The sequence below is a fragment of the Schistocerca gregaria genome, chromosome 1 (assembly GCF_023897955.1).
Source record: "Schistocerca gregaria isolate iqSchGreg1 chromosome 1, iqSchGreg1.2, whole genome shotgun sequence".
Classification (NCBI taxonomy): Eukaryota; Metazoa; Arthropoda; class Insecta; order Orthoptera; family Acrididae; genus Schistocerca; species Schistocerca gregaria.
Window position 1 is genome coordinate 537,047,675 of NC_064920.1, and position 123,012 is coordinate 537,170,686.

The 123,012-nt window shown below is 41.4% G+C and overlaps 1 protein-coding gene across 1 annotated transcript; it reads left to right on the forward strand.

The window, feature by feature from the left end:
* The first annotated feature begins 52,658 nt into the window (after positions 1-52,658).
* On the forward strand, positions 52,659-105,805 carry LOC126355455 (protein disulfide-isomerase A6 homolog). The gene is made up of 8 exons (XM_050005773.1): positions 52,659-53,044; positions 54,035-54,231; positions 73,621-73,848; positions 79,514-79,675; positions 79,787-79,996; positions 90,955-91,112; positions 100,003-100,161; positions 105,300-105,805. The coding sequence occupies exons 1-8, from the start codon at positions 53,029-53,031 to the stop codon at positions 105,466-105,468; spliced, it is 1,299 nt and encodes a 432-aa protein (XP_049861730.1). The 5' UTR covers positions 52,659-53,028; the 3' UTR covers positions 105,469-105,805.
* Positions 105,806-123,012: the final 17,207 nt, after the last annotated feature.

Sequence of the window (123,012 nt, forward strand, 5' to 3'; positions counted from 1 at the left end):
TGATAGGCAGTGACCATGTGATGAGTTGTGTTGCACCGACGGTTTATCTCTGTCACAAGATTCGATTGAAAAACTTTCTCTCGAGCTGTAATTAATGACCTTGGGGCACCATATTTTAATACAATATCTTCTACGACGAATTTGGATACCTTGAATGCTTCGGCTGTCTTCACACTTTTGTAACGGCATAGCATGTCAGATAATCAGTGCAAACAATAATCCATCTATTGCCACTAGCAGGCGTTGGGAATCCAACACGCTGGAAAGGCATTACGGCTGGTGGAATTGGTATGGGTCGGCCAGGTGTTTTCTGAGGAACTACTTTTCTCCTCTGGCACTCTTGACAGTGCGACATATAGAGACGAACTCTCCTAAATAAACATGGCCAGAAAAATCTCTTGCGGATCCTATCGTAGGTCTTAATAAATCCTAAATGTCCGGCCTCAGGTGTGTCATGGAATTTCTGTAGAACATCTAAGCGCATGTGTTTAGGAATCACTGGTAACCACCTCTTTCCAAACGGGTCAAAGTTTTTCTTGCAAAGTAATCCATTAACTACCTTAAATTGCCCGTTCACATCTTCTGACCGATTTAAGGCAAGCATAATTTGAGATATCTTGGCGTCCTTCTTCTGCTCAGCAGAGAGATCCTGGAGTGCAGCGAGTCTTGATGGTCTTGCACATAGTTTCTTGAGAGACAGTCGGCGTCTTGGGTTTTCTTCCACTTTTGTACACTATGGTAATGCCATACTCTTGAAGATGTAGTGCCCACCTGGCGAGTAGTCCTGTTGGATCCTTAAGACCTGTCAACCAACAAAGTTAATGATGGTCTGTAACAACTGTGAATGGCCTTCCATAGAAATGCTGTCGAAATTTGCACATGGCCGAGATTACAGCAAGACATTCTCTTTCTGTAGTTAAATAGTTTCTCTCGGCTTTTGTAAGTGCCCTAGAAACATAGACTATAACCTTCTCTTTTCCATCCAAAATCTGCACCAGAACAGCACCGATCGAATACCCATTGGCATCTGTGTGTTGTTCTGTAGATAAATGAAATGAAATGTCGTGTGACGAGGGCCTCTCGTCGGGTAGACCGTTCGCCTGGTGCATGTCTTTCGATCTGACGCCACTCCGGCGACTTGCGCGTCGATGGGGATGAAATGATGATGATTAGGACAACACAACACCCAGTCCCTGAGCGGAGAAAATCTCCGACCCAGCCGGGAATCGAACCCGGGCCCTTTGGATTGACAGTCTGTCGCGCTGAGCATTCAGCTACCGAGGGCGGACGTTCTGTAGATGATCTCTCATCATACATACCAAGTACAGGGTTAGTGGTCAGAGCTTTTCGCAGCACATCGAAAGAATCTTGTAGACCACCACCCCAGACAAATTTAGCATCAGCTATTAACAACTCTTGGAGTGGCCTGGCTTTGCTACAAAAGTCTTTGATAAAACGACGGTAATAAGAACGCAATCTGAGGAAGCTTCTCAAATCTCTAAAACATTTAGGAATAGAAAATTCCGTTATAGCTCTCACCTTCTCTGGGTTTGGCCGCACACCTTCGTTTGACACTAGGTTCCCAAGTGTTTCGATTTCTTTTGCTCGAAAGAGACACTTTCTTGGATTAAGCTTCAGTCTGGCTTGTTGGAGACACTTACGAACGGCCCTCAGCCTTTTTATGTGTTCATAAAATGTTTCTGAGAACACTATAATGTCATCTAAATAACAAAGACACATCGTCCACTTCAGGTGCCTTAGAAGATTATCCATTATCCATCAAAAGTTGCTGGTGCATTACTCAAATCAAACGGCATTACCTTAAACTCATACAGGCCCTCAGGGATGATGAATGCAGTTTTCTCACGATCAGCCTTATCTACTTCGATTTGCCAGTATCCCGAGTACATGTCCATGGTTGAGAAAACTCCGTCGGTCCTATCTGGTAAGGATCCTACACTGCGCAGCAGTATTCTAAAAGAGGACAGACAAGAGTAGTGTAGGCAGTCTCCTTAGTACGTCTGATACATTTTCTAAGTGTCCTGCCAATAAAACGCAGTCTTTGATTAGCCTTCCCCACAACCTCTTCTGTGTGTTCCTTCCAATTTAAGTTGTTCATAATCGCAATGCCTAGGTATTTAGTTGAATTTACGGCTTTTAGATTAGACTGATTTATCGTGTACCCGAAATTTAACGAGTTCCTTTTAGCACCATGTGGATGACCTCACACTTTTCGTTATTTAGGGTCAACTGACACTTTTCGCACCATTCAGATATTTTTTCTAAACCGTTTTGCAGTTTGTTTTGATCTTCTGATCACTTTATTAGTCGATAAACGACAGCGTCATCTGCAAACAACCTAAGACAGTTGCTCAGATGGTCTCCCAAATCGTTTATATAGATAAGGAAGAGCAAAGGGCCTATAACACTACCTTCGGGAACGCCAGAAATCACTTCTGTTTTACTCGATTACTTTCCGTCAATGACTATCAACTGTGACCTCTCTGACAAAGTCACAAATCCAGTCACATAACAGAGAAGATATTCCATAAGCATGCAATTTCACTACAAGCTGCTTGTGTGGTACAATGTCAAAAGCCTTGCGAAAATCCAGAAATACGGACACGATCTGAAATCCCTTACAAATAGCACTCAACACTTCATGTGAATAAAGGACTGGTCGTGTTTCACAGGAACGATGTTTTCTAAACCCATGTTGACTGTGTGTCAATAGACCGTTTTATTCGAGGTAATTCATAATGTTTGAACACAATATATGTTCCAGAATCCTGCTGCATATCGGCGTTAACGATATGGGCTTGTAATTTAGTGGATTAGTCCTACTAACTTTCTTGAATACTGGTGTGACCTGTCCAACTTTCCAGTCTTTGTATAGGGATCTTTCGTCGAACGAACGGTTGTATATGATTGTTAAGTATGGAGATAATGCATCAGCATATTCCGAAAGGAACCTAACTGGTATACAGTCTAGACCAGAAGACTTGCTTTTATTAAGTGATTTAAGTTGCTTCACTACTCCGAGGATACTTACCTCTACGTTACTCATGTTGGCAGCTGTTCTCGAATCGAATTCTAGAATATTTACTTGGTCTTCTTTTGTGAAGGCATTTCGGAAGGCTGTGATTAGTAACTCTGCTTTTCCAGCACTGCCTTCGATAGTATCTCCATTGTTATCTTGCCACTAACATACTTCACATACGGCCAAAATCTCTTTGGATTTCCAGCTAGATTTCGAGACAGAGTTTTGTTGTGGAAACTGTTATAAGCATCTCGCATTGAAGTCCGTGCTAAATTTCGAGCTTCTGTAAAAGATCGCCAATCTTGGGGATTTTGCGTTTGCTTAAATTTGGCATGTTTGTTTCGTTGTTTCTCCAACAGTGTTCTAACCCGTTTTGTGTACCAATGAGGATCAGCTCCGTCGTTTGTTAATTTATTGGGTATTAATCTCTCATTGGTCCCGATACTATTTCTTTCACATCAAGCCACACCTGGTCTACACTTACATTATTAATTTGGAATGAGTGGAAATTGTCTCTCAGGCAGGCATCAAGTGAATTTTCATCTGCTTTTTTGATTAGGAATATTTTTCACTTAATTTTGGGGGATTTGGGAATTACAATATTCAATCTCGCTACGACAACCCTGTGTTCATTAATCCCTGTATCCGTGTTGATGCTCGTTATTAACGTAGGTATAAGGTGGTAATAATATCGCACCTTACAAGCACTCATCCACATACTTTGCAGTGATCTACAAACACAATTAGGTATCATGCGATAGGTTGTTGTTGTTGTTGTGGTCTTCAGTCCTGAGACTGGTTTGATGCAACTCTCCATGCTACTCTATCCTGTGCAAGCTTCTTCATCTCCCAGTACCTACTGGAACCTACATCCTTCTGAATCTGCTTGGTGTATTCACCTCTTGGTCTCCCTCTACGATTTTTTCCCTCCACGCTGCCCTCCAATACTAAATTGGTGATCCCTTGATGCCTCAGAACATGTCCTACCAACCGATCCCTTCTTCTGGTCAAGTTGTGCCACAAACTTCTCTTCTCCCCAAACCTATTCAATACTTCGTCATTAGTTACGCGATCTACCCATCTAATCTTCAGCATTCTTCTGTAGCACCACATTTCAAAAGCTTCTATTCTCTTCTTGTCCAAACTATTTATCGTCCATGTTTCACTTCCATTCAAGGCTACACTCCATACAAATACTTTCAGAAAAGACTCCCTGACACTTAAATCTATACTCGATGTTAACAAATTTCTCTTCTTCAGAAACGCTTTCCTTGCCATTTCCAGTCTACATTTTATATCCTCTCTACTTCGACCATCATCAGTTATTTTGGTCCCCAAATAGCAAAACTTCTTTACTATTTTAAGCGTCTCATTTCCTAATCTAATTCCTTCAGCATCACCCGACTCAGTTCGACTACATTCCATTATCCTCGTTTTGCTTTTGTTGATGTCCATCTGATATCCTCCTCTCAAGACACTGTCCATTCCATTCAGCTGCTCTTCCAAGTCCGTTGCTGTCTCTGACAGAATTACAATGTCATCGGCGAACCTTAAAGTTTTTATTTCTTCTCCATGAATTTTAATACCTACTCCGAATTTTTCTTTTGTTTCCTTTACTGCTTGCTCAATATACAGATTGAATAACATCGGGGAGAGGCTACAACCCTGTCTCACTCCCTTCCCAACCACTGCTTCCCTTTCATGCCCCTCGACTCTTATAACTGCCATCTGGTTTCTGTACAAGTTGTAAATAGCCATCCGCTCCCTGTATTTTACCCCTGCCACCTTTAGAATTTGAAAGAGAGTATTCCAGTCAACATTGTCAAAAGCTTTCTCTAAGTCTACAAATGCTAGAAACATAGGTTTGCCTTTCCTTAATGTAGCTTCTAAGATAAGTCGTAAGGTCAGTATTGCCTCACGTGTTCCAGTATTTCTACTGAATCCAAACTGATCTTCCCCGAGTTCGGCTTCTACTAGTTTTTCCATTCCTCTGTAAAGAATTCGTGTTAGTATTTTGCAGCTGTGGCTTATTAAACTGGTAGTTCAGTAATTTTCACATCTCTCAACACCTGCTTTCTTTTGGATTGGAATTATTATATTCTTCTTGAAGTCTGAGGGTATTTCGCCTGTTTCATACAACTTGCTCACCAGATGGTAGAGTTTTGTCATGACTGGCTCTCCCAACACCGTCAGTAGTTCCAATGGAATGTTGTCTACTCCGGGGGCCTTGTTTCGACTCAGGTCTTTCAGTGCTCTGTCAAACTCTTCACGCAGAATCGTATCTCCCATTTCATCTTCATCTACATCCTCTTCAATTTCCATAATATTGTCCTCAAGTACATCGCCCTTGTATAGACCCTCTATATACTCCTTCCACCTTTCTGCTTTCCCTTCTTTGCTTAGAACTGGGTTTCCATCTGAGCTCTTGATGTTTATACAACTGGTTCTCTTATCTCCAAAGGTCTCTTTAATTTTTCTGTAGGCGGTATCTATCTTACCCCTATTGAGATAAGCCTCTACATCCTTACATTTGTCCTCTAGCCATCCCTGCTTAGCCATTTTGCACTTCCTATCGATCTCATTTTTGAGACGTTTGTATTCCTTTTTACCTGCTTCATTTACTGCATTTTTGTATTTTCTCCTTTCATCTATTAAATTCAATATTTCTTCTGTTACCCAAGTATTTCTATTAGCCCTCCTCTTTTTACCTACTTTATCGTGTGCTGCTTTCACTACTTCATCCCTCAAAGCTACCCATTCTTCTTCTACAGCATTTCTTTCCCCCATTCCTGTCAGTTGTTCCCGTTATGTTCTCCCTGAAACTCTGTACAACCTCTGGTTCTTTCAGTTTATCCAGGTCCCATCTCCTTAAATTCCCACCTTTTTGCAGTTTCTTCAGTTTTAATCTACAGGTCATAACCAATAGATTGTGGTCAGAGTCCACATCTGCCCCTGGAAATGTCTTACAATTTAAAACCTGGTTCCTAAATCTCTGTCTTACCATCATATAATCTATCTGATACCTTTTAGTATCTCCAGGGTTCTTCCATGTGTACAACCTTCTTTTATGATTCTTGAACCAAGTGTTAGCTATGATTAAGTTGTGCTCTGTGCAAAATTCTACCAAGCGGCTTCCTCTTTCAATTTTCAGCCCCAATCCATATCCACCTACTACATTTCCTTCTCTCCCTTTTCCTACACTCGAATTCCAGTCACCCATGACTATTAAATTTTCATCTCCCTTCACTATCTGAATAATTTCTTTTATTTCATCATACATTTCTTCATTTTCTTCGTCATCTGCATAGCTAGTTGGCATATAAACTTGTACTACTGTAGTAGGTGTGGACTTCGTATCTATCTTGGCCACAATAATGCGTTCACTATGCTGTCTGTAGTAGCTTACCCGCATTCTTATTTTCCTATTCATTATTAAACCTACTCCTGCATTACCCCTATTTGATTTTGTGTTTATAACCCTGTAGTCACCTGACCAAAAGTCTTGTTCCTCCTGCCACCGAACTTCACTAATTCACACTATATCTAACTTTAACCTATCCATTTCCCTTTTTAAATTTTCTAACCTACCTGCCCGATTAAGGGATCTGACATTCCACGCTCCGATCCGTAGAACACCAGTTTTCTTTCTCCTGATAACGACATCCTCTTGAGTAGTCCCCGCCCGGAAATCCGAATGGGGGACTATTTTACATGGATATATAAAGGAGACTGACATTATCAAGTACGTCTTGTAAATAATTGTTAACGCTTATTGCATGAAAGGTGACGGAGTGTCTTTATTATAAAAACGGCGTAATGAATGATTGACTATACTAGTAGAGGTTGGAACGCCAGTGGAAATGAAACGGCTGGCGGAACTGAAGCCCTGGGTGGAAGGCCCATACACGCGTGTTGGTTCTGCTTAAACACAAGAAATGCAAGACAGTCGTCGTAGCACCTAAGCGCTGGAGCACAATTGAGTCGCGACCGGAAGGATTCTACTTCGGAAACAGTGATAATCATGGACGCAGTTGAGAGGAACGAAGAAGTGGCACCTTGGAAACCACGCAGGCTGGGCTATTTCGAAGGATTTTTACGCAAACGCGTAGCATTTTTCTCGCAAACTTTTCGCGCTGGACGACAAAAGACTAAAATACGGATGGTCGGCGCTCGGAAGAATCTGTAGAGAGGGAGAATATTCTGTGGTTTCGGGACAATGATTCGTTTTTGAAATTACAAGGGTGGGGAGCCAAGCCTTGCTGGGAAGCCAGCGCTGGAGAGACGAGGTCCTCTGTTGTGAGTGCCCGTGTGTGACGATCGCTCGAAATCAGCTTTTGTTGGTACATACGGACTTGGTGTCTTTGCTCTCAGTAGAGTTTATAGTTAAAACACTTAGGAACTGTACTGTTGCGAACCTATACGATTCTGGACTTCACCTCCGGGTTGGAAGTTATCATTGAGTTCGCAGCTTTCAGTAATTGAGAGCACTTCCTCTGCCTATACTTACGTGAGACGTTATCTGAACTCCGTCCTTGTGGTTGGGAGTTCGCGTTTCTCGTCTGTAGAACACAGAGGAGAAGACAGTATTAGAGTATATTAGTCAGAGGACCGCCGTCTGCCGTTCTAGCGTTTGAAAGAGTTTATTTGTGGCTGGAGTTCTTTGATCGTCGCAGACGAGTACGAGAACCATCACTTCGACGCACCGGACGCTGTACATACGGTGATATCGCAAATTGCTTCGGCTTATTAATGCTATAAAAGCTAAACAGCTGTGATCACGTTAGTTTATTTCCACTGGGGTTCCACACCACCGTAGATCATCTTTGAAAGTAGTGTCTTCTAGTGTTTGGTATGTAGATGATGTCAGTCATTTCGCTTTATTGATATTAGACCGCGCAGTCATTATAAGGGGCAGAGTTGGGCAATTGATTAGTAATTTTACTTAGGAAATGTAAACTTTGTAATATAAAGGTTTTTGTTTTAATCTACAATAAATATATAAGCAGGAACAACGTTTATCATTTAGTAGGATTAGTTGCTCTGATCATTCATTTATGTTAAGATTGTAATTTATAGAATTAAGAGATCCTAAGATCTGCTTCAGGGGGTAGACAGACAGGGCCAAATCTGAATTTTAACGTATATTATTCTCCGTCGCGCACATTCATTTTACACCCGCCTGGAGTAGCATCTTGGACAGGATTATTTGTTGCTAAGAGGTCAAATGTGTCTTTAAAGCCGTTTTCTATTCGCGTGGGCTCATGAACTAACTGCTGGAAACAATTTTCAGAGAATGCGTTTAGCACAATTTCGAATGATATTTTATACGTACCTCCAGAATTAAACATGTATTTTCGCCAACATATCGAGGGTAAATTAAAGTCACCACTAACTATTATCGTATGAGTCGCGTACGTGTTTGAAATCAGACTAAGTTTTCTTTGAACCTTTCAGCAACTGTATCATCTGAACTGGGAGGTCGGTAAAAGGATCCAATTATTATTTTATTTCGTTTGCCAGCAATGACCTCTGCCCATACTAACTCACAGGAAGTATCTATTTCAATTTCGCGACAAGTTGTATTAGTTCTGACAGCAACAAATACGTCACCGCCAACCATGCTTAGCCTAGCCTTTCGGAACACCGTTAGGTTCTTCATAAAAATTTCGGCTGCTTATATCCGGCTTTAGGCAGCTTTCAGTGCCTATAACGATTTCAGCATCAGTGCTTCCCATTAACGCTTGGAGCTCTGGAACTTTCCCAACACAGCTACGACAATTTACAACTGTTATGCCTATGGTTCCAGTATCTAAGTTTTTCCTGTGTTCACCCTGCAAACTTGGTGCCTGAAACCCTTCTTGTGTTTTCCCGGGACCCTCTGACCTAAAAAAAAAAATCACCCAGTGCACGTCACACAACCCTTGCTACCCGTGTAGCCGCCTCCTGCGTATAGCGGACACTTGACCTATTCAGCGGAACCTGAACCCAACCACCCTTTGGCACAAGTCGACGAATCTGCAGCCTACACGGTCGCAGAACCGTCTGAGCCTCTGATTCAGACCCTCCACTCGGCTCCGTACCACAGGCCCGCAATCGGTCCTGTCGACTATGCTGCAAATGGTCAGCTCTGCTTTCATCTCGCAAGCAAGACTGGCAGCCTTTAACACTTCTGTTTGCCACTCGAAACCAGAGAGAATCTCTTCTGATTCAAAGTTAGCTGCACCCTGTGCTTTTCATGGCATCTGGGAGGACCCTTTCCACATCTGGAATGACTCCACTCGGTATGCACACGGAGTGCACATTGGTTTTCTTACCCTTCTTGTCAGTCAAGTCCCTAAGGGGCCCCATAACGCGCCTACGTTGGAGCTCCCAACTACCAATAATCCCACCCTCTGCGATGGCCTGGATCTTGCAGGCTGAGTGGCTTCCTCTGAAACAGGACAGGCGACAGCATCTGGCTCAGCGACCGTGTCAGCCACAGACAGCACCTGGAACCTATTTGTCAGTCAAATAGGCGAGGCCTTACGTGCGGCTGCCTGGGAAGTCTATCACCACCTGCTTCGCTCCAGGGCGACTCCCCACGCGACCACAGGTGAGAACTGGGCTGGCCACCAGTGAGGACCGATAGAACCCGTACGTGCTTGACGTCTATTGGATCCCCACGGCCGGCCAACAACAGTGGTGCCCATCCGCTGCAGCCTCAACTGTGTAACCGAAGCCATCACAGCCTGAAGCTGTGAGCGAAGTGTCACCAACTCAGCTCGCATCCGCACACAACAATCGCAGTCCTTGTCCATACTAAAGACCATGGAAAACTAAACTATGTAGATAAACGGAGTATTGGCACGTGCTGCGCAACTCAAATGTAGACCCTGATGAAAACGCACGAACTGTGTCTAGTAATACGCAGATATTCAAAAACCTAACTACCGAAGCACTCAGATGAAACTAAATAATTCGCCCCTGATTAGGAACTTTTAATATGTCACAAAATCGGTTTACTTTCCGACACAAACGAAACCGCGAGAACAGTGGCTATTAGATATTAAATTTAGACGCAGAAACTCAAGAAACTAAACCATTAAAGCACACAGATGATATAACAAAATTCGTTCCTGGTCAGGAACTCGTAATGTCACAAAAGCGGTTACTTCCCCGGTTGCTGCGTCTGTCTCGATCGGCTACTACTGCCTGACTGATTGCCTGACTAACGCCAACAAGAGGTCACTAGTTTTCAAAACAAGCAAACGACTATCGACTCGCACTGCAGAAATCTACTGTAGACCCTGACGAAAACGCAGGAACTGTGTCTAATAATACGAAGATATTCAGAAACCTAGGTGAAAGCACTCAGGTGAAATAATTCGCCTGTTAGTCGATACGTGTGTCAATGTCCTGTTTATATTGTGTTGTCAGCCAACATGTGTTTTTGTTCGTTCATCTCTTTCATAACAGCATCGAACATACTTGCAATACTAGTGATGTGCAACTGTGCCACCCCCGTCGCGTAGTTAGAAATGACGTCACACACCAAAATTGGTTCCGAACTAGACTTAGGCATATTACTGGTGGATGGTCTATTTTCTAAATTTACGTCACCAGAATAGTCAATAATATGTCACTCGTTAGTATTCAAGTCAACCGTAACGTCACTTTCATTATTTAATACAATGTCAGAGTCGGATTGTGTCTGTATTTGCAGTCTCTGGTTTTCCATCTTTGCTAATTGTTTTCTGGTCAATACCATGCCACACGTAATATATGACACAATAAAAATGTAAACTCGTCTGTATAATCAGAATAAATGTAAAAATTAATCTCGCTGTGTGACAATGTCTGAATAAGAAAATTAATTGTCGAAAGTAATGGTGGAATTTTGAATACTAATGGCTGCACGCCATATTACGTCACACAGAATTACAGTCGACCATATTGTGAACTGATAAAACTCTATTGTTCCACTGTATGAACAATGATAATAATTTTAGAAACCGCGCTGTAGCTGAAAATCACTGCTAAGGAAACAGAAAATTGTGATAGATCTACCAAGCAAGCTACGATAATACAGAGTGCTTGGGCGAGATTGCTAATGTAAAAAAGCGGTGCCTTACCTTGTATCCGCGATTGCAGCGTAATTTCAGGTGTCGACATCCAACACAGTAATTAGTCTTACTTCAGTGTATTCCCATCTCGTATGTCGTTTGCAATAAACATGTAACAAAAGTACCTATAACAATGCGCCGAGACACTAAGTCGCCAATTTAATTTTTTTTGGTCCTTCGTGACTGGATCGAGACTGTACAATGAATTAAAGTAATCAGTTTAAGAAAATTTAAACAAACTCTCGGCGTATGTCTATGGCATTTGCGTTAAAGGTCCGTTCATGTATTTTTTAACCGTTTTCTTCTCTGTGTAATTTTTCTAACATCGGACATCGTGAAAAGACAGCACCCGAAGACGACGGTGGTTCGAGGTGGACGACTTTTTGCTCAAAAATACGGAACCTTTTGCCATGCCAAGTCACCCAACAATCTTACGATAACTAAAGACACAAAAAAAACATAAATAGGTTAGTAATAACTATATTTTGAAAAGAAAACACAATTAAAAGTACACCTACATGATGTGATTACGAGTACCGTTTGGTTGCAGCTCGCGAATAAAATAATGAAATATATGTGGTATTAATGGCGGTGTGCCACGTACGTCCGATCTGGCACAAGGCCTAGAAAACAAAAGGTGACTCTTCCTCTTTCGCCAATAATATGACGATCAAAAATCTTCAAATGTTTCCAGCGGCTGCATACAATATTTGTACAGCGGTGGACTATATGTATGGCTCAAATTTAAACCATCACAACTGACCAGTGCCAAGAATTTGGATCCATCCTCTTCACTGAGCAGTGAAAACTAAGCGACATGGAACTGTTCCATACTACAGCCTACTACCCCCAGAGCAACAGGTTAGTGGAAAGGTGGTATTAGATTCTGAAGTCCTTCATACTTCGCCATGACACGCAATGGACAGATGAACTACCCACGCTTCTGTAAGACACCTGGGCAGCATACGAGGATGACCTCAAGTCTTTACTTGCAGAGGAATTTTATGGCGAAATCTTTGCCTTCCCAGCAGACTTTCACTGGCCATCCCCACCACTTACAACCTCAGGGCTACCTGCGTTAGTACAGAATGTCCGACGCCACATCAACAACTCCCACATAGCCCCACCACATGCCCTTGGGTTACGACCAACCTTCATCCACAAGGGGCTAAGCAAATGCTTTCACACAATACTACGCAATAACACAGCCTGTGCCACACTCCAGCAACCATACACCAGCCGGTACAAAGTACTACAAACAGGGGAGCAAACGTTCTCAATACCGCAAGAGCACTAGCTCAACCACACCCCAACTCCAATCAGTCTGACATGGATCTCCAACCCGATACAGCAACTTCGACGCCAGAACTGGAGACCATTCTTCATGTCACAAACAGTGCCGACAGTGACACTCCCTGTTCGCAGTACGGTAGACCGCTCTGCCCCCCACTGTTCCTACAGAACTATGAATGGGAGTGAACCACTGCATCCTTCACTAAGACATGGTGCTCCGCACTGGAAGTGGGGCGTTCTTTGGCAACATCGACCGCCAGTGTCGACGCCAGCCAAGTAATCTACTGCAACAACCTGTGGACACGTTACCTGTACCTTAAGTTCATGACCTTTGATCGCCAGTTGCTGCTTGTCACTTGAGCTGTGCGCCTCGCGTGAGTGTTTCTTATATACGCTACTAGCCACTAAAATTGCTACACCAAGAAGAAATGCGGATGATAAACGGGTATTCATTGGACAAATATATTATACTAGAACTGACATGCGATTACATTTTCACGCAATTTGGGTGCATAGATCCTGAGAAATCAGTACCCAGAACAACCACCTCTGGCCGTAATAACGGCCTTGATACGCCTGGGCATTAAGTCGAACAGAGCTTGGGTGGCGTGTACAGGTACAGCTGTCCATGCAACTTCAACACGATACCACAGTTCATCAAGAGTAGTGACTGGCGTATTGTGACGAGCCAGTTGCTCGGCCACCATTGACCAGGCGTTTTCAATTGGTGAGAGATCTGGAGAATGTGCTGGCCAAGGCAGCAGTCGAACATTTTCTGTAGTCAGAAAGACCCGTACAAGACTTGCAACATGCGGTAGTGCATTATCCTGCTGAAATGTAGGGTTTTGCAGGAATCGAATGAAGGGTAGAGCCACGGGTCGTAACACATCTGAAATGTAACGTCCACTGTTCAAAGTGCCGTCAATGCGAACAGGAGATGACCGAGATATGTAACCAATGCCACCCCATACCATCACTTCAGGTGATACGCCAGTATGGCGATGACGAATACACGCTTCCAGTGTGCGTTCACCGCGATGTCTCCGAACACGGTTGTGACCATCACGATGCTGTAAACAGAACCTGGATTCATCCGAAAAAATGACGTTTGCGCACCAAGGTTCGTTGTTGAGTACACCATCGCAGGCGCTCCTGTCTGTGAAGCAGCGTCAAGGGTAACCGCAGCCATGGTCTCCGAGCTGATAGTCCATGCTCCAGCAAACGTCGTCGAACTGCTCGTGCAGATGGTTGCTGTCTTGCAAACGTCCCCATCTGTTGACTCAGGTATCGAGACGTCGCTGCACGATCCGTTACAGCCATGTGGATAAGATGCCTGTCTTCTCGACTGCTAGCGATACGAGGCCGTTGGGATCCAGCACGGCGTTCCGTATTACCCTCCTGAACCCAGCGATGCCATATTCTGCTAAGAGTCATTGGATCTCGCCCAACGAGAGCAGCCATGTCGCGATACGATAAACCGCAAACGCAATAGGTTATGTTAGGTTAGTGTTTTTTAACGTCCCGTCGACAACGAGGTCATTAGTGACTGAGCACAAGCTCGGGTTAGGGAAGGATGGGGAAGGAAATCGGCCGTGCCCTTTCAAAGGAACCATCCCGGCATTTGCTTGAAACGATTTAGGGAAATCACGGAAAACCTAAATCAGGATGGCCGGAGACGGGATTGAACCGTCATCCTCCCGAATGCGAGTCCAGTGTCCTAACCGCTGCGCCACCTCGCTCGGTCAAACGCAATAGGCTACAATCCGACCTTTATCAAAGTCGGAAACGTGATGGTACGCATTTCTCCTCCTTACACGAGGCATCACAACAACGTTTCACCAGGCAACGCCGGTCAACTGCTGTTTGTGTATGAGAAATCGGTTGGAAACTTTCCTCATGTCAGCACGTTGTAGGTGTCGCCGCCGGCGCCAACCTTGTGTGAATGATCTGAAAAGCTAATCATTTGCATATCACAGCATCTTCTTCCTGTCGGTTAGATTTTGCATCTGTAGCACGTCATCCTCGTGGTGTAGCAATTTTAATGGCAATTTGAACGGCAATAAAGTGTGGAATATGTCGCCACGGGATCTGTACATCATTCTAATCGAATACAGCTGCCTGTCATCCCCACATATGTATAAAATCTTTATTTATATATGAAGACAAGTCATAGTTTAAGGTTGTTACCAAAAATCTCGAAAAGTTCTTGACTGGTGTACTTAAAATTGTTACACGATACTCTGTTAACATTTGAACAGACATAGGGTATATACACTTAAGTACCAAAGAAACTGGTGTGGGCATGCGTATTGAAATACAGAGATATGTAAAGAGGCAGAATATGGCGCTGCGGTCGGCAACGCCTATGTAAGAAAAGTGTCTCGCGCAGCTTTTCGATCGGTTACTGCTGTTACAATTGCAGGTTATCAAAATTTAAGTGAGTTTGAACGAGGTATTACAGTCGGCGCACGAGCGATGGGACACAGATTCTCCGATGTAGTGACGAAATGGGGATTTTCCCGCACGAACGCTTCACGAGTGTATCATGAATAGCAGGAATCGGATAAAACATCAAATCTCCGACATCGCTGAGGCCGGCCGGAAAAAGATCCTGCAAGAACAGGAGCAACGACGACTGGAGAGAGTCGTTCAACATGACAGAAGTGCAACCACTCCGCAAATTCCAATGCTGGGCCGTCGACAAGTGTCAGAGCGTGAAACATTCAACGAAACATCATCGATATGGGCCTTCGGAACCGAAAGCCCACTCGTCTACCTTGATGACTGCACAACACAAAGCTTTATGCATCGCGTAGGCCCGTCAACACCGATATTAGACTGTTTGATGACTGGACACATGGTGCCTAGTCGGACGAATCTCGTTTCAAATAGTATCGAGCGAATGGACGTGTATGGGTATGGAGACAACCTCATGAATCCAAGCTGTTGGAGGCTCTGTAATGGTGTGGGGCGTGTACAGTTGGAGTGATATGAGACCCATGATACGTCTAGATACGACTCTGACAGGTGACACGTACGCAAGCATCCTGTTTGATCACCTGCATCCATTCATGTCAATTGTGCATTCCGACGGATTTGGGCAACTGCAGCAGGACAATGCGACACCCCACACGTCCAGGATTGCTAGAGAGTGGCTACAGGAACACTCTTCTGAGTTTAAATACTTCCGCTGGCCACCAGACTCCCGAGACATGAACATTATTGAGCATCTGGGATGCCTTGCAACGAGCTGTTCAGAAGAGATCTCTACCCTTTCGTACTCTTATGGACTTATGGACAGCCGTGCATGATTCATGGTATCAATTGCCTCCAGCACAACTTCAGACATCAGTCGAGTCTATGCCACGTCGTGATGTGGCACTTCTGTGTGCTCACTTGTGAAAAAGTACAGGTACGTTTTCCTTCTCGCATTGAGTTTTAACTTAGATGTCAGGGCATTTAATATATTGGACAAATAATTTCTTCCACTTATGTTCTGTCTCCTTATATATACAGTAATTAAAAAAGTATTGGATAGATGTGTACTTTTACTTCAGGTCGTATTCCCAAGCAGCCTTTGCGGTTCCTAAGTGAGAACGCATACACAGTTTAGCGCCGGAGAAGGCGGCTTCTCTGATCGACTGTTCCGCAACAATACAGGGGTCGTTTGTGCGCCAGCTCACGGCGCTAGATGCGCTGTAACATTTTACGCATGCGCGGAGCGAGCTTTGTCGACCAATCACAGCGTTTGCTGGCACGTATGCGGCCCCAGGCATCATTAAATGTTAAACATACTTTGTCAGTGCAATACCTGTTTCATAAATCGATTTTTGACCAGTTTATTACTTCTAACATGGATCGGTGGATTAAGTCAGGATCATTGAAGGAGGGTGCAGATTCTACATCGCCTTCACAACAAGGGAAGTTTCCAGTTGAAATGAGTGAGGAGGGAGGACGACCAAAGGAAGAACAATCACAAGAAGCTCCACAGCCGTTTTCACATAATAATGTGAAAACGCTTCGAGTACTCCGTAGGTTGCAATATCCTGTGGAAGCGAAATAAACAAGCAGCGTAAGTACAATGAAAGCTATTTAGAAATGTGCTTTATGAAGACAAAAGAGGGTAAAGCTCACTGTATAATTTGTGCGCCAGTCCTTCCGAAGAGTTCAACGGTTCTAGTTAAATTGCGCCGTCATTCTGAAGGTACTCACCCGGATTTCCAGGCTAAAGACATCGATTTTTTTCAAAAGGAAGAGTGCTGAACTAGCTACTTCTCAGCATTGCATGAAAACTCATGCAAAAACAATTAATGAAAATTCGTTTAAAGCTTCTTTCTTGGTTAGTTATCGAGTGGCAAAAACAGGCAAAGCTCATACCATTGGAGAAAAGCTCATAAAGTCGTGTGTTAATGATATTGTTTCTTGCATGCTAGACGCAAAGGCAGTAAAGCTTGTATCTTCGGTGCCATTATTAAACAATACTGTCAAGAGACGCACTGTTGACATGTCAAATGATGTGAAAGACACTCTTGATCCTCGCATTCCAACACAATTCATTTTCTCTGCAGACAGACGAATCGACTGATGTTGCAGGATTACCGATTTTATTGGCTTTTGTCCGTTATGAATATTCTGGATATTTTAAGGAGGACCTCTTATTGTGAAGGGCGCTACCTGCCACATAACAGGCGCTGTAATATTCCATCTGTTGGATGATTTTTTAAGGACTAACGAAGTTTCATCGCCTAATTGCATAGATGTGTCCACAGATGGTGCAAAAGCTATGACGGGTCCTACAGTCAGAGCAATAACGAAAATAAAAGGAAACGCCACGAATTGCAGCAGTACGAAACAAATGCCTGTTTCGTTCAAGAAAGTTTTAGACGAATCCATTACATAAAATCAATGCCGTTGAAGTCAAGACTTTTCACAATACTGTGTGAAGATATGGGAAGCCTTCATCGTTCCCTGCTTCTCCACACAGAAGTGAGGTGGCTCTCGCGTGGGAATGCACTCTCGGTGTTGTACGAATTAAGATTGGAAGTCTTAGCTTTCCTTTTGGAGCATAACACCAAATTAGCAGACCTTATTAATGACGAAAATTGGCAATGTATACTTGCCTATTTGTCAGATATTTTCTCCAAAATGAACGAAATAAATATTTCACTAAAAGGGCAAAGTGAAACAAAGGTCACTGCTATCGATAAAGTTCGAGCATTCAAGAGGAAAATCAATATTTGGGTAGAGTGTGTTGAGGAGGGGGAAGTCGAGTGTTTTCCACTTCTCAAGGAGTTTTTGAAAAACAAAACATTGGCACTTGGGAAGAATTTGTCTCATCAAATCTAGGAACATTTCCAAAGCTTGATGTCATTGTTCGAGCATTATTTCCCGACAGCTGAAGATGAGTAGCTCCAGAAATACGAATGGCTGGTCAGTCTATACACTGTATCCAAAAAGCTGAACATTCTATCATCAAATGAATATCAAGAAATTGTCACAGACCCTACCTTAAAATCAAGTTTTGACATTGAGGGTTACTCATATTTTGGATCCGTTTGGATAACAAGAAATACTACCCCCTTGGTGAAAAGGCAAAATATGTACTTTTTCCGCTTGCCACAACATACATGTGTCAGTCTGGAATCTCGATCTATGCTGCCCACAAAACTAAGTACCAAAGCTGTCTAGATGTGGAACCAGACATCTGTCTCCAGCTCTCAAGAATTGAACCCAACTTCTCAAAATTGTGTCAGCAGAAGCACCCTCAACCATCACATTAGGATTCCATTATTATTCCTACAGACTCATCTATAGTAAAGAAGAAAGCATTTTTCTTTGTAGATGCTCAGTGAATGTACCTGAACTATAACTCTGTAAGAATTTTGTTTCTGTCCTCTATCATTTACAAAATAATTATTAATTGAATTCTATTGGCATTGATATTTTTGTTACGAAAATTAAAATGATCTCTAAAGCTAATTTCTTTTCTTTATAATGTATTCCGTTCTCTCAGTTAAAAATATGGCCTGCCTATACTTCAGTTACAATTACTTGCTATTACTCTGACACTACATTGTGGCAATTGGCTGCGAGCGTAAACAAATGAGGACTTTTCACGTGCCACCTTGTAAAAGGTAAGCCTCCTCCCCCAGAATTGTTTGCTTTGAGAAATAAAAAGTCTTACATTCTGTGAAATGCTTTGTCTTATATAGAAATAAGAGTATCTGTTTGTTTTCCTAATTTGTTTACAGTCGAGGCTGACTGCCACGATATAGTGTCTAAGTAGTAGTTGAAGCTGTCAGCTGTGGCTAAACTGTTACCACGCCGCCTGCCATTTCCCAGCTACCAACTGAGAGTACACTTGATAATTTTTGCTTATGGACCGTCTGACAGCAACTGAATAAAACACAATTTTAGTGCCATACGCGTTTCGCCGTTATCAAAACAAGCATTCAGTGCATAGTGCTGTGGAATGTGGAAAAACAACAAATTGGTGTTCATAAGAAGAAGAACACCAAAAATGCAACAGGAGCGTAATATGTAAGAAATTGTCCACGCAACCTGCCACTGATGATGCCTTGCAGAAAATAAAGGCGAAACGCGTATGGCACTAAAATTGTGTTTTATTCAGTTGCTGTCTGACGGTCCATAAGTAAAAATTATCAATATACCGTAATATTACACGCAACTGAGGAAGACAGGACTACAAAAGTTGAAGATGACAGTGCACTGTTGTAAAGCTGCAGGTATGGACTGACTGCTGCAGTTCTGTAGATGGACAAAGACGTATAAATAACTAGACTTTCCGACCTGTTTACATCGGAACGAAAACCGATTGTGGAACTGGAAAACGGCTTTATAAAAGCAGATTTCCATAATCGACTTTGAAGTGTTTACCTGACTAACCAAAAACGGAACTGGGACATTGGCTTACGAAATCCGGTTTTGGAAACTCATGTAAACTGGGTGAACGTATTCCCAAACATTGCACAACAGATGTCACAATAGTCCTTTAAAGGCAATTCCTTGGCCTCTTTTCTTTCGGAAGTGTTTGCATCCCGAATTATGGGTCTGCCTCTTTTCTTCACAGCCGTGCGGGATGGCCGCGCAGTCTGAAGTGCATTGTCGTCGTAGATTGCGCGGCCGCTCCCGCATGAGATTCGAGTCCTCCCTCGAGTGTGTGTGTGTGTGTGTGTGTGTGTGTGTGTGTGTGTGTTGTCCTTAGCGGAAGTTAAACTTAGGTTAACAGGTTAATAGTGTTTAAGACTAGGGACTGATGACCTCAGCAGTTAAGTCCCATAGACTTTACATACATTTGATCAATTTTCTTCGCATTTAACGAAAAACCACACAAACACACACACACACACACACACACACACGAATGTTACGAAATATGCATGCTCCTTACACAACAGTAGGCAAACAGTGGAAGTGAAAGACCACAAGCGGCAGCTTGTCAACAGCGAACAGTTTGTACGTGACGTTGATTGCTTTTACAGGAAGGCAGCTCCAACGTGTGAAATGTCAATTACCAAGTAATTTTAATCAGGCTATAGTGTGTTGAACAAAGGGAGTAAATCCACTAGTAATTGCCTGGATACAGTGGGAATTCAAATTGGATCGTTAATTTCAAGTAGTTTTCCCTAAACCAAAGACTATTCATACATCGTGGGGGAGGGGGGGCGGAGAGGGGGGCCATTGGGAACATACCACTTGCATTAAGAAGCTTTAGTACCCATGGGTTTCGCTCTGAAATTTACAGTTCTGTGCTCTTGACTGACTAGGGGTTCGCCATGGATTTTCGACTGAATAAGGGGTCCGCCAGCTGTAAAGGTTGGGAAGCCCTGGGATAGACAATAGCATGTTATTTTGTTTTCTCACCAGTCAGTATTAGGAGGAAAGAAAAATGTTGTATTTATGGCTTATTGACTTATGATTAGAATACTACTGTAGAGTCTGGATCATGTAAAACTTTGCACTCGTGCTTGTTCACTGATTAAAACTGTGAGAAATACTGCCGTTGGAGCTATTATCCTCACAGATCCAGCAGCTGGAGAGGTCTCTCGTGTATCCCTTGTGTTAATGATCCCAACTGACTTGCCCATCCATTTTAAGTGTCTTCATTTTCCAATTGAGGTTTCGTTTGCAGTAACAATAAACAAAGCTCAGGGTCAGAGAAAGCGGAGAAGAGGAGACTTACAGATATGGGAAGGGGCGGGGGACAGAGAGAGGGGGAAGGAGGAGATGGAGAGAGACTGGGGGCGGGGCGACGGAGATGGACAGTGAGAAGAGGAGGAGGAGCAGATGGATAAAGAGCAGGGAAGAGGAGATGAACAGAGAGAAAGGGGAAGAGGAGCAGATGGACAAAGAGAGATAGAGGAGGAGATAGACAGAGAGAGGGAGGAGAAGGAGATCAGGATGTGTATACAACTCCCATATGGGTTTAGCAATTGTGAAACATTATTGGACTATTCTAGTCTAGTCTAGTCTTTTATGTATTTTAACTGTTGTGGTTGGCAGGAGAGCCAACACCGTGATACTAGAGGAGGCCGAAAGGCACGTGATTTATCTCACGCAGGCTGGAGTCAGGTCTGGAACAGGACAAGGAAATTAGAATTTAGAAACAACGGACGTAGCTCGTGGAATACTTAACTTTAATCCATTAATGATGAACGTCGGTTTTGACAGTACATAGTTCACAATACCAATAGTAACAGATAATGGACCCTTGCCAGGTCGTAGTAAATGACGTAGCTGAAGGCTAAACTATCTTCTCGTCAATTTAGAACGTAAGTAGGCAGTGAACCATCGCTAGCAAAGTCGGCTGTACAACTGGGGCGAATGCTAGGAATTCCCTCTAGACTTGCCGTGTGGCGGCGCTCGGTCTGCAATCACTGATAGTGGCGACACGCGGGTCCAACGTATGCTACCGGACCGCGGCCGATTTAAAGGCTACCACCTAGCAAGTGTGGTGTCTGGCAGTGACACCACATTCCTCCCCCGCAGATCGGCGTACGGTTATGGCATAAGGCTTCCGCTCTCCGCGAGGAGGACCCCATGTTGACGTATGCGACGAGGTGGGGAGCCTAACAACAGGCGAGGCCACCTGCACCCTGCCATTCGGACCGCAGGGAGGTAGGAAACGCCTGAAAACCTGCTCCAGGGTGCACGCCAACATGCGGTGTATGTGCCTGTAGAGAGACAGGAGGGGCCGAAGGGTCGACCTCCATCGGGCCGGGACACCCGACGGGCGAAGATGACATATGGTCTGGAACGGGCAAGAGTTCCATGTCGGAGGACAACTGGTCACGGGAAGCGATCGGCGGGGCGGGACCCAGGGAGGCGCCCGGCGGTTGCAGCGACGCGTCCACTGCGGGCGTCACCGGCGGGAGAAGTGGCGGCGGCGGCGGTGGCGCGTCGCCATGGGGCAAAATGGAAGGCAGCATCGGTAACACCTGGGGCTGAGGAGAGCCAGTAGATGGGTCCCCGGGCCGCTAACCAGACGGCACCGTCGCTGAAAGCACACGGCGAGCGGCAGATCCCGTGCGATGACAGAGGCGCAGCTGATTGAGATGGCCACGCACCTCACCAGAGGCGCCCAAAACCAGATACATAGCGCTGCCGAGGCAGCGAAGAATGCGCCCTGCGACCCAACGCCGTGAACCTCGATAGTGGCGATAGTAGACAACGTCGCCTGGAGCAAAAGCAGGTGTCTGCCGCTACACAGGAACCTGATGCAGCGGATGTAGCAAAGACATCAAAGTTCGATGATGACGATCATGGAGCAACTCAGCCGGCGAGCGACCATCTCGGGGCTGAGAGCGATACGAGTACAAAAAGAGCAATAACGCGTCCTTCCCAGAATGCGACTCTTTCAACTTCAACTTCTGTGACTTTAAAGTCCTGACCAATCGTTCAGCGGCACCGTTTGACTGTGGCGAAAACGGCGCGGACGTCAGATGTTGAATACCATTGGCCTTGCAGAATGACTGAAATTCTGCGGACTTGACTTGTGGGCCATTGTCGGAAACAATAGTCTGTGGAAGACCTTCAATGCAAAAGATAGCGGATAATGCTTGGATGGTGGCAGATGACGTCGTCGAAGACATCCGGACAACAAAAGGAAAATTACTGAATGAATCTACCACAACCAACCATGGCTTTTGGCCATGCAAAGGATTTCCACAGTGGTGCTGATTGTTGTTCGACACACACCATGTAAGGAGAGCACATATTTGTAATCGTGGCATCGATGCCAAACCAAATACAGTGCTGACGAGCAAGTTGTTTCGTTCTCACTATACCCCAATGTCCTTGGTGGAGAAGAGGACTGTAACGAACGTGGTACCACGAACCTGGACTGATCATTATCAGAATGCAACAGCAAAACACCACATCGTACAAAAAGTCTCTCCTTGTGAGCAAAAAATCGGTGAACCAACGGGTCCCCGATCCGTGACTTTGACAAGGGCCATTGCGTAGCAACAAGACGCAGAACGGGAGCGAGGACAGGGTCGGCAGATGTGGCTGTAGCTACATGACGAAAATCAATCGGAAACGATTCGACGACGTCATCGGTTTCCGCATCAATGAACATGCAAGTAAGTTCGGAGGAATCGAATGCTCTATCCTCAGCAACAGGCAAGCGGGACAACGCATCGGCGTTTCCGTGCTTAGCAGTGGACCAATACAAGATATGGTAGAGGTACTGCGAGAGGAAAATAGACCAGCGAATGAATTTCTGCGCTGTACGTGGAGGTACATGCTTGGTCGGATGAAAAAGCGATGTCAAAGGTTTGTGGTCTGTGATTATGGTAAAGCGACGACCATACAAGAAACCATGAAACTTTGTAACACCAAGTACGAGAGCCAATGCTTCTTTCTCGATCTGGGAATAATTTCTTTGAGCAGACGAGAGCAATTTGGATGGAAAGGCAATAGGGCGATCGTGCGATCCATCTTTGTGCGCGAGCACAGCACCGATCCCGAAATCTGATGCATCCACCATCAACAAGAGGGGCTTCTGGGGAGCGAATGGCGTAAGGCAAGTATTGGAAAGCAACGCCGATTTCAACCGGCGAAAGGCGCGTTCGTATTCTGTCGTCCAGACGAACGGAACACCCTTACGGCGTAAGCGATCAAGCGGAGCTTAAATGGAAGAGGCATGCGGCACATAGCAGTGGTAGTAATTTATTTTTCCCAGCACACTCTGTAGCTGCTTCAAATTCTGCGGCGAAGGCAAGTCTTGTATGGCACGAAGGTGCGTGGGACTGGGATGTATGCCTTGGGCACTGAGTACATGTCCCAAGTATGGCAAGTCACGAGCAAAAAACACACATTTGTCCTTCCGCAAGCGAAGACCATTTTGTTGCAAGACCTGAAATAATGCCATATAATTTGCTGCAGTAGAGACCGACGCACAAACAGTTTGTAGATATTGCTGAAACAATGCAGGGGCGGATGCACACCCGAATGGCAGTCATTTGAATTGATACAACCCAAGATGCGTGTTAACCACCAAAACGCGCTGGGATTCTTTGTCCACCGGTATTTGCAAGTATGCATCTGCTATGTCCAACTTTGAAAAATATTAACCCGGGCACAGTTTGTCAAAAAGATCTTCCGGGCGGGGTAAAGGAAAAGTTGCAATCACTAGTTGTGGATTCACTGTTGCCTTGAAGTCTACACAAAGTCTCAACTTACCGGAAGGTTTTGGGAAAATTACTAAGGGTGATGCCCAGAGAGAAGCCTGCAGATGTTCAATTACACCTTGTGATTCCAAATCATGTAATGTTTTTGCGACCTCATCACGCAATGCGTGGGGAACATTGCGCGCTATGAAAAATTTCCGTTGCGCGTTTACTTTTAGTTCCAAATGTGCTTTAGAGTTCTTACCGCAACCGAGGCCCGGTGCAAAAATGTCTGCAAATTCTTCACATAGACGAGAAACGCTGTCTGAAGGCACCGTCTGGTTGATTGATAGGACCTGATTTACTATAGACAAGTTAAACAACTGAAATTAATCGAAACCAAACAAGTTCACTGCAGAAGAAGAACGAAGGACGTAAAATGACACAAGTTTTGTTTGTCCTTTGTATGTTGCAAGAAGGCTGCACTGTCCTAACACAGGGATCTCTTGACCTGAATAGCTAGTTAACATTTGCGGCACGCAACAGAGGTGTGCCAAGCAGTTTGTAAGTGTCTTGATTGATCAGCGAAACTGCAGCTCCGGTATCGAGCTGGAATGGTATCACTTTGCCGTTAATGTCCAAGTCTACAAAAAGTATATTGTCCTGCTGACGACAAGAGCGACTGTCTCGTGCAATGTGAACTGACACTGGTACATTGAAACGTCCCCTTAGAACAATTTATACAAGACTGTGCTTAAACTGACACACAATATTTTTTAGCACCACGCAATCTGACTTCCAAAAATCCCTACGAAAGAATGGCCCTGACTAACATTAACCTATGCGTTTCGCAAATCACTTACCTCACAAAAATCTTCGTTACTCAAGCTACTGCAATACAGCGAGCGCCACTACTGCCAGCTAAATAAAAGATTCGAACTACTGAAGGCACTAACTACTGATAGGCATAGTTAGCAAATGAAAGATTTTAATAGAGAACAATGTATTTACCTCACTAGTCATAATATATGTAGCAGTTCATGACACCAATTCTTACAAATTTCAAAACTCCGCCATCTCTCTCCCCACGTCCACCACTCCTGGCGGCTCACCTCCAACTGCGCAACGCTACGCGCTGTTAGCATCCAGCTGCCGCTGCTCAACACTACAATGGCAGACAACAATGCAAACTAGCCACAGACTGCGCACAGCACAGCCAGTGATTTTTTATACAGAGCGCTATATGGCGTTACCAATAAGAAAACCTAAACAGCCTACTTCCATAGCCCCCATGCTCCCCACAAAAAATTTTTACAAATTGTTTTGGGCAGTGGCCAATAATGATTTGATAAATTTTTTATAATTACTATAACAAAGAAATGAAATGCACACACTTATCGATACAATGTTGGTCAAAAGCTAAAATTTTCTCACAGTCCATAAAGACAGTCCTGATCATCCATCAAAGTAAAAATTGCAGTGTTTTTCTCAAAGTCTGAGCAATAAAAGAAATTGCACTTGGAAGTAGTGGATTTCTAAGCAGTCTTGAAGAAGTAATGTTGTCCTTCCAACGAAAGACAGTGCTGACTCTTGACATGCAGACAGGTAATGGGCCACAACAGAGCAAACCCACAGCAGAGTCAGTCGAAGTTTTAAAGAATATTGGTAGGTAGGTCGTCACAGAGTAGTCCTGGTAGAGATTACGGTATTGGTGGGCCACCAGAGGTGCAGACCCACTGCAGTCCTTGTAGAAATTATGGTATTGGTGGGTCATCAAAGGTGTAGACCCACTGTAGTTCTTGCAGACATGGCCAGCAGCCATTGTGCAGGTGCACAATCACCATTGAAGAGTCTTGTGGATAATATAGCAAGTCCATAACCACCACTTGTGCACTCACAAAAATTGTTTTTGAAATGTCCTTAGAACCAGCAATGCTGTTATCCAGTCCCTTACTGAATTATTAACACACGTGCAAACACTATCAGTCCCTAATTCTCACATATTGTCCATATACTATGACCAACAGAAACGTGTGCAGTGAAATGTAATTTACAAGTTACTTAATTCGATGAACTGGTGTCAATTACAATTTTATAACATAGGAATGCAATAACAAAGGTACAAAATACATCTTTAAAGAACATAACAATACAGATAACATTTGCAGTAGTACAGGCTTTACAAAAAGAATCGAAATAGCAAATACATCAGTGTTACAAAAATTACGACATAAGTACATACATAAAAGATCAGAATAACTTTTGAAACATCAACTTCACACATGAGCATTAAAACAAAACACTATAAATAATGTCTGAACATATTTACAAAGAAAATAACATAGTATTTGAAAAATTCTACAACATAAATCTTATTAGCTAAACACATAAAGACAGGAAAAAGACAAATACACAAGGGTACATAAACATAGAGGGATAATACGAAAGGAAAGGACAGGGTTTGTTTTACTGCAGTATTTTGCATAGAGATCTCCTTAATTCATCATTATTCCCAAAAAGTCCTATCTAAACCTGCTTTCTGTATTCTGTTCACATCCTCTTTCAAAATAGTTTTTCTCCACTGTACACTACTTTTTTTGGCCAAACCATTTTCTTAAAGCTTCTCAATGTTTTTCTTCCAATTCATCATAGTTAGTTTCTTATATAGTCTACCCTCTCTTAAGCTAACTTAAATCTACTGAGCTCAGATTCTAAACTAAGGGATGAGGCAATGCAGCAGCACAAAACAATTAACACAAACAGCAATGATAAAAAAATGGAAATTGGCAAAAAAAGGCAGCAATATTACAACTAATATAATCCAATGCGCAGCAAACAAGAAAAAATAAATCCATAGTAAAACTGGCTTAACAGAGTAATACAAAGTGAAATTCAGTAGCACTATGCCTGGCACACAGTAGAAGCAAATGCAACAGCTTATAACTAAACATGACAAAGCTCAAGCAGAAAAAATATTACAGTAAAGACAACAATGCAGAAAAGGGAGATGTTGATTCACGTCTTAATGTCTATATAATTAAAGTGGTGTACCACAACTTATTCTACCATAAAAATTACCAAGTACTTGAAAAGAAAATTATGTATGCAGTTCCTGGGAAGGGAAGTCTTTTTGTGCTCCTTCGTTTTTTTTAAGTACATCACAATTATTTACTGGATCTGTAGGCATAAAATATCTATATTAGTACATCCATTAAATTTTATTGTAACCAATGCTGCAGTGCAGCTAGACTCTAGATATTAAACAAAATAGGCAAAGAAAGGCGTGAAACATCATTCGCTAGCCATAAGTCATTTCATAATGCAGTAAACAATCTTCCAACTAGCAAGACAATAGACATGAAATGTTTCTCATCATTTCATTTCAGTAAATATCATAAATTAAGAACTCCAAAGTGTAATCATATTTTTCAAGTTTGAGCGTGTCGTATTTGCGACGCTTTCTACAAAGAAATGTCAATAGCGAGGATAATGACCCCCTTTTTTTTACCTGTGCCTCTGAAAGGCACATACTAATGGCTTTTTTGCCAGGCAACTGTCGCACAGCTGGGTGCCCACGACGCATTACGTGCAGGTGGCCACTTACCTTTCTTACTGAAAAATTTACGACAGTAGTTTCCGCTACAGTGACAGTCTCATATAAAAAAAATTCACAGGTCAAGAATTTGCGTTACAAATATGTAGAAACAAAATCCTTTAAATAGAATAGTGTCCAAAAAATTTTCGCCAGCATAGTGATACATTCACACATATACACACATTTCATAACTCTTAAAGTACGATTCTCGATTTCCAACATCCTTTTTCACAAATCAGAGTCCCTAACCACTACTCATTATTTCTTACCATATAACACATATATATATATTCGTCGACACTTCTTCAATATTTCATCATAACAGATACGTAGCATAACCAAATAACTCATATAGCATCAGCTTAAACATACCTCAGCAGCATAATTCACTTAGTCATCGTAATAATAACATCATAACACCTCAATTAAATTCTCAAAATCGTCGTAGCTTCCTCCAATAATTTCAAAACCTAAAAAAAATTCTCTGCTCATGTCAAAAGTGTCATCTACCTCAAACGTACTTTAAAAATCATGATCCCATACCAAATACGTCATTCAAAGCTCTCATAGTATCACAATGGTTCTGGAAAAATATGAACAGTTCACAAAGTACAGAAAAGAATACAATTTCGTAAGTGTGAAGTTATCCAACTGTGTACTTACGTAAACATCTGTCACTGATGTAGTATAATAAATGTTTGTTTCTCTCAGTTAAATGATCAGATAGCTGTGTAATTTATGTGTTAGATACATATGGTACCGATGTGTAGAGTTGTATAAGCAAATACCATATTAGCTAGGGCTCCTTGTGCTTGCCAAACACATGGTACACAAAGTAAGCGTGTACCCCCCTGAGGATTAATGTGATTATATCCTCAGGTGTTACAGATTACAGCAATGGAATGAAATTTATCACGGAAAACCTTTGTATCATTGTATTTCAAATATCTTTAAAAATAAATGTTTTAAGTACAAAATTAATCACTCAAATACGTGTACTGTAGCGCTAAACTGTGCGTCTTGTTGTAAGATAATCTCTGTGGAAGTGTCGTAGTTATCGTCCTCTGTAAGCAAAGTTCTGCTGAAGTCAATGTACTTACCTCGTAATAAACGAAGTGAATTGCTTTGCGTATAAATATCTTAGTTATTACGCTTATACCCGTGATGCAGAAAATACTGTGCTGTAATGTATTGCTGTGCAATGGAAAAGGCTGTCTAATTGTAGCTATACCACAAAAGTTACCACTAAAACATGTTTTACTTTCCAGAATAATTCAGAAAAACTGTGCAGATATAAAACAGATACACCGCAAAAGCACAATGTAAATTGTGTCACACATTAGTAGCGTCGTGATATAATCGTGTAGCTATCAAAGAAACCAAACGCCAAGTCATTTTTAATCTCACAGAAAGTACTTCAAATAAAGAATGTCTTTTCAACTGAACCAAAATGTTGCATTAAAACCTCATTAACAGTATATGTTCTAAGGATGTAAGCCTTATAGTCGTTACGTAATTGTGCAACTAACAAGCAAGAATGTACAAATAACAACACTGTGTCGTCTGTTCACTATAACAATGCATTCGTAATTTCTGTTTAAAAATGTTCCCTAGGTTCTAGACTGTATAGTTAACTTCAAAACATTGTTGCATGTTAACAGTTTCTCAGTGTGACAAAGCATACTAGAAATGCGAAGTGAAATGTTTTATGGCAAAGAAAAAAATTAAAAAGCAGACTATATTTCAATAAACGGTTTTACATGTGAAATGTGGTGTAATCCTTTACTCTTCCTAGTACGCAGAGATTCAACTTCAACGCAATTATCATGTGGTATATGTCGGATTCTGTAAGGTCCATTGTAAAGTAGAAAGAATTTGTGACTCAAGTGTTTCTTCTTATGTGACAATGAATGAGCTTTAATGAGAACTTTCTGACCAATATATAATTTCTTTGTATTTGCTATACCGTGTAATTTTCTCCTTTTGTCTGCAGCAGAATTTATATTTTTAATAGCCAAGTCAATAATGTCTTTGTGTCGAAGTTTACGTGTATTCGGAAAAGGTACAAGCTCTCTGATTCTGTTTGGTGGTTCTTTATTCTTCAGTACAAGAACAGGTGGTAAAGCAGTGGAGTCATGAGGCATTTCATTCAGCACGTTTTGAAATAAGTGTAAATATCTGTCCCAATGCTGATGCTTACTGTGACAATAAAGTCTGCAAAGCTTATTGATTTCTTTCGTAATCCGTTCAGACGGGTTACAATGTGGTGAGTACAATGAAATAAAAACAGATTTGATTTTATGGTTACGAAGCATGCGTGACCAAACTGCAGATCTGAATTGCGGTCCGTTATCTGAAATGACTTTACTAACGTGTCTAACTTCACGTAAGAAATTTTTAACAAAGGCGATGGATACAGACCGTCCAGTGGCTTTACGTAACGGAGTGAAAGAAACAAATTTTGAAGTAAGTTCAACAGCGACTAGAACGTACGAAAATCCATTAGATGTTCTAACAAGCGGTCCCAAGAGATCAACAGCAGCAAATTCTTTTAATTTAGTGGAAATGATAGGAAACAATGGAACACGATGTGAGACAGTAGATGGTTTCGCCTTTTGACAAAGTTTACAAATAGACAAGACTCTTCGAATTCTCTTTTCCATATTGTTAAAATAACAAGTCGTTCGAAGAATATGATAACATTTTCGTGGACCAAAATGTGCATAGCTGAAATAAATGTACCAAATGAGCTTATTAACAAAATCGTCTGGAATGCAAAGTACCCATAGCTTGTCATCAACAGAGCATCGTTTGAACAGTATGTTGTTTCTAACCAGATAATAATGCCGAATCTGTGTGTGTGTCTTTTCATGCCATTTACTTTTGATGTCTTCCCAAATCGGATCTTTATCTTGTTCATGAGCAATGTCCTTTAAAGATGTGGTGATGAAGTTTTCAAAGGCGACTTTCTGAATGTAAAGAATACTGAAATTTTTCTCGAGGTTGCTTTCTGTGTTACTTTTCTCAAGCCCAGCCGGTGCGCGTGACAGCGCGTCCGCAACAATGTTCTCCTTGCCGGGAATGTAGACTATTGTGAAGCGGAATTCTTGCAAAAACAATGCCCAACGTTTTAACCTGTCATGATTTAATTTTGAAGACATAAGAAATTGTAATGCACGATGATCACTGTATATTTTTACGTGCTTACCATGTTGTTGTTGTTGTTGTTGTTGTCTTCAGTCCTGAGACTGGTTTGATGCAGCTCTCCATGCTACTCTACCCTGTGCAAGCTGCTTCATCTCCCAGTACCTACTGCAACCTACATCCTTCTGAATCTGCTTGGTGTACTCATCTCTCGGTCTCCCTCTACGATTTTTACCCTCCACGCTGCCCTCCAATGCTAAATTTGTGATCCCTTGATGCCTCAAAACATGTCCTACCAACCGATCCCTTCTTCTAGTCAAGTTGTGCCACAAACTTCTCTTCTCCCCAATCCTATTCAATACCTCCTCATTAGTTACGTGATCTATCCACCTTATCTTCAGTATTCTTCTGTAGCACCACATTTCGAAAGCTTCTATTCTCTTCTTGTCCAAACTAGTTATCGTCCATGTTTCACTTCCATACATGGCTACACTCCAAACAAATACTTTCAGAAAGGACTTCCTGATACATAAATCTATATTCGATGTTAACAAATTTCTCTTCTTCAGAAACGCTTTCCTTGCCATTGCCAGTCTACATTTTATATCCTCTCTACTTCGACCATCATCAGTTATTTTACTTCCTAAATAGCAAAACTCCTTTACTACTTTAAGTGTCTCATTTCCTAATCTAATTCCCTCAGCATCACCCGATTTAATTTGACTACATTCCATTATCCTCGTTTTGCTTTTGTTAATGTTCATCTTATATCCTCCTTTCAAGACACTGTCCATTCCGTTCAACTGCTCTTCCAAGTCCTTTGCCGTCTCTGACAGAATTACAATGTCATCGGCGAACCTCAAAGTTTTTACTTCGTCTCCATGAATTTTAATACCTACTCCAAATTTTTCTTTTGTTTCCTTTACTGCTTGCTCAATATACAGATTGAATAACATCGGGGAGAGGCTACAACCCTGTCTCACTCCTTTCCCAACCACTGCTTCCCTTTCATGCCCCTCGACTCTTATTACTGCCATCTGGTTTCTGTACAAATTATAAATAGCCTTTCGCTCCCTGTATTTTACCCCTGCCACCTTTAGAATTTGAAAAAGAGTATTCCAGTCAACATTGTCAAAAGCTTTCTCTAAGTCTACAAATGCTAGAAACGTAGGTTTGCCTTTTCTTAATCTTTCTTCTAAGATAAGTCGTAAGGTCAGTATTGCCTCACGTGTTCCAACATTTCTACGGAATCCAAACTGATCTTTCCCGAGGTCTGCATCTATCAGTTTTTCCATTCGTCTGTAAAGAATTCGCGTTAGTATTTTGCAGCCGTGGCTTATTAAACTGATAGTTCGGTAATTTTCACATCTGTCAGCACCTGCTTTCTTTGGGATTGGAATTATTATATTCTTCTTGAAGTCTGAGGGTATTTCGCCTGTCTCATACATCTTGCTCACCAGCTGGTAGAGTTTTGTCATTACTGGCTCTCCCAAGGCCGTCAGTAGTTCTAATGGAATGTTGTCTACTCCGGGGGCCTTGTTTCGACTCAGGTCTTTCAGTGCTCTGTCAAACTCTTCACGCAGTATCGTATCTCCCATTTCGTCTTCATCTACATCCTCTTCTATTTCCATAATATTGTCCTCAAGTACATCGCTCTTGTATAAACCTTCTATATACTCCTTCCACCTTTTTGCCTTCCCTTCTTTGCTTAGAACTGGGCTGCCATCTGAGCTCTTGATATTCATACACGTGGTTCTCTTCTCTCCAAAGGTCTCTTTAATTTTCCTGTAGGCAATATCTATCTTACCCCTAGTGAGATAAGCTTCTACATCCTTACATTTGTCCTCTAGCCATCCCTGTTTAGCCATTTTGCACTTCCTGTCGATCTCATTTTTGAGACGTTTGTATTCCTTTTTGCCTGCTTCATTTACTGCATTTTTATATTTTCTCCTTTCATCAATTAAATTCAATATTTCTTCTGTTACCCAAGGATTTCTAGCAGCCCTCGTCTTTGTACCTACTTTATCCTCTGCTGCCTTCACTACTACATCCCTCAGAGCTACCCATTCTTCTTCTACTGTATTTCTTTCCCCTATTCCTGTCAATTGTTCCCTTATGCTCTCTCTGAAACTCTGTACAACCTCTGGTTCTTTCAGTTTATCCAGGTCCCATCTCCTTAATTTCCCACATTTTTGCACTTTCTTCAGTTTTAATCTACAGGTCATAACCAATAGATTGTGGTCAGAGTCCACATCTGCCCCTGGAAATGTCTTACAACTTACCATAAAGAAACGATAGCTAAAGTTTCTAATTCAGTAACGGAATAATTTTTTTCAGATTTTGTTAGCACTCGGCTAGCAAAAGCAATGGTTTTCTGAATGGTAGTGTCATTTTCTATGGCTTCTTGAAATAAATGGGCACCAAGACCGACTTTAGAAGAATCCGTGCTAAGGCAGAAATCTTGTGACAGATCTGGATGAGCTAGTATTGGCGCGTTAAGTAGCGATTCTTTCAAAGAATTGAATTCCAAATGTGTTTGTTCGTCCCAGTTCCAAATAGTATTTTTTCCAGTGAGAGAACAAAGTTTTGGTGTAACTAGAATTTGCATATTCAGGAAACGACGGTAAAAATTTACGAGACCTAGAAAACTGCGGACTTGTTTTTTTGTGGATGGAATTGGAATGGCTCTGATTGCTTCTAACTTTTCAGGATCCGGCTGGATGCCTTCAGAAGAAATAATATGTCCCAAAAACTTCACTTTTGTCCAACCGAATTCAGACTTTTCCAAGTTAACTGTAATTCCAGATTCTGCAAAAATATGTAACACGCTGTTGAGGATGCGATTATGTTGTTCCCATGAGGCTTCTGCTATCAGAATATCGTCCACATATAAGGTGATGTGACGTTTTAAGAGCTCAGGTAATATGGAATTTAGCCCGCGAATGAATGCTGCCGAGGAAATGTTCAAACCAAAAGGAAGTTTCCGAAACTGATAAACCCCAAAACAAAGGAAAGCTGTGTATTTTCTACATTCTGGATGAAGTTCGATCTGATAAAAGTTGGATCAGAGATCAATGAAAGACAACACTTTTACACCATTAAAATTTTGAAGAAGTTCTTCCAACGTTTGCGGCCTGTCTGTTTCAGGAATAATGATAGTATTGATTTGTCTCGAATCTAAGACAAGCCTGATCGATCCATTTTTCTTCTCAACAACATGTAATGGATTGTTGTATGAGCTTACTGCAGGCTCAATAATGCCCTCGTCAAGCATAGATTGTATTTCTGTTCTAACACGGTCCCTATAATGTGCTGGAATTACGTATGGTCTAACACAAAATTTAGTATGCTCACGAACACGAAATTGGTATTGAAATCCCTTGATTGTTCCTGTTTTGTGAGTAAAAACTGTGGAATGTGCTTGTAAAATCTCAAAAAGGTCCTGCCTATCAGTGTCATTACAATTCTCAATTGTTTGAATTTTATTCTGAATTAACTCATTAGTTTCAATTGTGCCGTCGATATCATCCCTGTCAGTACTTGCAGAACGACTGTTAGTGTCTAGTTCCGTAGAAAATTCCGAACTGTTTTGTAACAGAAGGTGAAGCCGATTAATTTCCTCGTCATAGTTTGAGAGCCAATCTTCAAATTTCAAAGCTATTGACTTACCTTCTTTCTCTAAACTTATTTCAGCATCGTGAAAGTTTAAGATTGCTTTGTATTCATTCAAAAAGTCTACTCCCCGTATAATTTCCGTCGACAATAATGGAACAATAAGAAAGTTCATAGAGAAGCTGTGGCTTTGACAAAAGAATTCTAAGTTGGTTTGTTGGCGTACATCTACACTTTTTCCAATGACTGCACCTTGTAATTTAATCTTGCGTAATGGAAGTGTGGGACAATCGTTCGATTTGTTGCATTTGCTAAAAGCTGTTTCACTAATTACTGAAATGGGACTGCCTGAGTCAAGTACTGCCGTAAATTTTACGTCGTTTACAGTAATGTGAATCACAGGCTATGCAATGTTGTTATGTTGTACGTCGTGTTCCTGGAGTAATATGTCCCTAATGTCTCCCATTTTAACGTAATTACTAGCTACGGCAGCTGCGTCGTCAGTTTCATAAGTACGTTTTGTGGCTGCCAGCGGTATGAGTCATTGCCTATTGTGTCTTTGTTGGCGCGCGTCGTTATTGGGATTTGGAGACCTAACTTCTACAAATTCACCTTGTCGAGAGGGCCCTGGTCTGTTTGAATCCCGCCAGTTCTGATGCAATTCAGGTCTGTCGTTACGATCATATCGTCTGTGGTCATGTCGGTAGATTTCATAGTTTCTTTCTTGTTGGTCACGTGGTGGAGAATTTCTCTCTGATTCGTAACTGCGCGCTAGACCGTTGCGTCTTAAGTATTCGGTATCCCTTGATAATAATTATTTTGGTTCCCATATTGTCTGTTTCCCTGATTGTCTCTGTGATAGTCACTACTGCGGAGAGGTGATCTTTCCCTGTAATTATTACTACTCTGCCAACGGTTGTCATACGGGTGGTGTCTGTTTTGGTCACGATTTGTGTTGTGAGAATATCCTTGTCGTGTCCAGTTATTTCTTTCATCGCGGAATTGCGACGCATGTGACCTGTAATTGTTGTGTTCCTGTTTTCGCGTTCCGCGATTGTCAGTGTCAATTTCTAATTCTTGTAAGTGTCCCTGAAAAGCTTCAATGTCGTCTTTGCAACGGCCTGCCAAAATAATATGCCGTAAATGTTCAGGCAATTTGATTAAGCAAATGCGGATGAGTTCTGACGGACTGTATGGGTTTGAAAGATACTGATTCTTATGTAACATGTCTTAAATATTTCACAAGACTTGAAAATTCAGATTGTTCGAAATTTTTCATCATTATGATGCCATGTTTTACTCGGTCTTGTGTGGCTTGAGACCAATATGCTGAGAGGAAGGCATGGTAAAATTCTCCTTCACTGAGGCAATCGTGAATGACCGATCGCATTCTTACAGCTGGTTCATTCTCTAAATAGCCACACATAAATTCTAATCTGTGCTCTAATGACCAGTTGGGGGGGGGGGGGGGGGAACAATGAGAGAATTGATGAAGTCACGCTTGTGGATGAATGTCGTTGCCAGAATTCCTAAATGTTTTGAATTTACGTGTAGTAATGAACAGCTTATAGTCAAAATCATCGTGTCTGCGGGTTGCATGTCGGTCATTGTTACGTCGTTTCGGCGGTTCCATCTCAAAATTCGGTGTACTCTCCCAATTTTTTTCATAATCTCCAAAGTGCACTGTGTTATTATTTTGTGGCGGTTCCGTATTTTTATGTCCCTCTTCCCGTACTGGTGTGCGAGAGTCCTCTGAAATACGTAATTCTTGTATTACCTGTGTCAGCTGATCTTGTACTTCCCAGATTTCTCTTTGGTGTTGCGTATTAATTTGATTTTGATTTTGTTTGAATTTCCTAATTTGTTCGAAATCTTCTGTGTCATTAAAGACTACCGGTTTTGTGTCATTCAGATTATCATCTACCTTCGTAGATAAATTATTTAGCTGATCCGAAAGTTCAACTACTTTCTCTGATAATGAACTAATGTCCTCCATGTGTCTTTCTGAACAAATTTTCAGAGTATCTACTGTGTCCTTTAAGTTTTGAGTTTTTGCAAGTTGCGTAACCGAATCGGTAGATGCAACTGAGTCAATTTTAGCTTGCAAGGTCTCATGATTTTCATGAACAACTGTTTGCAGTTCTTTTATGGCTGCTTCGTGATTCTGTAATGCGTTTTCATGCCGCGAAAAAATAGGTTGAAAATGCTCACAAATTTGTATTTTTACGTCATTACAGATTTTTTGACATTTCGATTCAATGTTATATAACTCAGTAGTTAAATCTTCACGTTTTTGTTCAAGTGTGGTGTCTAACTTCCGAAGATTTTGTTCCATTGTGTCCAACTGTCGCTGTGTTTGTCTCTGATTTTTTTCCATTGTGTCTAACTTTTGAAGATTTTGTTCCATTGTGTCTTAACTTTTGAAGATTTTGTTCCATTGTGTCTAACTTTTGAAGATTTTGTTCCATTGTGTCTAACTTTTGAAGATTTTGTTCCATTGTGTCTAACTTTTGAAGATTTTGTTCCATTTGTTTCTGATTTTCTTCCATTTGTTGCATTAATTGCAATAATAATGTATTAGTGTCTGGAATCTGTTTTTCTATGCTTTTTGGCAGTGCATTTTCACCGGCAACATTTACATTTTGATAGGCAGAAAATGTGTCTTGACTTATTTGAGAAAACGGTGAGGACGCAAAACCTGAATGTACAGTATTTGCAAGGTTGCGTCCTGTCATTCCCGATTCCTGAGGCAAGCTGTTGCCGACCGATCGATCGATAATGCTTCCCTGTTCACTACCTGTTTCACTGTCTACATTATTTGACGCCCGCTCCATTTCCCTATGCATAGTTACCACATTACTACTTAGAATGTCTGTTAATTCATTACACAGTGGTGCTGGTAAGCTACGTTCGTCGTCACTATTATTTCTCAGTTTACTTTGGAGCGTAGTGTTACGTTTGTCACACGCCATTATTGTCACAATATTTCACACAACAACACAGAAAACCACAATTTAAAAAGCAAAATAAGAGAACATTAATGTAGCACTGAAAATAATATCTAGTTAATTGCAAGCGCAGCTGCGAAATACTTGGTGCAAATCTACATGCATGCCACAACTGTTTTACTGTACAACAATGAAAGACTGCAACTACAAAGGAAATTCTCTCTATGATTACGCGCTAGCAATACACAAAGGCTACACTCACTACACAAACTACAAGAAAAAATCAGAAGATTCCAGTGAGGTATCCTCGGCTAAGGGTCGACATATGAAACGTCCCCTTAGAACAATTTATACAAGACTGTGCTTAAACTGACACAATATTTTTTAGCGCCACGCAATCTGACTTCCAAAAATCCCTACGAAAGAATGGCCCTGACTAACATTAACCTATGCGTTTCGCAAATCACTTACCTCACAAAAATCTTCGTTACTCAAGCTACTGCAATACAGCGAGCGCCACTACTGCCAGCTAAATAAAAGATTCGAACTACTGAAGGCACTAACTACTGATAGGCATAGTTAGCAAATGAAAGATTTTAATAGAGAACAAACAATGTATTTACCTCACTAGTCATAATATATATAGCAGTTCATGACACCAATTCTTACAAATTACAAAACTCCGTCATCTCTCTCCCCACGTCCACCACTGCTGGCGGCTCACCTCCAACTGCGCAACGCTACGCGCTGTTAGCATCCAGCTGCCGCTGCTCAACACTACAATGGCAGACAACAATGCAAACTAGCCACAGACTGCGCACAGCACAGCCAGTGATTTTTTATACAGAGCGCTATATGGCGTTACCAATAAGAAAACCTAAACAGCCTACTTTCAACATAATCACTTGCGACTTGACGGAAGTTCCGGCTATGTCTACACACACTATTTTTGGGACGAACACAGTCACTATTAGAGAGAGTGGCACTGGGCGGAGTGGAATGAACTAAATGAATTTCCACGGGCGAAGTTTCGCGAGCCTTAGTATCCTTGGTTCGATTCCGATTCCGGCGCGAAGCAAAGGGCCTGGAACGATTTGAGCTTCCGATCTGAGCTTTTTCTCTGGCAAACACTCTGAACATGTCCTTTTTTATTATAATAAAAGCAAATAGCTTGGAGTGACGCGCAATTCTCACGCGAATGTTTAGCAGCACACCGCGGGCATGATCTGATCACTGCATGTGCTAGCCGGCGCGGCACACGTGGCTGAGAGCCTGGCGGCAGCGGCGCGGCCGGGCGCGAGGGCTCTTTACTGGTCCGTGCAGCTCGCCCGGCGGGCCGCTTAACCTGACACACTGCTGGCGAAGTTTCAAATGATTCCTGAGCAAAGTCAAGGGTGTCCTGCCGATCCAATATGTCCATCACTTGTTGAAGGGAGGGATTTACTAGTTTCAAAATCTGTTCCCTTATACGAGCATCAGAAGCGTTCTGTGCAATTTCATGACGTACCATAGTATCTGAATAAGGGAGTCCACATTGACACTCAAAAGCACAATTCCTAGTAAGGCCTTGCAAGGTTGCAACCCACTCCCGATTAGTCTGACTTGCCGTACGTTTTGTACGAAAGAAGGTATACCTTTTTGCAACTACATTGACTGATTCTTTGAAATATGCATCTAATGCAGACAAAATTTCTTCGTAGAACAGAGTTGCTTCGTCGCGTCGGGGAAATAATTTGTCTATCACACGGTACGTTTGTTCGCCGACCGAAGACAACAAAAATGGCTGCCGCTCGTTACCTTGAATTCTGTAGGCGGCGAGATGGAATCCAAATTGGCGTGACCACTCCGTCCAGCTTTCCAGTGCAGCACAAAAGGTCGAAAAGTTAATGCAACAGCGTGTTGTGGCTGCGATAGCGGTGAAGCAGCTGCTGCAGCATCGTTTTGCATCGCACGTTGACCCTGGACAAGCTGTCCAAGGGTATCCAGTAAGGTCTGCGTCTGCTGATTCTGTAAGCGATAAAATTCGGACAGTACATCTAGAGATTGTGGCGAAGCCATTACACAAGTAAATCAGGGCAATATCGATAAGAACGCGGTTGTGCCTCGTCGCCAATGTTGTGGTTGGCAGGAGAGCCAACACCGTGATACTAGAGGAGGCCAAAAGGCACGCGATTTAGCTCACGCAGGCTGGCGTCAGGTCTGGAACAGGAGAAGGAAATTAGAATTTAGAAATAACGGACGTAGCTGGTGGAATACTTAACTTTAATCCATTAATGATGAACGTCGGTTGTGACGGTACATAGTTCACAATATCAATAGTGACTGATAATGGCGCCTTGCTAGGTCGTAGCAAATGACGTAGCTGAAGGCTATGCTCAACTATCTTCTCGGCAATTGAGAACGTTAAGTAAGCAGTGAACCATCGCTAGCAAAGTCGGCTGTACAACTGGGCAGAGTGCTAGGAAGTCTCTCTGGACCTGCCGTGTGGCGGTGCTCGGTCTGCAATCACTGATAGTGGCGACACGCGGGTCCGACGTATACTACCGGACCGCGGCCGATTTAAAGGCTACCGCCTAACAAGTGTGGTGTCTGGCGGTGACACCACATTAACCATCTTTTAAATTCAGTTATTTAACCTTTGGCTGAAGAGCGGTTTTTATCTGCTGCTAGCCTGCCCACTTTGTGGAGAACTGACACAACAAAAAATGCCATTCACAATGCGCCACGCGAGATAGCCACACGGCCTGAGGCGTCTTGCCGCGGTCTAGGGCGTCTTGACACGGTTCGTGCGGCTCCGCTCGTCGGGGGTTCGAGTCTTAGATTGAGATGTGTTTTGCTTATTCACCACTGTACTTGTTTATTGTAATGTTTCCGATAACTGCCACGGGAAACCAAGTACGAAAATATTGTGTTCAGATAATAAGAGGCCATGCCATCTGTTTATGTGGATTGGTAACGATTCTACAGATGATTACAATCGTATCACTGCATTTATCATGATCTGGAAAGCAGTTTCATCACCAACAAAGCTGGGTTCACTCATGTAACGAAAGTGCCACCTTAGCTAGTGGCATACTGCAATTTAATGTGTGAAATCTCAGTTTTAAGTGAGTAATATAAGAGAGACCACAGAAACTTCAACTTGGTTGTCTTTTGTTACATTACAAAAAGTTCAACTTAACTGACTTTTGTTTCACCACTTTCCTTCCACGCATGTTCCCTGGTGGCTGTATTTCGTAACACAAACATTCCATCACAGTTATCATGAGTAGGGGGACAAGGCCAGTGCGGCCCCACTCTGATGTCATGCAAGATGGCGGCTGTGCCGTCAGCTGATGACGCAAGTACCGTTATCCAAGATATCGGCTTTTGGCAGGAAAATACCACGCCCCTCTGCCATGACCCCCCCCCCCCCCCCTCCTAGTGGGAAGTCTAAATTTTGGCAGGAAATTGAATTATGTGCTTCTACGGGTCCCCTGTCCCCCTTTTTTTTCCACGATAGTGCGTTATCCTCTTGGAAAATGGCTGTGAATTTCGAATTTTTGAGGGAATTTTCCTCTAAGAACTTACTCCTGCAGCTGAGGGGAGTTAATATGGTGTTGCCCCCAATAGAGACTGCTCATGGTACCATTCAATTCGAATATAATTTGTTTAAATTTGTATGAATTTGTTTAAATTTATTATCTACCTATGGTATTAGTGGCTTAGTGTGGTGTTACCGGCACAAGAGGCTGAGATATCAGTGCTCGTTCAGTTGTTGGTGTGGATGGAGCATGAGGAAATGTTGGAGCCAGGCAGGTGGAGTATGAATAACAGTATTACATGCACTCATTCAGCTGAGCAGTGCAACCATAGCCACCTACATGAAGAATGGAAGCAAGCATTAATGTTTTAACATATGAAGAGGAAGAGTATGGTCCTGCAAATAAATGCTTTGCATAACACAGCACATAGAAACATCTGTCTCAGCTCCCACCCCTCAAGAGACAACTGCCTCCGATCCTGCAAACCAGAGAACTGAGCTAGTTTGTGAGTTCACCACTAGAAGGCACCGTGATAGGTCACGTGATCGTGCAGTTCACTCAAAAGGAGCACAGCATTATGATGACATCATGTCTTTTTCTCAGCTGCACATGTGCCTGAGCCTCTCCATTCATCCCCCCCCCCCCCCCCCCCCCCGCGGTCTTTAGGGAAAATTAGCGGGAAAAAAAATCACCCTGTCCTGGGCTGCTGGTGAGAAGAAGGAACGTACTTTATTAATTTTTGGAAAAATTTATTTCGGGACGGATTTTACATTGTTTATTTATTACGTTGATACAAAACACTCACTCTGACATGCTTGGGGTCGCAGTTACAGCTTACAGACCTGGAAACTAATCATAAATAACGCAGTACGCTGATGTGCAGGGACGCAAACAACTCGTTAACTTACCGAAATAATCCAGTACACAGCATACAGACGTCAAACTATTCGTAGATCACTGAAATAATGCATGTGTAAACGCTATGCAAAACACGCTCACAACACTTAAACACCCGAAAATAATGCAGTGCACAAACACTCAGTGCACGTAAAAAACGCAGCATATCAGCATATGTTCAACTAACTAGATGCAGGTGTTGGACAGAGAGGGGTTTAAAAAGTATATTACCTGCAAGCATACATCATTTATCACTGTTTGACTTCAGAATCCACTACACACGACTACTAAAAATCACACTACAGCCCAGTTAATCGAAGCCAATACACGCTATCACAGCTAATCGAAAAATGCATCACAGTTCCAATTACAATTCGAAATTGTCAAGAAAAAAACCAGTACTCGTACTGCAGCACATGCATTGGGGAAGATCGTCGTCCTAAAAGACTGCAGAGGGGGTGGTAATTAAACATGCGCTCTCCTCCATGTACAATTACAAACTGCCGAAAATCGAAGCCCTCTCACCACCTGCAGGGTCGATGGACCGAGGGAGAGAGGTACTCTACCGACAGCCTCACGGCTTGTGATGGCCGCTTTCCGCTTCGAAGCGATGGTACTTCGCCAACACAAAAGCAGGAGGTAAAAGGGCGGCTCTCCCAAATGCATCTTGGTCGTCTAAAGCATAGTGATGCAGCCCCCCCCCCCCCCCCCCTAACGATTAGGAGACGAGCTGTCACGGACTAGACACATCCCCAAAGCCTTCAATAGGCCTCTCGTTCTGGGATGGAAAACACTTTTGTTTAACATCATGTAGGACGCTGCAGCTAGAACCAAGCAACAGTCATGGTCTCGTAGAGAAGTCACCCACCATTCTGCACTGGATTATTTAACATCAACTCGATTCATATAATAAAACAACTATTTTTAAAAAAAGGAAAAAAAGGCATTCTCGACGATAATAAACGTCCTCTTTCCACGAAAATAGACAAAGTCCTTTTTCCTTTATTTTTATGAGAAAAGTCAGTATAGTATTTTACGTTCAACTGAGAAATTTATCCTGTCTGCGATGACCTTTAAGTGAAAACTCGAAAAAATATTAGAAAGTGATATTTGCACTTATGAATACCGATGTCGGTGATCTAACAGATTCCAAATCATCCTTATAATTTACAAAGCCAACTAAGGTGTCTCTCAAGTCTAGAGAACCAGCAAACGTGTCGTCCACCTGTCTTCCACCTGCTAGATGCACTCAACACACACCATAATCGATCTTCTCCCAACCAAATAAAGACGGGAAATTGAAGAAGCAGTTAATCGGGCAACTTCCACGGGAGCAAATAATGGTCCGTGCAAACACACGTCCATATCGAATCTTCTCAAATTTCCAGGCAATCACAAAAGCTCTCCAACACATACTAACAAGGGAACCTCCCATCTCACCCCCCTCAGATTTAGTTATAAGTTGGCACAGTGGATAGGTCTTGAAAAACTGAAGACAGATCAATCGAGAAAACAGGAATAAGTTGCGTGGAACTATGAAAAAAATAAGCAAAATATACAAACTGAGTTGTCCATGCGCAAGACAGGCAACATCAACGACAGTATGAGATGAGGAGCGCCGAGGTCCCGTGGTTACCGTGAGCAGCTGCGGTGTGATAGGTCCTTGGTTCAATTCTTCCCTCGAGTGAAAAGTTTACTTTTTTATTTTCGCAAAGTTATGATCTGTCCGTTCGTTCATTGACGTCTCTGTACACTGTAATAAGTTTAGTGTCTGTGTTTTGCAACCGCACCGCAAAACCTTGCGATTAGTAGACGAAAGGACGTGCCTCTCCAATGGTAACCGAAAACAATTGATCGCAAGGTCATAGGTCAGCCGATTCCTCCACAGGAAAACACGTCTGATATATTCTATACGACAATTGTGACGGCATTTGCGTCATATGACAGGAATATGTTGTCGACCCACCTAACTTGTACACTTGGCGAATGGGTAAAAGGATTCTTCTACCTTGCCCGATTTAGGTTTTCTTTGGATGAGATAGTCACTCCCAAAAAAGTAATCGCATCGGACGGACGGACGGACAGACAATAATTGTCTGAAAACAAAAAAAATTGAACGTTTCACTCGAGGGAAGACTTGAACCAAGGACTCCTCGTTCTGCAGCTGCTCACACTAACCACGGGACAACGGCGCTCCTTCGCTGAGATTATCCTTGATGTTGCCTATCATACGCGTGGACTACTCAGTTTGTATATTTTGTTAATTTTTTTTCATAGTTCCACGCAACTTCTTCCTGTTTTCTCGATTGATCTGTGTTCAGGTTTTCAAGGCCTATCCAATGTGCCAACTTATAACTAAATCTGAGGGGGGTGCGATGGGGAGGTTCCCTTGTGATTATTAGTCTGCTATTCGGCCGTCTAGAGGACTAGATGGTTAAGGCAACTACATTCCTGCAATTCATCAGGCCTCTCCATTCGGATGGCTCCTGCTGTTGGTGGGAAACGTGAATCATTTCTGCCACAGGACACCGCCGCCGCCACGCCAAGCACGCATAGACAGAATCATCCTACGAAATCGGTCAGATATGTATTTGATCGCTATACTTACAATTAAATGTTAGGATTGCAGTTTCAGTTGAACGACATTCGACAATGAGCGAAATAGACCCTGCTGACAGATGTGGCTGTGGAAATAGCAATATCTGTACCGTTCTTATGACTTGTCATTCTCTTCCCTTTGCTACCACAGTATTCCACGTCAAATCCATACCTCCCTTACGACTAGACATAGTCATTTCCTTTGGACATGTCGGAACACAAACACAAGCCTGGTGCTCAGGACGACCTATCACAAATTCCCTACTACTAAGTATAATATTTCGCCAGTAACTAATTGCTGGCGATACGAAATAATACTGACCGAAAATCAACGATGGGCGGACGTGTCTCATAAGTTTTCTTGCTAGCGGTATCACTGTGTCCTAGAACAAGAGGCATAATAGTCTTACAAACAACCAGATGTTAAAAACAACAACCATTTTACCATCACAAGCGGTCCGGCTTCTACAGGCGCATATAAGTGTCCATGTTAAAAGCAATACTCGCTTTATAAATCTACGTATGGCATTACCTCTGAATGAAGTTTTTTCCAGACAAATACCATGACACTGAATATAGACGGTGATAGCCGTATAGTGTATAGTGTCAGCCCGATTGTGCGGTTACACGTCGCCGACGGTGCAAACTTGTAATAAAATTAAACTTCCTGGCAGATTAAAACTGTGTGCCCGACCGAGACGCGAACTCGGGACCTTTGCAATTCGCGGGCAAGTGCTCTACCATCTGAGCTACCGAAGCACAATTCACACCCGCTCCTCACAGCTTTTCTTCTGACAGTATCTCGTCTCCTACCTTCCAAACTTTACAGAATCTCTCCTGCAAGCCTTGCAGAACTAGCACTCCTGAAAGAAAGGATATAGCGGAGATATGGCTTAGCCACAGCCTGGGGCTTCTGTAAAGTTTGGAAGGTAGGAGACGAGATACAGGCAGAAGTAAAGCTGTGAGGACCGGCCGTGAGTCGTGCTTCGGTAGCTCAGATGGTAGAGCACTTGCCCACCAAAGGCATAGGTCCCGAGTTCGAGTCTCGGTCGGGCACACAGTTTTAATCTGCCAGGAAGTTTCATATCAGCGCACACTCCGCTGCAGAGTGAAAATCTCATTCTGGAAACATCCCCCAGGCTGTGGCTAAGCCTTATCTCCGCTATATCCTTTCTTTCAGGAGTGCTAGTTCTGCAAGGTTAGCAGGAGAGCTTCTGTAAAGTTTGGAAGGTAGGAGACGAGATACTGGCAGAAGTAAAGCAGTGAGGACCGGGCGTGAGTCGTGCTTCGGTAGCTCAGATGGTAGAGCACTTGCCTGCGAAAGGCAAAGGTCCCGAGTTCGAGTCTCGGTCGGGCACACAGTTTTAATCTGCCAGGAAGTTTCATATCAGCGCACACTCCGCTGCAGAGTGAAAATCTCATTCTTGTAATAAAATTACCAAATTCTGTAAGTGATTCGGCTAAGGAGCGTTGTATGAAACAGGTATTTTCGACTCCCTCACGCCGCCGCCGCCACTAGATGTTTCTCCAGTATTTGTAATACATTATGGCTTGAAGCCATGTCAGAGGTTCGGTGATATATCGACTGGGTTATAGGCGATGGTTGATTGAGTAGGATCACAAACAGTAGTAGATGATGTGCTGATTGAGGTCGTAAGAAATGTACACTAGCGTTTCAGATCTCTAGTGCTACGCTTTCGGTAGGAATGCTGTCTCTGATTTGGACTCAAATATTTCCATTCAAACACATACCTGCAATGGATCCTATGGAGAAGTACTTTAATGATTACAGCCACTAGTGAATCATATTTCTGGTAATCTCATATCTCTAAACGAGTCACCTTTCGCGAGCCTATCTGCTACAGTAAAATTCCAATGGGGTTTTAGGTTGTTCCTATGCATCTTGCAATTGCCGCTCGGACTCTGCGCTACCATCCCTGCAGCTTTGTATATGTGATCGTTACAATGTAAGTCAGAACTGAGTAGAAGTCAAAGACAGCTATATCTACCACCTTCTGCAACCCATGTAAAAACAGGCTAAGCTGGGTTACAGCGACATAACGGTGTTTTGACCATACGATGGAAACAGAAACTGGGAGAAGGACGAGGATTTTGCTACTGCACTGTGGGGGCCCCCCAACGACATACAAGTACTACAGATCCGCGTATCTCAGGGCCCATTCAAGTCTAAAACGCCAACATGCCATCTTCATTATTCTGTACCATCCAACAGAGAAAAATTACGAACTATAAAAGTCCACTAATTTCATCCGATGAAGTACTCGATAAGTTTTTTACCGCATCTCTCTCCTCCCATACATCGAAAACAAATACTGTGTGTGCGCTGGCATTGAGCACATGTAACGAAATATTAAATATACAGGTATTGATCCACTGCACAGACCAGTTTAAAGTTTCATCGCCTGTACTGTAGAAGGATGATCGTATCCCACAGACTATACTGTAAGTAGCAAGAGATGCTCCCTGTGACCCTGTGTCGTTGTTTGAAACATTGTTTTTTTTCTGCTGTAACACGCTTTGTACACTGCCATACATTTTATTTTTCCATCATGACTTCGACGTCTGTGTCAGGTTCTAAACTGACATTAACACGTTCTGATCCATTGCCTCTCGCAGAAAACTTGACTCGCATGGTGTAAATCAGGTTGTTACTGCTGCTGTCGTAACACTCCACACACACACACTGGATGATTTTAAATAAAAGGAATCTGGAAGAGTTTGAAGGCATTGTGGAGAGTTTCTAAACTGCTGGGCGGAGGTGATTGACGACCTCTACAATTAAACTCATCTGTCACAATTACAGACTAGCTGATAGCTCTGCGTTCCATTTTGACTGATTCCTCATATTGCAGTCATGTACGCGATCACTGTTTCGGTTCTAGCCTCCCCCAAGAAGGTGAAGCCCATCCACCAAAACTCTTTGTCCAACTCAGACAAGCGATGTCAGCCAATCGTTATGTGGTATCCAACAGCGTGCCCATGGGCAGATGGAATGGAAAGACACCGTCGATGTACTGTAATAATAAGTATCACAGTTGATAGTGCGAACAATTTTAGCAATTTTACTGCAATTTCAACACTAACCAATGATGTGACAGCAGGTTTCCGAATTTCAGTATCATAGCTAAACCGTCCCTTTCTACTTTGAGTATGATTTCGAATGTAGATAGATGACTGTGCAGCGTGTCCATTCAATGTTAATCCTCGAACACTTACATCATCAAAATATACCAGACAGCACTCTACATATTTCTAACACCTTGAACCAAGTGCTTAATTTACGATACGTCTCTATGCAGATGGGAGTCACAGAGCATTCTCGCAGTCTTAGGATAAAATTAGAGACTGAAAGACCCTCTCGCACTGCCTTTGACCAGCCTGCCCTGTAGCACCATTACCGATTTAATCTGCATCTGACCACAGGTAGTCTGCTACATTCCGCGTCTCGTGAATGAATGGAGCATGCTGAGTCCTTGCCCGTACAAGTGCACAAAATTTCCCCAGACGGACCTATGTCGAGAACGTTAGCACCGCTTATCGGTGTATAGTAACAGATTTGAAAGTATTGTGATGTAATAGCAGACAGTTAAGAACAACAAGAAACGGGTGGTTTTTATGCGTGATAGAGCACCATATGGATGGAGTTCGAAGCATTTTACGTAAATCAACTACACTATCAATTTTAAAGCATTGTTCTAGTGTCTGGGATCATTACTAGGAGGGTATTGGTAAGAGAGAACATAAGCACACACACTCCTAAGGTTACAAAGATCTGCACTTAAAACAGGCTATAATGTTAGATCGCTTAAGTTTCCAACCTATCAGTCACTTGGAATGTAGCGCTTTTAATATTCCATTGTAAGAAATATATCTCAGTGCATGACATATATCCTTCTTGCAGGTTTCTCTGCGATAAACTATGGTGACAAACTGTAAAACGAAAAGGCACTTCCTTAAAACAGCAGCTAGGTGTGATAGGTGCAGAATGTAGCTCTCCAGAGATTTATAGCGTCCACTGTTCACATTCGATCACAGTTCAGAAATTATACTATGCTTGCTTCAGCCCTATATAAAATGATCGTTAGAAACGGAGAATACCTCTTACAAGGAAAGCAGCTGCGTCCCCTAACCATTAGGACGGGTCTGCATCACTATACTTTAGACGACCAAGATGCATTTGGGAGAGCCGTCCTTTTATCTCCTTCTTTTGTGCTGGCGAAGGACCATCGCTTCAAAGTGGACAGAGGCCATCACAAGCCACGAGGCTGTTGGCGGAGTAGCTCCCTCCCTCGGTCCATCCACCCTATAGGTGATAAGAAGGCTTCCATTTTCGGCAGTTTGTAATTGTACGTGGAAGAGAACGCATGTTCAATTACCACCCCCTCTGCAGTCTTTTAGGACGACCATTTTCCCCAGTACATGTGCTGCATTGTGACCCATTCAATATGAGTGCTGGTTTTTTCATGACAATTTCGAAGTGTAATTAGAACTGTGATGCATTATCTCCATCAGCTGTGACAGTATGTATTGGCTTCAGTTAGCTGGGTTGTAGGGTGATTTTTAGTAGTCGTGTGTAGTGAACTTTGATGTCAGACAGCGATAGATGCTGTATGCTTGCAGGTAATATACTTTTTAAACTTCTCTCTGTCCAACACCCGCATCTAGTTAGTTGAACATATTTCTCACGAGAAAGGATAAAGATAGCACCTTAAACCCCACCCTTCTCCCCCTAGCTTGTAGGTGTAGGGTAGAGTTTGAGTGTTTCTGTCGGTGGTTTCAAGTGGTATTGCGAAACTTTTTCCCAGCGGGATAACACCAGTTGTATAGTATCGTCAGCTTTTTCAGCGTATTGCGCTTTTTTTGCCGTCCTTGTGTAGTGCCATGCATAAAGTTGTCCAATTAGCCCAAAGCTTCATGATTAATTACGTAATTAGGATCGATATTTGCGTCAGTTTCGAGTGGTATTGCAAATATTTTTCCCAGCAGGACAAGAAAAATTTGTATGGTACTGTCAGTTTTTGCGCTAGATCCCGATTTTATGCCGTCCTTGTGCAGCGCTAAGCATATAATTGTGTAATTAGCCCAGACCTTCGTGATTAATTACGTAATTAGGGTCTAGAAAATACACTCATCTTACATTCTAGTACTGCAGTCTGTATGCCACAACAGCACACACTGCAGGGTCCTCTTTCAAGAGCATACATCAGTGGACTATGGATTATCCTTAGCAGATAGACTTCATCTTACGACAAGGACCAGAATTAGGTGATATCTTCCCAGATAGTATGTGTCACCCTTATGGCCCACTATGTTGTTTGATTATTGTAAAACATCTTTTGCGTCTGAAATGTAGAATAATCTCATCAGATTTAATGTAGTGGCACTTTTACATACGATTGCATTATATCAGAGAAATATGTCTTGGTTGTCTAGTATGTAGTGAAGAATTGTCTTTCCACATTTAATGTCTGTATATTTTCATATTAACAGTTTCCTACCACTCGACAGTGGACAAAGCTCTGAACCAACTAAGAGATAAAACAAGGTTTAATTAAAATTTTATAAATGAAGCTATGTTGTTTTCTATTCTGTGGAATCTCGTTCCAGTCTTAATACTGATTTTGTTACAATTCCAGTTTAAGGGACTGGCATTTCTTGACAGTGACCTTCAATTATTTGAAATGTTTTCTAAGCCTCGCCCATTAAATTTCCACATAACATATCTGACTATCTTTGGCCTCAATCAGTTACTTAGAGAGTTAATTAGACACTTGATCTGCACATCATATTCACAGAAACGTGATGTCATGGGATGGGAGTGTGAACAATCAAATGATAACAGCAAGACATGCTCGAAAACGTAATGCACAGCGCTCTACTTTGCGAGACAGGGAAGTGACCCAGATCCAGATCGAATCTGCGTGGCAGATAATGACCATGGGATGGTACAGCGGCCAGCCTAAGTGTGGTTTTAGATTGTTTCCCACACTTGTTTAGGCAACTGTTGGGCCTGTCCCCAAATTCCATCTCAAAGAATACAATACTCAAACAATTATATACAATAACACACAGAAAATAGTTTACATGATTCATAGCAGCTGGCACACACATCTACCCTCTTTACATCATCTTGACAATTGTACTGTCAGAAACAGCATCCGGGCACCAAGTTAAATATTGGAGATAAAGTTTACCGTATATCACAAAAGCGGACCCTGTACTAGACAGGACAAACGCTAGGGAAAAGAATGAAAGTTAATGACAGTTAACGAAATATAACAAAGAAAAAGTATATAGGCACAAAAACAAGATATTGGCTGTTGTAGTTCAGTTTTCAAACATTTATTTTGAATTCAAACAAAATGTTCTGCCTGGCATCTGCACAAAAATATCTATCGTTTTTATTTTTACTTCGCATCTTTCTCATTACATAGGCTATAATGAAAAATTTAAGTGTTTCAGATTCTGTTTACCTCTCCCTATTAAAGCACTACTTTATTTTTAAGATGATTATTTTTAATAGTAGTCCTACATAAATTATCATGTCTACAAATTCATTAAGTTAAGTCAGATTTATAAAATGCTGGTTTACACCTAGAACTAACTAGATGTGCCTTCTCTTTCGTTAGGAAAAATGGACATTGTCTGTAAAATACTACACTTTCATCTATACTCTGCAATCCACAGTGAAGTGCATCGCAGACATCCCATTAGTTTCTTCCCATTCCATTCACATTTGGAGTGTGAGAAGAATGGTTGTTTGAATGTGTTTGTTCATGCTATAATTATTCTATTCTTATCCTCATGACCTCTATGTGAGCAATACGTAGAAGACTGTGGTACATTTCTGGACCAATCATTGAAAGCCGTTCTTGAAATATTGTTAATGGACTTTCTCGGGATAGTTATGTCTATCGTCAAGGGTCTTCCAGTTCACTTCTTTCAACATCTTAGTGACACTCTCCCACAGGTCAAACAAACCTGTGACGATTCGTGCTGCTCTTCTCTGTATATATTCAATATCCTCTGTTTGTCTTGTTTGGCGCGAGTCCCACACACTTGAGCAATATTCTAGAACCAGTTTCATGAGTGATTTGTAAGCAATTTGCTTTGTAGATTGTTGCAGTTCCCAGTTATTCTACCAATAAAACGAAGTATACCTCCTGTGTCATTGATATTATTTTAGTCATAGGATACTCGTTTTTTCGTTTGTGACGTGCACAGTTTTACTGCTCTAAACATTTAATGCAAGTTGCCAATCTTAGCGCCACTTTGAAATCTTATCAAGATCCAACTTATATTTATGCAGCTTCTTTCAGATAGTAATCCATTATAGATAACTGTATCACCTGCAAAAAGTCTGACGTTACTATTAATATTGTCTGCAAGGTCATTAATATACAACAGGAACACCAAATGTCGCAACAAACTTCACTGGGGCATAACTGAAGTTACTTCTATGTTAGACAATGATTCTCCATCCAAAATAAGATGCTTCATCCTCTCTACCAAAAAGCTCTAAGTCCAATCATAAATTTCACTTGATACTCCATATGATCAAACTTTTTGACGGTAAGTGTAGATGTAGTATGAGTCAAATCCTTTACGGAAATCAAGAAACTTTTAGTATGTCATGTGTAGTTTTGTTGGCAATTCATGAGAAATATTAATTCTATGTCTACTATAATTCTTAAGAGGAATATGATGTTCGAATCATGGAATACTGGTATCAGCGTTATTGAAACGTTTGTGAAATACATCTATAGTCAGAAAAGACTTGTCTACCTCCTAAGTAGATTTGGGTTGAGCTGCATCTGTTCGTGGCTTATTTCTATATAGTATATGCCTAATAATCGATAGGCAATCATTCCTGGAAATTGCCGAAAACTATATCTGAAGCCACAATTTAAACCTTCTTACTTCCTATTTCGAATTGTGGCCAGTTTATCTTGTTTATTGATTGATAATCAAGCATGTGATTACACAAGAAAAATTATGGATAATAATGATCTGCATTATAAATCTGTAATAAAACATCAAAAATCTATCTGTGACATCTTTAAATGATATTTTTCGGTAGCAGAATGATCTCCACATTTTTATATCTTGTTTCAAATTTAAATTTAGCACGAAGCATTAGAAATACATGAACAATATAACATGTAGGTTCCTACGACTTCATGAAGTGCACCATTTCTTACTTGTAAAGTGCGCGCTTTCAAACTTCAGGCGAGCCAACATACATAATGATAAATACTGCAAATTTTAGAAAACACGACCAGTCAGTAATTTTTTTCATGCGCTTATTGAAATGTTTGTTAACTTTACTGCGTTCGCATCTAACGAAAAATTGAAACAAAAGCGCTACAGTTCGCCTGAACCTCGGAAACTCTATTTTCGACGCCGTTTCGCAAAAGATGGATAAACTTTGCACATGAGATTGCCTGGACCAATCAGACTCAAACACGAAGTTGTTGTACATATAAGCGTAGTCTAGTGTCAACGCAGCGTGTTGTCTAACTATTGGATTTGTATTAGCTGACTCGATGGTGTGAAGTGTACAAGAGAGGATTTGCTGCTAGTAAAGTACAAAAAGGAACTGATAAGACTGTTTCTTCAGAATGGCGGTTTTTTGGGGTAAGTTATATTACTTTCTGTAACAGTACAAATCCTATGAATGACATTATATAAAAGTATTCTCTCCATCTTAAAGAATAAACAACTTGACTTCACAGAACTATCTATTAATTATTATCGTCATTAAGATTGCACGTAAATATTATTTGCACATAGCACTCCGTTTAGATTGCTGAACGCCGGTCACCGTATCTATTTTGCCTTCATTACTCATAAAGAAAGTAAAGGGAGAGATAGAAGAGAACGTTTGGTACCTACAAATCATATAGGCCTAAAATAAATTTTATAAGGGCGAGAGACATCCCTTTTGAAGATAGTTGCCGATAAAGTTGTATGCCATAATTATATTGCCTCTCATTATAGAAATCTATAGCATATTCGTAACCGGTCGTCATTTTCAACTTTAAGAGAGAAGCTCTTGGTCTTCAGGGATCAGGACTGTGCTGTAAAAATATTATTTGGCGCTCACCCACGATGATCTTGTAGACACCTGTTTAACTAGTTGAGCATGCTGGCTGCTGCTTCACAGTATATTTCGCCATGAAGTTCGCCGTAAATAACACACTACAGTCGAAAAGCAACAATGATGTACATAATAATACCTGAAGGGAAAATTGACGTTCATTACTACACATTAAGGTTGCCTTTAAACTGAAAAAATGAGTGCACAGTGCTGCAACCTAAATTTTTGATCACTTTTCCCTACGGACGAAGTAAAATTTGAAAACCGAAAAAGTTTTTCTTTGAGAACCCCTTATGTTTGATAGAATACTTTCAATTATTGTAATGTGTAAAAGCTGACGAATAGGAATTAACTATCTCGCATTTACATGTATTAAAAAACTTGTAAATGTATGGCATGTAGCCATATTTACAGATTAATTTACAATGTGAATGTAAAAAGACTTGTTCCAAATAATTGTGCAAATGATACATGGAACATGAAACTCACTACAAAGACATACAGTGTTAACTGACAAACTGTTTTAGGTGCCCTGATTTGCTTAGTGTCGTCGGTGGCTGCCTTGTATCCTTCAAGTTCAGATGTTGTAGATCTGAATCCTGCAAATTTCGATAGATTGGTTATTCAGAGTGATGCATTATGGATAGTGGAATTTTATGCCCCTTGGTGTGGGCATTGCCAGCAGTTTGTACCTGAATTCTCAAAGGCAGCAACTGCTCTGAAGGTAAGTGGGCAATGTTTCTGTTAAAAATATTTTTCAGAAGATATTTTTTGATATGTGCTGTTAGAATAATATAATTCTTAATGAAAAGCAATTATATTGCTTAAGATGGAAATTATTTTGTAGCATATGATGAGTGAGCATGATGTACATTTATGATCAGGCAAATAATGTCATTTACTGAGCTAAAGGTTTCTCTTGTTATAATTTTCTTTATTCTAATTATATTCATTAACCTATAGTGTTAGGAATTTATTCAATTTGGAAATACTTATGCACTATTGTGACCATTGACAATATAATCAGTAAGTTGATGTATCAGAAGTGTAGGGTAATACTTTTTGAAAGTTGCCTTTTTAATGAAAGAGGTGTGGATTCAACGAACAATATGAGACTGGAATAGAAGGCAGAACCGATGGAGGTACTCAGGGTACCCTCCGCCACACACAGTCAGGTGGCTTGCGGAGTATGGATGTAGATGTAGACGGTATTTGTTAAGAAGGCTGAGTGAAGTGTCATAAATTCTGTGTATTACTCCTACAAAGTTCTTCCCTTTTCTTTCCCCCTTCTGTCATTTTGTTAAGAATTTATAGTGCCCCAACATTGCTCTATAATCATTTGAAGAAAAACTGCCTTCTGTTTTAAAAATGTAACTGTATGTATAAAGACACATGAAATACGTATAACTGTGGCATTGAAATACACAATAAGTCATTTTAGGTTTCATCACTTACAGAAGGTATAAAGATTTAGATAAATGTTACAGAAAAAATGGAAAATTAGGAAGTTAATGGGTGGAGAGGAGAGAGTGCAGAAAATTCTTATGAAGAAGTCAGATACTTCTGTCATGTCATGATGCTGCAACTAGGTTTTTCTTGGATTCTATTATTGTTGCTGCCAACCCATAAAGAGTCAACATTCTTGTCTGCAATTGGTGAAGTAAAAACTCCCCATAACATGCTTTCTGCAGTTGGCAAAACTGCACAAATATAACTATTTCTGGAAACACATTTCCAGGTGTGTTCCAGATTCAATACTAATTGTGACAAACCAAGAAAATTGCAATTACTAAATCATTTGTTTCTATTCTCATAATCTGTATCCACAGACCAATGCTTTTGTGGATTCTTGCATAACTAGTACAAAAATGTACATTTATCTGCAAGTGTCCACTTTTGTAACTACTTATGAGCACTAAAATATCAAGTGAGGGTGACAGGAGTTTTACTCAAACAAAATTGCTGCCGATTTAAAACGGGTCAAATTCCTAGACAGTATTCACTTCATATAAAATTTAAAGAAAGTGCTTCAACAAACAATGAATAAAGAACTGAAGTTCATAGTCAATAGATTTGTGCGGTGCAAAATTCAAAATGGTGACTTGGGTCAGTAATGTGATAGACAAAGTGTAATGAAGTTCTAGTCCAAATGCCAGAGATCTCAAGAGACTCTCAAATTATTGGTACATTTCTTGGAAAGCATGTCTCATGAAAATCTTGGGAATGTAAGTGCATTTCTATTCAGTGTAGTGTACATACCTGCAACCCATTAGGCATATAATGCCAAACCACACGTACAGAAAATTGTCATTTAATTTGAGCTGTAACATTCATTTGGCACAAATAGGAAAGGGCTGTACAGAACACAGTACTTATTGGTGACAGCGAAAAGGGTAACTTTCTCAACGCAGCAGCTACATTCTCTTAATCTGCGAATGTGTGTTCACAGTTAGGTTTTTGAGGCATTGTCTGTCTAAGAGCCAGGTACAAAACAAATGGTCCAGACACTTTGATAAAGGGATAAAGAAAATTTACTCTTGGGTTAATCAAGTGTGGCTGACAGTTATCATATTCATTCCTGAAAAAGGATAATCTTAATTTCCATCTTCAAATTGGGAAGGGCTGCACTTGCTCCATCAGTTGTATTATTACCGTGTCTACCTGCTTGTGAGAGAACTTGAAGTAGGTATTTGTATTACTGACTAAAACTGAGCAGCTCATTACTCACTTCCAGTGTGGGTTTTATCCCACCATCAGCAATTTGACCTTCCTTGAAATTGCTGTAAAACAGACCTTGCCGTTTAGGTAACTCTTAATAATTTTTGTAAACATAGAGAATGCCTACAGTAATAAGCAGAGGCACAATGCCTTGATACAGCTCCTTAAACGTGATTTTTGAGAAAAACAGACTGTCATAGTGCTTTCTGTACAAATTGTTCTCAAAGTTTTGGTTGGCGATGTTCTATTGTCTTATCTGTCTTACCTTCTCAAATAATAAATTGGTGTCTCCTAGGGCCCCACTCAAACTGTAGCTACATTTTCAATAACTATAAATAGTAAATACTCACCATATAGTGGAGATGCTGAATCACAGGCAGGCACAACATTTTGTAAATGAGCTGTTGGCCAACAAGGCCTTCATCTGAGATAGAAAACACACACACACACACACACACACACACACACACACACACACAAGCAGTCTTATGCTACAGAGGCCACACTGCGAGCACCAGCACATGATGGGAAATGCAACTAGGTTGGGGGGGGGGGGGGTCGGTAGGGAGGAGGCTGGGATGGGGCAGGGGAGGGATAGCGATAGCAGGATGATAGGAGTGGGGCCATAAAGTGCTGCTTTTGGGAGCATACATGGTTGGGGTGGAGAGATGGTAGAATAGCTTGGTACAGTCGGGAGGTTACAACGGAGGGCTGGGAAAGGTTAGCGGAAAAGGAGAGAGGTAAAAAGACTGTGGGTGCATTGGTGGAACTGAGGACTGTTTAGTGCTGGAATGGGAACAGAGAAGGAGCTTGAGGGTAAGGACAAAGACTTAATGAATGCCAAGGCCAGGAGGGTTAGGGTAACACAGGATGTACTGCAGGGAGAGTTCCCACTTGCGCAATTCAGAAAAGCTGGCATTGAAGGGAAGGATGCCGTAGGTTGTGAGGCAGTCATTAAAGTGAAGAATATACGTTCAAAGGTATGCTCAGCAATGTGAAGGTCCAGCTGTAGAACACAGCTCATTGGTAGGTTATAGGTCACACAACGGGCTTCACAGGTAGCCATGCATTTGACGGGATAAATGATGTTTTTGGCTGGGCTAGAGTACATGGTGTTGGGAGGAGGATGTTCGGGACGGGTCTTTCATTTAGGTCATATTACAGGTATATCAGTCAAGGGGTTGGGAGTAGTAGTTTTGTGGGGATGAACGAGGATATTGTGTAGGTTCAATGGACGGCCGAATACCACTGGGAGAGGTGACAAGGATAGTGGATAGGACATTCCTTGTTTCGGAGCACCATAAGAGATAGTTGGAACCCTGGTGGAGAATGTGGTGCAGTTGCTCCAGTCCTGGGTGGTACTGAGTCACGAGGCGAGTGCTCCTCTGTGGCCAGATGGTGGAACATTGGGAGGTGGTGGGTGACTGGAGAGGTAAGGCATGGGAGATCTGTGTTTGTACAAAGTTGGGAGGGTAGTTACGGTCTGTGAAGGCCTCAGTGAGACACTTTGTATATTTCAAGAGGGACCTCTTGTCGCTACAGATCTGACAGCCACAGGTGGCTAGGCTGTATAGAAGGGACTTCCTGATATGGAATGGGTGGCAGCTGTCAAAGTAGAGGCATTTTTGGCGGTTGGTAGGTTTGACATGTGCGGAGGCACTGATACAGCCATCTTTAAGATGGAGGTCAATATCGAGGAAGGTGGCTTGTTGGGTTGAGTAGGACCAGATGAAGCGGATGGGTGAGAAAAGGTTAAGGCTCTGGAGGAATACGGATAGGGTATCGTCACCTTCTATCCAGACCATGAAGATGTTATTGATGAATCTGGACCGGGTGAGGGGTTTGGAATTCTGGATGTTTGGGAAGGCTTCCTCTAGGTGGCCCATGATTAGGTTGACATATGATGGTGCCATGCGGGTGCACATAGTCGTAGGCTGGATTTGTTTCTAGCTGCTGCCTCCGAAGGAGAAGGGTGAGAGTATAGTTGGTCAAAGTGTTTAGGAATGTGTCTGGTGTTGGGAAAGATATTGTTCAGTAGCAATAAGGCCATGGGTGTTAGAGATGTTAGTGCAAAAGGAAGTGGCATCAATAGTGACAAGCTTTGCACCATGTGTTAAAGGAACAGGAACTGTGGAGAGGCAATGGAGGAAATTGTTGGAGTCTTTTATATAGGACAGTAAGTTGAAAGTGTTGGTCTACGAGAGTAGAGATTCTCTCAGTGGGTGCATAGTTACCAGCCAACAGTGGTTGTCTTTGATCTTGTTGTCTTCTCGCCAATTTCAGGTATTTTGCACCTTGCACTATCAGCCTACTCCCTCGGACTTTCTCTTGTTGCCCCCAACTCCATCCATTTCATCCTTTTAGTGATTTTTTTCCCCACATTTGGATTGCTTATGCAAATTTTTTGGACATTTTTATGTATTGTTTATAATTTTTTATACATTTGTATCCTTAACTATGAATCCTTGCTCCTTCCATCTGTGTCAAGACTGAAAAGTTACCTATCCCTGACCAGAACCCAGTCCCACATACTGTTCCTGTGTTGTTTGGCTGATGGAATCCCTCCAAATGGCCTTACCATGAAATTAGCCATCCCTGGCTGCTGCCTTTCCACAGTGACGTGTCCATCTTTTTCTATTCTATCAGTCCTTAAAACTAACTAAATTAGTGGTTCAAAACCATGCCAATCAGGCCCAAGTTCCCTCACAATACCTCCTCTCCATCTGTAAAATAATACTGTTGCGCAATCCCAAATTACTGGATCCCATATAACACACAGAAACCCCTGCCCTCCAGGAACTAGAGCAACAAGCACAACACATCATCAAAAAAACTCTCCACTCTGTTTGCTTCCTATTTCTGTCCTGGGCTAGCACTATCAACCCCCTCTACAACCACCTCCCCCACGTCCACTCATGGCTTTCAAAACCTCTCTCGCAGTCCTACTACATTTACTCTACCCTCCAAAACTCTCTTCCACCACCACCACCACACAGGATCCAGAATGTAAACAGACCTGAAACAGTCATGAACTTTTCCTCCAAACACCTTCTCTCCTTCTCCCAGTCCCTACAGTGGAAACACTTTTTCACCACCCACTCTACCTATCAGACTCGACCAAAGGCCAATGTTGAACCTTGCCTGACTCATTTCATGCTTCCATCCAAATGTGATTTGCCCCTACTACCTCCAAATCACCACCAGAAAACTTTCCAGAATTTCTTAACCTCAAACCTTGACTCACCATTTTCCCCAAATCCCCCAACATGCTAATTAACCTTACATTCACAGAAAGGACCGCAATCCACTACATAAAAACTGATACCGACCTTCTAATCCCACCTGCTGACAAAGGCACCACCACTGTTATTTTGACATGCAAGAATTACCTGGTGGAAAGACTCTGCCAGTTCTCAGATTCATCCATTTACAAACCCTGGCACAATGACCCCCATTCCAGGAATCCAGCAGTGTCTTTAGTCTCTCCCCAAATCCTTGGGCCCATTCCAGAACTTCTGTGTCTCTGTCCTGACCTCTTCCACTCTCTGCACTCCTACCTGTGACATGCTTCCTGAAGTCAATAAACCCAACCACACAGGAACCCCCAATGTGGCTGGTTACTGTGCCCCTTTCTGCTTTATAGACAAACGTCTTCAGCCTATTATGCGCAACTACCAACCTATCTAAAAGATACCAACCATTTCCTCTACCAACTCTCCATAGTCCCTGTTCCTTCACCACATGGTTCCGTGCTCGTCACTTGTGATGCAACTTCCCTTTTATTCCAAATGTCCATGGCCTTGGCAGTATTGAGCACTACCTATCCCAATGCCTGACAGATTCCAAACCTACAACCTCCTTCCTAATCACAATGACCAACTATATCCTCACCCACAGTTATCCTTCCTTCAAAAGCATCACCTACAAACAAATTCGAGGTATGATTACTGGCACTTGCATGGCACCATCAGAGGCTAATCTATTCATGGGTCGTCTGGAGGAATCCTTCCTATACTCCTAGAATTCCAAACACCTCATCTAGTTCAGATTCATTGATGACCTCTTCATGATTTGGATCAAGAGTGACATCCCTCCAGAACCTCAACACTTCCCTCATTCACTTCACCTGGTCCTACTCATCCCAATAAGCCACCTTGCTCGATATTGATCTCCACCTCAAAGATGGCTATATCAGTACCTCCATCCATACAAAACCTGCCAACCACAAGCAATGTCTCCACTTCGACAGTTGCGACCCATTCCATATTAAATGCTCTGAATAACCGGACATCACCCATTGGTATTTTTTGTGATCTCTCAAAGGCCTTTGATTGTGTAAATCATGGAATTCTTTTAGATAAGCTAAATCATTATGGTTTGAGGGAGGTCAGTGCACAAATGGTTTAATTCATACTTAACTGGAAGAATGCAGAAAGTTGAAATAAGTGGTTCATGTAATGGTAAAACAGCTGATTCCTCAAACTGGGGGGCCTATCAAGTACGGGGTCCCTCAGGGTTCGGTCTTAGGTCCTTTACTGTTCATGATATACATCAATGACTTACCATTCCACATTGATGAAGATGCAGAGTTAGTTCTTTTTGCTGATGATACAAGTATAGTAATAACATCCAAAAACCAAGAACTAAGTGATGTAATTGTAAATGATGTTTTTTCACAAAATTATCAAGTGGTTCTCAGCAAACGGATTCTCTTTAAACTTTGATAAAACACAGTATATACAGTTCTGTATAGTAAATGGCACAACTCCAGTAATAAATATAGACTTTGAACCGAAGTCTGTAGCTAAGGTAGAATTTTCAAAATTTTTAGGTGTGTCCATTGATGAGAGGTTAAACTGGAAGCAACACATTGATGGTCTGCTGAAACATCTGAGTTCAGCTACGTACGCTATTAAGGTTATTGCAAATTTTGGTGATGAGAATCTCAGTAAATTAGTTTACTATGCGTACTTTCATTCATTGCTTTCGGTATAGCATCATATTCTGGGGTAATTCATCGTTGAGTAGAAAAGTATTCATTGCTCAAAAACGTGTAATCAAAATAATTGCTGGAGCCCACCCACGGTCATCCTGCAAACCTCTATTTAAGGATCTAGGGATCCTCACAGTATATTTATTCACTTATGAAATTTTTTTGTTAATAATCCAACCCAGTTCAAAAGTAATAGCAGTGTGCATAGCTATAACACCAGGAGAAAGGATGATCTGCACTATGCAAGGTTAAATCTGACTTTGGCACAGAAAGGGGTAAATTCTGCTGCCACAAAAGGCTGTGGTCACCTACCAAACAGAATCGAAAGCCTGACAGATAGCCAACCAACATTTAAAAATAAATTAAAAGAATTTCTAGATGACAACTCCTTCTACTCATTGGCTGAATTTTTAGATATAAATTAAGGGAAAAAAACAACTTAAAAATTGTCATGCAATATTTTGTGTAATGTAATATCTTGTACAGACATTTTTTATTAACCTGACACGTTCCACATCATTATGAAGTGTCGTATTCATGATCTATCAAACAAGTATTAATCTAATAAGGAGTCCTTTCTGTACAGCCTAGTATCTGTAGTGACGAGCTGTCCTTCTCTCTCTCCAGCCCCCTCTCCCCCCCCCCCCCCCCTCCCCCCAAAAGGAGAAAGAAAACTGGTGTTTTACAGATTGGAGCGTGGAATGTCAGATCCCTTAATTGAGCAGGTAGGTTAGAAAAATTAAAAAAGGAAAATGGATAGGTTAAAGTTAGATGTAGTGGGAATTAGTGAAGTTCGGTGGTAGGAGGAACAAGACTTTTGGTCAGGTGAATACAGGGTTATAAATACAAAATCAAATAGGGGTAATGCAGGAGTCGGTTCAATAATGAATAAAAAAATAGGAGTGCGGGTAAGCTACTACAAACAGCTTAGTGAATGCATTGTTGTGGCCAAGATAGATACGAAGCCCACGCCTACTACAGTAGTACAAATTTATATGCCAACTAGCTCTGCAGATGACGAAGAAATGTATGATGAAATCAAAGAAATTATTCAGATAGTGAAGGGAGGCGAAAATTTAATAGTGATTGGTGACTGGAATTCGGTAGTAGGAAAAAGGGAGAGAAGGAAACATAGTAGGTGAATATGGAACGGAGCTAAGAAATGAAAGAGGAAGCCACACTTGGTTCAAGAATCATAAGAGAAGGTTGTATACATGGAAGAAGCCTGGAGATACTGACAGGTTTCAGATAGATTATTGATGGTAAGACAGAGATTTAGGAACCAGGTTATAAATTGTAAAACATTTCCAGGGACAGATGTGGACTCTGACCACAATCTATTGGTTATGAACTGTAGATTAAAACTGAAGAAACTGCAAAAAGGTGGGAATTTAAGGAGATGGGACCTGGATAAAGTGACTAAACCAGAGGTTGTACAGAGTTTCAGGGAGAGCATAAGGGAACAATTGACCATAATGGGGGAAAGAAATATAGTAGAAGTGGAAAGGGTAGCTTTGAGAGATGAAGTAGTGAAGGCAGCAGAGGATCTCGTTGGTAAAAAGGTGAGGGCTAGTAGAAATCCTTGGGTAACAGAAGAAATATTCAATTTAATTGATGAAAGGAGAAAATATAAAAACACAGTAAATGAACCAGGCAAAAGGGAATACAAACGTCTGAAAAATGAGATGGCTAGAGGACAAAAGTAAGGATGTAGAGGCTTATCTCAAGAGGGGTAAGATAGATACTGCCTACAGGAAAATTAAAGAGACCTTTGGAGAAAAGAGAGCCACTTGTATGAATATCAAGAGCCCAGGTGGAAACCCAGTTCTAAGCAAAGAAGAGAAAGCAGAATGGTGGAAAGAGTGTAAAGGGTCTATACAAGGGCGATGTACATGAGGACAATATTATGGAAATGGAAGAGGATGTAGATGAACATGAAATGAGAGATATGATACCCTGCGTGAAGAGTTTGACAGAGCACTGAAAGACCTGAGTCGAAACAAGGCCCCCGGAGTAGACAACATTCCATTGGAACTACTGACAGCGTTGGGAGAGCCAGTCCTGACAAAACTCTGCCATCTGGTGAGGAAGATGTATGAGGCAGGCGAAATACCCTCAGACTTCTAGAAGAATATAATAGGTCCAATTCCAAAGAAGGCAGTTGTGGACAGATGTGAAAATTACTGAACTATCAGTTTAACAAGTCATTGATGCAAAATACTAATGTGAATGTTTTACAGACGAATGGGGAAAAACTGGTAGAAGCCGACCTCGGGGAAGATCAGTTTGGATTCCATAGAAATATTGGGACACATGAGGCAATACTGACCCTACGAGAGCGAGGTGGCGCAGTGATTAGCACACTGGACTCGCATTCGGGAGGTCGATGGTTCAATCCCATCTCCAGCCATCCTGATTTCGGCTTTCCGTGATTTCCCTAAATCGTTTCAGGCAAATGCCGGGATGGTTCCTTCGAAAGGGCACGGCCGATTTCCTTGCCTAACCCGAGCTTGCGCTCAGTCTCTAATGGCCTCGTTGTCGACGGGACTTTAAACAACACTAACCTGACCTAACCTGACCCTACGACTTATCTTAGAAGCTAGATTAAGGGAAGGCCAACCTACATTTCTAGCATTTGTAGACTTAGAGAAAGCTTTTGACAATGTTGACTGGAATACTCTCTTCCAAATTCTGAAGGTGGCAGGGGTAGAATACAGAGAGCGAAAGGCTATGTAGTTTGTACAGAAACCAGATGGCAGTTATGAGTCGAGGGACATGAAAGGGAAGCAGTGGTTGGGAAGGGAGTGAGACAGGGTTGTAGCCTATCCCTGATGTTATTCAATCTGTATATTGAACAAGCAGTGAAGGAAACAAAAGAAAAATTCGGAGTAGGTATTAAAATCCATGGAGAAGAAATAAAAAGTTTGAGGTTCGCCGATGACATTGTAATTCTGTCAGAGACAGCAAAGAAGTTGGAAGAGCAGTTTAACGGAATGGACAGTGTCATGAAAGGAGGGTGTAAGATGAACATCAACAAAAGCAAAACGAGGATAGTGGAATGTAGTCGAATTAAGTTGGGCGATGCTGAGGGAATTGGATTAGGAAATGAGACACTTGAAGTAGTAATGGAGTTTTGCTATTTGGGGAGCAAAATAACTGATGATGGTCGAAGTAGAGAGGATATAAAATGTAGACTGGCAATGGCAAGGAAAACGTTTCTGTAGATGAGAAATTTGTTAACATAGAGTATAGATTTAAGTGTCAGGAAGTAATTTCTGAAAGTATTTGTATGGATTGTAGCCATGTATGGATGTGAAACATGGACGATAAATAGTTTGGACAAGAAGAGAATAGAAGTTTTTGAAATGTGGTGCTACAGAAGAATGCTGAAGATTAAATGGGTGGATCATATAACTAATGAGGAGGTATTGAATAGGAATGGGGAGAAGTTTGTGGCACAACTTGACCAGAAGAAGGGATTGGTTGGTAGGATATGTTCTGAGGCATCAAGGGATAACCAATTTAGCATTGGAGGACAGCGTGGAGGGTAAAAATCGTAGAGGGAGACCAAGAGATGAATACAGTAAACAGATTCAGAAGGATGTAGGTTGCAGTAGGTACTGGGAGATGAAGAAGCTTGCACAGGATAGAGTAGCATGGAGAGCTGCATCAAACCAGTCTCAGGACTGAAGACCACAACAACAAACATCTCTCCAATCAACCACCACCTACCAAAGTCCCGATGTCTGGTGACATAGGAGCATTCCCGATGTGTCTTGCATGGTACCACCCAGGACTGGAGCAACTGAATCGCATTCTCTACCAGGGTTTTGACTACCTCTCATTGTGCCCTGAAATGAATGTCGTACCCACTATCCTTCCCACCTCTCCCCCAGTGGTATTCCGCCACCCACCAAACCTACACAATATCCTCGTTCATCCCTACACGACTCCTGCTCCCAACCTCTTGCTCATGGCTCATATACCTTTTGTAGATGTGGATGAAATGTCTGTTCCATACATTCTCCCACCACCTATTGCTCCAGTCTGGTCACAAGCATCAGCTATCCCATCCAAGGAGGGGCTGCTAAAAGCTGAGCTGCAGCCGCTGTGTTGCATTCTACATGGGCATGTCAACCAACTGCCTGTCTGCATAAATGGCCATCGACAAACTGTGACCAAAAAACAGCAGGACCACTGCATTGCTAAGTGCACCTTCCAACACATTGTTGTCCATTTGAATGACAGCCTCACAGCCTGTGCCATCTGGGTCCTTCCTACCAGCACCACCTTTTCTGAATTGCACAGGTGGAAACTTTCCCTCCAATACCTCCTATGTTCCTGTAATCTTCCTGGCCTCAATCTTTGTCAGTTTTGTCCTTTTTCCCCAAGCCACTTTTCTGTTCCCATTCCATCACTAAACAGTTCTCAATTTCACCAATGCACACACAGACTTTTTACGTCTCTCCTTTTCCACTAACCCTCCCCAGCCCCGTGTTGTAACTTCGCAATTGTACCTAGTTGCCCTGCTCTCTCTCTCTCTCTCTCTCTCTCTCTCTCTCTCTCTCTCTCTCTCTCTCTCTCCACTTCATCCTTGTATGGTTCTGCAAGCAGCACTCTTTGGTCCCTCCACCCCTACGCTGCTATTCCTCCCCCATCCTACCCCAATTTCATCCCTACCCCGCACAACTCAGTTGCATCTCCCATCATGTGCTGCTCCTCCTCAGTGCATCCTCAGCAGCTGGAGACTGTGTGTGTGTGTGTGTGTGTGTGTGTGTGTGTGCGTGTGTGTGTGTGTGTGTGTGTGTGTGTGTGTGTTTCCGGCTGGTTAAGAGTGCTTTAAATAGTGCCATCTGCTAGCTGTGTTAGAGATCCTCAGTGCACAACAATTGTGTACTCATATGTGCTTCAAACTAAACATTGTAATCAATCAGAAATGGTGGGGTCATTATTTAACCTTTCAGTAGAGCATCCTAACAACACAGGAATCACATTTCTGATGCCTAAGCTGCTAGCTTCCCAAGTGCTAGATGCCTACCCCCTTGGAACACGATTCCTATTAGTGGTTGTCATGCCAGACGATCTTCGCTGTGGTTTCCATGGGAAGAGCTCCTGGTTGGAGTAGGTGTCATCAGAATGGACGTTTCACACATGGAAAAACATCAAACTAAACCAACATAATGACCATAATGATCTGACTGTCTGAACAAAGAGGTATGGGCAGTTACAATCAAACTGCTTTTCCTACCCTGGCTACATCAGGGGGAAAGGGTCAAGCCAGACGACTGGAAACAAAACCAAAAACAGATGGAGATACTTCTACAGCAACAAAACTGTTAATTCATGGAACAAATAGAAGATAAATTTCGAGAAGTGGACTTGGAGGGGGGGATTGCGAAATGGATCACTTTTGATCAGCCTTCTGTGCTGCACAATCCCGAGCACTTAAAATATGTGAAAGACTGGGTGATGTACAAGCGACCATTACACCACATAAACCTCTGTATATGCTACTAGAGTTATTTTACAGAGACCTAATGCTCCAGACAAGTGAAGAGGTATGAGCTAATGTAGAATGAGGAGATGTTCATTTTTGCAGAAAAAAAGTCCAAATATAACTGATAAGAAACCGAAGCTTTCATATTACACTTGAAGGAAGTGTTCAAATAAAGTTAGGTAGGTTTGTATAGCTGTTAGTAAAACTTGTATCCAACAATGTGAGAAAGATTTCCGTGGCTTATGCATTGGACATCATCTCGTTGCACAGCATACCCAAAATGTGGAAACTTTGGAAAATCAATTCACAACCACCTTTGTATATAAAGGTTACAAATTATGCAAAAGTTACAGTGATCACACCACCTACTTCAACATTTTAAAAGCTAACCGTACTCACTTTCTGTGTGTCCTAAGGCACAGCCTTCAGTAACCACTCCTTGCACCCGACCTTAGAAGCAGCATCATTCTCCAGTATCTGCCTGGTGGCAGGGCTTCCTCTTGGAGCCTCTCCCAAGAAATCTCCAGTTACAGGCTGAAGGAGATGCTCACAAGACTAAAGCACCAAAAGTTTTGAAAGAGAAAGATAACCACAGCTAACCAGGACACACTCGACATGATAATCCAGTTGAACTACAATGGATATTATTGTTACCTGCCTGAACTAAAACTAATTTCTTGTTGTGCTGCACTCTTTGTTGCTTTGCGAGAACCACACTTCAGTGATGATGATTGTTCCCCAATGCTTAGAGGTTAAGAAGCAACATGTTGGAACCATATGGACCCTTGGGGGGGGGGGGGGGGCAAATGGAGGAGTAGTTATATTAATTTGTACAGATGTTGTCAGCGAGTAGATTTCTCTTGTGTACCACATTGTAAGCAGTAGTGACGCGAGTGCAAATAACCCCAGCAATAAACCATGTGTAATGTTTATGTACCTTCGGTAGATCTTAATCCATCTTCTCTCCTCCTCTCATCCCCCCCTCCCTCTTTGTTTCTCCTGATGGGGATTATTTCAATGTGCACTACTCCGTGTGGTGAGAAGTCCCACTTTGTCTGATAGGGGCCTTCTGAATGACCAACTTTTTTCCAGTCTTGATCTCTCTCTCTCCTCAATGGTAGTACTCCTGCCCACTTTGGTGTTTCCTGTGGCGTCTTTTCAACTGTCAACCTTCTGATTTCTGCCTCCAATCTCATGGCTTCCCTACAGTGGTTGCTACATGACAATATTTGTAACAGTGAGCACCTTCCAATGTCCTGTTACTTCCTTGCCATAGCCTTACTGACTAATTAACATATTGGATGCTTCAAAAAGCCATGTGGCAGTTGTGTGCCTCTGCTGTCACTTCACCCTATCTGTCAGATCGCATCAGTGATGTGGAAGACAGCCTGACGCAATCGTCCATGCCACTGGAACTGATATACACCCCTTTCTACAGCTATTCAGGATTGGTGCAGAACTTTGCAATCCCATCTCTACCAACATCCTTCAGACAGCCCTCCTCACTTTCAAGAGACTTCATGCTGAGGCTTGCTGTCCGTTGTAAAGCAGTAAGGAGAAATGATTGGAGCACTACATCTCCTCACTATAGGCATGTGCCTCTTCATACCAAGTGTGGGCAAAGATTGTGCGGGCTGCCAAAGCTAGACAACTCTTCTGGTATCTTCCTGCAGGGTGGGCTTTATACCAAAGTGTATGTTCTTGCTGAACACTGTGTTACAGTGTCGGCATCCTATTATCACCTGACCTACCTTTTGAAAGCATAAACAAGATGTTGAAGATCTCTTCCTGTTCTTCACCCACCTGCCATGCTTAAAAGTATAATGATCCTTTCACTGACTGAGAACTGCTTCAGGCTCTTGCCTTGCTACACAATGTGCCATAATATCCTGATTAGATTCATAGTCCGATGATCTAAAATCTGAATGATATTCAAAAGGTTCTTCTCCTCAAGTTCTTGAACTGTATTTGGCTCGAGGGTGTCCTCTTCATAATGACAAGATAGTGTCATTGGTCACCCAGGCAGAAACCCAAAATCTATTGACGGCCTCTGACCAATTAACCTTAAAATGTGCTCAGCAAATTTATGGAAAGGATAGTCACTGACCTATTTTAGATTCTCAAATCTTGGGGATGTTTCATCTCCCCTATCAGTATGGTTACCGGGAGGCACAATATAGTCAACCATTCAGTTAGTGACCTCCATTGGACCACTGATCATGCCTGCAATACATTTTGTTAACTTAAGCAATTCATATAGCATCTACCCTGCAGCCTCAGCCGAACACTAGCTCCAAGGTGCCATCCACTGGGCCTCCACTTCGATCGACTCTCATTGCTACCTGTTACCTGCTGCAAGTCGTGTATTCCTGTCGTCATACCACTCCTGACCGAGAACCCTTCTTGAGTATCAAGAACTTGTACTTGCAATGGTGTCCAAAATTAAAACAACAAACTGCTACATCCCCATCCTGTGTCTGTCACGATATAATCATACCAACTGTCCAGAGATGTCTGTATGGTCGTATTCTGCGCGGAAGAGGCATTCTGGTCAAGGGACAACCATGCCAGCGATGACATCGGGGCACCCATCAAACAGGGTAGTATTTGTTTGGTAGCCCCACATTCACAATCACTATTTACACAGTCACAGATGGTGCAGTATGGCATAGAGAAAAGACCCCCTTCACACTCTGTCCTGTGGAGAGGCGTAGGAAGAATGGAAGCAGGACATATGTGAATCTGATGTTGGCTTAAAGTGAATCATTCTGTTGTTTCTCGGATGTGGCGGCAGTTTGTAGATACCGAAGGACCAGGGCAGGGCCGACCATGTATGAAAACAGAAAGAGAAGGCAGTTATTTGGCTGTAAGGGTACAATAGCACTGGCTCAGTACAGTACAGTACAGCACAGCAACTGGCATCTGACCATGCAGCAGCCACTGGATGTGCTGTATTTAGGCAAACAGTGTACAGAACACTTCAGCAGATTGGCCTTTATTGTTGGAGACTTGCCGTATGTGTACCTCTGACGGGTCTTCACAGAAGGGAATGTCTAGGGTGGAGTCGTCAACATGCCACTTTGGGTGGTCGAACAGTGGGCTAATGTTCTTTTCACAAATGAGCCCAGAAATGGTCTGGAGAGCGAATCTCGAATTCAGATCTGGGAAGGAATGTTGAACACTGTTTCGGGATCCAAACATTGTGGAAAGAGATCAATATTGAGAAGGGACTCTAATGATGTGGGCAGGGATTGTGCTGATCACTTGAACAGCTCTTCGTGAAATTGTACAGGTGAATCGGCAAGGTTTAACAACTACTATCAGGTATCATGCTGAGATTTTGAGACCGTGTGTGATTGTTGCAAGGTGCTGTGGGTCCAGACTTTGTATTAGTGGACAATAATGTTCGACCTCAGAGAGCACAGGTGGTTGATATTTTCTTGGAAACAGAAGGGATTGCACGCATGAGGTAGCCTGCTCACTCTTCAGATTTAAATCCCATAGAGCATGTCTGGGATGCAATATGGAGACGGATTCCATCACATAAGCATCCACCAACTGCTCCATAAGACTTGAGCAACTCTGCAAGAAGAATGGGTGTTATTGCTCCAACATGAGCTTGGTGACATCATACGCAACCTGCCCCATCATCTTTAGGCCAGTATTGCTGCAAGAGGTGGTCACACCTCATACTGGGCACTATAATCAGTTGTGGGAATGTATGTGCAACCCTGTTAAAAGTTGGAAAAAATGAACATTTTTTTGTACTGTTATGTATGTTGCAGTTGCTTACATTCTGGATTCTTTACGTTGTTTTTATTTTACTATCACCTGTTTATACTGTTTTGTGGCAAAACAAATGCTACCTTGCAAAATTTCTGTTTGTCGCTTCAATTTTAGACACCATTGTGGTTGCATAGTCCTGAATTTATGGTTTCCTCTTTGATAATAATAAAAAACCCTGATTTAGCTGCCCCATATTCATCAGACTAATAACATGCGAAAGCTTTATGCTCTCTGGTTCCTTGCCCACACTTCTGGGTGTGCAGAGCATTCTATTCTTCCAAATATTTACTGGACACTCGTCTCATTCAGATTGGACTGTGGTTGCCAGGCTTATGGCTTGGTGATACCTTAAGCTTTGAAATTGTAGAACCCAGTCCTTTGTTGTGGAGGAAGACTGGCCACTGGGTTCTTCCCTACTAGTGCCACAGACCATCTCTTTGCAAAATTGGAAATCTTCAGTTTTCAGTTCTGATGGGACCAGCTCTTGCTCATATATGCAACCACCGTCTGTCAAGTTCCTAACCTTCCAACCTTTTGCATGCAAGGGCATCAACCTCCTGACGCCTACACTTGGGTAAAACAAACCATCATGGAAATCGTGAAAAGAAAGACGGTTTTTGTTGCGACGGAATCTTCTCATGAAATTCCAATCACCAACTTTCTCCTCAGAATGGGAAAGTATTTTGTTGACACCGACCTATATAGGGAGGAACAATCACCACGATAAAATAAGGGAAATCAGGGAGAAAGATAGAGGTGTTCATTCTTTCTGTGCGCTATACGAGATTGGAATAATAGAGAATTGTGAAGTTGGTTTTATGAACCCTCTGCCAGGCACCTAAATGTGATGTACAGAGTATCCATGTAGATGTAGATGTAGATTGGAATGCACCTCTAGGCCTTCTGATGGGATCTCTGCATAACCCCCTTATATTGTGCTCACTGTACTCTCTCTCTTTCTCTTTGTCCTCTCGGTTCTTCAGGAGTATCATTTACAGTTGCAGCTCTAAATCCATAAATAAGGGATATGTTTTTACATTTCCCAACTGTCAGGAACATGTGTTGCCAGGAGTGTATAATGTTGTTATGGTGTAGCTGATAGCCATTAACAGAGCCCTACATTTCCTTAAGAAAACTACCTCACATGCGTTTTAATTTGTAGTGTCTCAATGAGGTGTCTCAAGGCTATTGAGTGATGTTAATCTTGTCTCCCTATGATGCCTGCTATTTATGAACTTCTTATCTGGTCTTGGTCACACTGCTTGCTCCATTGTCTTTCTCTAGGTCCCCAGTCTTATGGATATCCCGGGGAATGAACTGGCCAACCGTTTAGCTAGACAAGTGATATCTCACCCAACATTCACTTTGACCACCCATGGCTTGGATTTGCAGGATGCAGATAAGACCTCTCCTCACTCTGAGATGGAAAGTCATCTGATAAACTGCTGCCTTCTCCAATAAACTCTGCACTCTCTGGACTACAGTTGAGACCCTCATTCTTCTGTTCCTCCAAGAAGAAATCCACAGTCCTGTGTCACCTTCACATTGGTCATAATAGACTAACTCATAATTTTATTTTATGTAACAAGCCACCACCACATTGTGGTTGCAGAGCATTAGACAGCAGCTCATATCCTGGCGGAATGCCCTCTTCTTGCTCTCCATGTTAAGTATGGTCTTTCAAATTCTTTGCTTCTAATATTGGTGGGCAACTTACAGACAGTTGAATTAGTTCTTAGTTTTCTCTGTGGAAGTGGCTTTTCTTCTCAGAGATAATTTTTTAACTACTCTCGGGGCAGGAGTAGGGTGGTTGGGGCATCTCGTGCTCCATGTTGGGTGTGGGAAGTACTCTTGACTCTGCCTCCTTTGCCAGCTGCCTACACTACCCCTCTTCAACTCTGTTCCAATTGCTTTTAGATATGGTTTCCCCCTTTCTCTGCCACATTCTACTTTTCATTTTGACAATAGTACTCTGTGAAATTACTGGGTGCTGCTCCCCTCCATAACACTGTACTGTAATGGATCAGGTGTGAGGCAGCTGTGGAACAGGTGAATCCCATTGCATGCAGATCCCTGGGGTGCCCTCACCTGGGCACACCCATATACTGCCTTCATTAATTCTGTCTCCTTGTATTTTTGGTGGGTCAGCTGTTCTCCATTTCATTTTTAACCTTCTCACTTTTATTGTTATGAATCTCTTGGCTAGAATATATTCTTTACTCTTTAACTTTCATCACCCTTAATTCAATTGGTGGCGGTCTGAGGCAGGTGGTATTTCTGTTGCCATAGATGAACTCTGGGAGACCCCTTGTCTGTTCTGGGCTATATACTGAACCGATTCTTACATTATTACTTTTTCATAAATTATTTGTCAGCTCTGGCACCAGTATTGCCTTCAGTGGTTTGATTTTACCATTTTCCGTATACACTGAATCATGTAATTTTTGTGGCTCATGGCTTCATATTGGAGAAGACATGCAATATGATGATTTCACTTTATGTTGAGTGGCTTTGGTAGTGGCTTCATAGTGGTTATTAATGCTGAGTACTCCTCTTATCCTTGAATATATTAAATAAATACTTAATTAAAATTTCTAAAATTGTATTTATATTTGCTGATACATAGTTTGTCAAGTTTCTTTCTGTACGTTTGTTGGTGGTTTGGTGCTTGATGTCGCTAGTATCCATTGGAATTTCTTGGTTCAGTTACTTGTGATTTATTCTAACTTTTGTCATGTGGAAATGTCAGGGATATGAGACAAAATGAGGAAATAGTTGACTGTACAGTAACCTGAATTTATTCATCAAGCTGCTGGACTAGAATCTGGCAGAAAACTAGCTGCCCGATTACATTTTTTGGTTCTTTGTTTTGTCTCTGGTTAGGAAGAAAAATCTTCCTGTGATGTGGTATCTCTTCAGGATTTGTATACCTCAAATAATGTTACTAATACATTACTAAGTGGTTCATTGGGGCTTCCTGGAAAGAATAGTAAAAGTGTACAAACTTTTGTATACAGTCAAAAATTTATATTTATTAGTTTAAGATGCACAACAATGTTTCAATTAATCACATATAGGGAGAAATATTGTTCATTTTAATTTGTTTTATTTTTTTCCAGGGTGTTATTAAAGTAGGAGCAGTGAATGCAGATGAACACAAGTCTTTAAGTTCCCAGTATGGTGTTAGAGGATTTCCAACGGTAAAAATATTTGGATCAGATAAGAGCAAACCAGAAGATTACAGTGGTCCTAGAACAGCTGAAGGACTTGTTGATTCTGGATTTAAAGCACTTCGGGATAAAGTTAACATTCAACTTGGTGGAAAACGAAGTGGTAGCAGTTCAAAGGTAAAAATTAAACAATTATTTAATAATCACTTTTGTTGCTGCTCTCTTGCTTCAGATGTTTAAAATACATGTTTTGTTTATTGTTAGCAGTGACTCCCTAAATATTTCTTTAAAAGTTTTAAATTGATGTACAGTGTGATTATAATCAAAGTTAAACTTTCAAAATGCTGTAGAAATAACACCACTGATCAGAATGACATCAAATTGCAACAGAATATTATAGGAGAAGGGTGAAAACGTATGGCAGAAGGAAAAAAAGTGTGAAAATTGGTCAGTAGATGGCGCTGTATGTGTCTGAATACATAAATGGAAAACACCTTTCATGCACACGACCCATTGAAGGTAGTATAAACACGCTGAGTACACAGTTATCCTCCATTCACATCTGCGACGCTTGCCAGACTGTCTCAATGCAGGATCATGCTCTGCTTGTAAAGCTGTATTAAAAGAATGATGACAGTGCACTCACTCCACAGAAGTTCCGGACACTGAAGGGTTTGAAAAAAGGCTTTGGTCTGACGACTGCTGTGGTTCTGGAGAAAATGATTTGGAAATTCGAAAAGATGGGTTCTTTTGGTGTGCAACCTGGTAGAGGGTGGAAGCAAATTGATTTGATGTCTGAGGAAGCAGTGGCCATAGCAATGCAGGAGAAGAGTGATGGTGGACAAACGTGTAGTTCATGGGGAATTGCCTGAACAGTGGACATACCCATGAGCACGGTGCATAAAATCCTATGTAACATCCTTCTTTGCTATCCATTCAAAATTACCCATGTGAACGAGTTGCTTCCTGTTGACTTGCCAGCAAGAGAAACATTTGCTTTAGAATTTCTTGCTTGCATTGAAGGGGACAATGATTGGCCGTGGAAGATTTTGTGGACTGACGAAGCCCACTTCCATCTGACAGGATATGTCAATACACAGAATTGTTGATTGTGGGCAATGGAAAATCCACATGCAAATTAACTAGTGCCACTTCATCCTGAAAAGGTCACTGTGTGGTGCAGATTTACAGCGTCATTTATCATAGGGTCATATTTTTTCAAAGAGGCCGGTGCTTCCAGCCCTGATACCTGTCTGTCACTGGTAAGCGCTATGAGTGTCTTTTGCGCAACCACTTCATACCAGCTCTCCAACTGTGTGGATGTGTGGGTGGGATTATTTTTATGTACGATGGCACATCTCCGCACATTGCAAATGCAATTAAGTGGCTTCTGAAGTGCCATTTCGGAAACGCTAGAATTATCAGCTGCCATTTCCTTACAGCCTGGCTGTTCCGATCAACTGATCTTAATCCATGTGACTTCTGGCTGTAGGGCTATCTGAAAGATGTGTTCAGGGTTCCTATTGCAAACTTAGCTGCATCGAAGGCACACATTGCACAACACATTCTGAATGTGACTCCGGAAACACTTTGATCAGTTGTGGGACAGCATATTGAATACGTTTCACGCCAGTCACATGGAAATTAATTACCCGGTTTGTTTTTGATTGCTGCTTTTTATGCAGCTTTTGGCCTCACGATAACTAAAAACAGATTTTTCCCATTCCGTATTGCTGTGGTGGATGGGCTTATGCAAGTAACAGTAGCACATCTGTACACCCATCCACACAGAGTAGTACAGTTTTTCTAATGTCAGATGTACACTTTGGGAATCGTTGTACGATTCATTTGTCATCTGTAGTTGACTCCTATTAAATTATGATGCTTACAGTGCCATCTGTTGCTACTTTTTGTAACTCTTCATTTTTCTTCTGCCATACATTGTCCCCCTTCACTGATAATATTCCATTGCAATTTGGTGTCATTCTGACTAGTGGTGGTGTTTCTAAAGCTGTTTGAAAGTTTAAATTTAATTATAATCACACTGTATATTGAAAGGTACATTGGACTGTAACACACATTAGTTAAGTGAATCAGATGGGTAAATTTGTAAGCAGCATTGAGGTTTAGTGTAACAAATCCCATTTAGCAATAGGATTTTTATGGATGGTTTACAAAACTTCCTTTATTTTTTAAATTCATTAGATGCTGCAAAAATTTTACTATGGTCCTTGTTTAAATGTTTCTCACATGTTTTCAGGGAGCCTAAATATTTTACAAGTTACTACATTCTTGGCAGTTTATTAACTGTAAAGTAAAGTACTGTAAGTAAAGTACTGATAAGAATCAGTGATCATAATGAATTTCCTGAGTAATGTCGTCTAGATTACTTCATTTTTGTTATTACGTTATTTCAAGTAATATGTTTTTTACATCATCAGTTCCTATAATTAATAAGAGTTAAAAACTGTAAAACCTCACTTAACAAACTCAAAACTTTGAAAATAAAGTTGAGTGCCAATGTAAGAGGGTGGTTTGAAAAGTTCTCAGAATGGAATAAGAAAAAAGTATTTACATCACTGAATCTCTCTTTATTTTTCAATGTAGTCTCCTTGTAGATTCATGCACTTGGTCCAACAATGTTCCAGTGCCTTGATCCCATCTTGAAAATGAGTTCTCTCCAGGCCTGCAAAATAGTCATTAACTGTGGTTGTCAATTCTTTGTTTGAAGTGAATCTTCATCCAAGAAAAATTTTCAGTTTTGGGAAGAGATGGGAGGTTGACAGACCTATATCAGGTTAATAAGGCGGATGTGACAACAGTTCACACATTTTTTCACTTAGTTTTTCCATGGTGATGGTACATGTGTGTGGGCGCGCATTGTCTTGATGGAAGATGACTTTCTTCCTTGCTAAACCTGGCCTCTCTTCGTGTATCTTTTGTTGCAATTTGTTCAGGAGGCATAGTATTCTCCAGTAATTGTTTGCCCAATGGGGAGATAATATACAAACAGAATCCCCTTCGCATCCCAGAACACTGATGCATGACCTTTCGTGCTGAAGGAATTTTCTTTGCTTCCTGTGCTTGTGGGGAATCAGCCTGTTTCTACTGCTTTTAACTGTTGTTTTGTCTCTGGGGTATAGTAGTGCACCCAGTTTTGTTCTATGGTCACAAACTGGCTCAAAAAATCTTGTTAGTTTCTCCTAAAATGGGCCAGACTTTGTTCCGATATGTCCCGTATCATGCCGTTTTTGATATAGCAGTAAGTGTAGTGGCACCTATATTTCAGACAATTTTTTCATTTCTAATTCTTTAGTTAAAATGTGATATACCCTTTCAGATGACATCTGGCAAGCGTGAGAAATTTAACGCACTTTCAATCGGCCCTCCATGATTATTTTGTGCACTTTTGCAATAATTTCTGGAGTAGTCACACATCTTGGTCAACCACTGCGCAGATCTTCATCTAAGCTTTTCTGGCCAAATTTAAATTAATTTGTCCATTTGGCAACAGTTGAATATGAAGGAGCAGAGTCCCCCAGTGTATTCTGGAAATCGGCATGAATGTCCTTTGCTTTCATATCTTTCTTCATGAAGTACTTAGTCATTGATGGAATTTCGATAATGCCGCCACCCCCCGCCCCCACTCTGCACCCCATCTTTGCAAATCACTACGTGGGAACATTAACAGAGCCACGTCAGTACCACAACTCTCCTCTAAGAGCACTGACGTGGCATGTGTTTACAGGCAACATCGCAATGAATATTACGTGAACAACTCGTTGCACTAGCACTGACCTCTCATGGTGATTTAGAGAACTTTTGAAACCATCCTCGTGTAGTAAGTCATATACTGAAACAGTGTATCAACTACCAATTGGACTCATGTTTGACACATATAAAAGCACGAGGCAAGAGACAATAGTGGTGAGGCCATGTGTGAGTGATTTAAAACAGGAAATACTTGAAGTTGAATCATCCAAGAGTACTTAAAGAGAAGTGGAGCAAATCAGTTTCGAATTTGTACTGATGATCTACAGGACACAAGCTGGTGGTGCTCACTGCTGCTCAACACAGTGAAGCTCGTGGTCATATTACTATGAATAACTTGACATTTCATACTGTGGTAATATGGACATTTGGAGTCAACCTATCATCATGTTTGCTCCAGGATCATGTATGATGCATGTTAAGTCACTGCTTTGTTTGATTCCTGGAACAATCCACAGATTTCTTTGAGACTTGACAAAGTATCAGTACTGTGTTGCAGACACTCTATCTCCATCAGTGAAGTCACAGATGGATACATAAGCCCAGTGAATGAATCTGTTTTACATGGTCATTGCTGTCGTCTTCTGTTAATAGAACTTCTGATGCTGGCATATCCTTGTACGTCTATTATAACAATTTTAATAACTATTCCTTAATGCTGCAAATGTGTCATACCATCCTAATCCTTCTTTCAGTCAAGGTATGCCATAAAGCTGTTTTTTCCGCTATTTAATTCAATGCTTCTTCATTAGTTACCCAGTCTACATAACTTATATGCAGTGTTCTTGTATAACACCACATTCCAATAGTTTCAATGTACTTCTTATCTGTGCTGTTTATCATTAATTTTACACTTCCATCTATCACAGTATTCCAGACAAATAATTTTAGAAACAACTTCCAGACACATCAAATTTTTATTCAGTGTTAACAAATTTCTCTTTTTCAGAAGTTCTTCCCTTGCTGTTGCTATTCTGTATTTTGTATCATTTCTACTTCAGCCTTTGTTAGTTATTTTGCTGTCCATGTAACAAAACTTGTTTCCTATTTTTAGTATCTCATTTCCTAATTTAATTTCCTCAGCATCATGTGATAATAATTTGGCTTCATTCTGCTACCTGTGTTTTTCTTTTGTTGATGTTCATCTTGTAACTTCATTTCAAGATACTATCCATTTCAGTCGACTGGTCTTTAAAAATCTTTTGCCATCTCTGCCAGAATTTAATAATTTTTTTTTTTTTTTTGTCTCCAGGTACATAAATTTCTTTGTCAGATTTTTCCTCAATTTCCTTTACTGCTAGCTGTATGTACACACTCGGTAACACAGCTGATAGTTTAAAACCCTGTATCACTCCTTTCTCAACTAGAGCCACCAGTTACTTTCCTTGATCTCTTAGAATTGCAGTGTGAGTCCTGTACAAGTTGTGGCTCACCTTCTTCTCCTTCGTATTTTACCTCTGACAAATTCGGAATTTCAAAGATTGTATTTCAGTCAGTACTGTCAAAAAGATATTCTGCATTCACAAATGTGCCTTTGTTTTTCTTCAACCTATTTACTTAGTTCAAGTCGGTATTGCCTTTCATGTTCCTCGGTTTATCTTGAACTGAAATTCTTCCTCATCTAGTTCAGTTACTACCAGCCGTTCGATTCTTCTACAGATAATTTGTATTATAATTTTGCGACCACAACTTGCTAAACTGACAACGCTGTGTGGGGCATAAATAAACCATTAGCATCTGCCCTCTTTGGTATTGGGATTATTACACTCTTCCTGAAGTCTGAGGATATTTCATGTTTCTTAGATTTTTGCATCCCTGATGAAAAAAAGTGTTCCCCATTAGACTGTCTCACAGTTCATATTTGGCTCAATTGAGTGGTGCCAAATTATGTTTGCAACTGTATATGTTTCAATAATTGTATTCTTGCAACTGTAAACACGTGCTGCTGTTCCAGAACTTTTGAGCGTAATCTTTGTTGTTGTCATTTGTACTTTGTCAGAATATTTGTTAATGAAATATAACATTTATGTATAAAAGTGACCGTAACAAATAAGCTTTTGGTCTTTAACAGAGTGATCCAAAAGATGTCATTGAACTGACGGACAGTAACTTCAAATCGAAAGTTTTAGATTCTGAAGATATTTGGCTCGTTGAATTTTATGCTCCTTGGTGTGGCCATTGTAAGAATCTTGCACCACATTGGGCTAAAGCAGCTACTGAACTGAAAGGAAAGGTGAGTACTATGGGTTGCAGATATTTATGTAGAGGTAGATAACCGAAAAATAAAGATAAACTGTTTGATATTTTAACTCTTATTTGTTTAAAATGAATTTCTTTGTTGTAGGTAAAACTTGGTGCTTTAGATGCAACAGTACATACTGTAACAGCAAATGAGTATGGAGTACAGGGATATCCTACAATAAAATATTTTGGACCTGGCAAGAAGGAATCAAGCTCGGCTCAAGACTACACTGGTGGCAGGACAAGCAGTGATATAGTAACATGGGCAATGGAAAAACTGGCAGAAAATGTTCCTGCTCCAGATGTGAAACAGGTCAGTCATTCAACAAATAAAGCTAGTTATATATGTCTGTGTGTGTGTGTGTGGGGGGGGGGGGGGGGGGTCTAATCACAAACAAGAAGAAATAAAAATTGTCTCGATAGTAAATAACTCTGTTAAAATGTAGTGGATTAAAAGTTAGGTGTAATTCTCCTTACTCAATACACATAGACAACATTTCATGCTGAATCACACCATGGCAAAAATTTGGGTTCAGCCACACCTAAATATAGATGCAAGCCTCTAAAGTGGCAAAAAAAATTTGGCACGCTGTTCTGAGAGCCAAGGTTTTACTGACCACTGCTACTTTTCATATTAACCAATCACACCAAAACTTAAGGGGGTTATTTCTACCTATGATGTCTGTATATGGATAAAATTTAACTAACATTGGATGCCTAGATGAAAAGATATGCGTCTGAAAAGTTTGCCAAAATTTTATATGTTCAAATTTTAGAGTATGTTTGGGGGGCAATATCTCGACTGTGTCTCGTTCAATACTTTTTCTCTTACCACAGCTGGAAAGAGCATGCTTTAAGTTTCAAAGCTATATTGTTTAATTTCTGGATCTTTCTCAGTAAGAATACATTTCAAGAGTTATTAGTTTTGCACTTAGAGGAGATTGAAAAGTGAAATATTTTTCTCATGAAGTCCCATAATTAATTTTTCATTTGGCTATATAAATCAGTTTCAAACAGTAATTTAACATATGCCATAAAACAATTATAATAAACAACACAGCAAAGTTTCAAAACAAAAACACTAAATAGTCAGTTCCATTTTTGGTTAAATAGTTCTACAATTTTGTCAAGGACAAGTTGAAAAAACAGTGTTGTCTTCCTGATGATGATGATGATGATGATGATGATGGTGCTTTTAGTCATGAAAATATGTTGCTTGGGAATCCAGCAGGTGGTTTTAGCAGTTGGACAATGGAAGGGACAAGCAGAACCATGTGACTGATGAGGACATCTTGTTGTTCATGTGAAACTTGAGACACACACACACTTCCAACTCACCAGAAATTGTCATACTGTCCTAGTTGTAAATTTGCTATTGACATTGCTGGAATTTCATCATCTACTTCAGAGGCATTAACTGTGAATGCTGTAGCATCATTATAAACTCTTTCTCCAAACTGATTTCCCCCCCAGGGGGCTCGCGGTCCTTTTGTGAGTACGTGCGTGGCGAGCACGGGGCCCCGAGCTATTGCAGCCTTCCTTCTTTTTCCGGGCTGCATTTCCTTTCCCTTCCCCTCCTTTCCTGTCCTTCATCCTTCCCTCCGACCTCTCCTCTCCCTCTCTTGGTGTCCCTACTTATGGTGTCCCTCCTTATGTTGGCCCTGCTATTCTCCTGGTTTCTGTTGACCTTGCAATTCGGCCTTGTTCTGTAATTCCTTCATCCTTTTGGTATTCTCTGGTCCCCTCTGGGGTTTGACCTCCATCACTAAATTTTCTTCCGTAGTGTGAGCCATTTGGGGAAGAGCACCTTACCTAGTGTCTCCGGCGTGTGCCATCATCATTGATTCCATCGTTTCCTTTACGTCGTTGTTTGACGCTAGGGTCCATAGCCAGCACGGTAGCCAGCCCGTGTGGTGGGGTCGCTATGTACCCTTTTGGTTGAGCCCCCTGAAAACACAGGGATCACACGTCTGATACCTGAGCTGTGACCTCCTCATGTAAGCCTAGGAGTGGTTGCTTGTCGTCCTGGAGCATCGGAACTCCCAGCAATGGCCGCCGTGCCAGACGGCCCTTGCTGTGGCTGGGTGGCGCCCATGAGGAGAGCCCCTGATCGGAGTGGGTGGTATCAGGGCGGACACTATGCTCATGAAACGCATAAGAGTCCACAACTCTGGCCGTTCTCCGGCCATCTCTTTGACTGGAAAAGATTCTTCACGTGCTGCTTCCTCTGCCCCTTCCGCCTTCCCTTCCGTGGCTACCCCCTGGGAGGAGGGCCAGGCTCGTCGGCTGGGGGTGAAACCTTTCCCTCGCTATCTGGTTTGCGCCAGAACTGATGGGGATACTTTTACTCATACGAAACCTATGTTTTTTGTTGAACACATCGAAGACAAGTTTGGCGAGGTGGACTCTATCAGCAAGATGCGGTCTGGGTCGCTGTTGATTAAAACTGCTTCAGCTACCCAGTCTGCAGCTCTCCGTGCCTGTACCCATCTTGGTACGATTCCTGTGTCAATTACCCCACACCAGTCCTTGAACATGGTGCAAGGTGTAATTTTCCATAGAGACCTCCTCCTTCAATCTGATGAGGAACTTCGGGACAATCTAAGCCGGCGGGGGGTTCACTTTGTTCGGTGGGTTCAGAGGGGTCCGAAGGACAACCGCGTTGACACTGGTGCCTTTATCTTGGCCTTTGAAGGGGACACCCTCCCTGAGAAGGTCAAGATTATGGTCTATCGGTGTGACGTGAAGCCATACATTCCACCTCCTATGCGATGTTTCAAGTGTTTGCGTTTTGGCCACATGTCTTCGCGCTGTTCGCAGGCCCCCCTCTGTGGTGACTGTGGACATCCGTTCCATGAGGGAAGTTCCTGTGTTCCCCCTCCTGTGTGCGTAAATTGTCGTGGGAATCATTCTTCACGGTCACTGGATTGCCCAGTGTATCAGAAAGAGAAAAAGATACAGGAGTATAAGACTCTTGATCGTCTCACCTATACCGAGGCCCGTAAAAAGTATACACGCCTTCATCCAGTGACCCTGACAACTAGTTATGCTTCAGTAGTATCTTCACCCCCTCCTCCTCATTCCTTACCCCAGTCCCGAACCCCTTTCCTCCCCCCTCCCCCTGCGGTTCCCACACCATCCCCTCCGGGCACCGCTTCCTCTCCCCGGCTGGAGAAGTGTCCTGCTTCTTCGGCGTCTGCCGGTCATGGGCGCCCCTCGCAGGATCCCCCTTCCCGGCACCTTCCAGGCCAAAGGTCTGCTGCCACGCGGCCACCACGAGAACCACGGTCTGCGGGCCCCCAGATCGCCCGCTCTCTTTCTGTTCCCGATCTTGCTGTGGCTGGCTCCATTTTGTTGCACAGCCCTCCACGATCCCAAACAGAAAGAAAGAAGAAGCACAAGTCCCGGGACAAGGAGTCTCTGGTGTCGCCAGAGGTCTCGTCCCCATCTTCACAACCTGACTCTGACCTGTTATTCATGGATGTCGCCCCCTCCTTGTCGGTGACGGGTGGTGACCCACCGGCATGACTGACATTAGCCTGTTCACCCCCCAATTGACTCATCGTTCTTTGGCTATCCAATGGAACTGTAATGGCTATTACCGTCACCTACCAGAGTTGCAATCCCTTCTTTCGTTTTACTCTGCGGCTTGTGTGGTTCTACAAGAAACTCATTTTACTGGTGGTCACTCACCAACCCTCCGTGGCTTCCGTGCTTTCTGTCGAAATCGGGTCGGCCCCCTACGGGCGTCTGGCGGAGTTTGCACGTTGGTCCGAACGGACATTGCCAGCACGTGGATTCCTCTCCAAACTACATTGGAAGCAGTTGCTGTTAGGATCCACCTGGACTCTGGGGTCACAATTTGCAATCTGTATCTCCCTCCTGACAGAACTCCTACACCTGCCTCCTTAAGTGCCCTCCTTCAGCAACTTCCTCCTCCCGTCCTTATACTTGGCGATTTTAATGCACATCATCCCTTGTGGGGCAGTGCATTTCCATATAGTCGGGGTCATCTCATTGACCAGTTTATTACCGACCACGACTTGCGCCTTCTTAACGATGGCTCCCCTACCCATTTCAGTGCCGGTCATGGTAGCTTTTCTGCCATTGATCTTTCTCTCTCTTCTCCCTCCCTCCTCCCTTCCCTAAAATGGTCACCGCACGACGACCTTTGCGATAGTGACCACTTCCCGTTGATTCTCTCGCTCCCTTCCCGCTCCCCCATGGACAGATCACCTCGTTGGTCCTTCCAACGTGCCAATTGGCCTCTGTATACTGCATAGGTCGTTTTTTCTCCCTCATTGTCGGATGGTATTGATGATGTCATATGTGACATGTCTGACGCGATTGTTCACGCTGCTAGCCTTGCTATCCCGCGCTCATCTGGACCATTTCGCCGCCGGCAGGTCCCTTGGTGGAGTTCGGACATTGCCGTTGCCATCCGTGATCGCCGTCGAGCTTTGCAACACCTTAAGAGGCATCCATCCGTTGCCAATCTTATTACCTTTAAACGCCTTCGCGCAAAAGCCCGTTACTTAATCAAACGGAGCAAACGGATGTGTTGGGAACGCTTTGTTTCTTCCCTCGGTTCTGCTGTCCCTCTGTCGCGGGTATGGGCTACACTTCGCTCTCTCCAAGGTTGCCATCGGCAGTCTACCCTCCCGGGTCTTCACCTCCCGGATGGCCTTTGCACGGACCCGTTGATTCTCGCGGAACACCTTGCGACCCATTTTGCAACAGCGTCGGCATCAGCCTCCTATCCGGCTGCTTTCCTTCCCCAGAAACAGCGGGCCGAAGCTTCCGCCTTATGTTTTACCCCCAGCCAGTCAGAATCATACAACGACGCTTTTACTGAATGGGAACTTCTTTCCGCACTCTCCTCTTCTCATGATACGGCCCCTGGCCCAGACTCCATTCATAACCAACTGCTTCAACATCTCAGTGCTCCACAACAGCGACATCTTCTCTGGGTATTTAACCGTATTTGGCTCCAGGGTGACTTCCCTTCTCAATGGAGGGATAGCATCATGGTTCCCGTCATTAAGCCCGGTAAGAACCCCCTGTTCGTCGACAGCTATCGGCCAATTAGTCTGACGAACGTTGTTTGTAAGTTACTTGAACGGATGGTAGCCCATCGGCTCACTTGGGTCCTCGAATCTCGGCGTCTGTTGTCCCCTTACCAGTGTGGCTTCCGAGAGGGACGGTCTCCGATCGATCATTTACTTCGCTTGGAATCCGCAGTTCGGCAGGCCTTTTCCCAGCGCCGCCATTTGGTTGCTGTATTTTTCGACCTTCGCAAGGCCTATGATACGGCTTGGCGCCATCATATCTTACTTACACTTCATGAGTGGGGTCTTCGGGGCCCACTCCCGATTTTTATCCGCCAGTTCTTGTTTCATCGTTCGTTTAGGGTTAGGGTTGGTACAGTTTTAAGTTCTCCGCGAACCCAGGAGAACGGCATCCCTCAGGGTTCCGTATTGAGTGTACTTCTGTTCCTCATTGCTATAGATGGACTTGTGGCCTCCGTCGGTCCTTTGGTCACTCCTGCTCTGTATGTGGATGATTTCTGCATTTGGGTTAGTTCCTCTTCGATGGCCGCTGCAGAGCGGCAGCTCCAGGATGCTATATGGCGTGCCTCTGCATGGACCATCTCACACGGATTTCAGTTTTCTCCTTTAAAATCGCGAGTGGTCCACTTTTGTCGCCGTGTGACAGTCCACCCCGATCCAGAGCTCTATCTCAATGCACAACGATTACCTGTGGTCCCACAGTTTCGTTTCCTTGGCCTTCTTTTCGACAACAAGCTCACTTGGCTGCCTCATATCAGACGCCTGAAGATAGGATGTTTTCGTAAACTAAACGTCCTTCGCTTCCTTGCCCACACCTCTTGGGGTGCTGACCGTTCCACTCTCCTCCACCTTTATCGGGCCTTAGTGTTGTCTCGCTTGGACTATGGTTGTCAAGTTTACGGTTCAGCTGCCCCTTCTACATTGCGCCTCTTGGATCCGGTCCACCATCGTGGTATCCGTTTGGCCATCGGTGCCTTCCCGACTAGCCCTGTTGATAGTCTCCTGGTTGAGGCTGGGATCCCCCCCCTTTCCGTTCGGCGCTCCCAGCTTCTGGTTTCGTATGCAATCGCTGTCCGTTCCTCTCCCACTCATCCTTCCTATTCTATACTGTTCCCTGCCCAAGGAAGTCGCCCACCTGACTCCCGCCCTCGGGCGGGTTTACCGGTTGGGCTCCGCCTAGCGTCTCTTCGCCATGATTTTCAGCTTCCTTCCTTTTCCTGTATCCCACGTTCCCTCCCCAACACACCTCCTTGGTTAGTTCCTCGGCCCCGAGTTCGGATGGATCTCTGCCGAGGTCCGAAAGATTCCGTTCCCCCGATGGTGTTCCGTTGTTTTTTCCGCCGCATTTTATCTGAGTTTCGGGATGCTGTTGTTTTTTACACTGATGGCTCTAAATCTGCTGATCGTGTGGGCTATGCCTTCACCTCCTCTGTAGGCATGGAAAATCATCTGCCAAATGCATGTGGGGTGTTCACTGCGGAATTGATGGCGGTCTTCCGGGCCCTGGCCTTTATTAAACAGTCCAAGCTCAATCGCGTTTTGTTATGTACAGACTCAATGAGTGGCCTTCAGGCACTTGACCAGTGTTTCTCCCGTCATCCCTTGGTCTCCTCCATCCATGACCATCTCGCTGATCTCCACCATGCTGCTTGTTCTGTTAGCTTCCTTTGGGTCCCTGGCCATGTGGGCATCCAAGGAAATGAGCTTGCTGATCGTTTGGCTGGGGGAGCAGTCACTTATCCCCCATTCCCTGTCACCCCTCCTGTGGCGGATTTACGGCTTCATCTCAAATCCCACTTTGCGCAATCATGGGCCACATCCTGGGAGGCTACCTCCTTGTCTAATAAACTTCGTGCGATTAAGGTGACACCTGTCCCATGGCGTTCTTCCTTACGCCTCTCGCGAAAGGACTCAACCACCCTCTGTCGTCTTCGCATCGGCCATACCAGGCTGACCCATGGTTTTCTTTTGCGTGGTGAGCCACCCCCACTTTGTGGTTGTGGAGCTTTCCAGTCAGTGGCCCACATTTTGGTGGAATGCCCCCTCCTTTTAGCTTTGCGTACCAAGTACAGACTTCCCTGCACTTTACCCTTAATATTAGCAGACGATTCCCGGATGGTTGAACTGGTTCTCAGTTTCCTCCGTGAAAGTGGTTTTTATTCTCAGTTTTAAGGATTTTCATCTCCCTCTGGAGTAGGGGCAGGGCGGTGAGGGTTGGGATGTCTCCCACTGTAGGCTGTGCTTGGAGATTCCTGACTCCCCTCCCTGGCCATGTTCCTTCTTTTTTCCCTTTTACTGTTTTTATCACCTTTTAGGTTTGTTTAATCCCTTCTACAATCCGCCCTTTTACACTCTGGCGGTTGAACGCTTTTAAATAGCATGTGGTCTTGCTTGTACTGCATCACAGGTGGGATATTTCCTCTCTTGAGGTTGCCCATTTACTGACTTCCCTCCTTGTGTTTTTATCATTGACGACACAACTGCACTTTTTTAGCCTTTTTACCTTTTACCTTTTACCTTTTTTTACCTTTTACCTTTTACCTTTTATCGTTTTTGACTCTTCTGAGCTGTCCCTCTGTCGGAACTGACCGCCTTTGTAACAAGGGACTGATGACCTTGCTGTTTGGTCCCTTCAACCCCAATCAACCAACCAACCATCCAAACTGATTTCGATTAATTGGCTTAAATTGACGATTTTCTCTTGTTCCAGATATCGTGTATCCCATGTCAAACATTGTTTCTTGATCCAGCTGATTTTTATTTTCTTTTTATTTATTTATTTTTTCTGGACTACTGTCATCACAGAATTTGAACAAATCATGTGGAGTCAATATTTGGTTATCTAAGGGCCTCTGCAAACTACCAAGGGGTGCTAGTCTTTTTGCTGTTCCCCCAATGCCAGCACAAGGTGATTTACTGTGGCTTGTTCGGCAAAAAAAAAAAAAAAAAAAATCTGTTGGCCAGTGATGCCAAAATCCTTTTCATGCAGACATAAATTTATAAAACTTTTGGAATTCTTATACTGAGCAGCTGAACCATTACTAAATAAATAAATGTTCTTCATGTTTTCAATCTTTGTCTTTAAATATGCTTTTAGGTTTATTTGATAGGCATGGACAGCAATTGTTATCACGACAGAGACAGTAGCTAATCATACAAATGCTAATAGTCTGACATTCTTTGCCACCAAAAAAGATAGCAAATGGATGTAATGTGGCTTGACTATGCTTCCAATGAAATCCTAGCACTACATGTTGAACAACAAATGAATAATTCTCAGCAAAATCCATCAATATTATTAATTCATTTTCTGCAAGATTTCTTTAGCTGTGTATGATTTAAACTTAAGTGTTTTGTCAGAAAGTGATGGCATCTTAAACTGGTAATGTTCAAAATCAGTGCCACCATGAAATCTTCAGCAGTGCTCTGATATGTCTCCAATTTGCTTCTGTTAGTATGGACCCATTGCTTGTATTACACTGTTTCTTCAGGACCATAGTCTTTAAAAGGGTCTTTAAGAAAAGCTCTTAGTTTTATTTTTTCTGGACATTCCTCACAGCATTGTTGCAGCGTACAGTCTTTTAAGTCTAAACTGCATACAGTTTCTCCCGCCCCCCTCCCCTCAAAACACCTCAGCTGGATGTTTTTGAAGCCAAGATCACAAAATTTTGAGAAGCTCAGTTGAGTTCCATTTTACTTAAATAAACAATGAATTTGTTTTCCACATTACAAAGGAGCAAGTGTTTCTGCTTCCGAATCTTCCCCTTTCAGTTTGCAGGTGTTGCCAAAATTCCATCTTCAGTCTCTAGTTTCCTAGAGATTTTAGTTGAAACAGCAAAGTCTTTAGCTGCTTTTTTCCAATAGTCCAGCTGTTTGGGGCCAGGGTCAAAATTTGAAATTTACTGCTATTTCTTGAAGCCTGAAATATCTCAAGTTCTTAAAATGTCCATATCTTTACATTTCTGGCACTCTTCCATTTGCATTTGAGCAATGGCTACTTGGCTCACACCAGCAGCTGTGGCAATTACCATAGTAATGCTGTCTTAGGCTTTCAGAACTTTGCACTTTATGTATCCCATTGAATGGATTTTGCTGATCCATTGAAGCTTTAATGGCGATTCACCATGTGATGATAATGAAGTATTAGTAAAGCAAGCATCAACAACATCCATGTCTTCAGTAGGTGGTGATTCTTGCTTATTATGGTAGGATGATTCTTTTTGGGCCACATTTGGTACAAATTTTCTGACCAGGTTTGGAAAACTTCATTAGTCGGTAACTTCAGCTATCAGACATCGCAATGGTTATTGCTGGTAAAGTCTTCTTGGTTACGTGTTGTTCTTTACTACCAAATGGGTTGCAGCAAGTCTTCTGCAAGAACAGAAATTTTGTTATCAACAAGGCATTATGTTATGAACAAATTGGGGCACCTTCAGTAAAATCAAGCCCAGACCTACGCTGTAGAAGCTCCTTGTCCATTGGTGACATTGCCTCAACTGCTTGTAGATGACTTCTGTCATAATATAATGGTGACAACTTGTAACAATCAGTTCCATCTGATCCGACAAAGTAGCTGGGTGCAAGGGTCTCTTGGTGCATTTTATACAATAATTTATTGACCTTTTACAAGCAATTTTGAAATCTGATGAACATCTGGGTTTGAAGCTTAGAAGACTCAGTCTTGCATATAAAATATACAAATTAGGCCATCAAAACATTGTTTTAGTGGTCACCTTCAGCTAAAACAATGACTGTTGATTACTCAAACACTTAGTACTCAAAACTAAGATTGTACAACGTCAACACCAAAGATTACACTGCACAGAAGACTGACACTGTGAAAATTGCCAATAATGAAAGCAAAATACTGAAAGTGGTGAATCAGCAACATATCACTGCTGCGAGGAAAGAGCATTAAAAAACACAATTGGTGCTTTATAGTGCCGATGGAAACGAAGTGAAAATGCATATATGCACCACCATGCATTGTAGGGTTAGAATGTTCTAAAGCAACATAGCATTCCATTATGATCTTCTAGATTTTATAATCTTGAGCGTTTTCTGAGGTTTTATTATATTTATATTCTATACTGTAAAATAATGTAAAAACACTTCTTACTAGCATAGTTACATTCCCTAACCTTCAGGAAAATCTTATGCTATTAAGACACTATATTTATGCATTTTTTAGTTTAAAACTTCAAATTTTATTAATTTTTTGATTTATCGATATCCATTGCCTCTGCTTTTGATAGGTATTCTTACCCATTGGTGGGCAAGATCCAGAAATTAAACAATATAACTTTGAAAGCTTAAAGCATGCTCTTTACAGCTGTGGCAAGGAAAAAAGGCTTTCAAAAGTGACAATTGAGATAATGCCTCCCAAAAATACCATAAAATTTGAATGAAGAAAATTTTTGCCAACTTGTGTGCAGATGCATATCTTATCATGTAAGCATCCAATGCTAATTAAATTTTATCCATAGATAGAAATAACCCTCTGAAGTTTTGGTGTGATTGGTTCATATGAAAAGTAGCAGTGGTCAGTCAAACCTTCGCTCTCAGAATAGCTCGCCAAATTTTGTAGCCACTTTTAGAGGCTTGTCTCCATATTTAAATGTGACTAAAACCCATTTTTTTGCCTGGTTGTGATTCAACATAAAAAATTGTCTGTATATATTAAAGCAAATGACCAAATATGTTGTAGAACTTTTAAAAAAGCCTATCAGTCTTGGCACAATTGCACTTTCTCATGTGATGCCTCTCTTTAAAAGCCCCTAAAAATTCAACCACTGAAAATACTGGCCTGAAATTTGGTTTATAACCATCAAAGGCCATATAGAATCTTCACATCAAATTTCGTTAGATTTGGAGATGGTAGAGTGGAGACACTTTTTAATATTGGTCCCTTTGATGTGGAATGGCCCTTAGGTGACCTCTGTCTCAGCAGTTAAACCAGAAAACAAAGCAAACTTTCTAAATTGAGCATAAGGGGGAAGTTTTTTTTCCCATGCCATTCAGGTATTATTTTTCCAGATCAGAACGGCACACTTACATTTCTGTGTGTTTGTGAACTTCAGTATTTCCTGAAGTATCAACATAATTTTAGCAGTTGTCTACCCCTTGTTAGTATCCATGTGTCTCACTGTGTGCAACTACGCACCCAGTGTTTCATAAACTCTCATTTCTTCTCTGTTTGCAGATAATAAATGAAGAAACCCTTAAAGAAGCCTGCGAAGAGCATCCACTCTGTGTTGTATCTGTTTTGCCCCATATTTTGGACTGTCAGTCAGATTGTCGATATAGTTATCTAGACACACTGAAGAAAATGGGCGAGAAGTACAAACAGAAAATGTGGGGGTAAGTTTTAAGGAATTGTTTATCTTCTTATGCTTTGTATTTCTCCATAATAGCATTGTGTTTCTAACTTAAAGCAATTAAACGTTAATATACAATGTGATGCCACAAGAGGATTCGGTATGCAGGCACATTTAAATGTCTATAAACTTTTGCAGAAAATAAAAAAAATAATATGTTAATGCAGTAAATACCATATAAATGAAATTAGTTGGGTAACACACACTTAATACTCTCTATATCATCACAATTGTTGAATTTTGTCCAAAAAAATATCGGTAAGTTGCCTAGTGTTCTTCATCTACAATGCAGTCATATAGTCAGAAACATGTGAGATGTCAGTTTGGGGGACAGTTAAGCAGCTGGCTGCAGAATTTTCATATGTTATCAACCTGGGAGATATTAATGTAAATGTTCTTCATTTTGTTCTTTAAATTCCTTTTAGTATCATCATTGTGTGTGATTGCCATTAAATACTTCTCCACACGTGCAGTAAAAAATCTAATGACCATGCTGACATGTTGAGGTGGTGGAAAAACTGTTCATTTAAATATTGGTGCGTGTGCGTGTGTGCGTGTGTGCGCGTGTGTATAGACGAGCAACTGCATAGTTCAAAATACTCTGAAAGTACTTAATTCTTTCTTTATTGATCTATTCAATGCTGTATCTTCCTGAAGATATTTACACTAAAATTCCTCACTGTTTTACAAAAGTAATACGTGGATGGTAAGCAGTGTAGACACGAAGAGAATATAAGCTTTTGAAATGTTATGCTACAAGGATAACCAATAGCAATACCAAATTGCATCTAGGGGGGGGGGGGGGGGGGGACTTTTGACATTACTAAACAAGGAATAACAAACACTGGAAGATCTATGACGAAATAACAATATTATGAAAAGGGTAGGTAGTTGTTGACCAGATAGAAGAGACATTGAATTGCAGACAGGCACAATGAAAATACTGTTGTACATTAAGCTTTTGGCCAAAAGCCCTTCTTCCGGAGTAGAAAAGGTGTGCGTGCGCACACACATACACCTGCAATAGAACTAGATGCAAGGTCTGTCCCATACATCCTCCTACCCTGACCTACTCCAGTCAGGCCATAGGCATCCCCTATCCCATCAAAGGCAGGGCTACCTGAAAGCAGTCATGTAATCTACAACTAAGTTGCAACCAATACATGGGTATGACAACTAACAAACTGTCTGTCCACATGAACAGCTACTAACAAACTGTGAACAAGAGGCAGCTGGACCACCTGCTTGCTGAATCAAGGTGCCCAACACACAGTGCTTTACTTCAGTGACTGCTTTATAATCTGTGCCATCTGGTTCCTTCCTTCCAGCACCAGATTTTCAGAACTGCACAGGTGACAACTTTCCCGGCAGTATATCCTATGTTCCCATAACCAAGGTGTGGATGCCCTGGGAAACTTTTCGGAATTCTGGGGAATTTTTTGTTGTTCTAGTTTCCAGTAAAATTTTTGTAATTTCGACTGGTAAGAACTGATACTCTAACAAAGAGTATTACTGTATCCCGCTACTGCAGTAAAAAAAAAAAAAAAAAAAAAATTGTAAGTGTGCGCATAAGCATCTGCCAACAGCAAAATTTGCCAAAGGCCTTACGACGAAGATGACGCAATACTTCGTAACAACAAACTGCTTCTAACGAGTGGGACATCACAAGTGTTTGCATTAGGTTGATTTGAGCAGTTGCCAGTGGGCTCATGCGCATGTGCAATTGAGTCACATATGAGGACTACCTCCTCCCGCTTCTGGTTATATGAAGTGCGCCTGTTAGCTGTGTTGGCAGTAGCAGCAAGCAGCCAGATGACCACAGGAAAAAATTTTCTGGTGTGTCCAAGCTGCCAGGTTCACGCATAAACAGAGCAGACAGAGTTCTAGTGGGGAGGGGGGTAATCTCCATGTGACCCATGTTTACATTTGGTAATTTTGCTGTTTCCTCTCCATTTAGAGCTCCCATATCAAATGAAAACAAAACAAAGTTTTATGGCCGGGAGCTATCAAACCAATTAAAATACATTCACATAGTTCAGGCAGGCTAAAGTATATTATTAGTTGTTTTGACCATTTGGTAAAGAAATTTGGCTTCTAGTAATCTTTCCTGCTGAGGCAGTCAGTTTATTCGAAACCAAGTGTTTTATTCTACAGTATTGGCTATGTCCAATTGTTCACTGAATTTGAAGTGCACGTTTTTATCTGCTGGCACATATGGCATTATGCCATAATAAAGAACCAAACATGAGATAGTACAGTACTGGTTCTCCAAGAAATGCATATCCTGAAAATCACATTGAAAAGCTTAATGTCAGGCTGGGGCCTACTTCACTGTGAATCGGGGGCATACAAATATGCACTTAATGCCAAATTAAGCATTTTAGCATAGTTTAAGTAATTCCAAGGCTCTTTGATGTCGTTTCTTAAGGTCTTTTAATGTTTTATACATATGAATATATGGGCTTCCAATCTCATTGTAGCTGCACATGTACAGTAATACTTCCCCCCCCCCCCCCCCCCCCCCGATAGTATTTTTTTCAGCCTGCTTCTGGCCGTCTGGTGGCTTTTTAACTGAGAATCGCAACTATCCATCCCCCCCCCCCCCCCTCCCATATTCTTGTTGTAGTCAACGACAACTTGTGGCTTCTTCCCTTCTTCGAGTTTGCATTTACAAATGTATCGTCATGGAAGGTGCTGACCATAACAATGTCTCTTTTTGTCTTTCCATTTCATTACCATCTGCTTGCCTATGTACCTTGTTATGTACTCCCCTTTCCTCAGTTTTTCCTTTTTTACGAAGTCAGGGAACTCCTTCCTGTCTTGCTGCATTGTGCCAACGACATAGGTATTATTGCTGGTTAGTTTGTAAAGTCCCATACATACCTGGAACTGCTTTCACAGAGTTCCTACAGTTCGATGCCAAATCTGCTACGCTTTGATGGAATATATTGCTTCCATCCAAGCTGTCCTATCCAGAGCAACAACGATTCGTCAACGGTGATGTTCCTTTCTGGCACGTACACTGATCTGAATTCACGCCACAGATGCTCCATAATGGGTGAATTTTGAATAGTTTTCTGCTTATAGTGCCTAGTGGATCATATGAGGTATTGTCAGCAAAGTGGAGGAATTTCAATAGAAGATGAAACTGCTTTTCACTCATCACTTTCCTGAAGAAAGGTGTCAAGTGATTCCCTCTTTGAAAAGTACATTTTGTGGTCTGGTTTGTGAAGAATTTCTTGAAGTACAAGTATTCCAATAAGTGTTTTTACCTCGTCGCGTGTAGTATTCTGCCAACTGTGAACCCTGGAGCGTGCTGGTAAATTGGGATGAAAAGCTATGAACTGTTTTGCATATAAGTTCGTCTGTTCAGCTATCATTGTGCACAAAGCGTCATCTACAAAACGCACAAAACAACTCATCACATTGTTTTGTTTTAGAGGTACAACTGTACCACTATTACCACTGAACAAATATTGAATATGAGCTGAACTAGCACACACAAATTCCCTAGGTACTGCCTGCTGCAGTAGTGTCTCGTCATCAGATGTTTCTCTGAATCGAAGTCACTTTCACTAGCCTCAACATCTGTATCTTGAAAACTTTCAGACCTGTCACTGAAATTATCGTCACTTTCTAAAAGCAGCTTCCCAATCTCCGAATCTGATAAATGACGTCTTTTCGCCATTGCAAAAAACACTCACTAACGCTACAGCAAACAGACACAAAAGACGCGCGCTTTTGCAGCTGCTTCACAGGACGCATTTTCTCAACACGCACTCGGGTGGACAATGTTATAACTAGCCTAGAACACGCTGTGTTGCATGACAAGAGCTGCCATCTAGTGGACGAAGCTCAACTAATACCAGTGTCACCGGCAGGCCGATAACTCGTCATTCCCACTAGCTACTAGCCACAGAATGCAGTGGACGGATATATCTGTCGAACCCACTGTGCAATAGCAGAGCATGGATGGATATATCCGTCATGTCCGTGTAAAAGGTTAACAGTGATGTCACTTTGGCTGACTACATAACCTGTCAAATGCTTCGGATATCTGTCGTCATCAACTGATGAGATCACGTAACAAGAGCTATGATTGGCTTACATACAAAACAGCATCGCAATCTCGATTTCAGTGCTTTGGAAACTAAAATTCTGTGTTTTGTGGCATTCAAATTTGTACGTTTGTAATACGAAAATTTGCAGCGTACCTGTTTCTGGTCATCAAAGCTATCTCCAAAGTGGTTTTTGCTTGGTTTCATTTTCTAAAGTGGCAGGAAGTTCTACACCAATGAATAAAACCTTAACCATTCAAAGGATTTATAAGTTTTTCAGTTTAAGGGGAAGTGTACTATCACTTAACACAGAAAAAGTGTGTTTTTTATCGGGAAATCTGGGAAAAATCTAAGATTTCTTTTTCTTGTCTGACGTATACACCCTGATAACACCCTGGCCTCAGCCTTCACTAGTCCCCTTCCACGATTCCACTCCAACACCACACAAGCCTTCTATTCCACCAACACATCCAGTAATCTTTTTCCTCTTCTCTAGTCCTCTCCATTTCTGCTCCCTTTTCCCCGTCACCAAATATCCTGACTATACCTAGCAACTCTACTGTCCCCACTACATCCCTACATCCTCCCGCAAGGAATACTAAACCTTCTACCATCCTGCTCCAGCCTCCTCCGTACTCCACCATCCACAGCAAATTGTTTATCCCATCACGTGTAGTTGCAGTCCACAGTCTGGATGTTGCAGGCAGACACAGTGGTCTTGTGTGTGTGTGTGTGTGTGTGTGTGTGTGTTTTCCACTTCAAAATGTGGTGCTCTATCTCAAAGCTTAAACGTATAGCAGTCTTCTTTTCATTGTGCCTGTCTGTGACTCAGTGTCTCCTCTATATGGTGAATAGTGTCCATCCTTTTAATAATATTATCATTAACCAAAGAAATCAGTTGACAGGACACATCCCGAGACATTAAGAAATAGGTAATTATGTAATAGTGGAGTTCATAATAGAGGAGGACAAAAAGCTTAACTGCAAGAAGCAGGTTCAAGTGGCTGTAGCTTGCAGTAGTTGCAGAGAGATAAGATACTTGAACAAGGTAAGCTAGAATAGAGAGCTGCATCAATATTTTGCATTTGAAAGTAGTATGCTGTGCTAAAATGATTTACATTTGGTGTATCATACTTAAGGAAAAAGAATAATGTCGCTGGTAGTATTACGGGGAAAAAAATGTAACATACATGTCGAGATTGTCATTAGACCTTTTAAATCGTTAGAAATGTAGCTCTAAAAAGTTAAAGAAATATTGTTAAACACTTCTAATAATTTCCGGGTATGCAGCCGGATCCAGTCGACATTCTGCCACGATATTTCGGCCCAGAGACGTCCAGCCATCATCAGGTGAGTACATAACTACTGAAGAGCCCAGGTGCAGTCGCGGTATTATTCTCGCGCACGTGTTGACATGCGTGGCATAGCCGAGTTGTACGTGCTGCCCTCGGTGGTGAAAGTAAAAGATCATCTAGTCATTGAGTATCGAATGACGCTCTCTATTCCGCTGTGAATGTATAATTTTAATAACAGGATTCCAATTTTTATCCAGTAGAAAGCCGTTGTCACGATTTATAAGATTATCGGCAAGACGTATTTCCCCTGATTCCTTGATTACAGAATCCCTAAATCCGGAAACCGGAGCTAAAATTTTTGTTCCATTGTATTCCATTGAATGTCCCAATGAAATACAGTGCTCTGCTACTGCCGATTTTGACGTTTGCCGCAGACGGGTGTATCTTTCATGTTCTGTACATCGTTCATGGACAGTTCTTGTCGTCTGGCCAATATATGCAGAGCCACATTCACAGGGAATTTTGTAGACGCCTGCTTTCTTCAGTTGTAAATCGTCTTTAATGGATCCAACCAGGGCCCGGTTCTTTGCTGGTGGACGGAAGACTGGGCTCACAGGGACAGTACGAACAGGCAAAGTGCGAAGTTTAGCCAACTCGTAACACGAAAGCCGCAAGAAGCTCTCTCTGGACGATCCGTGGTGAACCTTACGGATAAATCGTTTGACGATGCGACGATGTCAGTGCTTGCGAAAAGTTTATACTTCGCCCCTACTCCTGCTTCACTGCCTTTAACAGATTTCATCAGTTCCATTAAGGAAGCCATTAGATGTCTCCCTGCGGATAATGCAGACGAAGTTCGACGTGAATCTTGCCGAACGTTGTTGAAATGTGCGCCACAAAGGAGTAACATCTCGGCAGCTGAAAGAGCTGCTCTCCGCAGCCTCAGAGAAGATACTAGCACAGTCGTACTGCCTGCGGATAAGGGTAACGCCACAGTTTTTCTGACAAGGGAAGCCTACAACGAGAAGATATATTGTCAGCTAAATGATTCCACGTACCGCAGAATTGAAAAGGACCCAACAAGCCGAATATCAAGGAAAACTGCTACCCTTTTGAACGACTGTTCTCTACCTGAACAAATTATCAAGAGCTTGAGACCACACAATGCAGTACCACCAAGACTCTACAGTCTTCCCAAGATACACAAGGATGGTGCCCCACTACGATTAATAGTAATATTGGTGCTGCCACCTATTCTACAGCAAAATATCTGGCCTCACTTCTAAAGCCGTATGTGGGTAAGTGTTGCCACCATATACGTAATTCCGAGAATTTTGTCAGTCGCTTGAAGGAAGTTAAGCTTAGCAGCTCGGATTTATTAGTCAGCTTTGATGTGGTCTCACTATTTACCAAAGTGCCTTTAATGGAATCGTTACATCTTATTGGTAACTTATTCAGTGCAGAAATGACGGCCTTGTTTGAACATATACTCTCCTCAACGTACTTTTTATTCAATGACAAATTCTTTGAACAAACAGACGGCGTCGCCATGGGGAGCCCTTTGTCCCCTGTGGTAGCTAATCTCTTTATGGAGGACTTTGAGGAGAAAGCACTTGAGTCTACTGTCTTAAAACCTACGGTCTTCTGGCGGTACGTAGATGATAATTTTGTTGTATGGCTTCATGGCAGACAGGAACTGGAGAAATTCCTTCATCATTTAAACTCTTTACATGAGAACATCAAATTCACGATGGAGACTGAAAAAGATGGCACTTTACCATTTCTAGACGTGCTAGTATGCCGTAAAAATGATGGGTCATTAGGACATTCTGTGTACAGGAAACCGACTCACACAGATTTGTATCTCCAGGCGTCAAGCTGCCACCACCCAGCACAAACAGCCGGTGTTCTCAGTACCTTAATACATCGAGCGCATGTAATATCGGACGATGAAAACCTCCACGCAGAATTAGAACACTTGGAGAAGGTTTTTAAAGAGAATGGCTACACTTCACGCCAAATAAGAAAGGCCATGCGCAACTGTCATAACAAGAAGCAGCGCACTGAAGACGCTGATGACGACTTTAAATCAACTGCGTTTCTTCCATACGCCGGGAATGTGTCGTCGAACATAGGCCGACTACTGAAGAAGAATAGAATCAAGGCTATCTTCCGTCCACCAGCAAAGAACCGGGCCCTGGTTGGATCCGTTAAAGACGATTTACAACTGAAGAAAGCAGGCGTCTACAAAATTCCCTGTGAATGTGGCTCTGGATATATTGGCTAGACGACAAGAACTGTCCATGAACAATGTACAGAACATGAAAGATACACCCGTCTGCGGCAACTGTCAAAATCGGCAGTAGCAGAGCACTGTATTTCATTGGGACATTCAATGGAATACAATGGAACAAAAATTTTAGCTCCGGTTTCCGGATTTAGGGATTCCGTAATCAAGGAATCAGGGGAAATACGTCTTGCCGATAATCTTATAAATCGTGACAATGGCTTTCAACTGGATAAAAATTGGAATCCTGTTATTAAAATTATACATTCACAGCAGAATAGACAGCGTCATTCGATACTCAATGACTAGATGATCTTTTACTTTCACTACCGAGGGCAGCACGTACAACTCGGCTATGCCGCGCATGTCAAACACGTGCGCGAGAATCTGTATAAATACCGCGACTGCACCTGGGCTCTTCAGTACTTGTGTACTCACCTGATGATGGCCGGACGTCTCTGGGCCGAAATATCGTGGCAGAATGTCGACGGGATCCGGCTGCATACCCGGAAATTATTAGAAGAACAAATATGCTGGGAAATTTTCAGAAGTCACATTGTTAAACACATTTGCACAACAACTTTTTCTGCAAGGAAATCATACCAAATGGATAGCTAATTTCTCTTCATTGTCTCAATATGGACAGTAGTCACTTGCTGAATGAAAAGAAAAGTTATCAACACAAGGTATTACAAAATCAATGCATTATTTCAAAAACTGGCAAATAGGGCCTTATTTGAAGCGTTTACATATTTTGTCAAAATTTTTACTTTACAGTGACCATTATGTCCTCCAAATGTAACAACTTCTGAAGTTATATCAGTCACTTCTTTCCTTAAATTGAAAAGGAACACATGGCAATGGTATTTGAACAGATGTATTAAAAGCTTTGCCTTCATTTAAAAATAGTGAGCAATACCAAGAATGAATTGTGACTGTGATTTAAATTTTCATGTAATGTCATTAAGGCCAGTTTGAGACAAAAAAATATTAGTTCATCAAAATAGAAATAGAAATACTTGGTGGTAAGAGAAGGGTAGTTTGAATTCCAAATAAAATTACAGCATTCTCTCAATTATTAAGAGATGCACTTGCTACAAGTGTTCTACGCTTTCTTCTGACGTTTAGCTTTGGCCTGATATCTTACAGTACTTTTCCTCTATCGATAATTTTGCAGCTGTTGGTTGTTATTAGTGTATGGATTATATTCATTTCATTGATTGTGGCTTGCAGGTGGATTTGGGCAGAAGCTGGATCTCAACCAGAACTTGAATCAATGCTGGAAATTGGTGGATTTGGTTATCCAGCTATGGCAGTAATGAATGTCAAGAAGATGAAGTATTCCATATTGAGGGGATCTTTCTCCACAGATGGCATCAATGAATTTTTACGGTAAGATTCATGAAATGTGTTTCTCATATTCCTTCTTGAAATTGAGCAGCTTTTATAGCTTCATCTTCTTGCCTGGAAATGAATAAATTGTAATTGATTGATGACCAGAAGGACATTAACACAAAATTGTTTGCTTTACTTTGAATGAAAATAGCTAATTTTTGTTGTTGTGGGTGTTATCAGAGCATGATGGCCACATACATACTTTGTTCACAATTCTTCAAAGAAAAATAGGCTGTACTGATTCTTCATGTTGTGTCAGTGTCTTGTACAAAGAATCAAAGAAATCTAAATTAGCACTACATTATACATATTTCGTCGTAATGCTCACTCCTGCTTCCTCCCTTCTATGCCAACAGTTTTAAAGAAAGCCTTTGAATCATTACAGAATGACATCAGCAAAAAGCAGATGAATAAAACAACCTTTAAGTACAGCAGTTAAAAAAAAGTATTTCCATATAGTAATTAAACTGACATGGAAGACAAAGGAAATCAAATTAGTATGAAAATTGTACTGGAAAATGATCTATGACCGGAACTGGTTGGCCAGTTAAAAATAAATTATACAGCAGCTTCATATGTTAGAATATGTCATTTGTATGAGTTATCAAAATTGTGGAATGAAAGTGACAGAAGCAGTTTTCAAAACGAAATCGAGCAACTATGCAACATAGTTGATAATTATGTTATGGTTATTTAATATAGTAGTCTTTCCAGTAGTATGGAGGCTTGGGTGTCTTTCATTTTCATGCCCTTTAATGGCCCTTGTCTTTCTTTGGCTGAATTCTTCAGTTCTTGAAGTGTCAGACTCCTATTTTTTCTGTCTTCACAGTTTCATGTTGTAATCTTTCATCTTTCACCACCACCTTTCTGAATAACATTCATAATTGTAAGTCGAGGATTTATCCTCACACCAAGATGACACCTTAGGTAGCTGACCATGAACAGTTTTTTTTTTAAATATAAATTGCAGGAAAGACAGCATTCGGATTGCGTGGGCTGTCATTCAGAAGATAATGATGGATCAGAAGTCTAGAAACTCAACAGTTGGTACAAACTGAAAAACATCATGGGATTAAACCTAAACAAATCTCATGCTTCTCGACACACAATGTTAACTCCTTTTGCTAAGCTGGAAAATTAAAAATCATCATTGATATCATGAAGAAATACATAATTGTAATCGTGGCTCTCCAAGAAATCAGAAACAGTGATAAAGACCCTATGGAATCACAGGGATACCAGCTTTATAAAGGAATCTCTGGAAAACGTCATGGAAAAACTGTCCACAATTTGGCAATGGATTTCTTATCAATCTCAAAATTATCGATACTCTCATAGAATTAAAATCTCAGTCCCCCAGACTTGCAACTCCTATCTTTCAAATCTGCAAGTAAGACACACAATTATGAATGCTCATGCTCCCACCAATATAGTTCCATAAGTGATATGATCTACAGTGCCAATGCAGTGGAATAAAAAGCTGAAAACGTATACAAAGACTTCATCTTTAGGTGTCAATCTCCACTAATGAAGATAGGTAAAGCAGTGGTGTGCAAAGGATGTGAACATGAAGCAAGAAAATCAGTGACGAAAATCAGTGACCACAGAAAATGTTTTGTAAATAAAAGGGAAACGCGTCTAGTGTGAAATTCGTCTTCATTAATTCCAGTAAGATTAAGATGGCAAAGCTAACGATAATTAATTGTTAGAGGTGCTGTATGTGGACAAATGTGATGTTTGTTTAAATCAGCAATCTAGCACTAAGCATGTTTTAATTTTCTGCTTAACATATGTTATAGATTTAATGGCATCTGAGAAATTCAGTTTGTGTTTTTGAGAGTGCGGTAACACGTCTGTAAAATGGCTTCAAAGTCAGAAATCCTAAGTGTTGGAGTATCTTTTACACCTTCTGAATATATTTTCCATCCTTCTTTTTGACCCGGGATTTGGACCGGCACTGGCGAAATTAAAATATATTTTTTTGTTTTTATTTTGTTTACAAGTTCTGTATTTTTGAATATTTTTTATTTCTTTTTTGTTGTCATTTAATTTTAGAAAATTATCAGTATCACTTCTTCTCTTCTGAGTGATTATAGACGGTTAGTAGTTTTGTTTAGAGTGATAGGCCTCAAAATGTGGCACTACACATAGTGGCATGTTGCATGCTCTACATTCGTATCTCATTTCTCAGCACACTTTCTGCTTCAAGCATACTGCATGCCGACGCATTGGCGTAAGTTTCTTAGTTTTCCATGTCAATGACCTTCGGAAAATGCCTCCCAGTAAATCTTACCGGATTCTCATCTCCATAGCACCTTCCTCTACCAGCTTTCCTCCACTCTTGTGTAAGCTTCAGCAAGCTCTCTTACCATACATAAACGAAATTCCAGTAGTTGCATTTTTTGTCCTGTTACTACTTTGTAGAGAGCATGGGCATTTAAAATGCACAGATCCAGTATGTGAAAAAATAACTTTTTGTACCACTTGACAGTCTTTCGTATTGATTGCACTTACCGCAGCAGCATGTCAGAGCGTTCAACAGCACCCATACTCTTGTTGTAATCTGCAACACACTGTGGTTTCCTTAATATTTCACCTGTCTTTCTATTTGTCTTTTCCATCTCGACCATTTCTGCTGTATTACAGGTGGTCAGCATCCACACTTCTTTCGTCACACCATTTCACCTCAAGGATTGTGCCAGTGGACATAAACTGATTTATCCTCGTATGATTTTGGCATGTTGTGTCTGTTTTTGTGAAGAGTACCACTTGGTTTGTTCCATGTCTATGAAGCCAGAATAATAGGTCTGGGCTTGAATACCACTCATCGACATAGAGCGTACGTCCCCTTCCTAAAAATCGTTTCATCAATGTTGTTGCTGCTACGTCGCCATTTTTCCCCAAATTGTGGAAGTCCATTTCAGTATTTGTGCCTGTGTAAACAAAAACCAGTATATAACCCGTCTGACAGTCGCATAGCAAAAATGTTTTTATACCAAACCTACTTCTTTTGGAGGGAAAGTTCTGTTCAAATGATAATCACCCTTTGAACAACAAGAGGCTTTTGTCAGTGCAGAGCTTTTGGTATGGATTAAATGTGCTGTGAAATGTTGTGCGAATTTTATCAACAATATACCTAATTTTAAATAACCTGTCTCCTTCATTGTTGACAGAGTTATCATTGAAGTGAAGCATTCTTAAAATTAACAGAAAATGGTCCCTGGACATAATTTTGCTGAAAAGAGGAGTGTGTGTGGGCGGGGTGGGGGGTGGATCAGTAGTGACTGATCTTCAGCTTTTTCACACAAGCCATTAGCATAGAAACAGTGACGAAGGGATACAGTTCCTCGAAACCCGTTTCTTTCCATGGACAAACGAGAATGCTCTGATTCTGGCACATTTTCTTTTGTATATAAAAAAAATCTGTTAGTTTCATCTGCTATAAATTTAATGAGTTCTTCCATTAAAAATATCAGAAAATATCCCAAAACACTTGACTCTGCCCCTAAACCACCCTTGCGTCCAGAAGGTGAACCATCAAATGCATGACTAAATGGATGAAAATAACTTTTCTTCCAGTCTAACGTGTCGCTATATTCGAGCTCTTTTCACTGGCACTTCACTCTCTCTCTCTCTCAGACCCATCAGATTCTGAATGATATCCCTCCCTTGTTGACAGATGCGTTGTTCCAGCTGAAGTATACGGCACAGGACTGTTATTTCGAGATTCAGTCGAAGAATAATCACTACCATCACTGTTGAAAATTTCATTCTCACTGTCGCTTCTAGTGAGAATTTCGACGATTTCTCATCTGTACAACCACGACGGCATGCCATTTTCTTCTCAAAACATTAACAGCGTCAACAGTTAATAAAAACACAGATGAAAATTTCAACACAAGAACACAGCAGCAAATGCTCGTGAGACTTCAACTGTGCGGGTGGAACCCTGAACAGCTACTAGGTGCTTGGCACGAATATATACAGCTGGGTGCGTTAACACCGCCAGAGGCCACAGGAGAAGAAGCGGAAGCACGTCTCAACATGTCAGGAGGACACAGGTGCCACTAAGGCGGCATGTGAGACACGTTTAGAGCACACAGGGACAGGTACAAAGGTTCGTGTTAACACATCAGGAGCAGTTAAAGGGTTAAAGGTTAGAGGTATAATTTACATTCTCTTAAAGTATCATATTTTGCATATTATTTAATAAAGACACTAAAAGTTTTTGTTAGAAAACAATTGAAAGGTTACAAATTTGCCTTGGATAGTGATCTAGGTAAAAGAACAATTTAGCATAAAAATGCTGAATTGTTAAATGTTGCCCTGCAGTCTGTTCTGATGCTGTGGCAAAAGTTCCATGGGAGGACTCAATATTTGCTGTCACAGATTTAAATGCCTAAGGTAACAATTACAAGAGGTTGTCAGAAATTGTGTTATTGACTGTTTTTTGCATGCCTGTTATTAATCACCATCTCTTATCTCTAAAATACCGTTTTCAGTGCTCATGTCAATTTTCCTCTAACTTGAAGCACTCATACCTTCCTTTGTATCAGCCTAGGTCACTGTGTTGTGTGCATTTCTAATTCACTCGGAGATTTAGAAACATGCTGAAGCATATAGCTCTCATTCTTTTCATAGCCGCTTGTACAAATTTTGTTGAAGGCTAGTATGAACTAACTGATAAATTTGCGGTAAAACAAAATTTAAGCATGTGCCTAACTTGAGAACTACTGGTACTGTAAATTATTTTAGAATTGTAATAAAATATTAATAATTGACAATAGTAAAGGTTTTGCCATGTTAGTCCTAAGAATACTACATTGTAAGTGGACTGGACAACTTCTGTAGTGAATATCAACAATTTAAGGAAAAGATAGATTGCTACTTAAAAGTAGGTAGCAGTCTTATCTTGTGCTTACATTATTGATATTCCAATTTGGAATTTCTCTACTGAATATTATTAAGATATTTATTTTAAATTTTTGAGGGGACTGTATAAGCGCCATTTGTGGCCAGTGATTATTGCTAGATTCATTGATCTAAATAGTTTGGTCATGAGGATAAGGCAAACCAAATGTTGTGCATAAATCAGTTTGTTTTGATCCTGTTTTTAATGTTATGTTTACTTCTAGGGATCTCTCATTTGGTAGAGGCTCTACTGCACCTGTAAAAGGAGCGGCTCTTCCAAAGATTAACCCAACGGAAGCGTGGGATGGGAAAGATGGAGAGCTACCGCCAGAAGAAGATATTGATCTTTCAGATGTTGATCTTGACGACATAGGCACCAAAGATGAACTTTAAAACTTTGCAGAGTACAAAACTTTGTAATGATTTTGACTGACTGAAACATAGGTAGAGCTGTACGGATGAAAGGATGGTAGTAATTATTACAAATAGTGTGTGATGTGCATATGTGTGTGTATTTTGCTTGGAACTGGAGAATTAGGAAAGAACTATTCTAACTTGTGATAATGCGCGTGTGTGTGGAGGGAAAAAAGCTGTATTACTTAATTGTTCATATTTTATACTGATTGTCTAAGTTCAAAGCACATTTGTGTGCATTTTGTGTGATTTCTCTTCAAAACATATTACAAGCTGTTCGCCAATTCTAATAAATGTTTGTAATGTGATTTATCAATTTTTTAGTTTTGTGTTATCATTTATATGTAATAGAGTCCTGGTTCAGAATTTCACAGTTTCCATAGCTTAGAATCTCGCTATGTCTCTAGCTAATTATTCCTGTTCACTGCCCCAGTGTTCCATGACTTCTGACTGATTTCACCAGATCTTGGAAGCCCTAAGTGTAAACCAATTTAGTTCAACATAAAAGATATGGAATTTTGTGTGTTAGATTGTGGTCTCAGAAAATTCTATTGTAGAAGGGATCATTCTGTGCCAAGTGGTCTAATTTTGGAAAAAGTGTGCACATGATCATCAGGAATTTTGTTGAAGTTGTGTGTGAACAGTTGCAAATGTTGTCAATGAACATTGGTAGAGTTTTACTTTCACCAATATAGTACTTGCAAATATGACCCCATTGTGCTGCTATCAATAGTGCACCCGTGAGTTTTAAGCAACTTTGAGGTTTATCTCTGGCAATATTTTCTTGAAACAAACAAAACTAAGCCATCCTGCACAGCTTCTTGAGCTACCTTAAGCGAAACAATAAAAAAAAATTGTGAGTGATGGATATTTTGAAGCAAAGCTGATCAAAAAAATAGATGCTTGAAAAAAATTTGAAGTTTACTTATTATATCTTCAAATGTAGGTACAGGATAAACCTGAAACTTTGCACATAATAATTTACCAATACAAGATCTTAGAATATAAAATTTCTTCCTTCTACTAGTTTCCGATAGTTCACAAGCTGACGACAAAAATGACAATTTTTCTGAAGAATTGCCAGATCTGGTTATTCTTGGCTCACTTTTGTAAAAGTCTTATTCAGACAGTTTTAAACCATTTTTATTAGAAAGACTACAAACTATTTTGGTTTTGCAGTGTGAGCATATAAGGACTTACAAAAAGAACGACACTGTGTAGATGCATTGAAAATGGTCCCAAATTCCATTGGCACTCAAATTAAATTTGACATCTTTTATTGTGTTACAAAATTGTTATTTACTCTATATGGAAGGTATCTAAAGTCCTGGTGGCTAGGAGAGGAGTTAGAAAAAATGCAAGGAAGTAGTCTTTTAGGACATACCTACAGTGTTCAGCTCTAGAAAATTCAAATGAAATTGAATTGGGAATCCACCAAAAAGAATAGTTTCTCATTTTTGTGACTTCTAATAATTTGAGGTTATCACATTTGAAAAATGTAATTGTTTACATTCTGTCTTATCAAAATTTCTTCCCAGACAATGCCATGAGTGACATCTGGCTGGAAGTATAACTTTCCTCACAGCTTTCTGCAGCAAATTAATGAATTCTGTTTAAACAGTCAATCAACTTGAAGCCAACATAAGCATAGGATCCTAAAATCTTCTAGCTTAGGCCGCTGATGCTTACAGAAATGTGTCATCAGCTCGGGATCCTGTGTAAAGAAACCCTTACCAGGTTTGGGAACCTATGGTAAAGAAACTCACCTGTGGCTGATACTGGGCGTCTGTTGGGTGTCGCCCCTATTGTGATGGGTATGCTGGTTTTCTCACTTGAGAAGGAACCAGCAGTGGTTAAGCCTCCATGGACCATACCAACAAATTCACACAATTTTCATGTGTTCACTATTCTGCCAAAATATGCCAACACAAAAGTACGCTATACCTTAACCAGAATTGAACTAGCACATCAGTAGCATTACATAATAAAAATACTAAAAATCCTGTATACATGAATCTAGTCCAAACAATGGTAAGGAGATTGCAGTGAACTTCATCAAAATCTGAAAATCTACACAATGTGACAATAATGTGAAACCTGCAGGCTACTTATAAAAAGTGTGCTGCAGCTATAAAAGTATGCTGCAGCTGCCGTGCAAAAATTTTACTATCGGGATCTTTCAGAGTTATTCGGACTTTTGTCTCACTTCCTAGTCAAGACTTTTGATATTGCCTTGCCCAGGGAGCCCTAAACGATTGTAGAAAATAATAAAATATGTCAGATTTAAGCGCCAGTGGAATATGGGTCCATTTTCAGTGTCCCTCCACTTGTTTTTTAGTGTGTTACATACTTGCATTGCAAAACCAAATATAGTTTTTAGGTGGTTTAGAACATAAGCATTCAAATGAAAATGATTTAAGAGTTTTCAGGAGACTTAAAAAAGGTGGCAAAAATAGCCATTTTTGGATTTTTAGAAAAATTGTCAACTTTGTCCTCAATTTGTAAACCATTGAAAAGAAGGAAAATGAAATTTATATTCTGAGCCCTTGTATTTGGTAAGTTATGTACTGGGTAGATATTATGTCTCAAAGTTGGCCAAAACTCTTGGGTGCACTGTTGATAACTACACTATGGGGTCAAACAAATGACTATATTCCCTGAAGTACTGAATTAATGATGGCAAAACTTTACCAGTATTCAGAGGGAACATGTGAGATTGTTTATACAAAATTTCATCAAAATCTGTGATCATCATGCAGGAATCTCTAGACCACTTGGCATGGAATGACCCAGAAGGTAACTGATTCTTGTAGCAGTCATTCAGATACATCAGGCAGTTAACTAATGGCTGCCATTGAGCTTGGTCATTGTAGCAAGCACTTCAGAACATAGAATGAAAGCTTGGTTTTTGTATTGTTTAACATTCTACTTCGAAGTGCTATACTGCTGGACAAATCAAAACTTCATTTGTATTAGATCTGGAAGACACTTTTTCAAGTGCTGAAGAGAATGTACTTCTCAGTTAATGATTCTAAATAGGAATAAATGCACTGAAGATGGGGAAATCAGTGTGGTCACTCAGTTGAAGTCAGCACAATGAGAGAACACAGAAAAATTCCATGATATCATAATGAAAGACTACTAGTTGGGAGCATGAGAGATAGCTAAGACATTGGGCATCTCAACTGAGCAAGTACACAATACCTTGCACAAAAAAACTGGGGTTGTAAAGCAGTGAACATGGTGGTTGCTGCAATTGCTCATTTGTTCAAAATGTATTTGAAATAATGTTTTATTGCAGTGTGTGTCAGTCTTTAATTGCAATCTTCTGCACATACAAATCACTGAATGAAACCTGGAGCCGTCGTCATGCACCAGAATTCAAACTGCATCAAGCAGTGGGAGTGCATTGAAAATGCAAAGAAAAGTTTTATTAGACAATGACTATGGTGGCCACAGGTCTTAAGTTATACGCAAGCCTCTCCTTCAGGATATAAATTGCATAGTGTAGTGGTTACTTTTACAGGCTGCACCCTTTTGTGCTGATATTATGTAATGCTAAGTTTTGCTGGATCGATGTTAGACACTAAATTATTCTGTGACCTTTTTGTTTTATTAACCATTTTAATGTTGAGTGCCATAACACTGGAGGTAAACCATCAACAATCAGGTTTACGTGTTTTGGAGTTATTATTAATTTGTATTGTTAAAAATAAACAGCTGCCTGGTAAGTTTGAGAGAGGTTAGCTTGGGTGGGAGATTTCTTGTATTTTAATTATTCCATGGGGGTTCTTGAATGCAGTTGCATTTGATAATTACAAATGTTCTTGAGTTTGGGGGTCATCAGTCTCTGAAGACTGAGTCTTAGTCCGTCACTCCAGTATTGATCATGAGGCTCTTGGTAGCCATTGTGTTTAGGTATGGCATGTAGTCTTAATGCTCTGCATCACTGGGATCAGTGATTGTGGAGCTATTAGGCAGTATTGCGCATTATCGATTTGGTGTTTGTCAGCCAGCAAATGACCATCACCGGGCAAAAATGAATGATACCTTAGACAATCATCAATGAGTGATACTATCTTATGTGTACAGGCCTTCTTAAGGCATCCGTCTTCTGTGCTTACTTGAGACACCAGTTTTCATCCATTTTGGACCTTGGTCGGAAGTAATATCATTCTGCCAGGACCGAATTTTAAACTGCTCATTTAAAATTTTATTTATGTACAATTTACTGCCAACGCTTTTCTGCTACCACAGTTTTATATACCACTTTAGCATCTAAAACAAAACAATAAAGTTTTGTGATTTTTGGCTGTTCCTAGCTGTCTTAGACCTTCTATAGAAAATGGGGATTGTGTTCAGGGCTGCAGTCTTTTTGCACCTAACAGTGCCTGGTGTCCAATATCTATATAATCTTCATAGGTTACTTGGAAAAGAGAAAAATAACTAGGGACTGTTATGCTACATTATTGGATTGTTTGGGGGGGGGGGGGGGGGAGAGGGGGGAGGATGTAGCAATAAATACCAAGTGTGTGAATTGGGCTTTGCATTGTTCCTGTCCTATTATACTCTACAGATTTAGTTCAACATGACCTCTTTCCATTGCTCAATGTGGAAATTTAGCTTGATGGGGGTAAAATGTGGATCAGACAAGGAAATCATATGTTGCCATAAACAACAATTTTTCTGAGAAGCTTCCTTTATTCTTTACCACACTTATAAAATAACTCAAGTTTTGCATTATGCATACTTACCATAACAAGCAGACACCTGAAGGCAGCTATCATTATTGCACGAACACTAGCTTGCTTGCTTGCTTGCTTACTCATCATAAAAAGACTACTGATATGCAAGTCCAGCTGCAAGTTGAAGTGTTTTCTATAAGACTGACACAAAATTGAAATTAATAAACATTACAGAAAATGCTGGAAATGCCCACAGTTGTCAGTGGAGCATTGTGCTTGATGGATCAAATTGTGAGGCATGCATAGCAGCTCTGCCTGAGGGATATCAACACTAGCATTTTCAATGTTCTGCTGTAGCTCTTCTAGTGTGTGCTCATTTTGGTACACCCGAACCTTCACTTTGCCCCTTAGGATAAAATCATAGGGGAGAGATCAGGTGACTGAGGTGGCCAGGAGAGTGTGTACTATTGCTCTGTCTTGTTGAAAATACCAATAAAAGTTGTTTATCGTCTGTGAGTTGATCCACATGTTTATTAACACCTTGGAGATGAGTGGCATATCTTATCTCCAAAAAGATGAGTGACATGGAACCTATGTCAGCTATTTCTCAGCTTTGTAGGTGTATTCCAATGTTTGTCATCTGTATAAAGGTATTCTGTGATGCTTGTAGTACCTCTCTTGTCTAGGTTAGAATGGAGTACAGACAACATTGTGTTTTGCTGGCTTTTCAGCATTCACATTATCTTTGTCACCATGCCCTCTGTCTAGAAGTCATAAATTGTCTGCTATATTCTTTGTATATATTTGCAAAATGGCCTTTCAGTACAGTACTGAAAAGGGCTGGATAAATATATGTTGCCCAGAAGCCGGAAAAAAGTGACTTTCAGTTTGCAAATGAGACCATGTGCTGTTGGTGAAACAGAAAGACACTGGGAATGTTTCTTTTGTCGATTAAACACAACAGACTGCATCCAATGTCAGTGTCAGAACCAAATTGAGCATGATGAAGAGAATGAAACATTGCTGTATTTTGCATTATAATAACACTGAAATTTGTGGATGGCAGTGACTAGCTAGTGGGCTACAACTTTTTTCATATAATGATTGCAGTTTTGTGTAGTTAAGCCCTGCTAGCCAACACCTTGTTGAATTCAGTAATGAACAGGCAGAAGTGTTGGTGAGCAAAGGAAGCCTGACTGAATCAGTTTCAGCTAAAATAGTTCACTTGTAAATGTACTCAATGGAAGAGATTTTCCTAAATTTATTCCAGTTACAGGAATGTCAAAATGACCTCAGATGAAATGTGAGGTGTGTGCAGAGTGAAGCAACGCAATAAAAAATACCAGGCACTTTTGTGAAGAATGCGATGTAGACTTTGTTTTCCAAAATGCCTCAATTTTTAGTATTAAGGCAAGTAAAAAACAATTTCAAAATTTAAGTTTAGTACCATCTCCTTCTAAGCCTTACCCCATTTAGGAAAAATGGATGAAAAAATGTAAAACGAGTACATTTTCATTTACATATAAAAAAAATTCTCATTAATACAAGTCTGTTTCTTTACATTTCACAGAAGTAGATAACTCTTGGATAAACTGACAGGTTCTGTGCAATAGAACATGCTACAAAAAATTCAGAAAAACTGAAAATGCAGTATCAGCCAGTTGAACAATGCCGTAGCTGCCCATTCCTCAAAAATTTTAACAGTTTCTGAACATGCTGTAACAATGTAGACACCAGACAAAGCAGCAAATATAATGTTGAACTTACGCAATGGCATTTCAAAGTACTGATGTGGATTTTCTGAAGCAGAATGGTGCATGTTCTGTGAATTAGTGTTATCCCGACAGGCTGAACTAGGAATCATCAGAAGAAATGAAAACTGTGGATCCATCACTCAGAGGCCACCAATAGAATAGGCAAACATTCGTCTGGACACTTTACCTCGAGTGCAACAGTTAATTTGTAAGGCTAAGGCTTGGTATGTATATTTTCTGGTGTCTGAACTACTTTTTCTTAGATAGTTACAGTTTCCGTTCACCACACCAAAACACTTCCAGGTTTAAAGTCTAGTGTGAACAGTTGCACACTCACACATTTCCAAAGCTTGTGCTTCACATAACACCCGACAAAAAATGTTTTGCCTTCAACTGATTACTACACTTCTGCACCTTAATCATTTAAATATAATGACACTGCAAAAGACTCAAGGACAGAGCATGCTTGAGATGTGCATGTGTAGACACGTGACAGCAACTAATTGATGCATCAAAATCTCACGTTCCTGAATTTTCTGTAATTGGTAAGGTCAATTCTGCAACAGTCTTATAAATATTTTCCTGGCCAACTTTACTTTGCTCACCCTGTACAAAGCCCTTTTGCCTTGTGCAATGGTTGCTAACCTATCTTTATTACATCTTCCTTCCTCTATCTTGTATAGAAGTTCAATAAGCTTCACAAGACAAAGGTTGAAGCTGCTGAGTGATCTTGCTTTCTGTTGAGGAGCTGTTCTTAAGGGTATTACACATAAATTTGTAAGATCTTTCCATTATGTAATATGCCCAAAAGTACTAAGAAGAATGCTAGTTTTCCCCTAATAAGGGGGCATATTTCTTCTTCTCTCAGACAGTTGGTCATTACATCTGAAGATTTGTTTTACTTGCACTTAGAGAGGTTGTCACTGCTGTCGGCAATATCTTCAGAATAAGTGGAGTGTTCTTGGGCACTTTCAGACTGGGCCCACAGGAGCACTGTCACTAAGCAATGTTCAAAATTTTAATGGCTTTGTTCTTGCCCAGTTACACTCAATTGACACATGTTGACAGATTGTGGTTAACCTCGCAAGTAAATAATTGGATGACACCACACTATCAGGTTTGGAGAAAGGCCTAAATTTTGCCCCGACGCTAAGGAGCCTCCCTATCAATAAATTTGTTTGCTCCGTGGAGCTTTTCTGAGGACTAAACAAAGTAAATTGGTAGAAGGTTTCTCAAACTCTGCATTACGCTCTGACCTCATGGAGCAATATCTCCTTTGTTGAAAGGGCAGCAGTCTGGTTCATTGAAGACCTGGAATTATTAATCCTACCAGGGTACAAAGGTAATGCCACAGTGCTTTTGAGGGTTGATTATGTAGGCAAAATGGATCTATTACTTACAAACTTGACTTTCAAAGATATCAGACTGACCCTACTGAAGAAATGAAACGTTAGATGCTTTCATTTTTGAAAAAGAATTTGTTATCGGAATATGTGCTTAAAAAATTTTGGCCCGTTGCTACTCAGATTATATACAGAGCCAAAAATTCACAAGGAAAGAGTACCACTACAGTCAATGAGTAATTTGTGTGCAACCATCTACAACTAGGCAGAGTACCTAGCATTTATTCTTAGCCTTTAAGTTGGAAAATGTGACCACCATATTTCCATTTCTATTGTGATTACCAAGCAATTGAAGGTTGAAGGGGAGATTTGAACCCGGAATCTCCTACTTACTAGACAGTTGTTGCCACCTGAACATAGTGTTTATTGCATCTGTGCACACCTCTCAGCCAATCCACACTCCCACCTAGTGCCACCTATCTGCAGTCCCTGTCCATGCTTTGTCAGAAAGAACAGACACCATGAATTATCAAGCACTTGAAACCTTTGTCTTGATCTCTCAGATTTGCTGGTGAGCTTTGATGTAGTGTCTACTTTTTATCCAGGTTCTTCTTGAAGAACCCTTAATTAGTGACAAACTGGATATGGAAATGATGAAGCTTTGCCATTGTGTGCTAATATCAACTTATTTTTTATTCAATGATAAGTGTTTTGAAGAAATTGATGGAGTGTCTGTGGGAAGCCCGTTATCCCTCATCATCACCAATTTATTTATGGAAGCTATTGAAAACAATGAGGACTGCTTTTTTTAAAATCCTACCAGTTTGTGGAAGTATGTCAACGATATGCTTATGGTGTGGCCACATGGACTAGAGACTCTTAACCATTTCTTGGATTATTTGAATTACCTTCAACCTGACATCAGGTTCGCAATGGAGTTTGGAAGGGATGGAAAGTATCCTTTTCTGGATGTACTGACTTACAGGAAGAAAATCAAAGCCTGTGGAATGCTATCTACATGCAAAGAGTTGTCATTCAGCTAACAGATGCACAGGGGGTCTTGAGGACATTAGGAAGAAGGGGTTACTCCAACTCGGATGCAGAAACCTTGACACGAGAACTAGCTTACATTTAAGCAGAATGGCTACACTGACAAACAGCTCTCAAAATTTTGTACATGGCTGCACGTTCAGAGACCGTGAATAGTTACAAAATGTTTTGCAACCTGCACCACGCAAGTAACGAGCAGCCCTTACTGGCTCACCACCACAGTTTTCTTTATCTTAAATATCTTTGTGACTAATGTCCTTTTGGCATATTTATTATTTTATAAATGACATATAAGTACTGCCAGTTTATGATTCCGTACTTATACCCTATCAAATGTTTTTAGTCATAATTCTGTGACCATGTTATAGAATATAGACCATTCTTTGATTTACATTCTGAGGAAGACACTCCTAGCAGTGTTGAAATCAGGTTAATTTGTTAAAAATAGTGACCAAGGGCTGTTTTTTCTTTCAATTGTAACAAAAAGCTCTGTCGTGCTTTGGACTTATTACGTAGACAAGCTGCTTTCCTACCATATATTGGTCATGTATCTTCGAAAATAGGAAGAATTTTAAAAAGACATAGTATTAAGATGTGTTTTGTACATCAGCCAAGAGTATAACTGTTCTTGGAAAGATAATCTACGACTGAGGAAGTCTGACATTTTCAGAATATCTTGCCATTCAAATGAAACCTGGTCAGTGTGTCTACCTTTGCCTTACACATAAGGTGGCACCACATAACTGCGGGTCTGGTGGTGCTACCTATAGGTAGAGAGAGACGCATGCGCAGCGTGGTTTCATGCCGAAGAGGAGGTAGTCGCAAGATATCGTCCACTACCGGCAGGTGAGTAAGCAGGAACAGTGAGGAGTGACTCGATGTTTATGGGCGGAGGGAGTGAGATGCCATGAAATGTATCAATGGATGAACGCTGTGTACAGTGAGTACAGTCCGAAAGTATTGTGGAATGGCGCAAATGATTCCTTGAGGGGCATGAGTCACTGGAAGATGTTGCTCGTCCTGGACAGACTCATGATGTCATCACACCAGAAATGGTTGTGGAAATGAAAGCTTTAGCCTTGGACAACCGCAGAATAAACCGTGGATGAGATCCACCGGTTCCTGGGTGTTAGTTTGGGCACTGTCTACAGCATAATGCGTCAACACTTCAACTTTCGAAAAATATGTGCTTAATGGTTCCCTTCCAACTGACTGCCAAACACCGCAATACTCGAATGGCGCTGTCTTTGAGTCATCAACAACTTTATCATGAGGAGGAATATGTCGTATATTGTCAGGTGATGAAACATGATGTCACCATTTTGAACCAAAAAGCAAGCGTCAGAACAAGCAATGAAAACATGCCACTTCACCACCTCCAAAGAAATCAAAGCTTGTGCACACGAATTCTGGTAGGGTCATGATGTCCCCCTTTTCTGACCAGAAGGGCCACTGCTTGTTGAGCTCCTGGAACAGTGAACCACCATCAATGCCCAGCGTTACCAAGCCACTTAACAGAACCTTAGACAAGCCATCGAGCCAAAATGCTGAGGCATGTTATCCAGTGGCATTATCCTCCTGCATGATAACGCCGGCCCACACACAGCCAGTGTGGTGAAGATGACATTGGAGCAGTTTCAGTGGGAAATGCTGGAATGTCCACTGTACAGTCCCGACCATTCACCGTGTGACTTTCATGTGTTTAGACCTCTAAAACAAGCTATTCCCGATATCGATTCACAACAGACGACGAAGTGTGTGACTGGGTCCAGGCCTGGATCCAACAGCAGCCTACTAGCTTCTTCAAGGATGGAATCGATTGGCTATTGTCGCAATGGGAGAAATGTGCCAAAAGTTTTGGCGACTATTTTTGAGTATCTGTACTGTGTATAACTGCCTTTTTGAGTTAATACAATCATTACAGTTACTTTACACTAGCGACCGGATCTCATTTGAATGCCCCTTACATATTGGCTGATGAATTGCATGTTCATTACTGATTTGTGGAGTACCTTTGCCACCCATGATTACTACAAGCTGAGAAATCTGTGGTGGCTGAGCACTGAACATTGTCTAACTGAGGGGCACATAATGATGTATTATAAGACACAGATAGTTGCTTTTGCACCTCACCATTGGGACAGTCTCTTAAAGAAATCAACTGAAATTAGAATTGCAGGTAAGAGACAAGGGCTGTTCTTTAAGAAACATGTGAAAACTCTTCAGCTTGGATGGCAGAGGCACAGACTCCGCAGTGATTCATCATTTCTGCCACTTCTCACCACTGGAGTGCTGTACCTTCTCTTAGATTATGGGGCGGGAGCAACAATTTCTCTCTCAGCCGCTTTGGTTCCCTATGGTGTAAAAAAGGGCTGCTGTTCATGACAAACTTGACAAGAATATAAAGTGTCATCCTCTTTGTGGTTCAAGGACTGATAAAACTGACAGCCCCAGTGAAATTTAGGCTTTGACAAGGCGTTTCATGACTTTTTGTTTTTTTTAAGAAATGAGGATTCAGCTAGACTCTTTCGAGAGTATACAGTACATCTTTCTTCTGAGCTACTTTACTGCAAAAGTGATTGATCTACATTCTGTCTTCGTTCCAGACTTGTTAGTAGTTAATAATGACAACTCTCTCCAATCCACTGGAAACGTTTTTTCTGTACTCTTTGTAAAATAGTTCACTCTGGTATAGACTAATATATCAATTTTTACAATTTATCATGTGCATCTGAATATTTGTTTTCTTAAGCTGAACTTATAATTTTTCTGATTTCAAAACCATCTTTAATTTCAGTGCAATATGGTTCAGTGTATACACACAAGAAATCAGTAACACATCTAATTTATCAGTAATGTGCTTGAAAACTAGTTTACGCATAACACAGTGTTTTGCAGCAAGGCAAGCCCACAAATTCAGTACTGTACCAGAATTATGTGCAAGTTAAAATAATGATTTGCTTGTACCAGTGACTGAAACCATGGCAGTCATCTTCACAACAAACCCCCTGCAAGCAACAGCTTCCATACTTTTGAAAACAACAAACTTAGTGAAAATGATCATGTTGGAGAAAGTGCTAAATGACTTCTGTGCTCACTTCACCACTATCCTTATCCATTGAGTCATCTTGTGACCCAGGGTGTTTCCTCCTGAGAGTTGAGTAAGCAGTGCAGCTGCCTGTATTAAAAGAACTTAGAAAAGTGAGAAAACCTATGGTTAATAGTGTCTTGTTTCTTCTAATGCTTTCTGGGATTTTTCAGAGGATGGGTCTACAAAAGACAAGAGAAAATTTTTTGATAGCTTGGTGGTAGCTTTTCAGTTTGGTTTCTATGTGGCCTGTGCTACAGGGCCTCAAGTTCAGTTACAACAGTGGATCGAGAAAAGAGGGAAAACTTTTTCTGCAAGTATTTTGTGAGGCCTTGTCAGGTCCTTTGGATGTTTTGATAATGCTGCCTTACACTGATTAAAAGTATTTCCATTGTTGTGAAAAACAGCACGTTGCATTGGCAAGTTTTCAGTACTAATGGTACAGTATTCTGAAAAACTGGCTGTGACATCACTTGAGATTTAGTGATCTCCCTACTTTTGTACTTGCCTTATATGTTTATATAAAAAGACAAATACACATTTTTAGCATTTGTAGATTTAGGAAAGGCTTTTCACAGTATTGATTGGAATTCATCCTATGAAATGTGGATGTTACAGGAAATAAAATACAGTGAGTAAAATGTTGCATACAACTTGTACAGAAACCAGACTGCAGTTAAGAGTCAAATGAAATGAAAGGGAGGCAAAAGTTGACAGAGGAGTGAGACAGGACTGAAATCTACCCCTCATTTTATTCAATCTCTACATACACCAAGTACTTCAGGAAACTGAGTTGTTGTTGTTGTTGTTGTTGTTGTTGTTGTTGTCTTCAGTCCTGAGACTGGTTTGATGCAGCTCTCCATGCTACTCTATCCTGTGCAAGCTGCTTCATCTCCCAGTACCTACTGCAACCTACATCCTTCTGAATCTGCTTAGTGTACTCATCTCTCGGTCTCCCTCTACGATTTTTACCCTCCACGCTGCCCTCCAATGCTAAATTTGTGATCCCTTGATGCCTCAAAACATGTCCTACCAACCGATCCCTTCTTCTAGTCAAGTTGTGCCACAAACTTCTCTTCTCCCCAATCCTATTCAATACCTCCTCATTAGTTACGTGATCTATCCACCTTATCTTCAGTATTCTTCTGTAGCACCACATTTCGAAAGCTTCTATTCTCTTCTTGTCCAAACTAGTTATCGTCCATGTTTCACTTCCATACATGGCTACACTCCAAACAAACACTTTCAGAAACGACTTCCTGATACATAAATCTATATTCGATGTTAACAAATTTCTCTTATTCAGAAACGCTTTCCTTGCCATTGCCAGTCTACATTTTATATCCTCTCTACTTCGACCATCATCAGTTATTTTACTTCCTAAATAGCAAAACTCCTTTACTACTTTAAGTGTCTCATTTCCTAATCTAATTCCCTTAGCATCACCCGATTTAATTTGACTACATTCCATTATCCTCGTTTTGCTTTTGTTAATGTTCATCTTATATCCTCCTTTCAAGACACTGTCCATTCCGTTCAACTGCTCTTCCAAGTCCTTTGCCGTCTCTGACAGAATTACAATGTCATCGGCGAACCTCAAAGTTTTTACTTCGTCTCCATGAATTTTAATACCTACTCCAAATTTTTCTTTTGTTTCCTTTACTGCTTGCTCAATATACAGATTGAATAACATCGGGGAGAGGCTACAACCCTGTCTCACTCCTTTCCCAACCACTGCTTCCCTTTCATGCCCCTCGACTCTTATTACTGCCATCTGGTTTCTGTACAAATTATAAATAGCCTTTCGCTCCCTGTATTTGACCCCTGCCACCTTTAGAATTTGAAAAAGAGTATTCCAGTCAACATTGTCAAAAGCTTTCTCTAAGTCTACAAATGCTAGAAACGTAGGTTTGCCTTTTCTTAATCTTTCTTCTAAGATAAGTCGTAAGGTCAGTATTGCCTCACGTGTTCCAACATTTCGACGGAATCCAAACTGATCCTCCCTGAGGTCTGCATCTACCAGTTTTTCCATTCGTCTGTAAAGAATTCGCGTTAGTATTTTGCAGCCGTGGCTTATTAAACTGATAGTTCGGTAATTTTCACATCTGTCAGCACCTGCTTTCTTTGGGATTGGAATTATTATATTCTTCTTGAAGTCTGAGGGTATTTCGCCTGTCTCATACATCTTACTCACCAGCTGGTAGAGTTTTGTCATGACTGGCTCTCCCAAGGCCGTCAGTAGTTCTAATGGAATGTTGTCTACTCCGGGGGCCTTGTTTCGACTCAGGTCTTTCAGTGCTCTGTCAAACTCTTCACGCAGTATCGTATCTCCCATTTCGTCTTCATCTACATCCTCTTCTATTTCCATAATATTGTCCTCAAGTACATCGCCCTTGTATAAGCCTTCTATATACTCCTTCCACCTTTCTGCCTTCCCTTCTTTGCTTAGAACTGGGCTGCCATCTGAGCTCTTGATATTCATACACGTGGTTCTCTTCTCTCCAAAGGTCTCTTTAATTTTCCTGTAGGCAGTATCTATCTTACCCCTAGTGAGATAAGCTTCTACATCCTTACATTTGTCCTCTAGCCATCCCTGTTTAGCCATTTTGCACTTCCTGTCGATCTCATTTTTGAGACGTTTGTATTCCTTTTTGCCTGCTTCATTTACTGCATTTTTATATTTTCTCCTTTCATCAATTAAATTCAATATTTCTTCTGTTACCCAAGGATTTCTAGCAGCCCTCGTCTTTGTACCTACTTTATCCTCTGCTGCCTTCACTACTACATCCCTCAGAGCTACCCATTCTTCTTCTACTGTATTTCTTTCCCCTATTCCTGTCAATTGTCCCCTTATGCTCTCTCTGAAACTCTGTACAACCTCTGGTTCTTTCAGTTTATCCAGGTCCCATCTCCTTAATTTCTCACATTTTTGCAGTTTCTTCAGTTTTAATCTACAGGTCATAACCAATAGATTGTGGTCAGAGTCCACATCTGCCCCTGGAAATGTCTTACAACTTAAAACCTGGTTCCTAAATCTCTGTCTTACCATTATATAATCTATCTGATACCTTTTAGTATCTCCAGGATTCTTCCACGTATACAACCTTCTTTCATGATTCTTAAACCAAGTGTTAGCTATCATTGAGTTGTGCTCTGTGCAAAATTCTACTAGGCGGCTTCCTCTTTCATTTCTTAGCCCCAATCCATATTCACCTACTATGTTTCCTTCTCTCCCTTTTCTTACACTCGAATTCCAGTCACCCATTACTATTAAATTTTTGTCTCCCTTCACTATCTGAATAATTTCTTTTATTTCATCGTACATTTCTTCAATTTCTTCATCATCTGCAGAGCTAGTTGGCATATAAACTTGTACTACTGTAGTAGGTGTGGGCTTCGTATCTATCTTGGCCACAATAATGCGTTCACTATGCTGTTTGTAGTAGCTTACCCGCATTCCTATTTTCCTATTCATTATTAAACCTACTCCTGCATTACCCCTATTTGATTTTGTGTTTATAACCCTGTAGTCACCTGACCAGAAGTCTTGTTCCTCCTGCCACCGAACCTCACTAATTCCCACTATATCTAACTTTAACCTATCCATTTCCCTTTTTAAATTTTCTAACCTACCTGCCCGATTAAGGGATCTGACATTCCACGCTCCGATCCGTAGAATGCCAGTTTTCTTTCTCCTGATAACGACATCCTCCTGAGTAGTCCCCGCCCGGAGATCCGAATGGGGGACTATTTTACCTCCGGAATATTTTACCCAAGAGGATGCCATCATCATTTAATCATACAGTAAAGCTGCATGTCCTCGGGAAAAATTACGGCTGTAGTTTCCCCTTGCTTTCAGCCGTTCGCAGTACCAGCACAGCAAGGCCGTTTTGGTTAATTTTGCAAGGCCAGATCAGTCAATCATCCAGACTGTTGCCCCTGCAACTACTGAAAAGGCTGCTGCCCCTCTTCAGGAACCACACGTTTGTCTGGCCTCTCAACAGATACCCCTCCGTTGTGGTTGCACCTACGGTACGGCCATCTGTATCGCTGAGGCACGCAAGCCTCCCCACCAACGGCAAGGTCCATGGTTCATGGGGGGAGGAGGAAACTGAGGAAAAATTTTAATTAAGAGGGGGGGGGGGGGAGACACCTATCCAATTTGTCAATGAGACTGTAAGTCAGTCAGAGAAGGTGAAGGACTTGGAGGATTAGTTGAACGAAATGTCTTTTGTCTTGAAAAAGAGGTTATAAAATGAACATCAATAAAGTCTGGCAACAGCATAAAGAGTAGTCAGCATAAGTCCTGTGGTACAGGGGGAATTAAATTAGGAAATGAAATGCTAAAATTAAAGTAAATGAGTTTGGCTATTTAGGTGGCAAAAAGCTGGTGAAAGCAAAATCGAAGAGGATATAAAAAGGAGACTGACAATATCAAGTAGACCGTCCCTTAAAAGGAGAAATATGTTAACATTGAGTATAATATGAGATGTCTTTTCTGAAAGTAATTGTCTGGAATGTAGCATTGTGAAAGTGAAATGTAGATGATAAACAGTACCAACAAGAAGACAATAAAAGTTTTTGAAATGTGGTGTAAAAGAATAATGCTGAAAATTATTTAAAGAGGGGATCAGATAACAAATAAGGTGGTACTGACACGAATCGAGGACAAAAGAGCTTCCTGGCACAAATTGAGTAAAGGAAGGGATAGGCTGACAGAGGCATCAGGAAGCAGTAAATTTTCTAATGGAAGGAAAGTGTGGAGGAGAGATTAAGGCTTGAATAGAGTAAGTAGGTTCAAATGGGTGTAGGTTGAAGTAGCTGGAGATAGATCCATGGCTAAGGCCGGTAAAACAATAAATGCAATGTGTTTATGCTAGAGGGACAATCACACATTCAGCTGCAAAAGTGACTGAAGAAGTTTATGATAAACTCAATACTGATGGACTGCAAAATGACATGGTGCAAACACATAGATAAAGAGAAAAGCACCCCCATTTAAGTTCTCTTTGTACTTGGGGTTACCTTCCAAAGTGATGAGTTTCATATCAAAATTCCAGCATGTGTTCAGTCACTGTTGTCTTAAAGGATTGGATTGGATTTGATTTGATTCGATTTTTATGGATCCCAGAGATCTTGTTTTCGTTGTTTCACACAGAAGTAAGAAAACTCATAATTGCAATTTGTATAAATATTATAATTAATTCATAAGACCCTGTGATAAACAACAATACAATAAAATAAATCAGTTAAAACTTATAGTACTGAAGAAAAAAATTAACTTCAAACTCATAATAAGAATAAAAAACTACATCATCTGTAGAATGAACTATCAGCTGTAGAGTTATCGTAGCCAGTATAAGAAAATATTTAATTGTAAATAGTTTAGGAATACAGGTAAAAACTCACAATGGAGGTGTTTAGTTGTTGGCTGAGATACAGACAAGATAGAAAAAACTTTATCACATTTCAGATGAATTCTTTCTGCACCCCCCCCCCCCCCCCCTCCCCCCTTACACACATGCATGCACCTGTACACAGTGAAGATTAGGGAACGGCGGGGCTGGCGGCTCACAAGCAGAGGCAGCAAGTATATGAGACAA

Excerpts from the sequence above, each read along its gene's own strand:
- LOC126355455 (XM_050005773.1), top strand. Across the intron at positions 79,676-79,786 it reads CTACTGAACTGAAAGGAAAG|GTAAAACTTGGTGCTTTAGA; the intron begins GTGAGTACTATG and ends TCTTTGTTGTAG. Across the intron at positions 79,997-90,954 it reads CTGCTCCAGATGTGAAACAG|ATAATAAATGAAGAAACCCT; the intron begins GTCAGTCATTCA and ends CTCTGTTTGCAG.